Source organism: Mya arenaria, chromosome 3 (genome assembly GCF_026914265.1).
Source record: "Mya arenaria isolate MELC-2E11 chromosome 3, ASM2691426v1".
NCBI lineage: Eukaryota > Metazoa > Mollusca > Bivalvia > Myida > Myidae > Mya > Mya arenaria.
In genome coordinates, this window is record NC_069124.1 from 33723 (window position 1) to 177901 (window position 144179).

General features: G+C 37.4%; 11 protein-coding genes and 1 non-coding gene across 20 annotated transcripts in view; 9 read left to right on the plus strand and 3 right to left on the minus strand.

The window, feature by feature from the left end:
- Positions 1-4060: 4060 nt before the first annotated feature.
- LOC128228111 (histone deacetylase 11-like) lies at positions 4061-18365 on the plus strand. Its single transcript, XM_052939218.1, has 8 exons — positions 4061-4229; positions 12251-12367; positions 12751-12933; positions 13446-13542; positions 13838-13907; positions 14990-15098; positions 15867-16057; positions 18202-18365. The coding sequence occupies exons 1-8, from the start codon at positions 4191-4193 to the stop codon at positions 18227-18229; spliced, it is 834 nt and encodes a 277-aa protein (XP_052795178.1). The 5' UTR covers positions 4061-4190; the 3' UTR covers positions 18230-18365.
- A 9955-nt stretch (positions 18366-28320) lies between these two features.
- On the minus strand, positions 28321-28402 carry Trnas-aga (transfer RNA serine (anticodon AGA)). Its single transcript has one exon. It is a non-coding gene; the product is annotated as a tRNA-Ser (tRNA).
- A 1907-nt stretch (positions 28403-30309) lies between these two features.
- LOC128228741 (uncharacterized) lies at positions 30310-43799 on the plus strand. 2 transcript variants are annotated; one of them, XM_052940226.1, is made up of 7 exons: positions 30310-30427; positions 31929-32019; positions 32547-32803; positions 34492-34663; positions 35791-35988; positions 36336-36356; positions 42089-43799. In XM_052940226.1, exons 2-7 carry the CDS (start codon positions 31944-31946, stop codon positions 42442-42444), a joined length of 1080 nt encoding a protein of 359 aa, XP_052796186.1. In that variant the 5' UTR covers positions 30310-30427; positions 31929-31943; the 3' UTR covers positions 42445-43799. The 2 variants fall into 2 exon arrangements, with proteins under 2 accessions (XP_052796186.1, XP_052796187.1); XM_052940227.1 differs by lacking the exon at positions 36336-36356.
- A 3674-nt stretch (positions 43800-47473) lies between these two features.
- On the minus strand, positions 47474-55976 carry LOC128228615 (protein FAM185A-like). 2 transcript variants are annotated; one of them, XM_052940025.1, is made up of 7 exons: positions 55403-55976; positions 54979-55088; positions 53434-53523; positions 52779-52959; positions 52408-52503; positions 51317-51448; positions 47474-49697 (listed from the first exon to the last, which is right to left on the minus strand). In XM_052940025.1, exons 1-7 carry the CDS (start codon positions 55902-55904, stop codon positions 49573-49575), a joined length of 1236 nt encoding a protein of 411 aa, XP_052795985.1. In that variant the 5' UTR covers positions 55905-55976; the 3' UTR covers positions 47474-49572. The 2 variants fall into 2 exon arrangements, with proteins under 2 accessions (XP_052795985.1, XP_052795986.1); XM_052940026.1 differs by lacking the exons at positions 47474-49697; positions 51317-51448 and adding an exon at positions 51538-52107.
- Positions 55977-57150: 1174 nt separating this feature from the next.
- On the plus strand, positions 57151-58291 carry LOC128227795 (PI-PLC X domain-containing protein 3-like). The gene is made up of 2 exons (XM_052938651.1): positions 57151-57226; positions 57402-58291. The coding sequence occupies exons 1-2, from the start codon at positions 57151-57153 to the stop codon at positions 58289-58291; spliced, it is 966 nt and encodes a 321-aa protein (XP_052794611.1).
- Positions 58292-61948: 3657 nt separating this feature from the next.
- Positions 61949-69707, plus strand: LOC128228618 (U6 snRNA-associated Sm-like protein LSm3). Its single transcript, XM_052940028.1, has 4 exons — positions 61949-61977; positions 67520-67630; positions 69112-69207; positions 69534-69707. Exons 1-4 carry the CDS (start codon positions 61957-61959, stop codon positions 69615-69617), a joined length of 312 nt encoding a protein of 103 aa, XP_052795988.1. The 5' UTR covers positions 61949-61956; the 3' UTR covers positions 69618-69707.
- A 6226-nt stretch (positions 69708-75933) lies between these two features.
- LOC128228614 (alpha-mannosidase 2-like) lies at positions 75934-80066 on the plus strand. 4 transcript variants are annotated; one of them, XM_052940021.1, is made up of 2 exons: positions 75934-76024; positions 76733-80066. In XM_052940021.1, exon 2 carries the CDS (start codon positions 76766-76768, stop codon positions 79922-79924), a length of 3159 nt encoding a protein of 1052 aa, XP_052795981.1. In that variant the 5' UTR covers positions 75934-76024; positions 76733-76765; the 3' UTR covers positions 79925-80066. The 4 variants fall into 4 exon arrangements, with proteins under 4 accessions (XP_052795981.1, XP_052795983.1, XP_052795984.1 ...); XM_052940023.1 differs by having other exon boundaries at positions 76018-76048; XM_052940024.1 differs by lacking the exon at positions 75934-76024 and adding an exon at positions 76065-76123.
- A 121-nt stretch (positions 80067-80187) lies between these two features.
- LOC128228613 (uncharacterized) lies at positions 80188-93888 on the minus strand. The gene is made up of 9 exons (XM_052940020.1): positions 93436-93888; positions 91753-92043; positions 88467-88574; positions 87412-87563; positions 86328-87122; positions 84600-86069; positions 84152-84408; positions 83903-84024; positions 80188-81736 (listed from the first exon to the last, which is right to left on the minus strand). Exons 2-9 carry the CDS (start codon positions 92033-92035, stop codon positions 80775-80777), a joined length of 4149 nt encoding a protein of 1382 aa, XP_052795980.1. The 5' UTR covers positions 92036-92043; positions 93436-93888; the 3' UTR covers positions 80188-80774.
- A 6049-nt stretch (positions 93889-99937) lies between these two features.
- On the plus strand, positions 99938-108686 carry LOC128228617 (3-hydroxyacyl-CoA dehydrogenase type-2-like). The gene is made up of 6 exons (XM_052940027.1): positions 99938-99990; positions 100291-100467; positions 103714-103878; positions 104587-104722; positions 105584-105688; positions 106730-108686. Exons 1-6 carry the CDS (start codon positions 99967-99969, stop codon positions 106918-106920), a joined length of 798 nt encoding a protein of 265 aa, XP_052795987.1. The 5' UTR covers positions 99938-99966; the 3' UTR covers positions 106921-108686.
- Positions 108687-112386: 3700 nt separating this feature from the next.
- On the plus strand, positions 112387-132057 carry LOC128226449 (histone-lysine N-methyltransferase EZH2-like). 4 transcript variants are annotated; one of them, XM_052936325.1, is made up of 17 exons: positions 112387-112424; positions 116049-116183; positions 117357-117485; positions 118098-118217; positions 118923-119130; positions 120779-120884; positions 121118-121281; positions 122380-122471; positions 122897-123095; positions 123587-123762; positions 124350-124450; positions 125027-125199; positions 126533-126708; positions 127218-127313; positions 127713-127794; positions 131088-131253; positions 131762-132057. In XM_052936325.1, exons 2-17 carry the CDS (start codon positions 116061-116063, stop codon positions 131820-131822), a joined length of 2172 nt encoding a protein of 723 aa, XP_052792285.1. In that variant the 5' UTR covers positions 112387-112424; positions 116049-116060; the 3' UTR covers positions 131823-132057. The 4 variants fall into 4 exon arrangements, with proteins under 4 accessions (XP_052792285.1, XP_052792284.1, XP_052792283.1 ...); XM_052936324.1 differs by having other exon boundaries at positions 112410-112476; XM_052936323.1 differs by lacking the exon at positions 112387-112424 and adding an exon at positions 112426-112446.
- A 3277-nt stretch (positions 132058-135334) lies between these two features.
- On the plus strand, positions 135335-137562 carry LOC128228668 (uncharacterized). The gene has a single exon (XM_052940110.1). The coding sequence runs from the start codon at positions 135740-135742 to the stop codon at positions 136559-136561; it is 822 nt and encodes a 273-aa protein (XP_052796070.1). The 5' UTR covers positions 135335-135739; the 3' UTR covers positions 136562-137562.
- Positions 137563-140434: 2872 nt separating this feature from the next.
- Positions 140435-144179, plus strand: part of LOC128226838 (uncharacterized) — a 5740-nt gene continuing 1995 nt past the window's right edge. Inside the window, exons 1-2 of the mRNA XM_052936914.1 lie at positions 140435-141084; positions 144002-144179. The exon at positions 144002-144179 is cut by the window's right edge and continues 38 nt beyond it. Coding sequence (XP_052792874.1) covers positions 140823-141084; positions 144002-144179 — 440 coding nt within the window. The 5' untranslated portion in view covers positions 140435-140822. The remainder of the gene's footprint in view (positions 141085-144001) is intronic.

Consider the following 144179-nt stretch of genomic DNA (forward strand, 5'->3'; position numbering starts at 1 on the left):
TGTATACATGTCTCTCATCTCTCACCCATGGTGTCTGTTAATCTGGTCACTGTGGTTACTACTGTAAACAATTATGAACACAGTGAAACACATGCAAAGGGTTACTTAAAAGGGCTGCTATCTTGAAATACTGTGATAGAACAGAATTTACCAAACCTTCCAAAAATACAGAATGCACAGCCAATACAACATATTGCAATTAAAAGAATAACACTCTTGAATTCATTTAATACATACCAAACATGGAAATACTTCCAGGAACTAGTTAAAATAATAAGCTCTAAAAGTGCGCCAAAAGCTGCAATCCTGGCAGATTGCTATTCTCACAAAACCTCAAATATCAGGGGGGAAAGGTAGCAGTCAACACAAAATATGAGAACTGGAGCAGACAACACTTTTTACTAAATGCTGAAATATCCACAGGGCTACATACACCCCTGCCCTAAGAAATGACGTCTCGTCATTCTTCTACACAACTTCCAACAAAATTGAAATCAGAACTAGCCTATAACTACTGTAGTATACCACTGTACTACTTCTCTTAAAACTAATCTGTTTTATTCAAACAATATGATCTTATAATCACACGAATATATGTCAAACAAATTCAAAATTTGCACACACAAAATCAAATTTCAGCATTTCAAATATACTACTTACTGTTAATTTCATATTTAAGACTTTAAAAATCTGTAACTGCCGCTTCTCTCCCTCTCTTGAAAATAAGCGTCCGCGCTTGTCTCGAGCATATGAAAATTTATGGCGTTTTATTCAATTTATTTAAAATTCAATAAAATACAGTAAAACAAATTTCATTTTTCATAATTGTTTTTTTCACTTCCAAACAGAATCTACTAACTTCTGTGCTATCATAGTATCCATATCCATCAATATTCCTGACTCGACCAACATCGTCAGAGCTACTATTCTCGAATCATGTGGTCTTGGTACCATCTGGTTTAACTGATATGCGTCATATCTAGCAGGCATTCTCCTTTGTCTTGTTGATCTTCTCAGACCTTCTTCCATATCCTCTTCAGTTTCAGTAGGTTGAGCATCTACTGTTTGATCTCTATGCCTATCTGCTTGTTCATCTCTATTACTTTCTTTCACTCTCTCTCTACTTTTCTGTCCGCTTTCTCCATTCTCGACCAATTTCTGATGAGTTTCTTCTCTCAGATTTGCTTCTCTTGTCGCCTGTGCTAAGTTTCATTTGTCTCCACTTCAGGTTCTTTAGGTTCATCATCACTTTGTTCTACAATTCGGTCTTCCTGTCTATCTTGCCGTTCATACCCAGTATTCTGTCCTTGACCATCTTGTACTATTTCAATGTCCATCAGAGGTGGATTTCTGCCACTCTCGTCCACATCAGGCCTGATCTCAATAACATCTCTATGTTCCACTGTAGCGCTATTTCTGTTTCTCCTATCATCTTCTACTACTTCAATAGTTCCATCAACTCTTCCAGTTGTCACAGGTAAATGGGCGTCCCCACCATTAGATGTAGTTACTACAAAAAAATAACCTGACTCGTCATCTGTTTCTGAATCCTCATTTGTGTCGACACCTTTTTCTTCACCTTTCGCTACTTCTTCATCTCTCTTATCATCTGATGGTCTTTCCGCCTGTACACCATCCTCTTTATGAGCTGATGTCTCTCCAGGCACTTTCTCTACTGTCACATCTTCATCTATCTCTTCCTTGTAGTTCACAGGGACTAAATGGTTTCTGTGCAGCGTCTTCACTCTGTTTGACTTTTCATTTTTCACTTTAAATACGGGTATATCTACTCTTGGTTGTTCTATAACCTCATAGATGTCTTCCTCAAATCTGTCCTGAATCTTGTGTTTTCCTTCAAAGGCAAGTATCTTTACCAGAACTCTATCCCCTACTTGTATCTCAGCTGCTCTGGCCTTTCTGTCGTAATACTTCTTTTGTTTACTTTGAGCCTTCTCGGTGTGTTTCTGGACTATCTCGTTGGTCTTCATAATTCTTTCCTTCATATCATCCAGATATTCTCTAGCACTCAGCTTCTTCGGAGTGTCACCGGTATCAATCTCAAAGACTGCGTCTATAGGCAATTTTGGCTTTCTACCGAACATCAACTCAAAGGGCGCTATACCAGTTGTCTCGTGTGGTGTGCAGTTGTAGGCATACACAAGAGGTGCAACAAACTTCTTCCAGTCATGTTTCTGACCTGGTTCTAGCGTCCCTAACATACTCAGTAGTGTCCTATTCATCCGTTCGGTTTGACCGTTGCCCATCGGATGGTACGGGGTAGTCCTACTTTTCTGCATGTTTGTAATCCTACAGAGCTCTTGGACGATTTCGGACTCGAAGTTAGCCCCTTGATCAGAGTGTAGAACAGTCGGAATGCCATAGTGCAAGACAAAGTTGTTGTAAAAGGCTTCCGCTGTGGTCTTCGCAGTCTGATTCTTCAGTGGATTAGCCTGTGCAAACTTCGTGAAATGATCTGTAACAACCAAAATGTTTGCAATTCCACCCTTAGACGGCTCCAGGGTCAAAAAGTCCATACAGACTAGCTCCAAAGGATATGTAGAACATATGGAGACTAGTGGTGCCCTGGTGTTGGTTGGCGTCTTCCTCCGTAAGCACCTATCACATCTAGAGACCCACTTGTCAACATCTGATGTCATACCAGGCCAGTAATATCTTTCCCGGAGTAGGGAAAGTGTCCGTTCACGTCCCGGATGACCAACATCATTGTGCAGTCCCATTAAAACTTCCTTTCTATATACTTCAGGTAACACAAGTTGTTCTATGATCTTTTCATTTTCATTCATCTGCTTATACAGTACTCCTCTCTTCATTTTGAAATTCTTGAAATGTCTTTTCATGGTGATATCGTCTCGTCCGTGGTTGTATCGGGGTAAAGTTTGATCTATAACTGCTCTACGCCATCTTTCTATCAACGGGTCTTCTCGCTGTTTCCGTCTTACTTCCCGTAGTTCTTTCTGGGCCATCATCTGTCCTGGCATCTCGGTAGCATCAACTATACTGATATTCATTGATGGCAATGTCTCAAAATATGGTGGTGCAATAATTCCACATATCGCCTTGACCGTGCTGTCCTCAATCTTTACCCTTCTCCCTTCTTCTGACTCTTCTTCTACATTGGGGTATCGACTCATGCCGTCGGCGTCAGCATTTTTCAGTCCAGCTCTATATGTGATCTCGAAATTGTATTGTGCAAGTGCAGATGCCCATCGCTGTCCAGTAGCATCAAGTTTCGCAGAGGTAAGTATATAAGTAAGAGGATTGTTATCTGTAAGTACTGTAAAGGGTTTTATTTTCAGGTAATCGGAGAATTTTTCAGTAAGTGCCCATTTTAGTGCCAAAAATTCCAATTTGTGAGCCGGATAGTTCTTCTCTGATTTCGTTAAAGATCTACTTGCATAGGCTATGACTCTTTTCTGTTTGTCCTGTTCTTGACACAATACTGCTCCTAGTCCTTTGAACGAAGCATCAGTGTGTACTTCAAAGGGTTTGGTGAAATCAGGGTATGCAAGGATCGGTGGATGGGTAAGTATTTCTTTCAGGTGTTCAAATACTTCCTGTTCTGTTAAAGTCCATTGCCATTCTTTTTCAGGTTTCCTGCTTTTGTTGTGCTTAGACTTTTTGGTCGCAGTGCCCGGAAGGAGATCGGATAGTGGTCGTACAACCTTGCTGAAATCCTTCACGAACCGCCTGTAATACCCAGCGAAGGCAAGGAACGAGCGAAGTTCGTCTGCATTATTGGGTACTGGCCAGTCACGCACCTTCTGTATCTTGGCGGGATCTGTCTCAATGCCTTCTTCACTGACTACGTGGCCAAGAAAATGTACCTTCTCCTGAATAAAGAAACACTTTTCTGGTGATAACTTCAGCCCGCATTCCTTGAGCCTTGTTAACACTATGTCAAGTCGTTTCAGATGTTCCTCGTAAGTATCAGAAAATATGATCAGGTCATCCAGATATATCACGCAGATGGTCATGTTCAGCGGTCCAAGACACTCCTCCATCAGCCGCTGATAAGTTGCTGGACTGTTTGACATACCAAACGGCATTTTAATATATTCGTAGAAGCCCAGTGGTCCTACGGTGAATGCTGTGCGTTCTTTGTGACCTTCTTCGATCTCGACCTGATGATAGCCGGCCTTCATGTCGATCGTTGAAAAGAACCGGCTGCCATGAAGGATGTCAAAAACTTCTTCGATGCGTGGCAGTGCGTAAGCATCTTTGACTGATCGGTTGTTCAGTTGCCTATAGTCAACACACATACGCAGCTTGCCATTCTTTTTCCGCACAAGAACTACATTAGAAGCCCATGGCGACCTTGACTTCTGTATAATGCCTGCAGCCAGAAGCTGTTCTATGTGTAGTCTAACCTCGTTGATCATATCTGGTGGTATACGTCTATGGCATTGTTTAAATGGTGTTTCGAACCCTGGGAGAAAATCTATGCGGTGTTTCATCATGTCACACACGCCAATGTCAGTGTCTCCAGTTGAAAAAATGTCGCGGTGTTTCTCTAGTAATTCATCAATCTGTCTTTTCTGATCTGCATTAAGCTTCATGTTCTCGTCTATATGAACTTCTTTTAACACGTCCTTCACTGACTGGTTCTCAATATGATTTAGCACATCATTATCAATTGTAACTGGTTGAAGTTCACAAATTATAGATCTTGGAGCGATGGATATGGTGTTGGTGGTGAGGTTTGAAATGTTTACTGTTACTGGCTTATTCTTCTTAAATTCATAGTATATTATTCCAGGTGTAATGTCCACAAAGTCAGGCAGGTAGGTATCATCAGCCTCATGAATAAGAGCAGTAGTGTTATGATATTCCAATTCCTTGTCTGTGTAACACTCAATGTCAAGGCTCTCATTTGGCTTCAATATAACTCTCTGGTTGACAGATCTGATGACAGCTATACGATTCTTCCTTCGTTTCAGCTCCCGTTCTCTGATAACTATACATCTGAAGGATAAATACCATGGCATATGAAGCTTGGCCTTTTGTAAGAATTGTTCGCCAAAATTTAACTTGCATCCTTCCAGAAGTATGTTGAGGATGTTAGTTCCAAGTATCAGTGGAGTTTTGTCAGAGTACTGAGTATTTTTACTGACAAGAAATAAACAAGGCTGTGTCTCTGCTGACTGTAGTCCTTGTCCAGCATCTAACTCCACTTCAATGCAGCCCTCATACGGCAAGTTCTCACCATTGGCACATTCCACGTTCAAAACCTCATTCACTGGCTCAATTATAATGTGGCTGAGATGACTGTCATAAAATGCCTTCGACATAACACTCACGCAGCTTCCAGTGTCAATAAGTGCTTTAGCTGTTATGCCATTTACTTTTACATCTGTTTCATTCGTGTCTCCTACTAGCTGAGTATCCCTCTTCGTCTTGTTCAGATTATTTACTATGGGCTTGGACACTATTATCGGGCAGTCCTTTGCAATGTGGCCCTTTTTATTGCATTGGTAACAGGCAGGCGCAAATGAATGAGTATATGTTGGCCTTCTTGGGTAAAACTGTGGCCTTCTTCTATCATAATGGGGTTTGTATCTTCTATAATTTCTTCCAAAACTGTAAGTATTTGCTGAATAGCCACTTTCTCTCTCCTTTTCTAAAATTTCAATTCTATGATATAAATTTTTAACTAATTCATTCACTTCAGGTTCACTATCAAATTCTTGTGCCGAGTTACTATATATGTTTGATTCAGTTTCCACTTTCTTATCTCTTTCTAAGTCCAGCTCAAGACGTCTTAACTCTAAAACAAATGTATCATAATCTTGTACAGTGTCCAGCTTGTAGAATGAAAGATGCCTAATATCTCTTTTTAAACCTTTATGCACAGTTCTTTTCAAAATTTCAGTATCACTTTGTTTCAAACCATCAAGTTTTATTGCCTTATAAAACAAATACTCAGCTCTTGCGCAAAACCTAGACACTGATTCTTCTGCACCCTGATCCAATGAGTAAAAATCTCTTAATACCTCTACTCGACTTTCCAAACTTCCATAGTTACTGTCTAACCTCACCAAAACTTCTTTAACAGTTGCATTCACACCCAGAAATCTCATTATATCAAATGCCTCGCCTTTCAATGATTTCCGTATACTCATAAGTATCTCATTTTCACTATAGGCATTACTTTCCACCAACATCTCAACTTCAAATTTAAATGTATCCCAATTGACATCACTGTCCGACTCATTTCCGCTGAATGTGGATAATGGCGGGTACAGGTAGGTCTCATGCTCCCACTCCATATCGCTGTCTTCATCAGCAAATTCTGCCATTCTGAACTAAGTTCACTAATGCACTAACATTCACAAAGCTTAATCACAAGTATCACTTATCACTGTTTAACACTAAAGTTACAATGTCCCAGTGTCAAAATGTTCTTTTAAGCACACAAATCACTTCCATAATTCAACTATGTTCACACGCAAGTGTTCACTTGTCACTTTTCACTACAAATAATCACAATATTTGCATGTTTAGCACTTAATTTATCACCCAAAGATCAAATAATTCACTTGATCAATCACTACTTAATGAATTATGTTCCATATGTAGCACCATACAATTATTTCAAATCACAATAGGTACCACTTCTCATCACTAAGTCTTCAACACAAGACCATGCTTTCACCACAACACAAATTAAAAATGTAAAATTCACACTAATAAATCCAAACGGCACAACTGCTGCACCAACTATGATCTCATTTCACAAATCACTTCAAATAAACTCAGTTTCCAAAATGAAATTCACAATTCACTTCATAAGTGTCCCTAACGTACACCATAGTTTCACTTCACACAATCAGTCAAACTCCGGTGATAATGAGTAGATTCAAAATCCTTAATCACTCCGTCTGAATAATCAATAATCTATTTTCACAATATCATAACTCCCAATTTCACACGAATCATCACAATGTATCATAAACTCATATATTCCATCCATAAGTTGGTATCTATTCAACTCCACTTTGCTTCACTATAAGTGTTCTCTTATTATATTTTCAATACACAATGGTGAATGCCAATGCACATATCAGACAACTCATTCAAGCATTTCAACTTGTAATGTCCCTTTAATTCAATTCAACCCGAACTGTCATGCCGTCCCTTTAACTCACACAATGTTCAATACTGTCCCTTTAACTTAATTCAACATAGATGATCAATACTGTCCCTCTAATTCACACACGTGTTCATACTGTGCCTTTAATTCACATGAAATTCTAAACTGTCCCTTTAATTTCATTCACTTCAACACTAAAGGTGTACCTTTAATTCAAACAAACCAAATCATGACAACTCATAACTATTTAGTCTTTAGATTGTCTTGTTTCTCTTTCCATCAAAAGCAGCTTTCACATTACATACAAATCTATAACCGGTTAAATATTCAATTTAATTTTACCACTTTCCTCGCAAAGAATAATAAATTATATAAGTCAAATTTATTTCTGTCACTGTGTAATTTGCAAATAAAATATTATGAATATTATTATTTATAATAATAATATCAATAATTGTACATGTACATGTTTTCTTTGTGTATTTGTACCATCAAAGTATTTTAAATTTATTTAAAATACAATGATAAATTTCTACAATTCACTCAAAACAATGTTTATTTTGAATGAAATCATTATAGTACCAAAAAATATTTCTAAGTTCAAATAAAATCATTTGAGTACAAAAAAAAATGTTTTCTAAGTTCAAATAAATAAATGTCTTATTAATTTGGCTAATTTAACAGCCACTTATGCACCTAATTGCTACGGTGTCTTTCTAAATACTACAATAGTCTTTGATTAATTAACTATAAAACACAAATACTATCAATCTACATTTATCTAATGTCAAGTACTACTTTTCTAAAGTTTACTACATGTATTTATCTAACTATACTACGCTGTAAGAATATCACATGATAGTGTCACATGACGGTACATATCAATGATGTCACAGAGGGATAACTCCACAATCAACCAATGAGAGCAACGATAATAAATAGAATCCCTGATCACATGACAAGAATGTTAGTCACATGCCGTATGAATGGCGTAGTAATTTTCAATGATTCAATCTACACAAGTCCCGTACAGGTAAAAGAAATAGTTCCAATTTTAACCTCTTAATTTCAATGAACACATCCAAAAAATGACAAAAGTAATCAAGTACAAAATAAATGCAGAAGGAAATGAATCTCCTAAACCTTGAATATTGCACAATAACCTTGATTTAGGAATTTACACCTGTATGCACTCAGAGGTCTCAAACTAGGTCAAGATCAATATATGTTGTACTGGCAATGTATTGGAACAGCTGATAAATGTAAACAAATAGGTCTTCACAATATTTTCAAAACAGCAGCACTTTAAATGAGTAACATTTGTGGTGAATATTTAAAATATTAAAATGCACTTATGAGGAAGGGATTAATTAGTAATTAAATACCTTTACCAGATTATTATTCATGCAAGTGAAATCTCTCTCTTACTTTACAGAATCAAAATCTCACAGAAATCATATAAAATACCAGAATCTGCAATTTGTTATTTATTTAAAATGCAAAATAGAAATTAAATTGCAAGTTCTAAGCATTTTAGGCAAAATATGGTACTCACAAAATCCAAAACCAGAAACACAGCAAGTCTCTCACAATGGCCACTAAACACAAGTGTCACTACATGTCATTTCACACAACAAATGTTCATCATTTCCGGTATATCCTGGTTTGGTCCCTGCTTCCCTGAATGTCATCCTTGGCATTCCATATATCCATCCGAATTCTAACATACACATGGGTCAATCTTGGGAATGTGCTGGCTTCCTCGGTATGTTGCATCTCAACGAATGTCTAATAGATCCATTAACATTTAAATCCAAATTTAAATTCCATGCATGGCATGTTTGTCAAATTGTGTATTGGTTAAATCCTGATATCTGCAGGTTTAAAACTATAGTTATGTTTACAACAGTGGCAGTTGATCTGTAGTCCACACAAATTTCACTCTATCTAATCCATATGAAAAACACACTTTTCACAATAAATCACGTTGGGCGCCATTATAATGGTCTGGCCTTTACCCTGACCTTTATTAAGGTCATATAGTTATAGTGAGTATAAGACCAAGCCGGTCGAGGTTCGTTTTATGTCCTAGTGTGTATAACTAACAAAAGCTGTTTTCCATAGTTTACTCTCTTCGTTTCTATACAGATAAATCATGAATCAACATGAAGCACGAAGCACGAAGTACGAAGCAACACACTGAAATATAATATGAACAGTAATCAGTTAAATGCATCATCACATTTAGTTATTACAAAAGGTTAAAGAAAAGGTTTATCTCATACAATAATCATGTGCTTAGTGGCCCGTATTAACAAACGACTAATAAGATAAATAACATTTCCTACAAAGATAATACAGTAATGGCAACAACAATAAAACATGTATGACATCAACAACTACAGATACACTTACAAGTTTATGGAACTGAGTGTTCTCACTGTATACATGTCTCTCATCTCTCACCCATGGTGTCTGTTAATCTGGTCACTGTGGTTACTACTGTAAACAATTATGAACACAGTGAAACACATGCAAAGGGTTACTTAAAAGAGCTGCTATCTTGAAATACTGTGATAGAACAGAATTTACCAAACCTTCCAAAAATACAGAATGCACAGCCAATACAACATATTGCAATTAAAAGAATAACACTCTTGAATTCATTTAATACATACCAAACATGGAAATACTTCCAGGAACTAGTTAAAATAATAAGGCTCTAAAAGTGCGCCAAAAGCTGCAATCCTGGCAGATTGCTATTCTCACAACAACCTCAAATATCAGGGGGGAAAGGTAGCAGTCAACACAAAATATGAGAACTGGAGCAGACAACACTTTTTACTAAATGCTGAAATATCCACAGGGCTACATTACCAAACTGTAAATTGGTATTCTTCAATTTCTATAAGAAATAAATTGTATGCATTAATACAGTTTCAGCGTATTGAATAATGGTCTCTTTGTATTCCCAAAATGTCAAGTTGCCTGATGGAATAAAGATACATGATGTTTATTTACATGTATTAAATCCTATTAAACTTGTATGCTTGCAATGGAATCTTGTGATAGTCATTTACATGTTGTATTGTTTATTCTGTGTATGGATAAAGTATACTCCCAGATAGGTATCAGGCAGTTATATAAGAGTTGTGTTTGTCGCGTCACTGAAAAATCTTGGGTATCATGTAGCTCCAGTAGTTGCACCTTCATTCATGAAACTTTATAGGAATGTTGGACATGAATAATTGTGCGCCGGGGACTTGTTAGGAACACCCTCAAATTAATTTACAGGTGCCCTATATTAATCACCCTTTCATCTATCCGCCTGCCCATATTTTGTTTTTGTCATAACTTAAAAACCATTTAAAGTAACAACTTGATATTGTTGATATCATCAACAATGTACTCTTTTTGGACAAGGTACATCACTCTTACTTAAATATTGTTAGCTCTATTGCCCTTAGTCAACTTATTGAAATTTAACAAATAAAATTACTCTTCATTGTCAACTTGAAAAGTTCTTGAAGGAATTCAATGAAACTTGGAGCATCAATTTGTCACCTTAGTGCAAGAACTCAATATCTGCCTCTATTTATATATGCAGTTATTGAATTATAGCACTGAGGTAACAAATTTATCACAATTAAATCTTGTTTGGTATGCAAGAACCATATTGCTATGATTCATTGTTACAAAATTTCTCCCTTGATTTGAAAAAGAAAATATTTAAGTACATGACCATTGACGGACTGATGAATAGTTACCAGGGGTATTATTTGTTGAACTATCGGACATTGCAAGAACTATAACTATGTAACCTAAAATATGTAAAGAATTTAAACATGTGCGACCTTTCTAAAACCTAATCAAGGTCAACAGTTAAGTTTATTTTCCATTCACAGCTTGAAAAGTTTTGGTGTATTAACTTTTCATCAGAAAAAAAAGGAAGTGAACTTTTAAGAAACAAGTTTTATTGTGAACTGCTGTTCTCAATGTTTTGAAAATGTAATTAAGGAAATGAAATAAAATTTGAAATTGTTTGATGGCAATATATATTTGTAACCGATTGTAGAACAATTAGTTTTAACTTCATTTATTCTACAAGAACTGTGATGAAAAGTATATTAACCTATGCTAAGTCACTTGCCAAGTCACTCTGGAAGGCATGATGTTGTGCGAGACTGGTTTTGGGGAACTAATAACTGGCAACATTATTTGTTGCTTGGCCATATTTATAAAGTCACTCCACTTGACTTAAAACTTACTTTAAGTTGCTCCTGTTGTCAAACATGCTTTGAATTTGGTGGGCCCTTGTCATATTCTGTGACGGCTATCAATTTGACATTGCAGTACTGGTATGTCTAAAAAAGTTTTAGCTGTTGATTCTCATAATCTTGCACCAACATTTATGAAACTTCATCTAGGTATGTTGGTCAGTTTGATAACGTGCATGCTTGTTTTGTTGATTCCAAATCATAACATTAACCATTCCTAAGTTCATGCCGCGTATTTGGATAATCATCACGTCTGTGATAGCTCAAGTTGTAATTCCCTTATGGAATTACATGATTTTGTTTGTGCTCTTTGAATGTTTTAGTCTTTCTTAAAAAGATAACAGCCAATCATTTTTTCTTAATTGATAGTATACTGTATAATTGATCACTTTCCTGGATATTATTTAATATAACATTCAAAGATGTACATTAGTTTGTTGTAGTGTATTCAACATATTTTAGTATAGCGGGTGTTCAACATGTTTGAGTCTAGTGGTTAATCCCTCCACTTTTACTTCTTTTTTGTTTGCCTCTCATACAGTATTTAATTTTCCAAATCATTGTTTTAAGATAGAATTATGCACAGCAAAAGAACTTCCATGTAAAAATGCAAAAACTAAAAGATTTCAAGAGTTTTTGTGCATATTTATCCTTGTACATAGGAAAAAAAATCTAAAACCTTGTACTACTATTAATCACTGTACATTTAACACTTGTCAGGATAATGAGGATAGTTTTACTCATTCTGTAAGCTCGAAATTTCAGTTTTTTACTTTATGTATAAAACCAGTGTATTACTACTAGCTTGTAGGTACGGGGATCGCCGTCAGTGTTACTTTGATGCCAACTGCTATATTTCCAGTGGAGTATGAATGTAGCGGGTATAACGGAGGTGCCACCAGTCGCCTTTCTTCCAAACTTTATTGTACAGAGGAAAGTGCTGAAGCCCTTCCGATATCAGACTGGAGGAACAATACTGGTATACTGCAAACATTTCTAACAATAACAAACACTCTTATATAAACTGTAAATATCAAAGCTATAGATTTAAAACTATGGTGAATAGAACATGTATTTTAAGAGAAACCATGGATAAAAATTATTATTTTTTTATGGTACAAAAAAACATTATTAGAACTTTTATATGAACAAGGCAGAAAATTATTATAACACTTTGATTGCAAATAGTTAATTAGTGCAAATAAACACATAAAATGTAGAATGTATATATCCTCTTATGTGAAAGTTAAGTGATATGTAAAGTCTGCAGCAACTGTCTTGCATGCTTAAAAATTCTAAAGAAAGGGTACTGCCTTGCTATCATTACACATAGCTTTTAACCGTACATGTTTTACATCCCAGGCAGCTAAGCTTGCCATAGAGCGTGGATGGGGTATCAACATCGGAGGGGGCTTCCACCACTGCAGTGGGGAGAGGGGTGGGGGGTTCTGTGCGTACGCGGACATCACCCTCGCTATCAAGTTCCTCTTCAAGTACGATACGAATATCAAAAAGGCCATGATTGTGGATCTGGATGCCCATCAGGTAGAGATTGTTGAGATACTATCTGCAGAAGTAGCCTCATTGTCCTCTGATTTAAGTATAAGTTGTGGCTATTGTAGCTATTTAAAGATATACCCTAGATACCCTTAATAAGGACTCTGGGGCTCTGAGTTATTTACTGTCACAATTATGAACAAGTCACATAAAGTATGTAGAGATTTGAAAGAAACAAACATTTGTACAGTTTAAAAATATGCTATGTACAATATGATTGAGAACAATTCATCGGTGATGACAAGTTCTAATTATCGCTTCCGAAAATACTGTGATGACATGCAGTGTAAATGGAAAAATACACTCAAAGAATATTTTTGCATATCATTATGTTGTTTAACATTGGTCAGATCAAAGGTCAAAATTGAATTATACAATGACTTAATAACTGAACATCAAGTTTTCACTAACCAAAAGACTAGGTTGGTAAATATATTTGGATAAGTAGTATTATATCATAGAGTAAGTAAACACAATGCAGGTGATCCTTGTTATTACAGGGCAATGGTCATGAGCGTGACTTTATGGAAGACTCTCGTGTGTACATCATGGACGTCTACAACAGAGGCATTTACCCACATGATGGCTTTGCCAAACGTGAGGATGTTCATCATGTGTATATGATTATATTATTGTGTCTGTCTTTTCTTGCAAAAAAGCTATATTTCACCTTGGAAATGCAATAGTTATAATGTAGAGACAAGTATATCTTTCATTTTAAGACTTAAGACATTTTCAATAATTTTGCTTATTAGTAGAAAACAATATGCAAATGTACATTGAATTGATAGTCACCAGACTAGGGTATGTACATTTAATAAGCTATAAATTATGCTGTTCAAATCAACTGGGTTGCTGGATTTATATACCAAATACTATGAGTGTGTTTCAGGGGCTATCAGAAAGAAGGTGGAGCTGGCCCATGGAACAGCAGATACAGAGTACCTGAACCTGGTCGACAAGTCAGTAATGTTATCTTATCTGTGAAAACTTATTCAAGTACTAGTTATAAACACTAAAACATCCTTACCATAGAACGCAATGTGATAATGAACTACCCGTATAGCTTGGTGATTTTTCCTTAATGCACACAGTCATGTTCTTGAGCTTTCATTTAGACCAGTTAAACCTTGGTGGTAGGTATGTCAAGTCACTTCCTTTCAGTGTTGCTGGTAGTCCTCCGCGTTCTCTTCATTCACCCATTCTTTAAGTTTTTATCAATATCTTCTGTGATGTAGAGTCTTCAAACTTGGTATGCACACTGGATTGGTCATGGTCAGTAGATGAGACCTGTTGATTAAGGTCAATATGTCAAGGTCATGGTGACCTTTCCTACAAATACTAAGGCATTTCTGATCAAAAAGTGTAAAACAATGTGGAGTAGAGTTGTAAATGCTGCCAATTGGATTGATCATAGGCAATAGATGACCTCTATTGATTTAGGTGTTTATCAGGTTCATGGCTACCTTGACTAGAACAACTATGGGCATTTCCAAATCAATAACCTTTTATCTGCATGGTGTAGTCTTCAAACTGAGAATGCACATTAGTCATGGCCAGGAGATGACCTCTATTAATTTTAGGGCCGATTGGTCAAAGAACTAAGTCATGGTGACATTGACTAGTAAAAAATATTATTCTGATCAGTAACTTTTAAAACAACTAAGTCAGGGATTATTTGTCTGCAGATCATTGAGACTAATGGGACCATAAAAATAATACTTAACAAACAAAAAAAGTTTTTTGTTTTTTTTTGCTTTTGGTTGTTACTGTTTTTCTTGAAAATATTGAAATTCAACATTGGAAGTCAGGGAAGCCCTCAAAAGTGCTTCTATAAGGCCAGTTTTTCATCTGCAGCAGGGTTCTTCAGCCCCTTCAGTAAAATTTACAATCTATTTGAATCAAGATGTTCATAAATATATTGATAATGAATTTGTAAACTTTACAACAAGATGGATACTAGCGTATTTCATCAAATATTAACAAATTAACATATTATTCACTAAAACTGATGTACAATGTATTCTTAAACTTCTCCCTCCAGGAACTTTGATGAAGCATTGACAGAGTTTCATCCGGATGTAATTGTTTACAATGCGGGCACTGACATACTGGAGGGTGATCCACTGGGAAACCTAAACATATCACCAAAGGTGGGAACATGTACAAAACACTGCTGTTTAACCTTGATTTTTAGCTCTACTGGTCAAAGGCCAGAATAACTAATGCCATGGGGCAGTGTCCGTGCATCTGTAAACAATTGCTTGTGAACAAGATAAAGTCTTTAGTTTTGATCTTAATCAAACATATACTGTCTTAAGATATCTAGAGCTCAGTTTCTTCATAAACCAGCAAGATCCTACCATGCATGACTGTATTATTGCCATTCAAGATATTAAAATTGCTCTTGTAGCAAAGTGAAAAAATATAATCTTAGGGAGACAACCTGTTTTTAGAGAGACTGCAGATGGTTTTTAGCTCACGAAAGCCCAGATTTTTTCCATATTTAAGGGCATCTGGGATTTGATGTTGCTTAACAATGATATCACAAACCAATAACAACCGTAGATCATGAATTTGCAAGAACCCCCAAATTGATTATATGACCTTAGTGCATGTAAATCATGCCATGGATGTGTCTGATTATTTCACGTGTCAATGTATAGGCAGATTTTTGTTGTACAAAATTGGCTTCCAGTTATAAAAGCATTGTCAAAACATTGAAAATAAATGAAGACATAATGACGGCCATGATTAAAGAAATCCAAAATATATGGATGGTTAGTACAGCTTTTAACATTTTATTTTAGCAACAATACATTTTGACAACTTTCGCAATACATTTTTTGTTAAAAAGCATGTTTTAAGTTTGAATTACAATGTAGTTGCATTATATTTGCATTTTATCCTGACCATTTTAGGGTATAATTGCAAGAGATGAGATGGTGTTCAAGAAAGCCAGAGATCTCAATATTCCTATAATGATGGTTACGAGCGGAGGGTACCAACGCAGCACAGCCCAGATCATCGCCGACTCCATCCTCAACCTGCGAGCTCTTGGTCATATAGCCTGCAAGGCCGCGGAAAACTGCCCTACCCCCGAAGGTTTCCCGTAGGTGTTGTAAAGTGGATATATTTAGCTAATTTACAAGATGGCTGTCAGAATAATTACTTTGATATAGATTGGTTAACATAGGTAAATATTTAAGATGTTGTGGTTTTGATGTTAATTTACTTTTGTATTTGCCTTTTATTGTCCATAGCTTTTAACTGTTGTTTTTTATCTGTTTTATTGTACTTAATAACATTTTTTTTTGTTTTTTAAGTATTGATTACAATTTCCATACAGCATTATCACATCAAACATGTTATCAGTCCTTATATTAACATTTTAAATATTTACACATTATGATTAAGTAATGTTAGTTAAATCTTCCAGACCAGAGTAGTTGTTATAAAAGAAAGGTTATAGACAATTAACATTAAACATTAACAGAGCTCAATATTGAAATATACAGCTATGGCTTTAGCTATCGCATGTACAATAAGGTGAAATCAGTGACGCCACTAACCCGGAATTATTTGGATATTGTATGAAAGGGGGACATGTAGAAGAACAATATGTATTATAAATAATTCCTTTGCTGTTACTTTTATTTTATTTTTTTCTATGAGCTAATTTTTAGCTTGACTATTCGAAGAATAAGGAGAGCTATACTACTCACCCAAGCGTCGGTGGCGACGTCGGCGTTGGCATCACACCTTGGTTAAGGTTTTGCGTGCAAGCACACATAGATTAATATCTCAGCAACTACTTGAGGTATTGCATTGAGACTTGATACAATGGTACTCAACCATCCAACCTACCTAATTTACCAAGTAAGATAACTCTAGTTTACATTTGATGCAAATGATAGGCCATTATTAATAGACTTAGAAATTCTGGTTAAGGTTCTGGGTGCAAGCACACATAGGTTAATATCTCAGCAACTACTTGAGGTATTGCATTGAGACTTAATACAATGGTACTCAACCATCCAACCTACTTAATTAACCTAGTGAGATAACTCTAGTTTGCATTTAATGCAAATAATTGCAGTGGTCGAAATTAGCACAAGACCGCAAGCCCTGCACTGGTAAAATGTCTTCCGGGCAGGGCTTCTAAAACTTTGGAACCTCAATCTTTTGTGCTTAGTGAAAATAATTGCGTATGGATATGCGATAGCACGTGGTTGTCATAGATACGGGCGCAGTGATCCAGGTAATGTTAATAGTCAAATCGGTCTTTTTAAATAGTTCTAAGGAGAATGAAGCATTATTTCTTGAATGGTGCGTGAAAACTGTTTTATGGTGACATTTGAAGCAAGAAATAATTAATTAGCGTTCTAAATATTACCATAAGCAAGGTTTCTATGATGCTACTGATGACAGTCAAGGGAGGTAATTACAATGTGGTGACCATTAAAAAGGAGTTCCATACGGGCATTTTATCTCCGCCCGTGGGCAAGATAAGAATATCTAGCATGGTTAAATTATTGGATCTACTTATCTGAGGTGGAAGAAAACTCTATCTTTTATATTATATAATTTTTGCCCCTTTATAATGTTACTTAGAAATTCTGGTTAAGGTCTTGCATGTTAGCACACATAGGATAATATCTCAGCAACTACTTGATGTATTGCATTGAGACTTTATACAATGGTATTCAACCACCCAATCTAATTGAATAACCAAGTTAGATAACTGTATTTTTCAAATAATGGCCCTTTATTATTAGACTTAAAAATTCTGGTTACAATTTTGCATGAAACCACATTTATGTTATTATCTCAGCACATTATGTATTGCATTGAAATCTAATCTAACAGTGATCCATGCATGTTTCGCCAAAACTTTTCAATCCTTACACTGAAAAGCGGCCAAATAGTCGAGCGCGCTGTCTCTGTGACAGCTCTTGTTCTTACTCTTTTTTCATTTTTATGATCCTCCAATTGTAAACCATAATATAATCATGATCATAATTATAATCATTTAAAGTTACTTACATAATTTTTGTAAATGTTTAAGTAAACATAACTCAAAAATGCCATCTGATTATTTGCCATTATGTTAACATGCAAACATGCTATTCTACCTTGATAGGCTTAAAATCGGTCAAATTTCAGCTCAGACTTCACATGAAATTAACAACAGAAATACCAACTGCTTTAACTTTATCTGCAATGTGTTGTAAGTGAATCTTTTTCTCCTTTCAGAGCCAAACTCAAATCTTCCACGAAGTGAGAGTGAGTATGGATTTTTCACACGGCTAAAACATGCTTGCCTCTCAGCGGCCTCATCCAAGCTGTCAGTGACCACACCCGAGCCAGTGTGTCAAACCAACCTGGGCGTAAAAATGTCAAAATCCACCCAGGACATCTCGAAGGAAGATGAAGACTGGCTGAAAGAACTGAACACAGAAGTTTCCGCTTCTAAATCCTGCTCAAATCTCTCTAACACATTCCATGATGAGTCAGATGTTGACATCTCCCATTTGCTTGATTCAACTTTTACAATCCCTTTGAAATCAAAACAACTATTTGAAACAAAGTAAAATAATGACAATGAATGTCCTGAGACAGATAAACTCATCATTACATTGTACGCTATCCGTATGCTGTTCAAAGAACAACATCATTAGTTTAAGACATTTGTCAGTATTTGCAATGGAAATCTAGAGCAGAACTGTTTTAAGTCTTTTAATGCCCTCAAAGGTGGGCATATTAAAATTGCACTGTCTGTCTGTCCAGTTTTCCATGTCCGGCTGTATATTTGTCATTTTAAGATAAGAAGGCACATACGTTCAGTACATAAAGGTAACATGTTGCATGCAAGACCCTTGCACCAACCTCAAAGGCAGTTTATCGTTATGGAATGCTTCATATTAAGTTAAGAGGTAAATAGGTAATAGATGGGATATATGGGTAAAGGAAACCATATCAAATATTTTAAAATTACATGGCACATGTGTTTGTTACAAGCAGGTGATGTGTATCATACAGACCCTTTTTCAAAGTTCAAGATCAGACTCAGAGTTTATGATAGCTCTGAAATGATTCATACATGATTAGATAGAGTAGTTGGTTGTGTCCACACTGTTTTTTTGTCATGCACAAAGAAAATGCAAAATTACTTTGCACATGTGTTCCGTACATAAAGATGAGGTGTGAGGTGCAAGACCTGTGTCCCTACCGCTAACTCCATCACTCCTCCACAATTGACATCAACCATCATGGTGGCTGGCATTCACTTACAGTTTATGATAGCTCTTCCTCAATGTAGGCATATCAGAAATTGCATAAGCCATTTCGGGGGCATTTTCACTTGCTGTTTGGATTCAAGAGCAAAAACAGCTATTGACATCTGTGATTGAGTTAAGAGCAAGCTGGCTTTCTTTCTGTTTTCATCATATCAGCATTATGAAATATTAAATCCATATGTATAATTTTTATGCCCCCACAAAGTGGTGGCATATAGGGTTGCCCTTGTCCGTACGTACGTCTGTCTGTACGTACGTACGTACGTACGTCCCGAAGATTGTTTCCGATCTAATTCTTGAAAACCGTTTGTCCAATCCTCACCAAACTTTAAACACATGTTTGTGACCATAATATCTTGATCAAGTTCGATAGTCATGGAAATCGCTTTAGTCATTTAGGAGTTACGGCCCTTTTTTGCCAAAAATACTTCAAAAATATATGTTTCCAATCTAATTCTTGAAAAGTATGTGTCCAATCCTCACCAAACTTTACATACATGATTGTGACCATAATATCTTGATCAAGTTCGATAGCCATGGAAATCGCTTTTGTCATTTAGGAGTTACGGCCCTTTATTTGCAAAAAAAGACTTGAAAAATACGTCCCGAAGATTGTTTCCGATCTAATTCTTGAAAACTGTTTGTCCAATCCTCACCAAACTTTTAACACATGTTTGTGACCATAATATCTTGATCAAGTTCGATAGCCATGGAAATCGCTTTAATCATTTAGGAGTTAGGGCCCTCAGATTATCCTGAATAATCATTATGGCTTATTTTCTGTGACAAAAAATCGAAGTGGGGGCATCCGTGTCCTATGGACACATTTCTAGTTTATTTTATTTCTGTTGCATTGTAATAATTTTGTAATGTTGCTTCTTCTTTCTTCTTTTAATTTTTTAATTGTAAAGATGATTATTTTATGTGTTTTTTTCAGTGAAATACAATGTTATTTTCACTGCTGTTGTTTTACAGCTCTAAAAATATCAATTTCATTATACTGACAGCACTTCACATCTCGATTCCCATATTGTTTAAGTATCATAGTGTTCACTATACCAGCTTGAAAATGTTTGAAATGATGTGACTGGAATAACGTCATGATGTTATGTTTCTCACACTATTTTCTAATTTACAAAATAATTTGACATTTTAAGCTCGACTATTCGAAGAATAAGGAGAGCTATACTACTCACCCAAGCGTCGGCGTCGGAGTCACCCCTTGGTTAAGGATTTGCGTGCAAGCACACATAGGTTAATATCTCAGCAACTACTTGAGGTATTGCATTGATACTTTATACAATGGTACTCAACCATCCAACCTACTTAATTAACCAAGTTTGATAACTGTACTTTGTATTTAATGCCAATAATAGGCCTTTATTATTTGACTTAGAAATTCTGGTTAAGGTTTTGCGTGCAAGCACACATAGGTTAATATCTCAGCAACTGCTTGTGGTATTGCATTGAGACTTGATACAATAGTACTCAACCATCCAACCTACTTAATTTACCAAGTTAGATAACTCTAGTTTGCATTTAATGCAAATAATTGCCCTTTATTATTCGACTCAGAAATTCTGGTTAAGGTTTTGCATGTAAGCACACATAGGTTAATATCTCAGCAACTACTGGATGAATTGCATTGAGACTTTATAAAATGGTACTCAACCATCCAATCTACTTAAATAACCAAGTAAGATAACTCTTGTTTGCATTAAATTCAAATAATGGCCCCTTTTTTATTCAACATAGAAATTCAGGTTAAGGTTTTGCATGTAACCACTTTTAAGTCAATGCTTTAGCAAATACATCATGTATTGCATTGAAACTTTACACACAGGCTCCCAACCATTTAACCTTCTTATTTAATCAAGTAAGATAACTCTATCTTTCATATTTTATAATTTTTGCCCCTTTATTATGCAACTTAAAATTCTGGTTTAGGTCTTGCATGTTAGCACACATAGGATAATATCTCAGCAACTACTTGATGTATTGCATTGAGACTTTATATAATGGTATTCAACAACCCAACCTAATTGAATAATCAAGTTAGATAACTGTGTTTTGCAAATAATGGCCCTTAATTAATACACTTGAAAATTCTGGTTAAAATTTTGCATGTAACCACATTTATGTTAATATCTCCACACATCATGTATTGCATTGAAATCTAATCTTACAGTGATCCATGCATGTTTCGCCAAAACTTTTCAATCCTTACACTGAAAAAGCGGCGGAATAGTCGAGCTCGCTGTCTCTGTGACAGCTCTTGTTATTAAAATTAATAAAGAGACATTTTTTTTTATTTCAATGTAATATCAAAATTTATTTCACTTGCCTCTGTGCCATTCATTTTTGTTTTTTGTGATCATTGGATGAAATGAATTTTGATCTTACACTCTAATAATATTATATATTAAAATTCTCAATCTTTTTTTACATCTGATAAACTATTATTTTCCCATCACATTTCCTGAAATATAAGTTACATGTACTTATATTTTTTTCAAATATGCCTGCATGCTTTAAGCAAATAAAGCACATTGTAGATCTATTTTACATTGAACAAATATTAGATATAGATATTCTAGCCATTTTAAATACTTCTAATAAAACATATGATTATGTTTGGGTCACTGTTTGAATTAAATATCAAAAATCTTTAAATGTGTAGTAACACTTACTTTTGTTTTATTTTCAAATATTATTTTAAACAAACCATATGTAAGTAAGGATGTAAGCCTAGTTTAGTGTGTGAAATCTACAAGAATACCATGCGTTTTATTTTGTTTAAAGATGTAGTCTGTGACTTATTGACATATTTTCCCAACTTTTTTTATTCATCTCACTGCTTGATTACAAAACTCCAGAAAACCTGTTGATGCATTGATTTTCTGTTGTAAGATTAACATGTAGTTATTGTGCAATGTAGATGTTTATTGATTGTGATTGTATCATTTCTGATGTGTATTTCATCTCAATTTAATGTTTTGTTTTGTATTTATTTTGTATGGTCCATGCTATTCTATCTTGATGATATTGTTTATGACTATGTTTTAACAAATGTTGCAAATAAAGTGGTTAGTTATGACTTAATCATTTTCAAACTTGCAATTCAAAGTTTTGCTTTAGAAACACTGCAAAGTTGTTACAAATGAATTTGTGACATACTTATATAACGAATACTTCCTTAGTAATTTCAAGTTTCTACTTATTTCAAACTTGCAATGGTACACATGTAAAATAAAAAAGAAGTAAAAACAAATATAGATTTGCTCTTTAACTTATCAAGAGTTTTAACTCTTCTTTAATATTTGGTTGGAATATAAATGAAGACATTTGTTTGAAGAAACTGCAAAAAAATAGACAAACTTTATTTCTGTAAAGATTTCTGTTCAAAAGTGTTATAAAATTTCATTTAGGTGCAGAAATATCTCTTCTATTTTCTTTTTATGTTCACATTTAACCGTCCACGTGGCCTAGTGGTTAAGGCGTCCAGAGCGGGAGGTCGTTGGTTCGATCCCTGACCGTGTCATACCAAAAGACGTCAAAAGTTGGTACAAGTAGCTGCCTTGCCTGGCGCTCGGCAATTAAAGGGTAGTGCTAGGGAAAGTGGTGTATTCTGTACTGGTTTAACCCAGGAAAGTTGTACCCCGTGTATCGGTGCTTTACACCGAGCACGTTAAAGAACCAAGGGGTCTCTTCGAAAAAGAGCTTGGGAATATCGCACCCGGACTTCCTTGTATCCCATCACAGTCTCTTCCGATTGCTGTCCTTTCAGAAAAAAAACAAAGGACTGGTATGAAAGTGCTTGCACTTAAGGTCTAAAGAAATACATACATACATACTTTTGAGGCCGTGATAGACAGTTTATGTATTTTTAGCTCGACTATTCAAAGAATAGGTGGGCTATACTACTCGCCCCAGCGTCGGCGTCGGCGTCCGGTTAAAGTTTTAGGGCAAGTTGGGATTTTCACTTATAAGTCCAATACCTTTCATTCAATTGAGTTAATACTTCACACAGTTGTTCAGGGCCAACACATGATGAGGTTAGATAACTCCATATTATTCTTTACACAGATTATGGCCCCAGATTGACTATGAAACTTAGGTTAAAGTTTTAGGGCAGGTTGGGATATTTATAAATAACTTCTATGCCCTTTGTTTAATTGACTTAATACTTCACACAGTTGTTCAGGACCATCACACAATGAGGTTACATAACTCCATATTATCCTTAATACAAGTTATGGCCCCTGATTGACTTAGGTTAAAGTTTTAGGGCAGGTTAAAGTTTTAGGGCAAGTTGGGATTTTCACTTAAAACTCCAATACCATTCATTCAGTTGACTTAATACTTAACACAGTTGTTCAGAGCCATCACATAATGAGGTTAGATAACTCCATATTATCTTTTATACAAATAATGGCCCCTGATTGACTATGGAACTTAGGTTAAAGTTTGAGGGCAGGTTGGGATATTTATTAATAATTTTTATACCCTTCATTCAATTGACTTAATACTTCACACAGTTGTTCAGGACCATCACCCAATGAGGTTACATAACTCCATATCCTTAATACAAGTTATGGCCCCTGATTGACTAAGGTTAAAGTTTTAGGCAAGTAAACGTTAAGGGCAAGTTAGGATTTAAATAAAAAAACTTCTATACCGTACATTCAATGCACTTAATAAAATTCAAAATTATTTACGACCATCTTACAACAAGAAACATAACTCCATTTTAACTCTAAATACAAATAATTTCCCCTCAATATTTTTTTTATTTTATTTTTTTTAATTTCTTTTAACAGGCACATTTTTACATTCTTAACCAGTTTTTTACCAAGGGAAAACAAGGAGGGCTATACTATATGGCCCTTGAATTTTTATTATTATTATTATTATTTTGTTTTATTTTTTTATTTCTTTTGAAAGGCATATTTGTATATTCTTTACCACATTTTCATAATGGGAAATCAAGTTATTTGAATGACTTGCGTCATTTTTCGGGTGGTGGGAGGGGAGCATCAAAGTCACCTTATGTATTGAATAATTTTAGTTACGTTTGACATAAATATACCAAACTTGGTAATATTACATTGTTATTGTATTCACTTTTAAGTCAAAGCGGCGAAGTCGAGCCGCTGTCTTACGACAGCTCTTGTTTAAACAAAATAATGAGTTCTGTCCTATTGGTGTAATTTTGCAATGGCTATATATTGCTCTACCTCGCCCACTTCAAAACAAACATGCACAATCAACATGAACAATAGTATTGCACATTAAGAGAATCCTGTGATCTGTATTTATGTATCATCTTCATGATATCATATCAAAACTGCCGGAAACTGTTCATTTGTATGGGACTTAATAAATATATGCACTTTGAAGACTGAAAACAAAACTGAACAAAATTTTCTATATTTTTTCCTATATTTTCACTTAAACTTGGTTGACGGCCTGGTTAAACTGCCGGAAACTGTTCATTCTCACTCCATCCGGTGATGAGCAGGAACAAAATCATGATAGGCCACTATGTTCAGATGTCTTGCTGCAAAAGAGCACTTCTTTCATCGGAGGATTTGTATGGGACTTAAAGATGCACTCTTACTCCTTACCACTCTTAAACTTATTGTTTAAATATTCCAAAAAGGATGAATAAATGTCGGAAACAATGGTTCTTATGAAGGATACCGAGTGTAATTTGAAAGAAATGTGCATAAAACACGGTATTTCTACCTTATGAGACTATAGTAGATCACAATAAATATTTTAGCATTCACCAATCATTTATTATGTTTTGCGTTGTTGTTGTTGTTTTTTTTAAAAATACAGGGTTAAAAACTTGTTATTAGTAACTCAAATTTTCGGTAAATACATTTTTAGGAAGTAGCTGAAGGGTATCAGTAAACGTTGATGTTTGTTATTCATGTGTATGTATTGATTTTGAATAAGAGTGTCACTTTAATAAATATATGAACTTTGAAGACCGGAAACAAAATAAAATTGTATATTATCGTCGGTGTAATGCCGGAAGGTATTAAAACCTCGTGTTTTTTATGATGTTTATCGGTCCCTTCTGACATCGCACGTCAGCGCCAAAGCCACACCGAGGCAGCGTCTCGATTAAAATTTGCAGTACAAGATCATGAGATAAATTAGTAGAATAGAGTAGAATGAAATATACTTAACTCCACTTCTGGATTCGAGAAACGATACTTTTACTTGCATACCAAAGAAATACATCCAGTGCAAGTTTGACGGTGTTTGTGTATATTTAAGTTATTCCGCAAAACTGTGTGCAAAGTTGTTCACAGACGCCAACGTCATGACGTGAAAACGGTTTCAGATTGCCGTCGGCTTTTATGGTTTTCATTTAATGTTGTAATAATATTGTTGGTGATGTACATTTATTATGACACTGGTCTTCTAAATACTTTTTTTTTATTTAGTTTTATTATCCATAAAAATATATCTCTGAAATGGCGCGGGATGGATAAGTATATATTGTTTCCTATCAGAATAGTCACCTGAAAAGGGAGCGCGCATTAGCCGGTAACGAGGCCTGTCGACATTTTCCCTTGCATACCTAAACTTATCAATTTGTGGAAAAGTTGTCGTAGAAAACGCATTGTGTGCAATACACTCAAAAAAGCGCATGCGACGTTGTATACTGGCGCCATGAAGCATAGTAACTGTTGATCACTACTTACGTCAACTTGATAGTTCCTTTAAAATCGCGTTTGATGATTGGTGTAAGACGGGGTTTTCAGCACTGGTCACATGTTCGGACGCCCACGCTCGGTATGCAAGAAAAGGAAAAGGGTCAGGTAAAAAATCTGAAACGCATGTCCGAAATGCAACAAAGCTTCGTGTTCATTCTCGTGGCTTTTTGATGCAACACATTGGAATTTATAAGACCACTGTCTGAAATCCCAAGCCAACGATCGTGACTTGATATGGGCTCACATTGAAGCTATAACGACCTTGCGGATATCCTCAGAACCTATATATAGCTTGAGTCAATCCCATTCTCGTTCATCAGAGGTTTGATAATGATAAATCTTAAATGGTACGCATAGCATCATCACTCTAGTGAACGAGAATGGTCAATCCCGACTCTTTTGAAAAGTCAGTAAAAATAATTGTACAATTACTAGTCAATAATAGTGCCAGGGAAACAAAGGATCGTTGGTAAATCACAGGGCAAATACCGGTGAAAATACAGCATCGATGGACCATTACAGCACCTTATTTCTCGTTTTCCTGGAAGAGGTTTTAGAGGAAATTTATTTGTTACCTGGAAATTACGTGAAACACTGAAGACACAATCAAACAAACATTTTCAAACGACCATCCTATTAAGGCAATTGAAAACCTTAAGTTTAAACATATCTGTTATGTCCCGTTCGTGCGAACTGCAAACGCATTTTCAGAGCTTTAAAACATGCTAAGACTCAAAAGATGGACACGGCCAATGATGAAAGACTCTTGTCTTTATGGTTAAGCTTAAATGTGTGTTCATAAAATATCTCCAATACACCCCAAGGATATTCTGCGATTGCGGGAATTTCCCGAATTATTTTTGGTTTTGATCAGAAAACAAAATTATTTGGCATGAATCTGTTGTATCTTAAATCAGTGTTTGCTTATTTCATTTGTCTTGAAATACCCATAAATCATTGAAAATCAATTCATTCTGGCGAGCTTGTCCATAGAGAAAAAAGTCAGCGGGAGGGGGGATATGCCCCCGGGACCCCCCCCCCCCCGACTTCCTCGGTTTAAAATATGCCTATGGTTACGGCGTTGCACGTTAGTTAGTTGTGGCCACAACTTAGTAACTTGAGACCAATCAAAACAGCTGTGTCATATTTGACGCTTTATTACCGGAAATAGTGCGGTACTATAGATGCATCGTATATTTCGCCTGTACAAACCGGCCTTATTTAGTCCTGATGGAAGCAATAGGAAGAAGAAAGAGGATGGAACGCTGTCATGGTGGCGAGTGATGGTTGTGGACATGGACGATAAACTCAAACCTTACGGGGGCGTAGCTAGGGTCTAAAAAGCTTGTAGGCCCGATGATTCTATGTGAGTTTGTGGACTTTTATATGCATATTACACACACTCAATTATACATTACAATTGCAATGATTACAATAAAACCAAGCAAAACACTCTGCACGTAGTTTAAAAATACAACACCAAAATTGATTTCGTTAAAATAAAGCAGGCTTTTGAGTTGTTCAAAGTGTTTGAGAAGTTTTTGCTACATTTTTGTGTTATTCAAATTTTCCAAAAAAGTTGTAGGCCCGGGCCTACAAGGTCTATATGTAGCTACGGAACTGCCTTATGCTCAATTCATTCGCCAAGCACCGTTGTCGCATAATTCTAGAACCATGATTGTGTCAAGAATGCTCGATCACGTTGTCAACAAAGTCACTAACAGAAAGAGCGTTATTGTACTCTCTTCGGCTTAACGTCAACGATCTCAGTACTGTGCAAATGACGTAAACATATTTGAATTACTAGTATATGACTTTTCCTCAAAACGGTTACAATATTAGCATAAGAAATGCCTTCCTGAAAGTAATCTGATTATAATACTTTCCCTGTCTGCGTCCATATCATTCACCGTTTGCTGGGTACAAATAGCGTTTTAGTATCAGGGTTGCTTACTGTGTCATAATCGTGAAACTCGGTTTAAATTTATTAAGTCGTGGCCTCAAGTTACTAAAATGTGGCCACAATTTAGTAAGTTGTGCCCCAATATAAATTAAGTGTTGCAGATGTCACCTCTGTAGTACCGTATAAACGAGCGTATACAAACTTTAGGATACAAATGTATTCTGTAAAGTGGGTTTTAAACCCTGTTCCAAAGTACTGAGTTTCAGCCCGTGCAATTTAAACGACCATCATTGGTTCTTCCTCATACTTTTAAACGTACACAAGTATGTGTGTGATGTGTGATGATAACAGTAACTTAAACCAGTTAAAATCATGTTGAAATGGAGTCCATCTCTTTAATCTGGGTGTATTTATGGAGTTTATTACAGTAAAAAGATTGCGTTGTCGGCAGGATTCGAACCTGCGCGGGAAGATCCCAATGGATTTCTAGTCCATCGCCTTAACCACTCGGCCACGACAACTCTTGATTAAGCTTGGTTAAAAATAGATTTATATTCAAAATATAGTTTTACCTGTACTCTATACATACTATCTTCATATTAAATCAAGTACTTTGTAAACTGAATATTGTAATGAAAACAATTAGTGCGTTATGCTTCCATTATTTATTATCAATTTATGTTATATAATATTCTTATACCACATTATACCTGGGACCAATATGAATAAGTCAGTATTATTACTTCAACTTGTGTATATCTGTATACTGTACTGTAGCCAAGGGTTATGTCAACTTTAAATAAGTCAAACATAACCTCTGATGTATCGTTGTTAAAAAACGCATTGTATTCATTTCTTCAAAACGGTATATATAATTATACAAACTTTGAATCACTCAATGCATGCATATAAAAATTTTAATGTTTGCCATATATTTGGCCTACAGTATAGGGGACACATATAAACTAGCGAGTTCCAGGGAGGAGCATCTGGCGCCCCCACCCCATCCCAACAAATCGTCAGAATTTACTTTCAAAGTTAGTATTGGAGAAAAAATGTAACAAAATACGCTCTTGAAAAATGCAACATTTCGGACCATAAAATGATTGGGAGCGTATCCTCAAACCCCTAGGCATACATTTCCTTTTGTTTATCATTTTTTATTGTTTTATTTAAGATTGGTTATTAATACTTTATTTGTGTTCATGCCAGAAGGCCACATTTAAATAAGACGTGTGTTATTATTATTATTATTATTATTATTATTATTATTATTATTATTATTATTATTATTATTATTATTATTGATTACTTTCATTGAAGGTATGTCATGAATTATTATGACTCTGAACGCCAATACGACAATCTTTGACCAGTGCCAACACCCCGAAAAAGTTACATATGTTTCAAATTACATCCTTAATTAATTTTTTCCCTAATTTCGAGATTTCATATGGGAACCAAAATTTATTTGCTGTACGCCCGGGGCGTTCTCGTGATCGTCCCTGTGTTTCTGTGTTGATATTGTGCGTGTTTTCTGTGGGAGTAACTTCCCTCCTGACAACACTGCGTACTGAATATACTAGTCTTCATTTTCAAAAAAAATCCTGTGCACAAAGTAATACTTATGCACCAGTCAGCTGTAATCACTTACCTTCCAAGTGGCCCCACAGTGCCGGGTGAATGCGGTGGTTTTGTCTGCGGGCCAAAAATAGCGGGGACCTAGGGTCCACGGTGGGGAGCGAGGGCATTTGGCGGGAATTTTACCAGTAGTTCGTCCCCGCAGGACCGGGCTCTTCCCCGGACCTGGGGGGGGGGGGGGGGGGCTGGTTACAACTGACTGGTGCGCAACCTATTTAGCAAATAATGTCAAATCGTGTGATGTTGGCGTACTGCCTTCCATACCACCATCATTGCTTTGTCCCGACATTTCAGCCCGAGAAGCCACCGAATACCGTTGAAAGTTTGAACAAAATAAGATTGCAATAATTAAATATGGGATTGTGATGTTTATCTACATGTTATAAAAGACGTATATTTGTGCGGTATAGCATAATAATAATAATAATAATAATAATAATAATAATAATAATAATAATAATAAAAATCCATATGGAATGGAATATAATTAAGTGGTTTTTTTTCGTGCTGAAACAACAACAAAAACAACCCAAACTAATGACAAGATTCCCGCCACGAATGCTTCCCATTATTCAGCCAGATGTTTTGAACAATGCAAATATCTATTTGTCTCACATTAACACGACTGACTGAAATCCCTGATGTTCAGTATAACAGCCCTTTAGGCAGCTTATAAAGAATTATGACCATTCATCTAATTTTCCGATACCTAGACAGGCGATAATACATCGATATCGATTTATGACCAGGCTCTGTTATTGAGATGTTCCAAACCCTGTAGGTGCCCCGAGATTCCACACAAACCAGCTGCGCCAGAACGATCTATAGTATTCTCATAGAAAACTGTGCCAGCAGTTTGTGCCTATTTTTATATGTTCTTCAGGAATATTTAGATCTCCAAAAAGGTTTGTGCTGATTTGTTTTTTCTGTGTCACACAGGGTCGCGTTTCCTATGCTTTAAATCATCCTATTAACCATGATGATGTTTCCAGAAAAAAATCAAATTATGAAGAAATCTTTGACTGATGATTGGAAACCATGTCTGCTCTACTTATAATCGATATCATCAGTACACATGAAGGTCACACAGCTTTTATGATGATAGTGCTGTTTTAGCAGTGAGCTTTCAAGTAAAAACGTTCTGATGAATTGTGAAATGTATATAACGGTTCTTGTGCCATAAGTAACAGATCATCTTCTATTCAGTGTAGACTTTGGTGTTCTGTGTAAGATCAAGATCAACAATTATGGCATATGGAAAATATTCCAAACCAAATTGCAGCTACCCTTATTGTGTTTCAATCAAGCAATCTTATATTAGCATATCAACCTCTTTTATTCTTTCCAAACTAATGCTTTGCTCGATTTCTTGAGTTATTTGAAAAACAATACGCGATATATGTCCCGACAGATTCGTCCCTGGATGTCATTGTGGCTTGGTAAGCGAAATCGCGACACCGTTTGGTTCTAATCTACTAGTATATATGGTGTGTGGTTTTCATTTGACCTTGACGTTGAAGGACACCAACATTCCACGCCTGTGTTCCCAAGATTCTTTGTCTTTTTTTATACAAAAAGATCTGTGATTTATCACCCAATTAGATAGAATGAAATGATGTATTTATGTACGAGGCGGTAGTGTTGTTGGCCGGTAAACCGTCTGAGGATAAATTCAAGATATAGGTTGTTGAATGGAATTCATTATAAGTCTAATTTACTTCGAATCTGGTCAAAAACGTTATCATTTATACGTAACTGAATTATCCCGGACAATGGAGCGACAATGTTTGATCAAATGTTATAACTCCCTGAAAATACAATTCTCTACAAACACATGGCATCATTCCCTGCCCACATGACGCATAGAAACCCAGAGCGGACGTCCTTATCTCGATCCTACGAGATTAAGCTGGAAATGACGACCTTATGCCTTGGGATTGTTTACAAATAGCAGACATTGCCTGACCGGGTAGGGACATTGCAGACTGCGCCTCGAAATAAGGCTAACAATGACGTCTGGAAGCAGTCATGTGCCTTCTTTTTAATTCAAAGAGTGAAACTGTATATAATTGTGTTTTATTCTAAGGCCAATCAACAATCACCGTGTATTGCTCTCGATTTATAACATTTCGTTCCACTTTATTTTCCTACTTCACTCTTCTTATCGGTTTATCGGTGGGATATGGAGAGAGATATTTTGCTAATCGATATCTACAATCTCATGAGTGTTTTCAGCTCATATATGTGTTCAGACGTCAACCTGGTCTGCTTGTGTGATAGATAACAGTTGGTATGACTCTACATCTCCTCTTAGGTTGTCCATGTACAAACAGACAATGACATGCCGCCTTTCTTCATCGCTAAATACCAATACATATGAACGAATGTTTTCATTATATTTTGCAGCCCAACTTCATAGCCATGGGGATGAAGACAATGCTCGCTTTATGTGTTGCCATGGCAATAGTGTTGACGGCAGCTGCAGAAGAGACCGTTGGTAAGTTACAAGGCCTTTGCATCTTCATCATCGAGTTTTAACTGCTGTCGCTTCAAGTACGCTGTTGTCTCACGTAGGGTGTTTCCGCAGAACCCCCTGGGCGAGGGTTGGAATGAACCTTTTTTACACTGGCGGCCACATGTTTTTCTCCCATCTCAGTTAAACAAAATATAGTAGAAACGTATTTTTATTTATTTCTACATACAGGCACTTTTTATCTTTGCCCGTGGACAATATATAGGTTTCCAGCTTGGCAAAATAAATGTTTCTGGTAATATGGGGTGGCAAACAACAACATTCGATATTTCTCTTTTTCGCAAGTTTTGTCAAACAAATACAGGCCTAGTATGTTCTTCATGACGGTAAACACGCAATTTGCTACGCATTACTATAACCATAAAGTGTTAAAGAGTAACAAGTACAGCAGGGTATTTACAGGCAGGACAATCCAGGTCCACTGAGTCGAAAAACAAAATGGTTTAGATTACACGGTTTCAAACTTAAAGTAATTTTGTTTTTGTTTTCAGTGCACATGGACAAGATATCCGGGGAGAGCCAGTGTGGCAAGGTGTTTGTGCTGAGTCCCGGTCACGACGTTCGACTCAAGTCCCAGGGGCTGGCTCCCGACGGTTACTGCGGGGTGTCTGTTTTTACACCCAGGGAAATAAACAACTACACGTGCGATGGGTTGTGCGTCACATTCAAATCAGCGTCCGTCAACGTATGCGACATCAAGTTGAAGTTCATAGGACACAGATTTGGAAAGGGAGGCGATTATATTAGGGTAAAGTTCTCTGTTGTTTGTTTCAATTTTGTTCTTCGCATTTGAAAAAAATAAGATAACATTAAAACTAATCCAAATCCCCATTTTAGGAAATAAATTTCCAGACCATGTTTTTTGCCTTCGTTTGCCTTGATGTGTCGATCTTTCTTCAAACAGATTGCAAATGAAGTAGAATACAATTACGGAGAGAAAAAGCAATTAATGTCTCCTGAGAAAAATCGTGGAATGGAAAAATAACTGTTGATCAGTATCAATCGAAAACTTTGGACAGACAATCTAAGAACTCTAGATATGCAAGTCTTTTCTGGAATAAATTACATATCTTGTTCTAAGAATGTCTGTCTCCGTGTACATTTGACACTGGGTCATACACCTCCGCATCAGAGGCCTTAGTTTCTGAGAAAGTATTTACTGCCATGCTGATTTTATAGTATTTCATTACTGTATGCTTTTTATGTGGAACAATTCATCGGTTAAGTTCAAAGAAGCTCCTAGTAACGTTTTCATTTTATAGATCTACGAATGAGGATTTTTCTATTTATATCTCCTTTATAATCGGATAATGAGGTGGTTCGATTAGTGAGGTTTAATTATGAACACTATTGGCAGACAAAATTGTTCTTCAGACACTGATATGATAGATGTAACACATATAATACGATGGAAATTTCAGACACTTGCCAAGTAATCAAACATAGAAAATACACTGTTTAAAGGCAGAATGCTTTATAACTGTACCATTAATGCCCTATAACCGTACACTAAACGATTTATAACCCTTCCCTAAACATCTTATAACCGTTCACTAAACATCTTATCAACGTACACTAAACATATTATAACCGTACACTAAACATCTTATAACCGTTCACTAAACATCTTAAAAACGTAAAACTAAACATCTTATAACCGTTCACTAAACATCTTATAAACGTACACGTAACATCTTATAACCGTTCACTAAACATCTTATAAACGTACACGTAACATCTTATAACCGTTCACTAAACATCTTATAACCGTTCACTAAACATTTTATAACCGTACATAAAACATATTATAACCGTTCACATAACCGTTCACTAAACATTTTATAACCGTTCACTAAACATCTTATAACCGTTCACTAAACACCTTATAAACGTACATTAAACATATTATAACCGTTCACATAACCGTTCCCTAAACATCTTATAACCGTTCACTAAACATCTTATAAACGTACACTAAACATATTATAACCGTTCACTGAACATCTTATAAACGTACACTAAACATACTATAACCGTACACTAAACATACTATAACCGTACACTAAACATACTATAACCGTTCACTAAACATATTATAACCGTTCACTAAACATCTTATAACCATTCGCTAAACATCTTATAACCGTACACTAAACGATTTAGAACCGTACACTAAACGCCTTAGAACCGTACACTAAACGCCTTAGAACCGTACCCTATACGCCTTAGAACCGTACACTAACCGCCTCAAAACCGTACACTAAACGAGAGACATACTTCTTGCAAAAAGACAGATAGCCGCTCAAATATAAACATACATATGATAATTGAATTCACGGTGGAGTTACCGCCTTTGAACACTCAGCGAAACTTATTCTCACTGGAAGGTAAATCAAAACTACGTTTACGTGTATAGAAGCCTTCCGTACATTTCAGGAGTTCACCTGCCACAACCAGAACCGCGACGCGTTCTGCTGGGAGGTGAGCTCCGTGCGTGTCGAAGTGATTGAGAGCTACAAGTATTCCTACGAGGCACAGAAACCCAACTACGAGTTTGACGTCGACGTAAACGCTAAATGTAGCCGCTTCGGGATCGAGGAGAGGAAAGGTATGGCTGGATTGTGGTACGGAGAGACATTTTGTCAGTGTTAAAAAATAACTTAACAACAAATGTTATTTTTATAATAACCTACATTTCCAGCCAATAAAATCTCCAATCGGCCTTTAATAATTCGTAGCTTGGTTTCCAGACTGTTCTAACATCATCTGTTAGTGTTTTGAGAAAATTGAGTTTAAGTTTAAAGTTTTTATAATTTTTTGTTTGTAAACGTAATTTCACCAAATCTTTACAGACCATTTAAAGTGCAGTGTGTCGATGATTTATAAAAAAAAATAAACATGCAGTTATTTATTTTTTTAGAATAATTACTTTTATAAAAACGAAAATGACCACAAATGTCACGCTTTTGTTAAGTTAAATGATTTACATACTGTTCTAATTGAGATAGAACAGTTTGTGTATGTTATATCGTACATGCATTTTTGTTATTAACTCACTGTGTTGGTCAAGTGTTCCAAACTGTTTTAAGCATTTTGGATTTGTTAAAGAAATTAATCACTAGTCGTTACGATGATTTCATTGGCCAATTTAAGACTGAGAGCAGTCTTGAAGTTATGAGAGCGGGAGATTTTGAGATAGAACATAAGGGAAGGATGAATACTAGTAACTATTAATTTGACTTACTGACTGTAGTAAGTCCAACTACATCAAATAGAGTTTGAAAAGACGAAACCAGCGATATAAATTTCTCTATTTAACCCCAAAACACACTGAGAACAGTCTGGAACCTAAGCTTCACAACTTAACAGCAGTGATTTATCTTAAGGAATAAAACAAGACGCATCTGAGTCATTAGTTTTCTTTCATTGAATTATTCCAGCCATGTGATATACCTCACTGCCGTGTGGAAGTGACATTTGAATCTGAAAGTATTCTATCTCTAAACCCCAAATTGTGCAGATGAAGCCCCAGCTTGCATGTCTGGTAATATAGACTGGTATGATTCAACACAGTCTAGGACTTGTTTCATGCAACAGATGTTGTTTTAACGAGTGTTCAAATTCCTTTCCTCATAATAGCTGCAATAAATATGCGTTGCCACGTACTGTAAAAATGCAAATTCTACTAAATGTGTATGAAATAGTATAATACGTGTACCGCCTTTTTCTCGACAGCGTTCGCATGGTCCCGTGCACGACTTGATGCGGACGAGCACCAGACGTACGTGGAGGGTATAGCGGTGGGCGTGTCCCTGGCCTGCGTCTTCCTCATCGTCCTCTTTATCGCCTGGTGTTATACCAAACACCAGGCCGTCTCCGGGACCCGCTCAAATGACCGACCCGCGCCCGCCAAGTCCGATCCATCCAAAAAAGGTGGGCTTGTTTTTAAATTTCAATAATTATGTTATGGTTGAGAGTTATTTTGCAATATACTTTTATAACAGTAATAAGAAGCGCTCTGTCCACACGTATGTCAAGCGTATATACCGGTACATATCGTATATTGTATTTTAACTGGAAAAACGTTAACTTCGAGTATATAATACTACTTTATCAAAGTATATTACGAAACCCTTACTACTTTTTCATCACTTTGAAGTAGTCTTTACGAAATGGAAAATTGTTTAACCATTCATTAATTCATGAGAAACAAAGTCACTGCAGGCAATACTAGTTGTTTTTAAGCAGTAGCATTGATTTCGCCCATCGATTTTTATTAGTTGCCAGTCCCAGCCAGCAAGGTCTGTAGCTTTGTTTGGGAGTGTTACATTTTCTACGATAATACTAGCATGTAAATTGTTAACTAATAGCTTTGGGTGATTGACAGGTTACCGAATATTAAACTTTAGCGGCAAGTCTCCGCATCCCCAGCCAGAACATGTATAACCAGGTCAGAGCGCACGAGCATATGTTCTGCATGTGAGCCTTTGTTGGCGTCCTCTGCTGTATAAACCCCCTCTAATCCCTTGGTTAGTTCATTTCAAGACACCCGCAAGGGCTGCCAAGTGATGAAACCAGGACTGGTGTGGACCGATTATTCACTAAACATGTTCAAAACTGGCAGCATTCGGAACTCCTCGGCCATTTTTATCGAAAACAACCTCGGATATATGCCGGTACATCAGTTGAAGTAGTTTCATAAAATTTTGAATTATATCATTATAATAATAATAATAATAATAATAATAATAATAATAATAATAATAATAATAATAACAACAACAACAACAACAACAACAACTTTACTTAACGAAGGTTACATACTAAGTGTACAATCATTTTTCATGAATTGTATCATATAAAATGTCCAAAGCAAAGTTTGGATCTGCTATTGAATCGATAAGGATCAGATTCGAGTTAACTAAATCTGCTTTAAAAAGATCTTTATCGAAGCTTTTATAACATCGATATGTTATTGAATCGTGACTGTTTTTCACTTGTTTCGTTTTTTACTAATCTCGTGAAAGCGATAGGCAAGTGGTCGCTTATGGTATAATTATATACAGCAATATCTGAGATGAGATCTTTTCTTGTTGCATATATATGGTCTATAATAGACGAACCATTTGTATGAATCCTAGTTGGCGTTTCAATGATTTGAGAAAGTCCAAACTTGGAAAGAAAATTTTCGCATTTTGCATTATTGAATTTATTTCTTTTGTCTGGAAAATAATTGATGTTAAAGTCCCCTATAGCATATATTTCACTATCCTTGCTTCCTAATTTGTTGTATTGGGTTTCAAATAGATCTATCCAGTTTTGTGAAGAATCAGGAGGTCTATATACAAAGTTTACTAAAAACAATTTACTTCTGGGTAAAGCGATTTGAACCCAGATGGATTCTAAAGTGTCGGACTCTAAATCATATCGCCTAACATATGAGAGTTTATTTGAAATGTAGACAATTATACCCCCGCCCCCTTTGTCGAGGCGATCTTTGCGCACGAAGCTATATCCAGGAATAACTCATTCATTATCATGTACACTGGGTGTCAAAAACGTTTCACATAAACCAATTATATCAATGTGAAATGACTGAAATAAATGAAATTTCAACTCATCTCGCTTGTTTAAAATGTGTTGAATATTTAAACTGACTATGTGTAAGCCTTTATGATTCTTTTTGTCATGTTTAATTGGCAAAGTCGAAATATTATTATTAAAGCCTGTATTTCTTATCAAATCAGTTTGGGTATTCACCGTACATGACGTAAATGGATATATATTTTGAGGCTGACCCGTAGGTTGTAACAAATAGTCAGAGTTACATGCATTTGTATTCGCACTTTTTATTGCGATTCCTGATTGAAATTCCTTCATTATACTTGTTCATAATATTACAGAATTTACTATATATATATACAATAATTGTAATGGTATCATTATAAACGTATTACGTGGAATAATTTGAAAAACAGTTTCATTACTTTGATTGTGTTTGTCGGCGGATTCCTAGTATTTCCGGTAAGAGCTAGAACTAAAATGTGTATTTCCAGCATGCCACCTTCGTCCACACTCGCTGGTATTGTGGTTCTGCATTCTGCAGTGTGTACACCATTTATTACGATCTACGGGTATATCTCGTTCTCTGTCAATGCCGGCAACATTTTGCCGAGGGTATTTATTGTTTATATTGTCCAAGTGCCTCCTTGTTCTTTACCGCATTGTCCCGCAGATTTTCTTTCACGACCCGTCTTATAAGCTGCATCGGGTTTATGTGTGTTTCTCACTGCACCGCCGATTTCGGAGTGATAACTTCCTGCGTCTGTTGACCTTCGAATTATTTTCACCGACGTGTTAATTGCACGAACCAAAGCACTTGTTCATTTTTTGTTCAAATGAATACCGTCGTGGTTGTAATACTCCGGAATTGAGGAACCGTCACCGAATACAAACTTATTAAATGTATTAATAAGTTTGGCTCCCGTTTCTTCGCACAGCGCTGCCAGCATTTTATTAGCCTGGCTAACCTCACAGTCCGCTCGGGAACAAATGGTGCAAACGTACATTTCGCAGTACGGATTTCTACGTTGTACTGATTCTATTCCATTTTTCAGTTGTTTATACATTTCGCGAAGATCCTGGCCATCAGATACATCGTTCCCACCGATATACAGAATAACGTTTTTCAAGTCGTCTACTTCCCATTTTTCCAACCTTAAACCAACATGGTTAACTTTTCCCCCTCTTATCATTCGAATTTCAACATTTCCTAGTCCTCTAGAATTTACATTCTTGAGAATAGAATCTCCTATCAACAATGTTGTCTCTGGAAGTAATTGTACATCTTCATTGCAAGTTGCCTCGTTATTGGTGTCTATTGTAAATTCGGGACTTTTTATTTCACGCCGACTCTCTGATTTTCCTTGACGAGATTTCAGTATATCCATAATTGACTCAATTTTGCTGTCAGTACTAGAGAATTTAGCCTTTTCAAACTAATAACTTCATCACTCAGTCTTTGAAAATTAGAGTTTGTATTCTCAATATGACATAGTAATATGTCTTTCCGATCGGCCATGTCTGCCTGTAAATTTTTCAGTAGACGTGTTTCATTGTTAGGTTCCGTACATGTGTCTACAGTTTCGTTTAATGTACTCTCGTCACACGAGTTATCCGCGCCAGTTTCTTCCAGTATTATAAGTTCATCTGGATCAAGTTCACTCAGTATTGAGTCGTTCGATTCAGTATTATTCTGGATAATTTGGGATGTGTGTTGCGAAGTATTTTCTGCATCAGAAACGTCTGACAATGTTCTAATGATTTTCTGTCGTATTTTCTCATTAAAATCGTCGAGCGTGATGCCTTCTTCATTAAGTCTGTTTTCAAGTTTTGACAAAATTTCACACATATCTTTTGTCATAAACTGCTGTACACCTTTTCCATTTAAAGGCATTGAACTAGTTGTATGGTAGAAGTTAATTGTATAATGCTCGAAGTCATCAACTACTACTCTATACCGGGTTTCAACAATGTTCTGTTTTTTTTATCAGTTGCGTTAGTGCAATCTGCTTTCATTTCGTCTGACGTATAATACTGATAAGCTGTATGTCTTAGCTTTTACTTGTTGACCTGAATTTAAATTGATTGCCAGTGAAGTTTATTATAGCAAACATTATTAAGATTCCAAAGAACTAATTAGTCATGAAATTTAGCTGCTAAATCAAATAACTACGCGATCTACTTGCAGTGAACTTAGAAAGACCCGATTTCTGACATTGGATACTGTCCATATACATCCGAGGTTGTTTTCGATAAAAATGTCCGTAGAGCTCCGTATTTACTTGCAGTAGAAGTCACACACGGCTTTACGTGCTTTAGCAAAACTCTTCAAGGGACTATACACCAGATTGGCACCACAAAAAAAAATGTTTTTTTTTTTTTGTAACGAATCTCAGGACAATTATTTAATAAAATGTTTGTTACTCTTTGATATCATACTGTAAAAAAGTACCAAGATGTAAAAAAAATCGAGTCGGAGATCGAGTTCGAACCGGTGTCGCCAAAATTACAGTCCGGTGCTATATCCATTCTGCTACGAAGGCTTACCCTAAACAGTTGGAATATTTAAGCTTTATACCTAACTTGGTAATATCACGTGATGACATCGACTAGCCAATCACGCATAAGGAATGAATTCTACTAGGTAGACATACCTAGACTTTTTTAATGGAGGAATACGAACAAACTGCGAAAAAATAAAATAAATGTTAGCTATGAGGTACTTCTGTTAGTAAGATCCAATGCATTGTACACATCGATATCAAGTTTATGTCAGTTTTCGAAAATTTTCTTTTTTTCGCTATTTCATCATACAGAGTACAGCCCCTTTAAAGCAGATGAACGATCGAAAGTCAATTACTGGTTCGTATGCTAATGTATGTAAGGTACATGTACGAGCCAAATACGGAAACATCGTACGTAAAACATTTCATAGAGGTAATAATGATATCTTTATCACAGAAATTGTCGGAATGAGCTCTCTTTAGGTGATAAATTCCATTCATGAGTATCCTTGAAGTTATATGTTAAAGTAAGAAGACGCAACCCAATTACTTCAACTGAGTCAGGCGTTGTTTCATATGTGCAAAAGAACAATTTTTATTCCGCTTTAAAATTAATATATTTAGTTTTCGGTTATCTTAAATGGCATTTTGACATCTGAGATGACTTGACAACATAACCGTTTCAAAAATGGCACCAATATTTGATTGAGCATGTTTGCATATGAAGAACAGCACGCGAAGATAAGTGGTATTGCTTCACCTGTATGTAATTTGTAAAGCACGTTTGACCAGAATGAAGAGGAGGAGAGGTTTATGAAAATACAAAATATTGTTATTCCGTCCATCATTCGAATTCTATCAACTTACTTCGGTAACGATAGCTTAATTATCAGGAAGTTTGGTTAAAATTATTATTCATATTTTACAAATTATAATACATTATTGCATTTAGTCGCAACGTGTGGTAGCAATATACTTATGTCTATAGATTTAATCACTAAAACATTTACATACACTTTTTAAACCACGTGCTCTGTCTTAGCATTTTATTTTTAAAACAATCGCCAAAACTCTTCATGCATTAGTTAATATACTCATCAAAAATATGAGAAGACGTCAAGTCATAAGTCTATGTATTTTGAATGGCCCACGTAACTGTAGATTTTAGAGGGATTCTGCCAACAGCTCCACGACTTTTCTTACCCGCTTGTATAAAAAGTGTGCCGCTTCAAAAACTAAAATAAACGACATCACATAGGCAGATTAAAAATGGGTAATGCCATGGGACGTCGTTAATTTTACATATTCCCGCAAGCTACATTAGTGGGTTTTTTTCAAACTCTTTGTACATATTCTATATAACAGGCACATTCCCGCCTGTACGGACTCACTGTCACGCAGCCTAACGCTTGCTTAATATGCTTACAACAATCATCAACTAGACGTACAGTACTAACTGAATGATATGAAATACTATAATTATAAGAGTAATATTTGATATATTAGCTGTTATGTTCATTTAATCAAGGCACATTATTATTATTAAGTTACACTCACATTCAAAATCCATACATAACACGTGTATAACAAACACAATTTTGAGTGATAAACCTTGCACTTCTTACTTAATAATGCATTCATGGAAATTATTACACTGTAATCGTGTATTTAATAGGCAAAAACGCAAACAATATTTAATGATTGGTGAATGCTAAAATAATTACTGTGATCTACTGCAGTCTCATAAGATAGAAATACCGTGTTTGCTGCCCATTTCCTTCAAATTAAACTCGGTATCCTTCATAAGGACCATTATTTTCAAAATTATTTATCCTTTATGGTATATTTATTATATATCTTATTTGGGAATAATAGTGCATCTTTATAAACGTCTGTAAAGTTGAACTTACTTTTGTATTAATTCGCGTACAAAGCAATTTTGGATGGATGGATTTATATACCTTCAGGTAGCATCGTCTCCACATTCCGTAAAAAGTTGAACATTCTGCGGCGGAATCAGAACCAGGACGAAGAACCGGAAGCTGTGTACCGGCGGACAGACACCGCCGCCGCAGCCACGACGCATGGAATTGAGGGCGCCACGGAACTTCAACCACTCACCGGAAACGGAAAGGAGAAGGAAACGGAAGCTGAAACGTTTGAACTTGCCAACGAGACTATAGGGGATTCGGAGGGCGAGAAGAAATGCACGCCGGGGGAAGATTCCCCGAAGGACGGCGGCGCCGAAGCAACCAAACTAGATCCACCGGAAGTCGTTATCGTTCCCGGCACGCCGGAGCCTTCGGAAGTTGAGAGTGATTAATAAACGTTTGAACTTCTTTGAAAAATTATTTCTGGCGTTCAATGTGTTCAAATTTTACAGAATAAGGGGATAATGCCACACATTTTGACATTGTTCATTTATGTGGTTTTTAGCACTGTCGTGACTCAACATGTCGGCAGTATGGCGTACCAAGCGGCTCAAAAGTGTACTATCAACAACAATAAACCTACAGCTATAGATTTAAATCTAAAGTTGTATTTAATAGCTACAGCTGTATACTTATAGCTGAAGTTGTATTTTACATTTGTAGATTTCAATAAATACATATTTTACAGCTACAGCCATGGAATACAAAATAGCCACTGCTGTATGTTATTACTTTAGCTATTTATTAGTACACATGGTTGGTGCGTGTATTGGTCTTGGACAACAGTCGGAATGAATTCACATGAATAGCAATATCATGATTTAGATTTTTAATGTTTCATACATCAGATGTAGTTTCATTTTCATTACATGTGAACATCTTGTTTCTTTCTCTACAATGGCTTAAGAAATTTATATGACTCTTACACGCGTTTGGATGCTAGCCATGAGGTTTGATGACAACGTAATTACCAGAAGTATTCACCATTCAGACATACGTTCACGTTGAAAGCCTAACCATATTCATTGGTCTTTGATCCACATTTCTCGTCTTAACATAATCCGTATCATTGAACGGAGTGACAATACCATAGGATATAGTGCAATACATTTCGATCACGTGAGATTACTTCGTTTTATATGTCCGCCAAACTATACTTATATGCCTAAGGAATGGATGGATTTAATGACACACATTGAAGGTTTGTTCTCACTTTCCCACACAGCACACAATTCATCTCCCCAACTCCAACCTCAATTTCCATAGGAAAAATTAGTGGTTGGGAAAGTGGGAACACACCACATTGAAGAAGTCGTGGCAAATCTGAGGGTGGGAAGTACTGTGTGAACTATTTATGCCAACTTGTAAAACGTTAAACATTAATTACATATTGAGCTAGAAGTCACCGCAACAATTGTCCGCCTCTACAATTACAGATCTGTGATTCTCATGCATCTAACAGATCTATGCATTTTACTTAATATATTTCAGCCTTTTATAAAACATGCATTCCGTCAATGTTGTCAATGTTGTTGTTGTTGGATGACAAGAAGATACAGGTAGATAGTCATAACAGTCAGATTTTTACACACATCCAGGTAGTTTTTGTTTACTGAAATATGAATGATGATTGTAATATAACGATAGTTTAGAAATATATAATTGTTATGTGTTTATACATTGTAAGATGTTTTGTCCTTTTTGTTTTAGTATACATGTTTAATAGTCAATATATTTTATCTTTGAAGTTTCGTGTAATAAAATTTAGATACGTAACATGAGTTTGTATTTACCATCTGACTGCCATGACACAGGACTACTCGTCAAATAAAAAAACAAGTCGAACTAGAGATTGCTTTTTTGAAAAAGCGCATGTCTCCCCCATTGTGTGGTCGTAGGTGAGAAATAATCAATGATGGATCCCAAAATCAATAGGGGCCATCAACTAGTCATGACTAACTGGCATACCAAGTATGAAGTTCCTGGGTGTAAACGTTCTTGAGTTATTGAGCAGAAACCGGTTCTTCACCTCAAGGTCAGTGACCTTGACCTTTGACCAACTGATTGCAAAATCAACTAGACATCATGACCAACCTCACTTCAAAGTTTGGTGAACCTAGATCAAAGCATTCTCCTGATATTGCACGGAAATATTTTTTTACATTAGAGGTCACAGCGACGTTGACCTTTGACCTTGTGACCCCCCAAAATATAGGAGTTTTCTAAACCTCATGATCAACCTCCCTACCAAGTTTGGTGAACCTAGGTCAAACCATTCTCAAGATATTGAGCGGAAATGTTTTTTACATTGGGGGTCGCCGCGACCTTGACCTTTGACCTAGTGACCCCAAAAACAATAGGGATCTTCTACACCTCATGACCAACCTCCCTACCAAGTTTGGTGAACCTAGGTCAAACCGTTCTCAAGATTTTGAGCAGAAATGTTTTTTATATTGGGGGTCGCCGCGACCTTGACCTTTGACCTAGTGACCCCAAAAACAATAGGGATCCTCTACACCTCACGACCAACCTCCCTACCAAGTTTGGTGAACCTAGGTCAAACCATTCTCAAGATATTGAGCGGAAATGTTTTTTACATTGGGGGTCGCCGCGACCTTGACCTTTGACCTAGTGACCCCAAAAACAATAGGGATCCTCTACACCTCACGACCAACCTCCCTACCAAGTTTGGTGAACCTAGGTCAAACCATTCTCAAGATATTGAGCGGAAATGTTTTTTACATTGGGGGTCGCCGCGACCTTGACCTTTGACCTAGTGACCCCAAAAACAATAGGGATCCTCTACACCTCACGACCAACCTCCCTACCAAGTTTGGTGAACCTAGGTCAAACCATTCTCAAGATATTGAGCGGAAATGTTTTTTACATTGGGGGTCGCCGCGACCTTGACCTTTGACCTAGTGACCCCAAAAACAATAGGGATCTTCTACACCTCATGACCAACCTCCCTACCAAGTTTGGTGAACCTAGGTCAAACCATTGTCAAGATATTGAGCGGAAATGTTTTTTACATTGGGGGTCGCCGCGACCTTGACCTTTGACCTAGTGACCCCAAAAACAATAGGGATCTTCTACACCTCATGACCAACCTCCCTACCAAGTTTGGTGATCCTAGGTCATGCGGTTTTCCAGTTATCGATCGGAAACGAAGTGTGACGTACGGACGGACTGACGGACTGACGGACTGACGGACTACCGGACTGACGGACAGGGCAAAAACAATATGTCTCCCCCAGAGAGGGGGAGACATAATTAAAAAGTAATCAAGAAACGCCGCAATGCAACGAAACCAGGTGTCCAGTGATTTACAGAAGAACTTCAGCCTTAATTGTGCAATTCAGTTTCAACTGTGTTTAATATTTTTCGCAACGGTGACCTCTACATTGGCCCTAGGGGCCCCAAATGCAATATGTGGAAGTACTCCATAATCTATTCCTACCTACCAAATTTGGTCACATTAAAATAATTCGGAACCAACCGGTTACCGGTATTTATTTTGTGTAACCCTAGGAACCCCAAACGAAATCCCTTGCAAGTTCTCTATATATTATTCCTACTTACCAAATTTGGTTTCAGTATTTCAACCCCAACTAAGTCTTTTCAGTTTTGAACGGTTTTTTTCTATTTTTAGTAACAGTGACCTTAACCCGAAGGGTCCCAAACTCAAAACCAAGAAAGGAGTTCATAAACTCTTCCAATGTACCAAGTTTGGTCACAATAATATGCCAATCATAACGTAAGTTATTCAGTACTTGCCATTTTCTATTTTTAGTAACAGTGACCTTGACCATGAATCTCAGGGCCTCAAACACAGTCCCATGAAAGGTCTCTATAAAATCTTCCTGTATACCAAGTTTTTGTCGCAAAATGTCAACCCCAACTTCAGTTATTCGGATCCAAGCAATTTTCTATTAAAGAAACAGTGACCTTGACCCTAAGGCTCCATACTCAATCCCATGAAAGGTCTTTATAAACTATTCCTATATACCAAGTTTGGTCACTATATCTCAAACCTAACTAAAATTATTTGATACAATAATTGTTGCCACTCGGCACTCAAAAGCACAAAAATCCCCCCACATCAATCAAGGGTCATAATTTGTAGTCAGGGTTAATATGAAGTAATGTAATCAAAGTGTGTTTGGTACTAAAGTATGAAAGCCATTTAGTGAATAGTGTTTGAGATGGTAGTTTAAACCAAAAGTAGCCAAACTTTTTAAGTCAATCAATGGCCATTATTTGTATTTAGGATAATATGTAGTTATGTAACCTTATTGTTTGATGGCCTAAAACAACTGTGTGAAGTACTAAGTCAATTGAATGAAGTATAGAAGTAATCCCCAAATGTCCCTTCAACTTAAACCATAGAACAAGAGCACCGCGAAACGGAGCATTATACGCCCGAAGAAGATTCGGCTTGAGGTCCTTTTAATGTAGTGATGATTTGTATAAAGTTATTTGAAAATCGCTTTATTAGTTACCAAGTTATGGCCCGGACACGAAATTGCTAACGGACGGACAGACGGACAGACGATGGAGGCCATAACATAATACGACCCTTCGGGCGTATAAAAATGTGCCCTATAACTTTACCCTAGGTTCCTAAGTCAATCAGAGGCATTATTTGTATTTAGGATAACATGGAGTTAGGTAAACTCATTGTGTGGCGTTCCTGAACGATAAATAACACATTTTCTTACCATATCAAACTTACAAACCTCATATTAAAACACTGGACCTCTTGTTCATATCTTTGTTAAGATAAACAACATTGTTTATGTCATCGTTGTTAACTTTCAAATCCTTATTGCACTTAGAGGGGTGAATGCGAAAAGGTTCTAAGTGACATTAAATAAAGAAGAAGATAGAACCTTTTCGCTTTCACCCCTTGAGTCTACTGTCTTGAAGTTAATTGCTAAACTTGTTGATGTGCAGTATTCCTCACAAGATTTGATCCAACAGATTCAAAGGTACTTGTTTATATTTAAATATGTGAGCACATGATGAAATATTTCAACCTGAAAGTTATCAAAGATGTCATTAATCACATTCTTTACTTTAACAAAGTTATGAACAATTGACTCATTGTTGGTCAGGCATAAAATGTTACACTTAATAAAAATCTAAATTTCATTGCCTTTACATTAGTCACACACATTTATCACCATCAACAAAAAATATTATTTCCAGCAAAATTCCTGTCAGAAATTCTGCATCAAATATCTTTATGAATTGACAAACTGTTCTTAAACCTGTATCACAAATCAGGACAAACAAAGCTTGGGGCTTTTTATGAGAGCATGTCAAACTTGATGGGATCCATAGTAAATTTCTTGATATATATTAGTGGGTTTATCTTTAAATTTGGTAATACACAACATAGTTCAGGAAATACTTCAATAAATGTATTAATCTTTATTAATTCAAATTAAAACAGTGTACATGCTTTATATACAACTTAACAGTAAAACAAGTAACAACAGATGGCAGATTAGCATATTTCCATGATTGCTTACCGGGGTAGCACATTCAACGGTCCGAATTACCGCCCACTTACTGGGAGTTATACATGTTCATTTAAGGAATCTGTCACTTCAAAGAACTACATGGTAACTCTAAGAATGTATAAAATGCACATACAATACAGAGGAAATATAATTTAAGACTGTTAATCTGTGGGGATGTATCACTTTGAGTTGCTTCCATAAAGTCAGTATCACACAGCATAGGTAGAGCGGGATGTAACTTTACCCATCCAGCAAGAAATGATACAGTCGCACAGATCAACCGACTTCATAAATTTCTTTTATTTCACAGTATGTTTTTAAAAAAATGAGATTATAATTTTCTTAAAAGAAGCATCTAAATTGACAACAAAAATCATATTTGATTTGCGTAGGTCAAAAACTTGCAGCTTCAATAGAATGTCTTACTCATGTGTTAGTCCGATGAAATCATCGGTGGATAAGATAACAACACTGATCACTGACATTACTACAGAGATCAACTACTGCAAACAACTATTTAGAACTATTGACCTTTATAAAGCCATTTAGTTCCTGTTTGGTAAAAACAATGAGGCAGAAACTAAAACAGAAGTGCAAGCATTGAGATTCTACAAAATGGTAATTATCACAAGCCACATTAAACTAGACAAACCTCACACACTTAACAATGACAAATACACTGTTTGACACTAACAGTCAATGGTGTCTGTTTTACAATGCATAATCAACAAAGGGTGCATAAGTGTTACAAATCACAATTACACATGTAGGTCAGCAGAGTCTTAGTAGGATATGATGAGGGTATTATAACCAAACATGTAACTATAGGGGTGTATACGATAACATTTAAGGACTGATCACATTTACACAGTAGGGCATGCAAGCATATTCCATGAAGCCTGCCTGCGATTCTTAGTCATTTGCTCGCTTGCCCTACTGCATTCATACAGCAAGGAAAAATACCTTCAATACTTAAAATCAAATAAATTTACATTATAAATCATTATTCATTATGACTAAAAACAAGCAGCATCTCCTGCAATGGAGTATTTGTTCTGAAATAAATGTAACCAACAACATACGTTTGTATAAATGAATAGCTGATTTTTGTTACAACGATTAAATGACGTCGCGCTTATCCAATCGGAGTGCAATATTGAAACAAACATAACTCTTTGACTGTCATACATTACATATGTCAAGTTTCATCTAAACAAAGGACTCGAGGAGGCGAATAAAAATATATGTAAGTAACTGCAACTTGCTTGATTGGCAACCAATCCTTCATATAAAATACAGTGTGAATTAAAACATGAGTGCTGTATAAAAGAACCTTTTTTTATATATTCATTCAAAGAAGGGACATAACTTTACTCAAAGATATTGAGTTATGGGCCTACATGAACATATGCATATTGTCCATACATTCTTATACCTGTTGGATATCTTGAAAGTTGTTGTTTTTAATTACCGGTATGGCCATTTTTTTCCCACAATTACAACAATGTCACAAAGATAATCACAAAGCCCTACCTTTTTCTTAGAAAAACATATGAGCTATAAACATAAATTTCATATACGATCCAGACTGTACATTGGAAATAAGTATAAATTTATAATGCTGATTGAGAACTACCCAGTATTTACTATTAATAAGGTCCCCTTAAATTTGATGACAAAAATAAATCAAAAGGAAATATGTAAAAGGTATGTTGAGCACAAGCACATATTTTATGGTAAAATAGCACTTATTTACTGCATCAAGAAACATTGCAGTTTCATAAATCCACACTGTTTTCGTGGGTAGGAAGGCATTTCTTAGTCTCAATGAAGCCTAGACATTAACGAAGAGTACATAATATTTGTAAAAGTTCATTTGCTTACTCTTAGGGTAAAAGGACAGGTATTTTTTGACGAGTCAGACTGGCCACTGCGTGCAAATGATTAACTAAAGATGGCCTGAAGTGCACAATGTCAAGGTCACATGAGAGTTCATGACGAGGCATCCTTGAATATGTTGAGCGAGGCCAGCCAGCTGTAGTACTCAAGACTGATCCGGCCCTTGCCCGTCTTCACTTTAACTTCCTTCTTCCCGCTGTCCAAGTTGGCCAGAGTACCTGAAGAAGTAGAACTATTAATATCACAGGAAATAAGATTGTGTTTATCCAAAATTATATTCAATAAGGCATTCTATAGTTATATATTGTAAATTGTATTGTATAAAATTATACTGTACATAAAATTAGTTTGGTTCAATTCATTCATCCCTTGTAATTTAAAGACTTCAAAATGAACAAGAGGCCTATAAGGGGCTATGCTCTACTGGCATGGCTCTTTTGGTCATTTTCAATCCAGAACATGTATGTATGGGTAAAAGGCAACAAACATATAGTTCATGTTTTGTGTTTGGGTTACCTGAAAACATTGCACATTCAACATCTGAGGACAGAAAGTGTTGTAAGCAGATTAGTTGCATGAACTATTTTAGTATGTGCCAAGTAAAGGTCATCTGACAAAATAAAGTTTCTTTCAAAACTGTACTCATGGTCAAAATTTCATTTCTGTAGCTTTAAAAATAAAAAAGTTGGTCAAAAGGTCAAAGTCAAGGTCATCCGAGGACAACATTGATGCTCGTTTGCAAAACTGTACACATGGTCCAAATATCATTGCTGTAGTTTTAAAAATAAAAAAGGTTTAAAGGGGTTGGGCCAGCTTTGGGACCAGGGGCATAATTTCAACTGTTTTGCTTGAGAGTCATCATATGATGCTCCACAACAAATATCAAAGGTATGAGCTGTGTTTTGAACACAGGTGCATAATTTGAACAACCATGGTAGCAGACCACTAAATTATGCCTTATTCAAAATAGCAAGTGTCTGCATAGCTGGTTCAGACAAAAAGATTTTCAAACATTCCCAATTTAAGTATAGCAAACCTGTGAACCCCAGGGGATGGCCAGTAATGACTCTAGGGGCAAAATTTGAACAAACATTCACGAGCAATTGTGCTTAGATGGATGTGCCAACACACAAAAAGATTTTCAAACATTTCCCAATTTAAGTATACCAAACCTGTGAACCCTGGGGCGTGGCCAGTAATGACCCCGGGGGCATAATTTAAACAAACAGTCCCAACCAATTTTGTTTAGATGAAAGCGCGAACTACAGACACTTTGGCCAATAGAGCTAAAAAATAGCCTTTGGCCTTTCAACAAGAACATGGCAGAGTAATTCACAAAATCAACTGCAGAACCAAAAAGCAAGTAAACCTGGCTAAAAATAGACAAATCGCTCATGCAGACTTGGCTAAACATAGGTTAGCTAAAAATAGCATTTTTTTAAAAACTTTCAAGGCCCATAATCTAGGCATGCATGGGCAGATCTGGCTGGTTTTCAAAGGAACCAAGCTCTGATGGATATCTAAATACTGTACAAGTTTTATCTAGATACAATCAAAACTGAAGACTGTATCATGTTCACAAGCAATTGTTTACGGACACACTGACGCACGCACAGACGCACATACAAGGTACACATTACCATTGCATAAGCTCTTCTGGCCTTTGGCCAGTAGAGCTAAAAACGAAGAGTTCAAATTATGAATAGTGCAGCAATACACCATAACTCTTTAGCTAAAACACCACCTACTATACATTAATTTACATTTTACACATAATTAAGCTAAATTTTCAAGAAAAAAAGATCATGATTTAAAGCAAAAGGAAGGAACTCTGTACCAGTAACACTGGTGATGTTGTCAGCTTTTTCAATTTGCATATTGTTGAGTGCCACTTTCCCAGGATCGATGCTAGTCCCGGTGAGGCTCACCTTTCCTTTTTGAGATTCAGCAACCTTCACACAGACATCACCTACAAATGCAGACACAACCTTCACACAGACATCACCTACAAATGCAGACACAACCTTCACACAGAAATCACCTACAAATGCAGACACAACCTTCACACAGACATCACCTACAAATGCAGACACAACCTTCACACAGACATTGCCTACAAATGCAGACACAACCTTCACACAGAAATCACCTACAAACGCAGACACAACCTTCACACAGACATCACCTACAAATGCAGACACAACCTTCACCTTCACACTGACATCACCTACAAATGCAGACACAACCTTCATACAGACATCACCTACAAATGCAGACACAACCTTCACACAGACATCACCTACAAATGCAAACACAACCTTCACCTTCACACAGACATCGCCTTGGAATGCAGACACAACCTTCACACAGACATCGCCTACAAACAACATTCTCACAGACATCACAAACAAACAACATTCACACCAGTATCGCATACAAACATCCTTCAAACAGACATCCCCTACAAACACATTCACACAGACATTGTCTACAAACAACCTTCACACAGACATCGCCTGCAAACAACCTTCACACAGACATCGCCTACAAACAACCTTCACACAGACATCGCCTACAAACAACCTTCACACAGACATTGCCTACAAACAACCTTCACACAGACATCACCTACAAACAACCTTCACACAGACATTACATACAAGTGCAGACACAACCTTTTCAAATATATTGCAGCAATGTACTGTTTTGAATTTTAGACAAAATGCACTGAAATAAATATAAGCAGCAATGTGAATCCTGATTAACCTAAGCTTACCTATGTTGCTTGAATCGTTCACAATCAATCAACAATAATACATTCATACAAAACCAGGTGTGGACATATTTTTCATTCATATTTGTTAGAAATAAGTTTGCAATTATTTCATTAATAGAACATGCTGCATTTTCTCACAAAATATATTATACCTGTCCCAGTTTCCATGTTGATGTTGCCCTCTCGTGACATGGCTACCACACTGTCACCCCGCCCCACCTTAACAGATAGATTCCCATCCAGGCTGCCTGGAGGTAAAAGCACTACAAATCACAAACTAAGCATTTCAAACTTGCTTCATGTGGATAACTACAGCATACCTAAATGGTCAATTGCAACAGTAAACTGTTACTTCACTACATATTTAATACAATGCATAAAAGTTATTCCCGTGATCTATTCAAACCAAAATTTACTACCCAATACAGTTTGGCAAGGCATAAAAAAGACACATTAAATATCCTAAATCACCATTTTCTGAGACGTTTCTAATTATATCAAATAGTAACACTGTAGTACTTACCAACTGTGAGATCACCAATGTCAAGTGTGACCTGTGTGTTACCATGGCAACTGCCCAGGCAGATGTTTCCGTGGTGAGTGTGAAAGTGTGATTTATCAGCATAAACATCCTTCACCTGTATGTTACCATGGCGACCAGCACACTCCACAACCTGACCCTGCACTCGGTCTGCTGCGATGGACTAGAAGACAAATAATAGTTTGAAATTAAAAAGCAATAAAGCACAAGAGCGAAACAATCAGTTGCTAGCTTTTGCCTGTTGTTTTTTAAAGTTGTTTTAAGAGCACAATTCATTAATCTTTATTGAATGATGCCCTTATAATAACTTGCAAGACTAAGTTTTTGTTGTCAGCATCACATAGTTACATGTCTCATTTATTTTCCATGTAAAAAATATATATCAGTACACAGTTTTGATTTCTCAGCCTATAAACGAAAACAATTATGCTCACGCACACACACTTATTCGTACATTTGCACACCCAAGCGCACGAAAAGACAAAAAGACGAAAAATACAAACACATGTGTAATATTCTTTATCTATTTATAAATAGCACAGCTGCACTCAACAATGAAGAAATATTATTGGACTTATAACTACTATTGGAAGTATATTTCAAGCAAAGCCTTGGTTAGGATTAAAATTTCCCTCACCCCATCTACAGAGGTCAGCCGAAGATTGCCCTGTAAGACCTTGCGCCCGACGATGTTGCCCTCCTTTGTCTCTACATTGATGTTGAAACCCTGGAAGACAATATCTCTGGTGTACATCCAAGTTTTATGAGATGGATTATGGTTCTGTACATATCTTATATTAGATTCTTGTGTACAAATAAAAGACATTTTTGTGATTTGTTATAAATAAAAGTGGAATACATATGGATTTAATTACAAAAGGAATATTTAATTATAATTCATTATGGGACTCTTCTCTTTTCTTTACCAATATCAATACAAACAAATAGCACTGATTACCTTTAGTTTTTAGTGTAATGAAATCATACTAATTTTAAAATAAACAGCTGATTTCTCCAAATGCTGTTCAGATGTTCTGCAAAGCAAAATTCTCTATTATAATGACTCTTTGAATCTATGTAATAAAAGACTCGATAATTAATACATGATACTCATTACAACTCACTTCCATAACCTAAGATATAATCTATGGTCTTCCAACTGGTTGCTATGTCTGCTGAAAGTAAAACCAAGTGATACACACAAAAACATATAAAATCATTGTCACTTATGTCTTAACAAACATTGTGTTAGACTGCTGTCATTACAAGGATAAAAAGTCAGAAAAACATGCTTTAATAATTTAAATAAAATTATCATTTATGTGATGTGCTTATTCTCTGACCAAATGCTGCACTTCAAGTCACACGTACGATTGACTTAAAGAATAAAAGGTAACAAAAATAAATAATTTTATTTAAAATTAAGCAAATTGCTATTCATAATAGTTGCATGTATGATATATTTATTTTTTATGAACTGTGCAAATATGAATTGCTGATATATGTAATTAAAGGTGTGCTGTTAATAAAATCATGTGTTAATCACAAAATTTCTCTTTTTTTAAAAAACCTATATCATTCAAGGTCTCTAGATATTTTCTTTCAAAATCATTAATGAAGAGACATTTACAACATTCAATAAATATAAATGGCATTCAATATGAAAATGCTATTGAATGGACTATAATTTGGAAAAGGTATACTGCCTTATGCCCTATTTCCAACTGTTATACCTACATCAGATGTTTTTATGTTCATGTATATTATTGGGCCAATCGCCATATATCATAAATTACTGAAATCAGACTTTATCAAATTTAGTGTTTTTAAGCAACATTTTTATAAAATAAAATGTATCCTTTAAAATATTGCTAAACTGATACAATTGAATCAAGAACAAACTTAATTTCAATTTAAAATGTGACATTAAAATGTTATACATTTAAGAATAAAATCAAAATTGAAGTCAATAATATATCGTGCCTTTCTGTCAAGTATTGGTTGGTTCAAAATTTAAAAGTAGTCTTAAAAAAATAACTTTAAAAAGATTTTTAAAAATTTAATCTTTGTTAGTTTTCTTGAATATGAGGTGTACTTGCACTTTAAATCTTACACACAAATTAATAGCTAACGATGATCCGTATTTTAACAAGAAAAAGCCACTAACATACAGTTCTAGTACCTTGATGTTTTTCAGGAGGCAATCTCCCTTGTGAGTTTTAACATGGACATTCTGGCCTTCCATCTGTTCCACACATGCTTCGCCAGTATTTGTACAGGACACAGACACATCTGAAAAACAGAAAGGACATTCATTTTTAATATCACTAAACACAAAATTTCACAATTGGATCATTCTGATTATATCTCAATTATTATCATTCTCAGCAACACTGACACTTAAAACAGTTTGTGGATGCATTTTTTTTATTTAAAGCAAAATACATTTATTTTCATTTTTAGACAAAATGAGAATTTATTTTCAAAATTTGAAAATTTATAAGTTTGTAATAGCAACGGGAGTACAGGGGGCAGAAACAAATTATTTTTATCTATTCTAGCCTACATACAAATCAATATACCAGGATTAAGTAAACATAAAGTACCGTATTGGATTGGCACTTGAATGTGGCAAAGCATCTCCAGCGGACGGCTGATTTTATGGTCAATTTTCAGGTCAATACCAGTGTTGAATTCTTTGACATCCAAATTTACAATATACTGTTTCGTCAGGTTCTGCAATTCCGATAGGCGAATTTTGTCGTTTCCCATGTACAGTACATTTATGAATAATTTATTCATTTCTGGGTATTTTTGTGGGTCGATCGGCCGGATGTGAACATCCATTGGGGAGCTGACTTTAAGTTGGCCATGCTTCTGAACATCAAAGTACCACGACTCCAGTACTGTTCCAAGGTCTGGCACCTCTGACTCTATTTGTTCTTGCCGTAGCTGGTTTTTGAAGATGGACCTCTGAGCTGAAAAAGTCCGCAACTTTCTCGTGCTCACATAACAAGCCCCCTTCACAGCTGTCAAATTACGACGGCAGGAAACGGTACGTGGTAAGTAGCGAAAGACTAAGAGTTGTACAATGCTTAGTTGTACCATTCTAGAATGATGGCTAAGCTTAGGAAGACGGCAATTAGACAACCTCGCCTGACTTTGTTTTTCTGTAAGCGACACCTACCAAGGGAGGTAGTCAATTCAATAGTCAAAACGGTAATGCGTTATTCCGGTTTTAGGTTTTCTGAAAACAGGAAAGAATATTTATATACTGCATAATAACATTGTTTTATTCCATTGCTTCATTGTTAAATAAGTATTCTAGTATTATGCAGCAATTATGAATAATAAGTTTCTACAAGATATATGGCAAGTTGTCATTGATTTGCAGGCTTTCTGTTTTTTACTTTCTACTTCTTCATTTTGTGTTGTATACTGTATATACATTTTGTAGGATTTCATTTTGTCATTTTTTGGCAATCTACAGTACTGTAGAGCGATATATGAAAAATAGACATCTGTATCAAGTCACATAGACGACAAAATGCTATATACAAAATACATTATTATTTACACGGTCAGATTTGCTCTGAATGATATGGAACTACAGTAAATTATGTTAACCATCAATAATTATTGTCATTGGTGCACAAATTTATAAGTGTGAACGGCAAATTAAATACAACTTCAAATCCACACAGTAGAACTAGTAGAGATTATAAAAAAACAAGACAAGGAAGAATTAAAAGCCACAGCATGTGCCGGTCAAACAACGTTTCAATTTTACCAGGCAATACAGCATTACCGCTCATCCGGGGGTGCGAGGTATACCCTGGTAGTTCGAAAGCGCAATTTATTTAAAGGTCATCAATTGAGATGTGGTCGCTATGATACTTAATGGCATTCTTGGTCGATAAATGTTTTTAATCACAGCGGTTCATTATGGTTCGTTCATTATGAATACATGTACATGTATATGACACATGCGAGCCGTGCACCATACAAGATAATCAACATCTGAACAAAATGTCATTTCAAAGAATGTTAATGAGGCTTTCGGCAAATTTACAATCTTACGTGTTGCTTTAGTTTTGTATTACTGCAATATCTCAAGCATTTGTCACCCAGGTCGCAACATGTACCCGGGGGCGTTTAATGGTTGATGCATTGCATACAGGTTGACTCCACTAACATTTGCCCCACATTCAACGTTGGATAGCTGATGATGCATTATGTTATTAAATATTAGTCTAAATCACTAATTATGTTCTTTGAACTGTTGGGATTTTGAAAAAGATCTCTCAATACTTAAACTTTTGAATATATTTCATTTCTAATCTGTGCTTTAGTGATGTCTTACGTTCGTTGGATGTCACAGTTACCCGCATGGCTGACACACATGCCCCTCTCGTGTCTCGCTATCCCAGGTAAGTTGCTGGTTTCAATATAAAATAATGACTTGATGTACAATGTGGTTTAAACTTAATATGGAAATTTACAGCGCCATTGCAGCGTCTGGACATTTTCTTCAAAGATATGTCTACATCAATCCCTTCATTGAAAGGATTTAACAACTTAAGTAATTTCCTTTTCTGCGTTTAGGTTCGCACAACTCCGGCACAAGTGACCTTGACCCCGCCCTAGGTATCGCCGTTGACCAGACGGCAAGTATCCGTGTCCTTGGCAGCACATGCTGTGGTTCATCAGTGGTCAGACAGTGGTCCAAGACGCAACATTTGTCGATCTTGGAGCAACTAAAGGCGGGTGTACGATATTTTGACTTCCGTGTCGCTTTGCACCCCCGGACCGGAGATTTCCGGTTTGTTCATGGACTGTATGGTAGTCTTGTAGAACAAACTTTATGGGATATCAAACTTTTTCTGCTACAAAATCCCCAAGAAGTGGCAATACTGCACTTCTATCGCTTTTACAATGTTGGTATCGAGGCCCATAAGCAACTGTTGGCTTATATAAGAACCATCCTTGGCGAGTTATTGGTTCCCCGCCCGTTTTCTGGACATTCTCACACGATGTGGGGCACCACGCTAAATACCTTATGGCAAACTACACACAGGGTGATAGCCGTGTATAATGATGACGGCGGCGCGGACTTTCCCGACATATGGCACGGGGAATATGTGGACTCTCCCTGGCCTAACACGAACAAAGCTAACGATCTGATCAACTTCCTGGAAAACAACTACACCAACAAACATCGTTATAAAAATGATACATTTTACAACTGGCAAGGAGTATTAACGGCAAGAACAAAAGATGTCGCATTGAGCCTTAGTTCAAGCCTAGAGGAGCGACTGGCGTCGTCGGCAACAGCGAGTTTCGTGAAGTGGCTAAGGGGCGGCAAGGTACCGGGACCTCAGGAGCTGAATATTTGTACGGCAGACTTTGTGGAAAACCACGACTTCATTCCGACCGTTATTGCGCTGAACCAACACATGAGAGATATACCAAGGCCCTTCATTGCACAAAACTAGCTTGCTTTATAGCCCTTTGGTAATTGACAGACGTAACATTTGAAATTACTTGCTTTTAAGTATTCTGCGTGCATCTAACATTATTTGGAATGGGTTTACTTCTTATGTTTTAACATGTTTTAAACTTTAAATTGATGTTAAATGTAACAACAATAAATAAATAAATTCTACAGTCTTCTCTAATGAACAGGCGTGTTGTGCGCTGCTACATAAACGTTTAATCAGGCTGCAACGTGTGCCGCGTTAACCTTCAAACGGACACCATGGACTCCCGCAAATTCCAGCGGTCGATCAATTATCTCAGCAGCTCAACAGATCAATTATCAATTACGATCAAGAGTATCCGAAATTGAAATGGATAGATGCCATAATATTAATAGAGATTAACATAAATATAAACTACATTCAATGGTAGGAACATACATCACGCGCACCTACTGAAACGATTCCACACGGTCTAGAAAAAAACACATAATATTATGCTATGATGAATATAGAAATGACGTCCGCCGGGTAGCCTGCGTCGACGTGGAATCATTAAAGGCAATCGGACTGTTTTATATCATTCTAAACAGACATTGAAATTAAATAGTCGTAACAATCATTTTACAAGATTCAGCCCCCCCCCCCCCGCCCCTGCCCCCCCCCCCCATTGTCGTGCATGAAAAATACCTGGATTGTTGACGTTTTCCTAGACAGCGTTGAATCGTTTACGTTCCTACCATTGTTTTAGTTGAATTCGAATACCATTTTCTACATACAGAGCTATACGTAGAAAACATTCTTTAGAATACAACATACTTTTTTAGCAAATGAAAATGCTGATAGACATAGATAGTGTTAGACTTAATTAAATTAAAGCTGCACTCTCTGAGCTTTTTGACAACTTTTTGTTTTGAACAAGTCAATTTTTGCGAGCATGCATGGAAACCAGTGATATAAAACTGCTGACAAAATTCAGATCGAAGGTTTTCATATTTATGTTCAAAAATTGAATTTGTATGCATTTTCTTAAAGCGTTAATTACGCCTTAAGCCATAAATTGTTGAAAGGTACGACTACCGCTACTCATTCGATACACACTCCCTGTGTCAGATTTTGCGTTGACAATGTTTCAGCCAATGAGTTTGTATTCTTAGTCAGAAATATGACATGAAGTAATAATTTTAATGATTAAGCCGATGACAGTTTACTTTAGGTCGTCTAACTATTACATAAAATACGAAATGGCTTAAGATTATAAATTCTTAAAAAGAACTGCTTTCTTATATCAAGTTGTTTCACATAATATGAAATATGATAAGCTTCAATAAATAAACTGTTAATGTGCATTGTACTATACCATATTACACTGTTCAATATTTGTTTGTCATATATAGGTAAGACTCAAGTCTATGGCGGCCCCGCGTGAACAGTGACAAATCCCTAATATGTGTCCAAATTATGTCACAACCGTGGCCGGTCCCTAAAGCGTCCCCCAAAGGTCGTCACTTATTTTTATATGACGTCATCTGACGTACGAGCTGTCAGGGAAAATAACTTTCAATAGATTAATGATTGGTTTTCTCTCTGAATATAATCTTTTTTAATCATGATTTACAAACAAACAGGGAACATCAATTGTAGGGGGTGACATCCCGACCCCCCTCTTGTTGATAAGCGATATTCAGGACATTTTTATGCAGGGGCTTTCCTTCGAACAACATAACATGATACACACAATCACTGAAATAAAACAAAACCGCAAAACAGACTATAGATAAAACATATGTGATAATGTCTAGCATAAAATTGAATGTTATTAAAATTGGTACCAAAATTCTCAATTTATTCGTAATTGTATTAATAAACCAGGGACACCGTAGTTTAAATGAATACAATTTCTGGAATCCTAACCAGGCTAAACCTCACCCTGACACCGTGAATATTGATAGATGGATGGATGGATGGATGGATGGATGGATGGATGGATGGATGGGTGGGTGGGTGGATGGATGGATGGGTGGGTGGGTGGATGGATGGGTGGGTGGGTGGGTGGGTGGGTGGTTTGGTGGGTGGGTGGGTGGATGGATGGATGGATGGATGGATGGATGGATGGATGGATGGATAGATTTATTCGTGCATATATGTATGTCATAGTAACAAACCAAATATCTCATAAAGTTATAACACAGACTGATTAACAAGTATTAGTGATGATATCTATACTAAAGCACAACATCTTTAGAATGCTTTGGATACATACGTACGTTAAACTTGTCAATAATTTTAGAAACAGTCCCTGAGTCAGTACTCGTAAAGCTAAAATTACTATCTATGTTTTCTTGTTATTTTATTTAAACTTGGATGGCTATTCTTATCAAAAATATAATCCTTCCCTATACTATCTGCTACATTTACAAAATAGTCATTAAAAATGTTTGCAACTTCCCTATTTTCAGACACTATTTTTTCATTTTCAGTTAAAATTATTTTGGGTTGTGAAGTACTTGATTTATTTGACAAATAAGGTTTAATTGTATCCCAAAAATCATTTTCCTTACAACCACCTATACAACGTTCTTGGAAATAGTTATTGATTGATTTCATTTTTAGTTTATTTACATAATTAATTATGGTAATGCATTTTTTTTGTTGTAAATAGCCTTTCTTAATTCTCTATTCATATATGGGAGTTGTTTGCTTCTTCTATACATTTCTTTCACAGGAACATGATTATTAAAAACATCTGTGACATCTGATTCAAATTTCTCATAAATACTGTCTATACAAGATTGCTCATTTTTGGTAGGATCAAAAGTTTGTATATTAATTTTCGAAAGATCATCATTAAATGCTTCAATATTAAAGTTTTTAAAACTTCTGTACTCAATTTTTTGCTTCTCATTCTTTGGAGTATTGTTGTTTATAACTGTACATACTATGTTGTGACAATCGCTTACACCTGATGGAAAATTTAACGTTTTCATACATTACATCTTGGAATTTGTAATAATTACATCTAAAAGGGATGGAGTACCATTTTTCATAAAACAAGTAGGTTTTTAACCAAATTTGTTAAGTCAAACATTTCCATAAGATTTATAAGTGGGATTTCTTTGTTTTCATTCAAAAGATCAAAGTTCAAATCACCTGTTAACATATAATTGTCATATAAAGATATACACTTGTCCAGGGATATTGAAATACTTTGTATAAAATCATCTTCATGCATATTTGGTGGCCTATAAACACATAAAACAAGCCATTTAGAACTATTCAATGTTATCTCATAAGAAATGTTTTCTAAATTGTTAGATTCAAGATCTTTTCTGCGTCTGGCTGGGATGTCACTACGTACGTAGGCAACTAATCCACAACCATAAGCATTTCGATCTCTTCTTTCAAGTCTGTAGCCCTCTGCTTGGAAAAGGTTATCTCTAAAGGTACAATCAAGTTTAGTTTCTGATATAAAAAAGAGGTCCCGGCTGTTGTGGTCCAGTCATATAGCAAATTTTGGGTTTTTTACTTATAGTGACCGTTAACTCGAACCAACAACAATTCTATTCCCAGCCGTTACTGAGGTCCCGGCTGTTATCACGATTCCGGAACGATAATAATAAATCCCGGCCTTTCTGATAATCGGTACCGGGTCCCGGCATATATGTGTATATAACTTCCCCAAAATGGCTGACGAACCTGAACCGGTATTTGGTTTTTAATTTTGGAACTTTTATATTTGAACATTATATGTGATAACAGCGTTATTCTTTATACGAAAATTGTATTACACTATATATAACTTAAGTCATAATTATACTCACATTAGGACGAATAAGTTTTGCTTATTACTTTTGCAATATATTTTCGCGATGATAATTACTAAATTAGAAATTAAAATATTTAGGGTATTGATGCATATTTTGAATACCTTTAAAACGACGTTTCTCATGTATATGAATGCCATTATATACTTAAATTGTGAAGGGGCTGCATGATATATTACAAATCTGAAACCTGCATAGAATTCTGTATTTCTCATTTTTTAATTTAATAGTTCCATATCTCATAAAGATGTCTTTTTATGTCTTTTTTGTTTGATTTTATATTTTCAATTAAATTGATCTTATTGTTTGATTATATCTCCCACCCCTCCAAAAAAATAAATAAGAATAAATCCCTAAGGAGCAGATCGAAATTGCCAGTGCTCCAGCAGTTGTGGGTTTGAGTCAAGTCAAGTCAAGTCAAGTCAATATTTATTTATTGTCGGGTACTCATCAACAGTTTAACATAAGCTATGAATAGCTTTTGACCGACATAATAAAAAAGCATAATTTATGTAACTAATATATCACACACATCAGTGCATGCAAATAATAATATTCAGTACAGCATGTACACTTGAAACAAATAAATAATTCTTATAATAAAATCACAAAAACATATTTGGCAGTTGATAGACATTAGGCTGTATATAAAATGTAGGTAAATTAGCATCATTCAAAGCATAAGTTAATCGAAAATACTAATCACAAGGTAATACGACAATGCATTTAGCATGGGAAATAAAACAAAAGAAGTCACAATTAATTAACATTATTTAAATCAAAGATACATTGAAAGAGACCAGCTGCCTAGGCAGTCTAAGCTCGCTAGGTCCCATCCAACATTTCTTTGATTAAGACATTTTACAGCATGATATATGACAGCATTCTTATATGCAAAATGAGCATTTGCAGTTATCTCCGCTCCATGCCCGGACTAAACTCTTGAAATGATTAAAATTAGTTTCTTCCCTGAAATGTTGCGGAAGGGAGTTCCAGAGTTTAGGGGCACCGGAGCTGAAAGAATTGCACCCATATGTTGTAGTTCTTACAGTTGGGATATCAGCCATCATCTTATATCTAAAGTTAAAGGAATGTTCTTTTATAACTACTAAGTCATGTAGATACATTGGACCCTGCTTGTGGATAATTTTATGGGTTTCTATACAGTGTTCTGCCAAGGATGCGCCCTTGCGCCATTGGCGCAGAAAAAATCGTGATGGCGCAACGAAATACCTGTAGACGGGCCGATTGGCGCACCCGTTTTTCGAAAAGCCGTTTTTACTTAATCGAATTTTTAAGAGCCGTTTAGACTTAATCAATTTCTTTTTCTGATGAAACATTAAATATGAAATTTCAAAATAACAGTAAACCCCAACTGCCAATGTATTCATTCGATAACAACGATTTTCATTGGTCCGTTTACGTGTAACTATCCAACCGCGAGGGGTAGTATATTTTTTTTTACCAAATTCAATGTCATCATCATGGCTGAGAAAAAGAAAACAACTCAAATTGGAGGGGGGAGATATAAACAAATTCAATTTCAATGAGGCCCTGGTGCATTAAAGGAATGCAAAACAGAGGAAAATGTTCCTGGGTGGAATTCCGCGTATCTAATGGCCCCAAGGACCCCCCCCCCCCAAAAAAAAAAAAGAAAAAAAAAAGAAGAAATAAATAAAAAAACAAGATTTTTTAATTTTTTTAGTTGATTTAAAAGATACTAGTGTGCTTTTGGGCCATTTTTTCTTCTACGGCAGTGTGATTTTGACCCCAAAAGTTCCCCAATGACCGAAATGGTTTCAGCCCTCCAGCTGCCAGGTCAATCACATCCCTGATAAAGCATAACAACACATTGACACATGAAACTGTTTATTAACATATATCATTGTGTCTCATTTGTGCCAAGTTTAAAGTTTTTCTAAATGTTGAATGGATCTGTCCAATACTTGAGAATACTGATGTCATGTGGATGTTACACCATGTATATAATGGGTAAATAAAACACTCATTTAAAAGTTTTCATTTTTCCCCTGGAAAAGGTCATGGCCCTTCACTTTTGTAAATGGCCCCTAATTTTCATGACTGCTGGGCCATTCGGCCCCATCTTTTTCAATCCTTGGCAGAACACTGTCTATAGCAATGGACCTTAACCTTCTAAGCTTAAGAGTTGGCAACATTGATTTAGATAAAAGTTTTGGGTAATCAGATGTGTAATCATTGTATATAAATCTGAGGGCTCGTTCTTGTACTTTTTCAAGCTTCTTAGTATGCACCTCGCCACAAAAATGCCAAGTAATTGGACAGAAATTGAAACTTGATAGGATAAATGAGTAATATATGTTTAACTTTCCTAGTTTACAAAGGTTATGACCTATTCGCTTTAAAACATTAAGCTGTCTTGAGGCTTTCTTGCAAATGCTTGAAATATGGACATCAAATTTAAGTTTGAAGTCTATTGTGACACCCAAGAGTTTGACACTGTCTTCACATTTTATAGTTGTCTCATTCAAGTTAAAGGTTATATTTTGGTCCTTAGTTTTTTGTCCTATTGCAATGGCTTGAAATTTTTCGGGGTTGGCTTTCATATGATTATCTGAGAACCATTGTATTAATATATTACTATCAGACTCCACAAAGTTTTGACAACGTTGTCTATGTTTTTGTCGCTATATGATAGAGTATTATCATCAGCATAATTATACAGATTGCTTCTATGTATAAAGTTGAAAATATCGTTGATAAATATATTAAAAAGGACAGGACCTAAAATAGATCCTTGCGGTACTCCTTTAAAGATATGTTTCAGTGGGCTTATTTCTGTACCAAGTTTCACACATTGTTTGCGATTGCTTAAGTAATCAGAAATGAGTTCTAGTGCACTATCAGTGACACCATAAATACCAAGTTTCATCAGTAATAAGTTATGAGGCAGACAATCGAAAGCCTTAGAAAGGTCCATCAGAATCGCTGCCACATACTTGTTATCATCAAGAGCCTTCTTCCAGTCTTCAGTAATTTTTAGGAGGGCACTCTGACAGCCATATCCCGGTCTAAAGGCAGAAAGTGAACTATTAAAATGTAGGTCAAAGAACTCCGTTAGCTGAGTGTTTATGGCTCTTTCAAATATTTTTGACATTATCGGGAGTATACTCACTGGCCTGTAATTGCCTTTGTCTAATGTGCTGTTCTTTTTGTGGATAGGAGTCACCTGGGCCAATTTTAGAGTCTTTGGGAAGACTGAAGACGAAAAGCTCATGTTAACCATATCTGTAATTGGTTGAGTAATTGTATCTCTGGAGTATTTAAGTAGTTTGACAGGAATGCCATCATGGCCGGTTGCCTTTTTGGCAGATAGTTTGTCTATTTGTTTTGAGCCCCACGCCTTGCTCATTTTTCTATTAAGGATTACTTAACTGTTGTCAGACTTAAACAACAGGAGTGCCTAGATTACCAAAAAGATACTTACTGTTTTAATTCATTGGGTACAGTGCCTTGTTTAAAATAATAGATGTGTTACACAGGATTCTTCCAATCCCTAACGTCTAAATGGGTTTGTGCAAAAATCGGGGGTGTTTTGAAAAATATTGAAATTGTATTAAGCTTAGTTATTTATGGTTTTAAGGTTTATATACATATTTAACCATATAAGTGAGAAGTTATTTTGCACAAAAGAAGCATTTAATGCATTAAAACACGTTATTTAGCTTTCCAATAAAAGGAAAGTTGACTGACACAGACAACAATTATGCCAAGCGGAACAACTTGACCCAATCGTAATAACTCTGCCACCTTCGACAAGCTTCGAGATAGACCTCGTAAATACAAACGTAACAACTCCGCCATGGCCGATATGTTTCAATTGCTTTAAAATTGTGCCCTGAAGCCTTGCAGGTGCCCTTCATGTATATATATCGATATGTTTTGACAGCAAGAAATGAGAAAAAACACGTCAAACTCATAATTATTCATAGGATATGACATTTTTATGTATGGAACTGATATAAAATAACGAATTTGGTAATATTTCTTGTTTTAGTGATATTTTTTAGATGCTAAATGCTTTAACCTGGAATCTCAATCGGAATAACTACCCACTTTTGATACTAAACAATTTGTACGTGAAGGATTTGCCATATCAAAAATCGTACAAAAAATCCGTTAACGTACAATTATTTTGACTAGTACAGTGCCTTACTAGTGTTATGGCAGTGTTGGTTCTTGTAAAATAATCTTGGGAGGCTTGTGGCTCAAACCCACTTCCTGGGACTCCTGATTGCCTCTTTTTGGAAATTTTAACCAGTCATTTTTCAAGCAATTTAAGCTTTTCTATTTATCAAATTCATAAAGTCAAGTTTATATCATAGGCTTGTTGTCATCAGGGCAGCATTGTGCAAAACATTAACTAGTTGGCCATAACTGAAAAAACAAACATTCAAAATATTAAAATAAAACCCACAAGCCCCATAAAACCCACAAGCCCCATAAAACCCAAAAGCCCCATAACTCCGGCATTATTGTTGAATAATGTACCATTTTTCAATTGTAAAATATGGTACAAGGGTTCACCCTGCTGCACTCTTGACTTAAAAATTGTCTTTGTAATTTTCATAGGGAAGGTTCAAGATGCCACTAGTTTGAGCAAAACTAACTGCCTTTTTGGTCATGTTCTTCTTTCATTTAGGAGTGTAAAAAAATCAACCTTCTTTATTACATGTAGGTGAAAAATCCAGTAAACTGCAGTACTGGTAAGGGACTCCTTTTCACTCAGAAATGGAGGTTTTACTTGAAAATTTACAGGCAGAAAATTAGGCTTCTTAACTCAAAATCAGAAGAATAAAATGTATGATGTTTCCTTTTTTTAAGTATGAAATAATATGCCAGAAATACTAATTAAAATCACTGAAATACACATACAATACCAATAATTTGCCCGACCTAGGAAATAGTAATTATTTAGAAAATCTGAAAAAAGTACTCGACAACTAAATTATAATAGATCTTTCTACTTTGTAGGATAAACATGTTGCTGTGTTTGAAGGAGTATTTTTGGGTGAAATGTTTCCCTTTTTTGTTGAGTGGTAGAATTCAATAAACCACTGCTGCAAATTTTTATATGGTGTTACCTGGTGCTAATAAATTCGTCATTTTAGAGAATATTATTTTTCTATTCTAAAGCTTTATTTTAACACAAAATGTCTTTTGTATAAAAAACCCTCCTATCATAACAGAATTGTTCAACTATGATTTTTTAGGCTGGGCAAATAATTTGTATGGGTGAAAAAGTGGTCCTTAACCAGTACATTCTCCAAAAAGAATAAAGGAGGCTTGAGTAACGCAGAACTGAAACACTATGGAACTTCAATTTACTTGCAGTTTTTAGTTGATCCATACCATTAGTTATCTGTTTAATTTTGTGTTACAGCCAGTTGCTCAGCAGACAGTGGAGGAACCCCTGGATCTGATACGCCTCAGCCTGGATGAGAGGATTTATGTGAAGATGCGCAGCGACAGAGAGCTCAGGGGCAGACTACATGTATGCTTATATCTGCTTATACTTTTTGTCGCCTGAAAAGGCAACATATGGGTGTTACTTTGGCGTTGGTTGCCGTGGCGTGATCAACATTTTATGTAGAAAATAACGAAGATTTTATTGCCCACTCATAATGAAACTTGTTGACAGTGTTAAGTCTGTGGGCAGAATGTGTCATTCAATATCAGTTGTGGGGTTAATTGCCTCAGTAACTCCATAGTTATTAACCTTCTACATTTATAATATGGCAATGGCTTACTTATGTTGTTGTTAAATAGTACGACAATCAGACAAAGATTTCATTATACTAGGTACTACCAAGTTGTTCATCAGAATTGGTATAATAATTGGTTTGACTGCAATTGGTGCTCCAAACAGGTCATACATCCAATTGCATGGAATTCTAGTTAAAACAAAATCATTTTTCAAATTTTCTACAATTCACAAATCATTTTTATTATGCCCCTAAAGGGATGCATATTGTTATCGGACCTTCTGTCATTCCCCAAGATTTTGGCATAATATCTGAAGAAAGCTTTAGGCCCCTGGACCTCAAATTTAGTATGCAGGTTGGTCATGACCAGCAGATAAACCTTATTGATTTTGAGGTCAGTGGGTCAAAGGTCAAGGTGATAGTGACCATTAGCTGAAGTTCTTGTACTTGTACTGAGTAATGTACAATAGTTTCAACCAAATATCAACACTATTATGCTATAGTACATTCATCTTTCAACTCTGAATGCTGGTGTGTTGGCTTTCGAACCCTGGAATGTTCAACAGTTTTTAGCATGGCGTTCGCTGTTGTTCAGGAGTTTACAGCATGATATTGTTCCCAAGATTAAGATATTTGTTATGATTATTGTGTATTAAAATGTATGTTTGATACAATATTACAAACTTCATACTTATTTGATATATATTTATCATTTTATATCAGATTTAAAATTTTGCATTATATTAACAGCATTAAACCATAATTTCGTGACTTTCAAATATTGACTATTGTTTAATCCATGATTATTTAATATTATTCGATTGATAAGACTGACTTAGACTATTTTTATTTCAATCAAGGTCCCAGTTTGGGAAGGTTTTTATATGATACAAAAAACTACACACCCATGATGGCTTTTGGTTAAAGTTTTAGTTTAAGTTGAGATTTTCATTATACATTGTATATGATAATGTATGATGATTTTTAATTGATCTTAGGTACAAATTATGACCCTTTATTGACTTATAAATATTTACAAACTTGATAGGAAGGTAGTATAGGTCACCATGGAAATATGATGGATACTGAAGGCTATCTGTCACATTTCTTTTAATAATTATCATCACAAGAGCTCTACTTATAACTTTTGGAGATTTGGTTTTATTGTAACAAGCATTTTGTTCATATTTCAAATGATTCTTTTTCAATTCCGGACCCCTTAAGACATGACAGAGGCCCTTTGAAATACATGAGAATTGTTGTGTTTCAGGCTTATGACCAGCATCTGAACATGATCATGGGAGATGTGGAGGAAACTGTCACCACTGTGGAGATTGATGAGGAAACATATGAAGAAATATACAAGGTAATGATGAGGACTGTTGCCTGATATTGAACTCTTTATTTGGATAAGATGGCCGATATATATGCAGTCAGTATACCGGTAGTAGCAATGAGCAAATTATCTTTGTATAACTATTTAACAGAGGTTAAACAGTATCCATGTTGCTGAACATGTTTTTGAATTGTCACATTCACTTTCTTAAAAATGGTATAAATCCACATTGTCATAGATAATGCCATCTTCAGGGTTGAAATGCTCGAAATTAGCAACAAAAATAGTTGAAATCATATTTTTATGGTTTTCATAAAATTATGAGAGTTCACCAGTATGCTTTTATAATGTTTCAGTCGACCAAAAGGAACATCCCGATGCTGTTTGTGCGTGGCGACGGCGTCATACTTGTCTCTCCGCCCATGAGGACAGGGACATAACTCCAGCTGAAGGTTTCATCTCATCATAGATTAACTCCCTTGATCCACATTTCATGTCATAGTTTTGTATAATTAAAATGTTTAACTGATGATAGTTGTATTTAATTAATTACCAGCTTGTTTACCTCAAAGGCTTGTCTTCAAAGATGACATCCCAAAATGTGCATGTAGTTGTTCGCCATGTCCTTAAGCCTTGAAGGTTGATAAATCATAAGTTTGTGTTAAAGCTTAAAGCTGGGAGTAGTATTAATGGTCCTAGGTTAAAGGCAGGAAAGTTCATTTTAATAAAAAAAATCTGGAAAAGATGCCTATGCAAAGGAAGTTTCACAAAAAATCAAATTCGAAATCGGCAAAATTTTTAACACATAAAACAAGTTAAATAAATTGGGTTTTTCATTTTTTGCTTAAGATCCGAGCGATCTATTTTTAGATGAAATACTGTCTTAGTAGTATTTTCGCTCTTACATTAAAACTGGGCAAACCGCTTGGAGCACTGATGATGTTATAAACTGCACAGTTAAAAAGTGTTTCACTAATTTGTAACTTTTTAAAATTAATATTAAATAAGCAATTGAGCTTGAGTGCCTTTAATTTATCATTGTGTCACACTGACAAATTATTTAACAATGCCGTTTGGTCACAAAAGAGCGTTTACGTGCTTTTCAACTGAAGAAAAGGATGAGCGTTGCCGCGCTGTTCAACAAATACAATTGGTCTGATGATGGCTTTATTTAATTGAAAACACCAATGAGCGTTGGCAAGAAGTTGGGCATTGTTCAACTGAAAAAAAAGAATGAGCGTTGTTCAACTGGAAAAAACGGATGAGCTTTGGTGCGATATTCAACCAAGAAAACGGGTAAGCGTTGGGCATTGTTCAACTGGGAAAACGGCTGGGCGTGAGGGGCAGTTAAATGTAGAAAACGGGTGAGCTTTGGCCTTGTTCAACTGAAAAAATGGGTGAGCGTTGGGCGTTTTTTTTTAACTAAGAAACCGGATGAGCATTGGGCGCAGTTCAAACGCAAAAGCGGATGAGCGTTTGCCGTTGTTTAACTTGGTAAACTGGTGAGCGTTGGGCATTACTCATCTGAGAACACGGGTGAACGTTTGGCGTTGTTCAACTGGGAAAACGGGTGAACGTTTGGCGTTGTTCAACTGGGAAAACGGGTGAAGTTTGGCGTTGTTCAACTGGGAAAACGGGTGAACGTTTGGCGTTGTTTAACTGGGAAAACGGGTGAACGTTTGGCGTTGTTCAACTGGGAAAACGGGTGAACGTTTGGCGTTGTTCAACTGAGAAAACGGGTGAACGTTTGGCGTTGTTCAACTGAGAAAACGGGTGAACGTTGGCGTTGTTCAACTGAGAAAACTGGTGAACGTTTGGCGTTGTTCAACTGAGAAAACGGGTGAACGTTTGGCGTTGTTCAACTGGGAAAACGGGTGAACGTTTGGCATTGTTCAATTGAGAACACGAGGGAGTGTTTGGCGTTGTTCAACTGAGAAAACGGGTGAACGTTTGGCGTTGTTCAACTGAGAAAACGGGTGAACGTTTGGCGTTGTTCAACTGAGAAAACGGGTGAACGTTTGGCGTTGTTCAAGTGAGAAAACTGGTGAACGTTTGGCGTTGTTCAACTGGGAAAACGGGTGAACGTTTGGCGTTGTTCAACTGGGAAAACGGGAGAACGTTTGGCGTTGTTCAACTGGGAAAACAGGTGAACGTTTGGCGTTGTTCAACTGAGAAAACGGGTGAACGTTTGGCGTTGTTCAACTGAGAAAACTGGTGAACGTTTGGCGTTGTTCAACTGGGAAAACGGGTGAACGTTTGGCGTTGTTCAACTGGGAAAACGGATGTACGTTGGACATTGTTCAACTGAGAAAACGGATGAACGCTGGGCATTGTTCAACTAAGAAAACTGAGCGCTGGGCGTTGTTCAACTAAGAAAACTGATGGGCGTTGGACATTGTTCAACTAAGAAAACTGGGCATTGGGCGTTGTTCAACTAAGAAAACTGATGAGCGTTGGACATTGTTCAACTGAGAAAACTGGGCGCTGGGCGTTGTTCAACTAAGAAAACTGATGAGCGTTGGACATTGTTCAACTGAGAAAACTGGGCGTTGGACGTTGTTCAGCTAAGAAAACTGATGAGCGTTGGACATTGTTCAACTAAGAAAACTGGGCGTTGGGCGTTGTTCAACTAAGAAAACTGATGAGCGTTGGACATTGTTCAACTGAGAAAACGGATGAGCGCTGGGCATTGTTCAACTGAGAAAACTGGGCGTTGGGCGTTGTTCAACTAAGAAAACTGATGAGCGTTGGACATTGTTCAACTGAGAAAACAAGTGGGCGTTGGGCGTTGTTCAACTAAGAAAACTGATGAGCGTTGGACATTGTTCAACTGAGAAAACAAGTGGGCGTTTGGCGTTGTTCAGCTGGGAAAGCGGATGAGCGTTAGACATTGTTCTACTGAGAAAATGAGTGGGCGTATGGCGTTGTTAAACTGGGAAAACGGATGTTCAACTGAGAAAATGAGTGAGTGTTGGGCGTTGTACAACTGAAAAAGCGGATGAGCGTTGGGCGTTGTACAACTGGAAAAGCGGATGAGCGTTGGGCATTGTTCAACTGGGAAAACGGGTGAGTGTTGGGCGTTGTTCAACTGGAAAAGCGGGTGAGTGTTGGGCGTTGTTCAACTGGGAAAACGGATGAGTGTTGGGCGTTGTTCAACTGGAAAAACGGGTGGGCGTTCTGTGTTGTTCAACTGGGAAAACGGAAGAGCATTTGGCGTTGTTCAACTGAGAAAACGGAAGAGCATTGGGCATTGTTCAACTGGGAAAACAGATGAGCGTTGGGCATTTTTCAATAAATGGACAAACAGTTAATATGTGCATGTCGTAAATGTAACATGAACAAATCGTGTGGTTAACAATTAACTGTTACTTGTTCGTAAATTACATCAGTGTTGCAATATCATCGTCCGGAACATTTTAGCATGTGTCGGCAGATTGATGAGAATAAATGCATAGATAAAAGTAAAGCTAATCAGCAGCGGTTCTTTTGTGTGTGTGTGTGTGGGGGGGGGGGGGGGGGGGGGGTATTGCAAAACAATTTTTACATGCCTTCAATGTAAGTATTTAAACCTGTACATATAAAGAGGTTGTCGTCGACTGTGACGGGCGGTCACCAGTTTACTGATGTTCCAGTAATTATATTCATCTTTTCATCCCACGTTATCCCGGCAATAAACAAGAGTGGTGTTTTCTCCTCCCTGGGGCCTGGTAATGGAGATGAAATAACGAGTGGGACAATTGTATACATCACCAACACACTCCATTACATAGTTCATCTACTGGGGCGCTAAAAATAATCAGCTGCATATTGCAATGATATTAATTTCAATTAAATACAATAACTATCATTTTTATGTGATGGAGCCAGTAGGCCTCATTATTAAAACACTTCAGAAAACACTTCAACCCCACTCTAGAATACGGAATCTTGATCAATTCTCTAACAGATGTTTCCTTATTTTGATGTTCATTTGATACACTGCGAACTTTGCTATGAAATAAATCAACACATCCAGCAGATGTGTATCAGAACGTTCAGGCTATGCTTGCAAAAGTAGACTTCCGCTGTGTTAAAGATGAGTACCATTTCCTTTCATTCATAGGATTTAAGGAAATGGAACGCTTCCAAACATATGTATGTGTCACATACAGCGCCCCATATAGGATAGAACGTACCAGAAATATTCACCACATATAGGAGATGTGTCGGGTACCACGCCCCATATAAGATAGAACGTGTCAGAAATATACGCCACATATAGGTGATGTGTCACGTACAACGCCCCATATAAGATAGAACGTGTCAGAAATATACGCCACATATAGGTGATGTGTCACGTACCACGCCCCATATCGGATAGAACGTGTCATAAATATACGCCACATATAGGTGATGTGTCACGTACCCCGCCCCATATCGGATAGAACGTGTCAGAAATATACGCCACATGTTGGTGATGTGTCACGTACCACGCCCCATATAGGATAGAATGTGTCAGAAATATACGCCACATGTAGGAGATGTGTCACGTACCACGCCCCATATAGGATAGAACGTGTCAGAAATATACGTCACCTGTAGGTGATGTGTCACGTACCACGCCCCATATAGGATAGAACGTGTCAGAAATATACGCCACATGTAGGTGATGTGTCACGTACTACGCCCCATATAGGATAGAACGTGTCAGAAATATACGCCACATGTAGGAGATGTGTCAGGTACAAGGCCCCATATCGGATAGAACGTGTCAGAAATATACGCCACATGTAGGCACGTTATTTAAATCCGTCAGTATTGAATCAAATTTGATTGGCAAAAACTATATTCTTATATAACGGGAAAGTTACATATCTCAGGTCCGAAGGTCAAGGTTACGATATTTGCTTTGATTGAAATAAAGCTAAGGCAATCCTATCAACAATCACTCAGGTAAACAATCACTCAGGTTAACGTTCACTCCAGTTAACAATCACTTCTGTTAACCTTCATTCAGGTTAACAATCACTCCTGTTAACCTTCATTCAGGTTAACAATCACTTATGTAAACAATCACTCCTGTTAACCTTCATTCAGGTTAACAATCACTCATGTAAACAATCACTCCTGTTAACCTTCATTCAGGTTAACAATCACTCATGTAAACAATCACTCCTGTTAACCTTCATTCAGATTAACAATCACTTATGTAAACAATCACTCCTGTTAACCTTCATTCAGGTTAACAATCACTCATGTAAACAATCACTCCTGTTAACCTTCATTCAGGTTAACAATCACTCATGTAAACAATCACTCATGTTTACCTTCACTCCAGTTAACAATCACTCATGTAAACACTCACTCATGTTTACAATCATTTATTTAAACAATCACTCATTTAAACAACCAATCCTGTTAACAACCAATCCTGTTAACCATCGGTCCTGTTGACAACCAATCCACAAGTTGAACGCAGGTGAACAGCACTCAGTTTTCTGTGGTTTAAAATCGAAGACAGAACTGTAAGAAAATTTAAAGAAATTAATTGTAATATTATGTAAATCAATTATCATTAAGGCTACATGGACGAAGTACATCCCAAGTCGTTCAAACCGTTTTTTCGGACAGTGTGTCCATATTAATCGAGTTTTGGTAATAAAATACAAAAACTCGTTGGGTGTTTGTGCTTTGGGCAAAATTTGGTAGCATCGCTTCCAAATTACGGCGTTACAGTTATGCATGTATTTATTTATTATATAGGCATGTACACTTTGTTCTACGTGTCGTGTACTATGTATTTTTCCATAGAACATGATATGTCATTTATCAGTACAAATTTACCGTTAGCCATATGTGGATAAAGCAGGATAAAGCAATTAAGATACCATCAATTTCATTAATATCGACCTTTACCAGATGGCAGGGCAGGGGCGGTTCCAGTGTTCGGTGTGAACTGCCGTGAAGTGTCTCTGGGAGGGGAGAGGAGGAGGGCGCGACTTTGTATGGTGATACCTGCTGGGAAATTTCCCGGGGGGAGGGCGTAATTGTGTACTGTGTAACCGGCGAGGAAATGTCCCGTGGGGGGGTGTACTTGGGTTCGGTGTTAACTGCGGGAAAGTGTCCCGAGAGGGAAGGCGTTACTCTGTACGATGTTACCTGCTGGGAAGTTTCCTGGAGGGGGTGAGGCGTTACTGTGTACGGTGTTACCTGCTGGGAAGTTTCCCGGAGGGGGGGGGGCGTAATAGGGTACTGTGACCACCGCGGTGAAGAACCCCAGAGAGGCGGAGTGGGGTTGGGCGTAACTCGGGACACGCTGCTCCTTTTATTCGAAACAAGACTGGGTCTTAACATGATACGTGCTTTGGTCGCCTCTAAACAGTCTGCAATTATTGGCTGAAAAATCAAAAATGACCCACATGGACGTTACAATTGACATAGAACGTGTAAATGAAAAATTGCGGAGACGAATTTGGGATGGGTGCCTCCGACTACATCCGTCAAACGAGTATACATACAAATATGCAGGGAAAATGTATAAAACCGCTCATTTTTTTCTGCAAAAGCAGCGATACGGATTATGAATCGGGCTGAGTTTCCCCGAATTTCCCGATATTCCACGTTGCTATGAATATTATCGAATATAAAGTTATCAATTCAATCACTCATACAATGTATTTATGTTCTTACAAAACAAGGATACGGAAATGACTTCATGAACTGATCCTTTTAAGTGTTGAAACAGATACTGCAGAGAGTTTATCGAATAGTGGATACTGGTAATATAAGTTTAAGGTCTGTTGCCAGTCTAAACGATTCAACAATACGAGAAAGAGCGACACTAACTCCTCGGATACAACCATTTCTGGTAAATGGAAAATAATACGTAACGGTAATATAGGCCGCAGCTTTAATGTTGTTTTTTTCTCGTTTTGGATAACACGGAAATTGAAACTTAATTAAACAAGTATTGATTATTATTGATGAATATCAATGTACTGTCAAAGCTACTTGCCTAAAGCATTTAACTAATAACTAATAATAAATAAATGACACAGAGCGTTGAACGTGTATTTCGGAAAGTTGTATTAATAATAATGTTAAAAATATATATCACCGAGAATATTTTTATTTTGTGTGATCACTATTCCATACTAGTGCGCTAATTTAAATAAACATCGATCTGGACTTTAAAAAGTGACAGGCGGTATAGTTATTTAACTTATTTTTTTATTTTTTTGTGATAAATACAGTACGATTTTTTTTCTGTTGTCTATAAGAAGACACTTTTGAAGAAAAAACGAGTTACTGTATCTGACTTATACGATGACAAGTGTATCACATATATTAGTGAGCAAATAAATGCATTAATAAATAAATAAATACAGATTTATAAATAGAAAAAAAATATTTTTCCGAAAGATAAACATTAGATTATTACCTGTACAATGTATCGGCTGGTGGGATTACTCGAAATTCTCGTGCACGGTCCGCTTACAAGCGTAAGAAGACACTCTTTCAAAAGCTCTGCTGAGGGTATAAACACCGTCTAGTACTCATTTCCATTTTGCTTCAGGCGACTCCCTTCAACCCCGTGTTACACTGAGCGATGCTACGCTTCCTCTTCCGACGGAGATTCTTCAAGCGTCTGGTGGCGTCCTTGGCGTTACTCTACATTACCGTCGTTTGCATGTCATCTCTGTTTGTATTCTCGCTCACGGAAAACCCCGACGGCTACCGGAACTCTATTCCGGATATACGTGGTCGCACCTCATTGCGCTCAGTTGACAAATGTGCCCATCCGAAACTTGGAACCGATAGGATTTACACATATGACCTACCAACCATTACAAACTATGGGTTGGTAAACAACAATGGCAATCCGCGTTTCAAGGAATACAAAATTCCAGTAATAGATATTTCAGAGGCATACAAATCTAATCTAGACGAACTGTCTGTTTATGTGATTCCATTTTCTCACGTGGATCCCGGCTACGGCATGACCATGGAGCAGTATTTTGCATCTAAATCGCGGCACACATTAGATAACATGGTACGTAAGCTAGAAGAGTATCCTGATCTCACGTTCCAGTGGGCAGAAACGGTGTTCCTCGAGCGATGGTGGCGGCAGGCCGACAACGGAACCCGCGCCAAGATGAAGCGGCTAGCGGAAGAAGGGCGGTTCGAGGTGGTACTTGGCGGCTGGGTTATGCCAGACGAGGCTGTCACGCACTTTGAGGCTGTGGTCGACCAGTTGATCGAGGGGCATACGTGGCTCAAAAAGCACCTGCACGTGTCGCCTCGGAACGCCTGGATTAATGACCCGTTCGGTTACTCGAGCACCATGCCGTATCTGTGGCGTCAGGCAGGCATGCGTAATATGGTCATACTGAGAATTCACCAAGCCATAAAGGCCACACTGATGCGGAAGCGCGCACTTGAGTTTAACTGGAAACCTATGTGGGAAATGGGTGGTGACACTAATGGTGACATGCTTTGCCATTTGATGTCCTACCGCGGGTACTGGATCGGAGACGTCTGTGGGCCTAACAACCAACATATATGTAGAGAGTATGCGTTCATGCACGAAAACCCGCGGGACAAGGTTGTCTTTTTGTCCAATGAAAACATTGCCGAAAGAGCCCGCATCTTGTACGAACAGTACAGAATTACGGCCGAACTTTACCGGAAACATACCTCAACGGAACATCCGCAAGGGGAACAGCTGTTTTTGCCTATGTTTCTCGGAGAAGACTTTTCGTATGTTACAGCGAAAGATTACGACTTAATATATAAGAATTATAAAATGTTATTTGACTATATGAATAAAAAAAGTGAATGGAAGATAAATATCAAGTTTGGCACCATCAATGATTATTTTACTGACATTAAGAAGTACCAAGCCAGTGTTGGCTACAGTTTTCCTAATTTGTCAGGTGATTTTTTTCCGTACTCGGACTATCAAAACGATTACTGGACTGGCTACTACTCCACACGACCATTTTTAAAGCAGCTATCCAGGGAATTACAGAGTACTCTTAAGTTAGCAGACATATTGCACACTTACGCCAAGGCAAGGGTTAAAACAAACGATGAATACACGAACCTGAAAGAAATTGACGAGCTTCTTCAGACTTCCCGCCGCCACCTTGGCGTGTTCCAGCACCACGACGGTATCACGGGAACATCTCTGCAGTTCGTCATGGACAACTTCCAGAAAGAGCTCAGCGAGGCGTTGCAGAAATGTAAAACGGCGATGAAAATGATTACCTCTCAGTTATTATCAAGAGGGAGTATGCCAGTTGCAAGTGTACGCGATGTGCTGGCCAGAGAAGGATCTAAAACCGCGACAACATACACTGTGATGACGGTGCCACCGGGTGGTGCGTTCCTCACCGTCGCCAACTCATTGCCTCGCATGCGGACGGAGGTGGTAACGTTCCACTGTAGCGAGGACAAAGTGAAGGTATCCGAAGGAGGACGGACCCTGCCGCTGCAGGTACGCGAGGTGGGCAGCTCCAGGTACGAGGTCTCTTTTGTGGCACAACTTCCACCGGCCAGCGTGCAATATTATAACGTGGCATTGATGACGGAGGTTGGGGCAAATGTTGCACAGAAATCCAGTCCAAGTGAACATGGTGGTGAAATTTTGATAGAAAACGACTTCTTGAAAGTGCAGTTTAACAATGAATCAGGATTTATAAGTCAAATTATTGGGAAACATTTAAATAATTTGAAGTTAAACATTCAAAGTGATGTATTAGCGTACACCGCTAAAAGAAGTGGCGCTTATATATTTGCTCCCGATGGCGAGGCCAAACAATTTCTTAGAGGTAAACCAAAAGTTACACTTACAACAGGGAACTTATATTCAGAAGTCGAAGTGGTTTACTCTTCGGTATTTATCATTACAACAAGACTGTATCATTTGCCAGGAAGCAAGGCGATGGGCGTGTTTATTGACACAAAATTAGATGTAAAAAGTAACACTCAGTCAATGAATCAAGAAGTAATTTTACGTCTGAAAACTGATATGAAAACCAATAACACGATGTTCACAGATCAGAACGGGTTTCAGCTGATGGGGCGGCGCACGTACACTGATCGTGCAACGGAGGAGAACTTCTACCCAATCACAACAATGGCTATTATTCAGGACAGCTCGAGTCGGCTCACGCTTAACACCGCCCAGCCGCACGGCGCCGCGAGTCTGAAAGACGGGTGGCTCGAAGTGATGCTGGACAGGTCCCTATCACGGGACGACGGGAAGGGGCTTGGGCAGGGGGTCAGTGATAACGTGGTCACCTCGGCACAATTTGTCCTTCACCTGGAAAGCATGACTGGCGAGGGCATTCCTGAGACCAAGTACACATATCCCTCCATGGATAGCTTGCTTATAAACGAACAGTTGAACGAACCAGTGTACAAGTTGTTTGTTCCTTCCGTTGGGGTGAAGTATATTGCAAACGTTCAGGGAATAGAGGACTCCTTGCCATGTGACACGTCCATAACGGTGATGCGACAGTCGAACGTTGGCACGAGCATGGTGCTCCACCGCTGGGCCACACATTGCCGCTTTCCGACTGTGTCCGAGTGTCGACGCTACCAAGGGGACGTTACTCTTCGCAATCTATTTAGGAGCGTTGCGAAGGTATCTGCCGTCGAGACGTCCTTGACACATTCGGAACACTTTGGACCAGTGTCCCGAACCGACATCCTGGCGCCCACACCAATGCAGCTTAGAACGTTCCTCATTCTTCTTTCATAACCTTAAATTATTTAATTTTTATACTGTGATATGAAGCAGTCCCAATGCTAAATATTTATTAGTTTTTGTATAATTCATGTTATATTGAATGTATTTATTCTGTTATCTACGATTTTAAGTTAAAACTTTTCACTGTAATGGAATAAAAAATGCTGTAATTATTTTTTCTTTACGTTCTGTGAGTTGCAAATTTTGTTTTAAAACAAACACTTCTCTAGCAGTCAAAGATGTTGGGTACAGCCTACCAAAAAAATAAGACGGAATATGTTCCAAATGTATTTTGACACACGTAATGTACAACATGACAGCACAACCGGCATGGTTATACACTTACGGCAATCGCTTATGAATTATGATAAAAAAAGTTGAGTATTAAATGCATTTCTCTCCTCTAAATACAAATAAACAAAGATAAAAGTTGCATGCACAAACAATACTATTATTTAGAAAAGCACAGTCACATACATGTTATAAAACTGATCATAAACGTGTATACACATATAAAACATGAATGTACTGGTAATTTATATGAATACGTTTTAAAAATATATATAGATAAAAATCATGCAATAATTAGCCGATTGACACAAAAACTGTCCACCACATTTTCTATTGCACGTCTCTGGCTGAGTAAAATGTCACCTTTAGTACCAAATGTATTCGACTTTTTACGTCTATTGCAATTCCCTGCAACATTACTAAACGTTCCTCTAACATTAACCTAGTGATTGCAATGGTTGCCTTCGCATGCAAACTGAACTATTTAAGTATTCACTGTACTTGAAATTAAAACGTTTGAGCAAATTAATTGATCCGATTTCACATCGCCTTATGTGGTACGGTAGTTACATCATATCATGAAGACCCCGTCTTCCTCGATCCCGTGCTGGTACGGACTGTGTACGGAGTTAATGATATCCGGAACATGGGCGCGCGTTCCGCTTTTGTCTGACTTCCCTGTGAACTGATTGTCTGAACCGTGACATTTCATGTCTACTGGTACATGTCTTTTGTTATATGGGAAGTTTATATTTATTATTTCAAGGTCATTAGGTGAGGTTATTACAGTACTGGAGGATGATGTAATCCGTTTATTGCTTGTTGGACCTACACCAGACGGGGCATCCCCAGTCCTCTCTGTGTTTTGAGATTCCCCTTCCTCCGCGGCGTCCTCCTCATCGCTGCTCCCTCCCTGAAGGTCCCGTGCACTCAGGTACTGTATTTGGGATTCTTGATTCCTAGGGTCCGACCTCTCCTCCACCTGCGTGTCTGGCGAATCAGATAAGTCGTCGTCACTCACCGCATTGTGTCGAGTTTGAACGGCCCTTTTAAGTTGACTGTCATTTGGGTATATGTAGTGAGGGTCGTCTTTATCCCAGCTTGGGCACCGGAAGCGAGGGGAAGAATCGGCACGTGACCGGTAGACAGGCATCGTCGTACTCCCCATTGGAGCTGAACGCGGTGCTCCAGGAGACTGTTTATATTTGCCCGGCTTTCCCACCAAATCCATCGTCTTATACTTCTGTAAGGCAGGTGTTTTACTGATTTTGTGTAGACGGGACACAGGCGCTGACGCCACTGAACTTGGTCGTTCCATGGAACTTAAGGCATGAAGACGTAGCAAGTCGCTGTCGGACAGATGGCTTTGACCGCGGATGTCCGCGTACTGGACCTGGCTATCTGCCGACGCCGAGCCAATCACTGACCCAGACTGGCTGTGCTGTCGGCCGGTTAAACTGTCCATGTCGAAGGCTAGATTGCCAAACGTTCGAGTGACGGACGATGGCGAATCATATACATCCAGCTCTTCATCTGAAAATAGATATTCAACCTAGTTTCCACGCTAAAAGCAATCGCTCATAGTTCCCGTGTTAAATGCACTCTCTCACAGTTCCCATGTTCACAACAAATTTTGTCAAACTTTGTTATTTTAATTTCCTTTATAAACAGACACCAAACCGCAGACAGACGTTTGAAAGAATTTTGTTATGCCAAGCCTTAAAGAATTCCATTTTCGATAGCGTCGCTTACGCTTTTCAGGAAAATAGAGCATTTCGTCACATTTTAATACATATAACCAATCGAGCTCTAACTGTTGATGACCTTTTACCACTGTCACAAATACATCGCTCATATTTATTCGAAAAAAATGTGAAGGAGTGACTGTAGCCCGTAGCCAGTAATATCAGTTTATCATTGTCCTTAAATATCGTTTACTTATTAAACCGTTTTTAGGCTGTAGGCCGCTAGGCCTGCAGACTTTTATAACCGTATCTCGGAAATCGCATCGGCAGATCGACATAACATTTTTAACTTTTGGCGAATTAATGCGCGCACGGGCGTATCAACGCCCGCGCGGTTAGAATTGCGGTGGTTAACGACCTAATTTTCATTAACATTTACATCGAAAATACCTAGTTAGCAATCTGCTCTAATAGCTACGGACTGCATTCTGCATATTAATTAGCTTGCTAAAAGTAGCACTGTAATGAGTGTTCAATCTATGTTATGCGGTTAATATAGTTCGAATAAGATGCCTTTTGCATATAATATAATATAATTATTGTATTATCGGCGAGTTACAGAACGCAGTATTTAAAGCAGATTCTGCAAATAGTTTAATAATGAAGCGTACTGAATCAAATAAATACAAGTATGTATTTTGTATACCTTTAGATTTTGCTGCGGCCGAGGACCGATAATATCTACATAATATCTACATGTACATTGCAGTTAAGAATAGAATCTGGGTCATCGCATTCGGACAGGTTTATTCCCCGGAGATAAACTCTGAGCTTAATCCCGGAAAAATATGGATCGCATTATGATGCAATTAAATGCCAAGTATGCGCAAAATATCAAACAATTATGTGAAAATAGAATTATAATACTTCATTTAATCCTAAATCAGTTTTTTGGTGAGTGTAGTTTATTCATAAGTATATTTTGTATGTTTTAAATTGCCTAAATCGGCTATTACTTGACATTTTTTATTGAGATTGTTAGTTCTTACTTGTTTTTGTAAAATATGTGTCGCATAAAACCATTCTCTTGTGTAAGTACATACTAACAACCTTTTAACCATAACTAAATGAATATTATACACTTTCACCATTCAAATCAAATCGCGTAAAGCGTGGACAGGCTATCGACCTGCTACAATTTGTGGCATAGTCACGTAATGACGAATGAAACGGAAAGTATGTGAATATTTCCCTGTTTGTCTCAGTAATTTCAGTCCAATATCTTGAGCATGAAGCATAATGCATATGCATATTTAAAAAAATAACTGATGTAAACCTGATCATTTTGTCCACGAGTGGCATATGTTGAGGGCATTATTAAAATACATGTACATCAAACATACAGGGAATTGATACTTTGTGGGTGATATGATCCAGAGGTATTTGGCAATGTAGAAAGAAGCCTTAAACACAAACCTAATTAATATTTCCAATGCATTTTGCTGGGATGCATTTGGTTTAGCTGGCATGCCCTGGTAGAAAATTAAATACGCCAAAGTCAAGTGTGAAGTGTAGAGTAGATTTTACTAAAAAGTCCTTAATGCTTTATCCATGGCAGTGCATTGTTTATGAAACCAAAGCTCCAATTAAGGTTTTATATGATATTGAGAATTACTCCGATACCTTATAAGTAACTATTTGGCGTATTCCACATGTCAAGTGACTTATACTTCATGATCTCATTGAGAATCAACATTAAACTCTAAAAAAAATCGAGAAGGAAATTTTGAGCGGGCATATAATATCTTTAGATGTTTATGTTGATAATTATATTTTACAATTACATGGCTATACTCACGAAACGTTGCAGGCCGAAAGCCATTCAACGCTTTAAGCGCTTTGATTTTATTAAGCTTCTGATTCTGACGAAAGACTCGTCACCATGGCAGACAAGATAAATCAGATCGGCAAACGGTTAATTGAACTACAAAAAAAAATGACAGCGCCAATGTACCTGAGATTGCTTTGGTGGGGGCCGGCGGGCGGTAGAACCGGCACAGGAAGGCAGAAATAAGTACCAGGATGATGGCGAACACAGCCAGCAGGGCGCCCAGGATCACCACGATCACCTCCATCCTGCAGGAACAAAACCATCATATTTAAAAAGGCCGTCAGGTTTATACCATGCGTATAGGGTTCGACTGTATGTTGTTTTTTTACGGAAAAGAAAATACAACATGCAGAATACTGGTATGTCACGTACGTTTGACTACTTTGCACAGGCATTGGTGTGGGCGGCGCGGAGGTCGATGTTACGGTGCCGGCAGTGGTCACGGTCGAGTTGATCGGCACGACACATATCATGGGGTCACACTCATTAGTGCTCAGGTAATTGGCGCAGCGGGTGTAGTAGTAAAACTCCTCTTTCGGATCCTGCAGGGACACATTCTTTCGATGGTTGTTGTAAAACTTCGGGTTTGATGTGAGGGTTAACCGTCCATCCGTCCCAAAGCTGCCGATCTGCGGTAGGAATGGGGTTACCAATGAAATAAGATTTTATGAACCCTTAGACCACAATTGCAAAATTATGGCATAGTAAAATAGCATATATATTTTTAGTTTTTAACATCCTTTTATATGGATAAAACGCATTCGCTTGCATTTGCAATTGCTTTATATTATTTACAACATTGAAATACGTGTAAGCGTACTTCTTTGTAGAATGCACGTCCATCTGCGTCCAGCTGGATGTTGTGAATGGTGAACCCTATATTTCCGTTTCCGCTCTCATCAAACAAGCGCTTGCCGCTGATGCTCTGACGCCGGATGCTGTTCACCAGGTCGGTCGGGGAAGTGCGGGCCGCCTGGTAGCAGGGGATGCTGCGGATTTGGCGTTCAGTACAGAATTGTTTGTAACCGGAAGCCACCGCCTGTACGGCGAGGCCCGTGTGAACACCTCTCTGGTCCTTGACCAAATTGCCGACAAGCGAATCGTTCAAGTATGTAGTCATCGTCTCTTTTTCACACCTAGCGCCATTACGAAACCTGTCTTTTTCAAATGATGAAATCAAATTGCAATAATTAATGTTCTCGAAATAGTTTGGGATCCATTTATTAAAATATGTTTGAGAAATGTTTAAACCAGCTAGGTACTGTCTGTATGAAATACTTTGGAACTCCTTGGCTGATACAGTGAACACAAGGGCACCAAGGCTGGCCTTTTCTACTTCCGCCGCTACCAGCTCGCGGTTCGTGCCCCAACCGTCACTAGCTATAAATATAAGCGGCTTGCCTTGGTTATCGTTGTCTTTAAAGGTAAGAAGTAGTCGACGCGCCAACGTGTCTATTCCAAAATACAACACGACACGTACTTGCTGGGTGAAAAGCTTGTTAATGACTTTATCTAACTGTGACGTTGTCATATCTTGTGAAATGGAAATTGGGTCTCTAATGCAAATGTTTTTAAGTTTAGCCTCATTAAGCAATCCTTCTTTCCCGTTTATACCATACGCATCATCAATATATACAAGACCGACGTGGTTGACCTCTAGTTGCACCACCAGCTGTATCATGCCATGAATCTGTACCGGATCGCTAGGCACGGTACGCAGGAAGTACGGGTATCGGATACGGTTGTCTAACTCCATAGAAGACGCACTGTAAGATACTAGCGGAAGGTTTGCCGCGTTTACAATGTCCCCGATAAGTATCGTTACGGGCGACGACAGAGATCCTACAACCGCAACTACGCGGTCCGCGTCTACCACGTGACCAGTTGTGAAATCCGTCAAAATCAAACGTTTGTCTAGAAATTTGAAAAGAAAGCTGGTTGTGTTGATTCCGTTGTAACAATCATCAATAGCTAACGCACCGAAATCAATGCCCGTTGTGTTACGCATTTCTTGCACTGAATGCATAAACGCTGAAACTGTGATGATGTCATTCGTCTCGTTTCGGAGTAACCCGCAGGTGAATGTGGAGTAACCATAGTTACGGATGGTAAAGAGGCCGACAATGAGCGCCTCCTCCCCGTGCAAGTACGAGAACCGACCCTCGTCCACGTGCACGCATTTCTCGCAATGTTTACGGCAGGCAGAGACAGGCAGCGTCCTGGGGTCGCCTAGCGTGAGCGTACAATGGTCCGCATCCGCATCAGCCTCCCAGACATGTGTGTATATTTCCTGTAAATTATATGTAAACGCTTAAACTACGTGAAGTGAGAGCAGCATGCCACTACAGACTGGAATTGTAAGACTAAATACTACGACAAAGGTGCCATAGTTAATTCTATGTTTTGTTTCAAGTTTGAACACTTTAGATATGAGTAAATATGAAATATTAATAACGATTTTTTGTATTGTATGTATAAGTATTTCCAATCAAAAACCATAGCCCATTTCGATTATTATTTAAATTAAATATGTTAAAATGAAAATTACCTCGACACCATTAGCTTTATCATAGGTACTCATCGATAAGCGAAGAAAGGAATAATTCTGAAATCCGTTTTTGTTGAAACTTATTTCCTTGGAAGCGTATGGATAAAACTCGAGGTCCTTGAAGAATTCGGTGACATTGACCGTGTTTGACAGAATGGTCTCAGTAAGAGATTCAACAATGGAAGAGTTTGTCGCCAAGCATTGTTTTATATCAAGTTCCCCGCATGACACGTGAAGAGTGTCGTTCGCCGCTAGCGCGCCGGCAAGGACGGCGTCAAGCACGTGCTTTGGTTCCAATTCCAGCAAGTGATTGGATGGCAACTGAGAAACCAGATCGGAGATCGGGCTAAGCTCGAAACCATTACGTATATTTTGAAAATAGGAATAAAAATGCCAGTTTTGGTTCGTTTTGTTGCCGTAGAACGGATGGTCCACGTGAACAACAGAGACTTCTCCATGTTCTCGATGAAATTTGGATTTAATGCTCTCGTGTATGGCTGACGTCACTAACCACGTGATACCTGCCGAGGGGCTCGTTGAGTTTAACATTGCAATGAATGTCTCAGAGTTCCCGAAATATACCACCGTAAGAGTTGTATCTACTGCCTCTTTTCGAGCGAAAGAGTATATCCGGTCCAACGCCTCATGTCCAGCAGCCACGCTCATGGTCAAACAAACACTTGCTGACCGTGCAAGCGCCTGGAAACGTGCAGATGCCGACATACCGTACTCATCCGTACTGTGCACTTCCGCCACAAAATTCCAGTCAGCGTTTTTCAACAACGACAGTATTGCCTGAATATTGAAAAGGTTATTATAGTCTACTACAATAAAGGTCCAGTTTAATAATTAAAATAATAATAATAAGGAATTGTCATTTTTCCGTCAGCGTCCCTTAGATATGCTCAGTATTCAGAACTGGACACTTGCGCAGTTGCATCTTCATGTAGAAAGCGAATGTTCTTGAATGTGTATATATACAATGATCAATGATAGTATTGTCTTTCTACAAATATTCTAATTACATCTTAGGATTATCAAATTCTCATTCCACATGTAATTGTTCATAAGGGCATATACGTGCCTTGAGTTCTTGCTCCATTGGGACAACTGTATGGATCAATATTGGGTCGGAGACCGACTGTATAGCGGCCGGAAGAGGACGGAACACAGGCATACCCCGAACCAGCCGACCAGCCAGTCGACCGCCCTCTACGTCTACCAGCACCAGCGTCCCTGGTAAAAAACATGAAGCAACAATTATGCACCTTAAGCTTTCGAATAGTTCGTTGAACAAAATGAACTATATACTTACAGACAATCAAAACACCCAACACCTTTATCCAACGTCATATCGTAGCTGTCGTACTGTTGTTTTTTCCTTGTGTAATTATTTCTCAAGTGTGGTCAGATATAATAATAATAATAATAATAATAAACAAAAACAAAATGCATTTGGTAAATCATAAAACATCTGCATCGCACTTATACATTCCTATACAATAACTTTTGATGTTTTGAATATAATTATTCTATACAAATCATGTTTAATTAACATAACAATTATTTCAATATACATATATACAATATATATGTTAAGCCTCATATCTGATCAATAGGTTAGAGTCTTGACAAAACCAAAAGTTGTTAAACATAAAAACATATAGCTCAGGGAACTGCATTTATGAAGCTCGTTTTTACTTTCACATATTTAACATGATAATATAGATAATAAATAATTACATTTAGTATTTGTGAAGGTTAGTTTTCCAGTTTTACATTGACACCTTGCTTTTTGTAGCATCTGATGTGGGTACTTGTGTATCCCCAAAAAAGCTCATCTAGCATTACTATGTTTGAGTTTATGCTGAAATTCATTTCATGCCTTTTCCTGCCTAATACATTGGTTTGGAAATTGGAGTAGTGTAGTAAACAAAGAATCGACAGAAAATTGTGACCGTTTCTCTGAGAAACTTACAAGTCAAGTATATTTAAAAAACAACAACATTAAACAGACAACGGGAGATGCTGCTCGGGATTATGTCCATTAACCTAAAAACGATTGGACGTTCATGGCATCGGAATATCGGCGAAATATTGCTTGTCTTAGCTTTGTCTGTGAATGGGACTTCTTTTTACCTATAGTGTTTGTCCGTGCATCCGGCTGGCACGTGGTCGATGGGAATCCTGGGACCAGTAAGGCGGCAATGTGGGCCTCGCTGCTGCACGTGTCAAATATCTCGTAACCTGGAAAATACAACATGATTTTGACAAAACGTGCAATGCATCTCGTAACCTGGAACAGCTCACATCACGTGGACAACAGGTGCCACACACCTTGTAAGCTTGAACAGCTCACATCACATGGACAACGCGTGCCATACACATTGTAACATTGAACAGCTCACCTTACGTGGACAACACATGCCATACACATTTTAACATGGAACAACTCACATCACATGGACGGCACGTGCCATACACATTGTAACATTGAACAGCTCGCATCACGTGGACAACACGTGCCATACACATTGTAACATTGAACAGCTCACACCACGTGGACAGCACGTGCCATAAACATTGTAACATTGAACAGCTCACATCACATGGACAACACGTGCCATACACATTGTAACATTGAACAGCTCACATCACGTGAACAACACGTGCCATACACATTGTAACATTGAACAAATCACATCACGTGGACAACACATGCCATACACATTGTAACATTGAACAGCTCAAATCACGTGGACAACTAGCGCCATACACATTTTAACCTGGAACAGCTCAAACCACGTGGACATCAAGGGCCATACACATTGTAACATTTAACACCTCACACCACATGGACAACAAGCGCAATACACATTGTAACATGGAACAGCTCACCTCACGTGGACAACAAGCGCAATACACATTGCAACCTGGAACAAATCACACCACGTGGACAACAAGCGTCATACACAGTGTAACCCGGAACAGCTCACACCACATGGACAACAAGCGCCATACACATTGTAACATTGAACTGCTCACACCACATGGACAACAAGTGCCATACACATTGTAACATGGAACAGCTCACACCACGTGGACAACAAGCGCCATACATATTTTAACATGGAACAGCTCAAATCACGTGGACAACAAGTGCCATACACATTGTAACATGGAACAGCTCACACCACATTGGACAACAAGCGCCATACACATTGCAACATGGAACAGCTCACATCACGTGGACAACAAGCGCCATACACATTGTAACCTGGAACAGCTCACATCACGTGAACAACACATGTCATACACAGTGTAACCTGGAACAGCTCACACCACATGGACAACAAGCGCCATACACAGTGTAACCTGGAACAGCTCACACCACATGGACAACAAGCGTCATACACAGTGTGACCTGGAACAGCTCACACCACATGGACAACAAGCGCCATACACATTGTAACCTGGAACAGCTCACACCACATGGACAACAAGCGCCATACACATTGTAACTTGGAACAGCTCACACCACATGGACAACAAACACCATACACTTTATAACATTGAACAGCTCAAATCACGTGGAGAACACATGCCATACACATTGTAACATTGAACAACTCACACCACGTGGACAACAAGCGCCATACACATTGTAACCTGGAACAGCTCACACCACATGGACAACAAGCGCCATACACATTGTAACATTGAACAGCTTACATCACGTGGACAACAAGCGCCATACACATTGTAGCATGGAACAGCTCACACCACGTACGTATACAACAAGCGCCATAAACAGTGTAACCTGGAACAGCTCACACCACGTGTACAACAAGCGACATACACATTGTAACATGGAACAGCTCACACCACGTGGACAACAAGCGCCATACACATTGTAACCTGGAACAGCTCACATCACGTGGACAACACATGTCATACACATTGTAACTTGGAACAGCTCACACCACATGGACAACAAGCGCCATACACATTGTAACCTGGAACAGCTCACACCACGTGGACAACAAGCGCCATACACAGTGTAACCTTGAACAGCTCACACCACGTGGACAACAAGCGCCATACACAGTGTAACCTGGAGCAGCTCACACCACGTGGACAACAAGCGCCATACACATTGTAACTGGAACAGCTCACACCACGTGGACAACACATGTCATACACAGTGTAACCTGGAACAGCTCACACCACATGGACAACAAGCGCCATACACAGTGTAACCTGGAACAGCTCACACCACATAGACAACAAGCGCCATACACAGTGTGACCTGGAACAGCTCACACCACATGGATAACAAGCGCCATACACATTGTAACCTGGAACAGCTCACACCACATGGACAACAAGCGCCATACACATTGTAACCTGGAACAGCTCACACCACATGGACAACAAGAGTCATACACATTGTAACATGGAACAGCTAACCATACACATTGTAACCTGGAACAACTCACACCACGTGGACAACAAGCGCCATACACATTGTACATAACATGGAACAGCTCACCATACACATTGTAACATGGAACAGCTCACACCACATGGACAACAAGAGCCATACACATTGTAACATGGAACAGCTAACCATACACATTGTAACCTGGAACAACTCATACCACATGGACAACAAGCGCCATACACATTGTACATAACATGGAACAGCTCACCATACACATTGTAACATGGAACAGCTCACACCACGTGGACAACAAGCGCCATACACATTGTAACAAGGAACAGCTCACACCACATGGACAACAAGTGCCATACATATTGTAACCTGGAACAGCTCACACCACATGGACAACAAGCACCACACACATTGTAACATGGAACAGCTCACACCACGTGGAAACAAGCGCCATACACATTGTAACATGTAACAGATCACACCACGTGGACAACACGTGGCAAACACATTGTAACCTGGAACAGATCACACCACGTGGACAACAAGCACCACACACATTGTAACATGGAACAGCTCACACCACGTGGACAACAAGCGCCATACACATTGTAACCTGGAACAGCTCACACCACATGGACAACAAGCGCCATACACATTGTAACATGGAACAGATCACACCACGTTGACAACAAGTACCATACACATTGTAATGGAACAACTCATATGACGTGGCAACACGTTCCATACACATTGTAACAAATCTGGAACAGATCACATCACATAGGCAGACGATACGAGACCTCTAGATTTCCAAACAAATGAAGTGTTAGTTAAAATGTCAAGTAAAACTAAACATACTTACAAGAGATAGATAAAAATAATCACGATATGTAGCCTACAGCTGTGCGCATGACAAAATCATCGCTATTATAAATAACCATATATATATATAAATAAACAATAGCAAACCTAGATCTACTCCATTCTTAGCTAAAACACCGGCCACAAAATCTAGTGCCACAAGATGCTCGATGACGGCCGTGGATAGCCGCCCGGAGCACCCACCAACACCATCCGGTTCGTGAATGGCAGCCAGTACGCGTAGCACGAGCGTCCCCGACCGCGTCCATGACCGAAAGCTGCTGGTTCCATTCTCCTGGCAGAATGAGGCTGCCGGGCCGAACGCAAGGAAGACAACCAGCAGCAAGGTCAACCCTGGCCCCGCCCGCGGCAACCTCCGTTCTATCCGCATTCGGTGATCTGTTTATATAACAGGGTATATTTATATATATAAGATAAAACAAACACTATGACTTCTATTATAACAAAGGCCGGTTGATGTCAACCAAAACGAACCTTTACGATCATTGAAAACATTGCTGGTTGCTGAAAACTTCCAGCATCCAGCATATAGCCTCGATTATTATTTTAACCGGCAAGACGGAAATATGCTCGTATAAACGCTAATATCAACGAGGGTATATATACCACCGGGGGCAAATTAGCCTCAAACCGGGGGTTGGTATAAATTCCCCCTTGGGTATAACTATATCATGTCATATGTTTCGCGTTTTATGAAAGGATTTACTCTCGAAGCAAATATGAGCATATACCCCAGGGGGTAAATTTACCTTCAGGTGGACTTTGCTCCAAGGTGGGTAAATTTGTGCCCTGGGGTATTTCATGTCCTATAAACGGAATAATTTATATGCCCCATGCGGTATTTCGAATTTAGCTTGGTTTTACAGTAACTTTTTCACAAATAAAACGCGTTTGAAATGGGTTTTTCTCCGTCAAACGTTTTTTTTTTTAATTCTCGGCAGACTGTTTGTACGAAGGGCTGAAATGTTTGAAATGCCATGTTTGATTTGTTCTTTCTTAGAGACGAAACAGAAATGAAGACGTACGTACGTAAAATGTTATGGGACATGCCATTCTTTTATTGGAGAAAATAGATCATTATCATGTTCCTCAAATACTAGTAACTGCAGCATAATATTAAGTCAAGTCTTATTGACTTGACTTGAACATAATATCGCTAAGTGAATGAGAGTGGTACTAAAAACAGGCATTGATATAGCATGTCCGTAATATAAGCTCCACCATTACATGTTTAATGTACATTTAGACTCAAACTATTGTTAGTTTTGTAAAGAAATATTCATTTTCCTCACTCAATTGCAATATAAACGCGTCCAAAAATACCCCAGGACGTGGGTTTATCGCCATATAAGATTCACAAAGTTTAAAAAAGATACAGGAAGTATTTCTCTTTCAGGCATGATATAACATATAAATGTGCGTTACCCTCCGATTCAATTTTATCAGAACAGAAAATGAATAATTAAGTTCACAAACAGATTAATGTGGTCTGGTATTTATAGACGTTTACCTCTTGAGTTGAGGAACCATTTATGTTTGGTTGTTTGATGCATGAGGATATTCAAAATCAACCAGTATGACCGATAAAAGCGGTTTAATGGACGGGTGACATTGAGACGTCTTTCCCTGAACGAAAGTTAACAAATTTTGACTATTATTTTAGTTCAATTGTGTTTCGTCATACCTGATACAGCTAGACATGTTAGGAAAACTAAACAGTGAAGAAAATGTTGCTTAACTGAATTCATATAGTAGCTGTTCACTACATACCGTTCTTCAACTGTTTTCAGACATCTTCGTATAAATGGACCTTCCTCCTCTGTGTGGTTGAAAGTAAGTTTGGTTAACAGCAAGTATAGTTTTAGTTTTAAACAATATAGTACGTCCCTCCACTCGTGATATATCCGCCATGTAACCTGTCAACACAGGTAGAATCTGCACTTTTGGGTACACAACTGCTTACATAATTGCGTTCTTTATATCCTTATCACGCCACTTCTCCACACCTCAACTCCACTTCTTGTACTTTTACAACTCCTCATATTTATTTAAGAATGAATTAAAGTGAATTATAAACGTTTCTTTTATCGTTTATAAATACATTTTGTCGACGCAACTAGGATATTTTGTTTCATGGACTAGCTAGATCTGTATTATTAAAACGCATGAGTGAGCGGACATAATGTTCATAAACATTGTGACACTGAATATATTACATACATGGAGATAATAAGAGAGGGGAGGTCATTTTCCTCAAACGAGTTTCATGTTTTAAACAAAAAGGAGATCAAAATGAGATATTTCAAAGATTATTACAAACAAACACCAAACAGAGACTGACATACTATTCATACGGTTCTTATGTAAACGGATATTCGTAATTAAGTGTTTAAAGATGCTCTTTTACTCCCAATTTAGATGTACCACAATTAAACAATGTTTTAATTCACCGAAAATGATGAATAAAACAATAGTTCTTATGAAGGATACCGTGAAAGAATTTGAAAGAAAGGTGCAGAAACCTTATGTAAAACAGTCGAAACTCGTTAAATCGACTTTGTCGGGACCTAGGGAAAAACGTCGAGATAACGAACATTCGGCACATCCGAATATTAAAAAAAAATATTACCAATCCCTACACATTTTTTGTTTGAGTTTGATTTATGTCCGACATCCGACTTCTGCAATTGAACTGTCTTGTTTCCGTCATGAAAACAGCAAACGTATTATTGAAAAAAAGTGAAAACAAATGAATTATTTGTGTTAAATTTATATAATTCACTTTTTGGATTACACAAAACATATATAAAACCACGATTACAGTCACTTGTTCATTGTAAGACAACGGTATAGCACACATGACATCAAGTTAAAATAACACATTCGTTATGCCTATTTGTGTTCTACATGCAGTATAGCGAAAATTTTCGTCTCGTAACTTTCAATGTTGTCGAATTTTCCGATGATGTCATCGGCATTCTTGCGCGTTTCAATGAATAGCTTGAGCAATAACATGTCTCTTTAATCAAAAACATAAACAAACAACTTTAATTATTCACACTTACCCATATCCAATTATGACAGTTTGTTATTTTGATACGCACGGTAAGTTTAGCGACTTGCCGCAAACCGTCATGAATATTTTCGCACCTACAACTCGATCTAGTTCGACATATGCAACAAGGAAATTTTGTGAAATTCGACCACAGGGACTGAAATAGGAGATCGACATAGCGAAATAATTGAGATAGAAAAAATCGACACAAGCAAATTTATTTGATATAGAATAAGAAGGAATACATTCGGGATCGAAGAAAAAAGTCGACACAACCAGAAACTCGAGATATCCGATGTCGACATACCGAGTTTGGACTGTAGTTAGATGTCATGAAGTAAATTCTTATGAATAATAATAGGCGGAATGAGCGTAATAAATTATTATTCATTAAGAAATTACTTCAGGTCATCTAACTGACTTACAATACAACCTCATTGGCTGATGATACATTGACAACGCAAAATCGGACGCAGGTAACGTGTTTCGGATGAGTGGCAGTAGGTGGACCTTTAAACACCTGCGAAATGTGAAATTCTCAATGATTAAGTCTAGTGCTAAATGGTTGCTTATCTGCTACTTCATTGGTTTGAAATGTAGATTGTATTCTAAACCCCATTCACCATTTAGGGCCCCGCTTCTACCACGCTCTAAGCTTGGTACCGAATCGTGACCAGTCGTGGTATCATCGTGGCAGATCGAAAGAGGGTCTTCATGAACGTAGTAGCGTCGCAGTAGAAACGCGAATATCGTGAAGCTCCACGACCCCGCTACACTTATTTTGAACATGTTCAAAGTTAGCGTAGCATGAGCGTGGCTAAAATTAATCGCGGTTTAAGCGTTGTAAGAACGTAGTAAGATCGGCATAAGCGTAGAAAAGTAACGTGCGAGACCATCAAACAGCCGAGCTTTCTGGCGTAATGAAGCAAACTACAACATATCCCTTCAGAGAAAAAACCATGCTCGACCCTGAAGGGGTCCACTGGTCTTAATATACACTAACTTCTCTATCCTCACATAGCCCAGGCTTTGCTAATTTGCATATTACCAACCAAGTTTACATCCGGTTTGAACGTACTTCCGCTTTATACGGAATATTATTATGAACGCACCTCCGCCGCTGTAGACCTCTGCCGCCTACAGGGGACCGTTACACTTCAACCAGCAGGAAAGCAGAGCTTTAAAGATTATTGAAGCTCCAACTTACTATGCCTCACAGGACAGCTGAGCTTTCTAGCAAGCGCATAGAAGCGTAACGCACATATCCACCACCTTTAGCGGAGCGTTACAGAAGCATTGTGGAAGCATCGTTGCAAGATTTGCATTATCGTAATATCATCGTAGTGCAATCGGCGAATAATTGAACTTAACTCACTGACCAGTTTATTGTTATGTCCAAACTGAAGCCTTGTTTCTGCTGTTAGCCCCCTAATCTTCCCTCTCGCCTCCTTCTACTCCAAATATATTTTCAATCTGATATTCGACAAGAATCTGCCCTTGCTGAAGGATAACAAGTTGTACCAATTCTGGTCTGTTAATTTTTCAACGTTTTTGATAGAACTAAAAAGCTGTTTGAAATCCCTCAATATATATATAAATCAAATCGTGCAATGATCGTGGAGAAAACGAAGTATGGTCAGCGACATCGTGGAGCAGTCTACATCGTGGTGACAACATAGTAGAAGCGGCACACGGTCGGTGATGGTTGCAGTGGAAACGTAAAAACGCGAAAGCAACGTATCGGAGACGCGATGGTCGTGGAGAAATCGTAGTAAAAGCGTAGATCAGGCGATTCGTGGACGATACTCTTTGATTGGCAAGGGTTTGTCGCCGTTCTCGCCCCGATCTGATAAATTCTCGAGGTCTGGATGAGCCGCATGACCGTGGTGAGATCGTAGCTCTTTGTAAAAGGGGCATAATAAAGAGACCAATAGTTGATCACTATAAATGTTTTATAGTGCGTTTTTATTAGCGCTACTAACGCTTTATGGCATTACACGTTTTTTATGTCATATTTCAAATATTTATTAACGATCTCTTAATTGAACTCATAATTCTTAGAACCAGTTCTTACATATATTAAACTGGTCGAGGTCCGAGTAAAACTCGCCCTACGGAGTATTTGAGGACATGCACGTTGCATAAAACACATGAAATTGTCACATATATGGAGTAAAATCCCGAGTATTTTGGGTTGTTAACCTTTATAATGTAGCTTTAAGGTTAGTCTTAATTTCGATATACTTGTTTGAACGAATCATCTGAAAGTTTATTTGAATGTCGATCGTCTATAATGAACATTCGTAGAAATATAAGGGTGTAGGCTTTTCAAAATACTATTTTTAATCACTGAATATATTTTCTTCGATCGTTTGATCACGTTAGATGCCGGTAAAGGTAGGTTGTTTTATTCGTGGACTGAAAGTAACGCTGTGTTTAACGATCTGACCAGAGTGTGAGTGGTCTTATGGTAACCCAAGATACTTAGTATTCGATCCCCCCCAAGGGTCATATGTTCTCTTGACCTCTTAACGAACACACCAGCTAGCTTTTACCCAGAAATCCGTCGTCAGAATTAACGTTAAAAGATTTTACAGAAACGTCTAAGTTAGTATACGAGCATGAATTTAATTCGGTTGCTGCGTTGAACGTGCATTCATTTTGTTAGTCATAAAAACTAATAGTAATATGTTGCTACCGAGCAAATTCATGTTTGGTTTTTAAGTTATAAAAAGTATTACCTGTTTTTGTCACGTTGAAAAAAAACTTGATAAAAACTGGCTCCCCTTAGCAATTTTGTGGACACACTTTATGTTTTTGATTTTTCTGACTAGATCGGTGAAAACGACATCACGAAGTATATGATAACAAAAATGAGACCGGCCTTGCCCATATACAATATATAATTATATAAGTAGATAGGGCTCTAAAATCAGGGGCGTAGCTAGGGCCTAGAAAACTTGAAGGCCCGAGGATACCATGTGAGTTTGGGGACTTAAATATGGACATAAAACACACCCAAGTATATTTGCAATGATGAAAATAAAATCAAGCAAGTTTAAATCAACTCTTAACTTGCTTTGGTTTGGATAAAACAAACTTTCGTGTTGTTCAAAGTGTTTGAGAAGTTAGTTTTTATTGCTCTTTGGTATCTTACATTTTGTCATTTTTCAAAAATGTTGTAGGCCCAGGCCTAGTTGGCCTATATGTAGCTACGCCATTGGAAATACATGAAATATACGTCAAGTGATGATAATTTGAGACAGCTGGTCATGGAAACGGTCGTTAAACTGAATTGACATAAATGACTTTGTGAAAGTTATGGTGGTTGATTTCTGCCATCGAAAATAAGCCAAATGGCGGGATAAAAATACGAATATTCGGCACCACGCAAAGTTGCGGTTCGGAAATACGCCCTACGGCGGGGCAGAATTATGAAATGATAATCCGTCGTTTCTTCGACCCACCATAAAAGGTAATTCCGTATACTAGTATTCACATTTCGACGCGCCACAAAAATATGGTGACTGGCGAATCTATAAAAATACACCATGTTAAGGACCGGAAAAACGCCATAGTGCGGAGTGAAAATACGCCATGTCGTGATTCGAAAATACGCCATGCGGTGGGGCAGATTTTTAAAATAATAAATAATAATTCGTCGTATCTCCCCCCCCCCCCCCCCCACACACACACAAAACGTAAGACTTTCGTTTATTCACATTCCGACCCGCCACGAAAATATGCCGACTGGCGGATGAAAATACACCATGTTGCGGAGCGAAAATACGCAATGTTGCGGGGCGAAAATACGCCATGTTGCGGAGTGAAAATACGCCATGTTCACGTGGCGATGCGAAAATACACCAAGTAACGGGGGGAGGGGGGATATGATATTACGAATATACCAGAAGTGGCGAGGTGAAATCACGACGGATTGCTATTTCCACCAAACCCATCAAGAGCTCTAATGTTAATAAGAGCGTACCAAATGATTTAAAAAATGTGTTGGTCAACCCGCTTTATAAGAAAAATAGTAGGTCATTTTTTTCAAACTTCTAGCATTTTATAAATTGTGTCCAAAATCCTTGGGCGAGCAGTTCAAATGTTAACAATCAGTTGGAATCATTTTTAATAAAAAATGGTATGTATAGTATGAATATAAAGACCGTTTCCATGGTAACAACTCTACAGACTCCTGCCTCATACACCTTACAAGTTACATACGTAAACAATATTCTAGCGGTGTGTTTGCTGGCATGATCATGTTAGATCTTCAAAAAGCTTTCGACACTATATATAATCAGTCTTTTCATGTAAACAGTACCAAATTAGATTTCAGTCAATTGTTTGTGGTGTGCACCTCATTGAGGTATTTTAGGTCCTCTACTTTGTGTTTATAAGAGAGTGATACATGAATACAAGCATCAGTTTTAAATGCAAATGGATACTTTATGCCGATGACAGTGCGATTTTATTTTCTCATATAGAGACCGATATCATTAGACAAGTTGTGGGTCAAGAATGGCAAAACTGCAGCAAGTGGTTAACTGGTAACAAATTACCCATTCATATAGGAAAGAAATTATGCATATTTTCGGTTCCAAACTTAAATTTGGCAAAGTAGGTGTTAAAAGCGTACAATTTACATGTTCATGTAATAGCCACAAACTGATCAAGGCACAATAATCAGTCAAATATCTTGGGTCAATTTTAGACTCTGCGTGATTTTTCATGTACATACTTATGGGAGTAAGATTTTGTTATTGTACACACTGGTACGTCAATTGTGAACACTAGTGTTAATTACGAATGATTTTAAAACTCTAATAGATGTTTAAGGAGAATTCAAAAATTGCATTTTTAAACAAACATCTTACGAGATACAAGATACAAGAATCTGTATATACTGTCTACTGAAGCCGGTCGTATGATAACAAAAATTTCCGCCATGAATAGCAATCATACAAAACATATCAAATCAATGAGCTTAAGACCTGGAATAAAAACTAAAATAATTGCATATGTACATTTTGTATAGTACCCAGCTAGCAAAATATGTGGGTCCCATGTAGATTTATATATGGGCCCCACATGGGCGACACATGTGGGGCCCACATGGAAAGTGCAACCGGGATTTGCATGGGTCCCATATGGGTTAAAATATGGGTCCAACCGGCGTTAGATGTGAACACTTGCCATCCTCCATAGTCATTATTTTCTAAAACTGTTGTCTGCCATCCACGATGTCGAAAATCATATCGTTAAAGGTCAGAACTCAAAAATTAATTAAGTTGGGATTGACATTCGCTTATATGTAGTGATTATTCAAATTTGTTATTCTAGTCTCCTTAATTGACAATTATTTTATAGTTTTATTAATTAGATCTGTCTTGATTTATGTGTGAATACATATACCTAAAAATAGCAGTATTTTCGGATAAACTCTTCGGACAAACACTTGCTTTCAGTACTTTTTTGTATGTTTTTTTTTTCTTATTTCAAACAATTCGTGAATAAGTTGTATATTCATATTCACTGATAAAAGCATGGTTGTTTCATCTATTCAGAACACAGTGAGTTTGGTTACTGGTGGTGCTTCTGGTTTGGGTCGGGCCACAGCCGAGCGGTTTGCACAGCTGGGGTCCCGTGTAGCAATTTTAGACCTGCCTTCTTCAGATGGGGAGAATGTTGCTGCACAGATCAAGGAAAAAACCAGCGGAGAATGCATTTTTACACCTGCTGATGTAAGACCTGGTTTTCATTGGAAAACATTTGAATATGGGTGATGATGCCTGAACAGTTAGCATATTATCAGACTTTGAGTGAGATGCTCCTGGGTTACATTCCTGTTCAGGGTTTTGTTGATGATAAGTTCTGTCTGTGATATCACTCACGAATGGTAAATGGTTCTTTTTCTCATGCAATTAGCAGATCTTAGTGTGTAAAAGCTATCCTGTTCGAAAATGTACAGAGCTCCCATGTATGAAAATTGTTCATCATTGAGTTGCATAAATAAATTTTCTACCTTAGAAGTTTGTACACTTAAGAGTTTTACTCTCAACAGTGTGCGATTGTCAGGTTTCATTTAGGAGATGGACAACATGATTTGGCTGTTCGATTCCACTGTCTACTACTTCTGAAAACCTTCTTTCAAAAAATACTTATTGAATTACCCCTTTGAAATTTGTATTTAAGATCAAAAATTGATCATGGTTGCTAATAAATTATTGACCTTTGATATTCAATAAAAAAAAGTCAAAATAATTACATTTGGAACCCTCTTGTTGGTCAAATAAATCGACCCATTTCTTTAGTATTTTGGAATTAAAAAGCTCTTGTGCTCTTATTAGTTATGTATAAACTCTGTGGTTACTTTCCTTTGTTTTGGTAATGCGGACATAGTAAATACAAAGAAGATATTATGATAGGATGCTTTTCTGGTGACCTGCAATTCTTTCTTTTTATTTTACCATTTCAATTTTATTATGTCTCCCCCTCTCTGGGGGAGACATATTGTTTTTGCCCTGTCCGTCAGTCCGGTAGTCCGTCAGTCCGTCAGTCCGTCCGTACGTCACACTTCGTTTCCGATCGATAACTGGAAAACCGCATGACCTAGGATCACCAAACTTGGTAGGGAGGTTGGTCGTGAGGTGTAGAGGATCCCTATTGTTTTTGGGGTCACTAGGTCAAAGGTCAAGGTCGCGGCGACCCCCAATATAAAAAACATTTCTGCTCAAAATCTTGAGAACGGTTTGACCTAGGTTCACCAAACTTGGTAGGGAGGTTGGTCATGAGGTGTAGAAGATCCCTATTGTTTTTGGGGTCACTAGGTCAAAGGTCAAGGTCGCGGCGACCCCCAATGTAAAAAACATTTCCGCTCAATATCTTGACAATGGTTTGACCTAGGTTCACCAAACTTGGTAGGGAGGTTGATCATGAGGTTTAGAAAACTCCTATATTTTGGGGGGTCACAAGGTCAAAGGTCAACGTCGCTGTGACCTCTAATGTAAAAAAATATTTCCGTGCAATATCAGGAGAATGCTTTGATCTAGGTTCACCAAACTTTGAATTGAGGTTGGTCATGATGTCTAGTTGATTTTGCGATCAGTTGGTCAAAGGTCAAGGTCACTGACCTTGAGGTGAACAACCGGTTTCTGCTCAATAACTCAAGAACGTTTACACCCAGGAACTTCATACTTGGTATGCCAGTTAGTCATGACTAGTTGATGGCCCCTATTGATTTTGGGATCAGAAGGTCAAAGATGAAGGTCACAATACTGTGAGGTAAAAAATGGTTTCCGCTCAATAACTAAAGAATGCTTCCACCCAGGAACTTAATACCTGGTATGCCAGTTGATCATGACTAGTAGATGACCCGTATTGATTTTCAGGTCAGTAGGTCAAAGGTGAAGGTGACCTTGAGGTAAAATAACAGTTTCCGCTGATTTACTAAACACAACTTCGGCCCAGGAACTTCATACTTGGTTTGCTAGTTGGTCTTGATTATAAGATGACCACTATTGATTTTGAGGTCAGTAGGTCAAGGTCAATTTCTTTGTCACCAGTACGTACGTCACACTTCTTTTGGCTCAATAACTTATGAAAGCTTGGACCCAGGAACTTCATACTTGGACCCAGGAACTTCATACTTTGTATGCAGGTTGGTCATGACCAGTAGATGACCCCTATGTTTGTTCGTCTCCAGTCCAAAAGTACAAATTTCATGTCCATCATTGATTATTTCTCACCTACGACCACACAATGGGGGAGACATGCGCTTTTTCAAAAAAGCAATCTCTAGTTTAAATACTTTCTGTCAAATTTCCATACTTGGAATAGCTGGCTCGTATACATATGTTACATACTTATGTGTATTGAAGTAAAGAGAGGCTTCTCCATCATTACAAGTCAGCAGTTGAAGATTTCACTTTACTGAGCAAAATAACTAGAAAATGTTTTATATCTTGGCAACATAAATAAATTGGTAATACGAAGACAATGATTTCATTTCATCATCTATGAATTGGCAATATAAGGTATATAAGCCAGGATTTTACTGTGAGTACCAGTTAGTCTGAATTGGAACTCTGAAGAAGGATCATGTTAGTTTATTTTGTGTAGATAGCTAGTGGGACTCTGAAGAGTCAACATGGTTACAGCAAAGGTAACTAGTGGTATTCAGGGATTTCCTCTTAATCACTGCGAAAGTGCAGGGGTTTTATGATGACACTTGTTACTGAAGAAATACCATGTATCCTGGAACTTTTGGCCATGTTATAAATATATCTGTAATATGCCTTGTTGACACAATCCTTGTGGCCTAACACACCTATAGGCTTTGATATACATTACCAGAGGCTGGGAACTAGTGATGCTTTGTGCTATATTACAGTTGTGCAGTAATTCTTATCAAAACTGGATTGACAACTTTCATATGTCGCACATATGAACATTTATGTAGAGTAAACAGAACAGATGAAACAAGTTTAATGGGCTTTTAAATTGATGAAAAGAACAGCTTGTTTCATAAATTTTATTGAACTTTTAAACCGAAAATTTTACAGAAAGGAGACTTTTATGATTACATTGATGAACCGTCCACATTTCGATGTCATCCATTTCTGTCCTTCACTTTAGTATAACAAGCTTTATTCTTAGAAATTTGGGTCAAATGAGTTTATTTTTTCAACATTTTTTGCTGTGTCTTAATAAAATCATAATTTATATACATGTTCCGGTACTCATAAAATATTATAAGATGACGTCAAACAATATCAAGAATGTCTACAAATTACATAACAATTGAATAAGTGTTTGAATTCCATCCAGTGTATTGTTTTTGCAATGTGGGTATCGGGTGAAAATGTCTTTGAACAAAAAACATTTCACTAAATGTACAGATGTTTGTACATGTACAGTCTATTTACACAAATTAATCATAAAATCATCTTTGTACATGTGCAGCCTTGAAAATTCTTTTTTTTAAACAGGTAACAAGTGAGTCTGATGTTTCGTCAGTGATTGACAAGATCAGTGAGAAATATGGAGCCCTACACAATGTGATCAACTGTGCTGGCATAGGTGTGGCTCGCAGGACTATTAACTTTGGGAGAAAGGAGACTCACTCACTCGAGCTCTTCAACAGAGTCCTTTTGGTTTGTGAAGTTCTACTCTAAAATTTGCATACTATAATCTTGATGAATAGGTTCATCATTTCATGTCATATCCTGTTTTTCTCCTATGACCTTGATTTCATACACTAATTTAATACTGTATTGTTATTGTATCAATTGGGATTTTAGCTAAGGGTCATGGAAGGGTGCTGCACCCTGTCCTTTTTTTGGTAACACCCTTCTGCCCTCATTGGGACCAGCATGGGCTCCCTTCTGCCAGAGAATTTAATGCTTAAGACTAAATATAAGTATTTTTTAATTTGAAACCTATAATAAGATTATAAATACATACTAACTTAACGTATTATAATGTCATGGATATTTGTACAGTGTTTAAAACGATACAATAGAACACATAGGAATGTAACTTTGCATGTTTGTATCTGCTGTTGTACCTACTGTTTTGAATAAACGAAAGTGTTATAAACACAATTCCTAAGATTCTTAATGAAATTCATAATGTTCAAAAAATTCTGAGCCCAATATATTATGCCCTTTTCTACCTTGTCCCTCTTCTGCAGCACCCTGACCTTACTAAAACATGGCTAAAACCCTATATCAGTTGAAATTCTTGCTTTGACTGTTTTTCTATAGTACTTAAAGAGTTATATATACACTAGTTATATTCTAGCTGACATTCTGGTTATATAATAGAAGCTTGAATAACCTGTACAAAATATAATGTTTCAGACAAACGTCGGTGGTACATTTAATGTCATCGCCAAGGCATGTCCTCTAATCAACGAGAATAAACCTCTGAATGAAGATAATTGCCTGGGCTGCATCATTAACACATCCAGCATTGCAGCATTTGACGGACAGATTGGTAAAACAGCTCTTTACTTACAAATAAATGATATAAACTATACTTGAGGGTTTATGAAAAGGAGCAGGGCCTTCTTACCAGTTACAGGGAAGACATCCTAGCTCTTATTATGGAAAAAAAAAAACACATTTTTTGCGGGTTTTGGGGAGGACAATTTAGATTTACAAATTGAATAAGATATAAAAAAACAGGAAATGTGTCACTCAGAAACATCATTAAATGTATCTTGAGATTCTCATTATATATATAAAAAAAAATCTTTTTGGCCCTTAGGGAAGAAGCTGGGTATCTCACTGTATCACCATATGACGGGTGAGGTTGGTCTAGTGGTATAGGTGTCAGCCTCTCACCTAAGAGTTTGATCCCCACCAGAGGTACTTTCTCATGGCCTTTTTAAATGGACACAGTAGATGGACTAGAGTGATTCTATAAGCTATTGGTTTTCGTGCAATGGAGCAAAAAGAAATTAGCATAGCTAAACTCTAAATAAAGACAGATCTCATTTAGGAGAAGTGCAGTGCACAGGAACCATAACTCTGCACTCCTTTGTTGAAAGGTGAAGTTGATAATGGTTTTTATTTGATAGGGCATATAACAGTCTGTTATTGCTCTTGTTAAAATATACATATGATAGTATGTATTTGATAGTAGATTGGCTGGTCTGAGGAGTGCACCATTGATAGCATTGACTTGACATACTGGTATATGTTTTGTGCTTCTGATAAGTAAGCACCGTTGATGCCATTAATGTACATGATTGTGTTATATGTCTGATGAGTACAAACCATTGTTACAGTTGTGTAATACAGATTGTGTATTATAAAGATAAAAAACAGTCCTTATATCTATACCTATTTTCAGGCCAGGTAGCATACTCTGCCAGTAAAGGGGCGATTGCAGCCATGACATTACCAATAGCCAGAGATCTATCTATACGAGGCATCAGATGTGTAACCATTGCCCCAGGTAAGTGAACCATGACATTGCCAGTGGCCAGAGATCTGTCTATATTAGGCATCAGATGTGTTAACAGTAACTCTTTTTCAGCTTATCATAGAGTAATTTCCCTTTGTTACTTTTTCATGTCTGAAGTAAAAATAGAAAACAACTATTTTTATTAAAATTCATACGATCGGAAAGCTTAATGAGAGGAAGTGCAGTGTACAAGAACAATAACTGCTTTTCAGCTAATACAGAGTTAATGCCCTTCGTTATTTTTTTATGTAAGCAGTGTTACTTCTTAATTACTGCATGGATTTTAATTAAACAACACACATTGGATAAGTATGATAAGTAGAAATACAGTGTACAATAACGATGGAGTGGCCTCTTTTCAAAGAAATAGTATAGCCATTCTGTACATGTAATCTTGATGTAAAGGTGATAATTAATGGAAGAATAAATAGACATGTATGTGAACATGCACTAGGGGCGTACATGGAGCATTTTGAATCGTTGCATGTACACATGAGCAAGTTATCAATTTGTGATGGTCTTTCACTAGTTTAGCCTCAATTGGTTTTATGAGGTGGGAGCAGGTGTGATGTCCCTTCCTCCAGGATTTGTTTTTAAAATACATGTACAGGTATAAAAGAACCATTTTTAATCATTCTTAACACCAGCATTTAGTGGAAATACAACAAACATTAACCCGTAAGAAGTTTTATGCTTATATATCCCTTAGCCTTATAGGTTTTATTCCTTATCTAAAGATTTCAGCATTGGCCATCTCGGGGGGAACCTCAGCTGATTTGTATTCCTGGGTATACTGAGGTACGCTTCTGTATACGAGTGTAATATGAAAGCAGAATAATGCACAGAGTTGCTGGATATGTGATGATGATAACCATATTTACATGTACAATGTAGCTGAATAGGTGTGTGCTTATGGTAACTGAGTATTGCATGATTGTGAGTGGAGCAATGTAATCAAGAGATGCTACTACACATATACCTGTTTGTCCCTGTATGTGCCAATTAACTACATGTATGTACATTCCACTGCAGGCTTGTTCAAGACCCCGCTGCTGGAGTCACTGCCTGCGAAGGTGCAGAAGCAGCTGGCCACATTGGTCCCCTTCCCGACCCGTCTCGGAGACCCTGCCGAGTTTGCCCATCTGTGCCAGAGTATCGCCGAGAACCCCATGTTGAACGGCGAGGTCATCAGGCTTGATGGGGCCATTCGTATGTTGCCTTGATGCTGTGGTCGCATTGGAGGATTTGGGACTTCCTAGACATTACATGAATTTTGTGATCAAATACTTTTTAATACTGTCAACCTGTGAATAGTGCTAATGAGGAATGTCAGGACATTCTGTTTGGTCGTATACATGTGCATACATTGTTTTTTTAGTAAATTGTGGAGAAAAAATGTGCAACCCACAAATGGTTTTGTTTGATATAGCAAAGGCCAAAGAGGTTTACGTGTATTCGTAAATGTAAAGTCAACTTTTTCTTTTGAACTTTAGCATTAATAGATGTTGTTGGATAAAATTTAAAGCCTTCAGTTGCATTTTTTACAAATTGTGAATTACACTGCTATTAGTCCACTCATATTGTGACATAATCTCACTAAAATGTGCCCATTGTGTTGAAATTATAAAACAGTGCCCGATGAAACATATTTAGGTAAATAAACAAAATGAGGACCCACTAAAATTTTGTCCAAGACAACCGCCAAAATCCTATATTGCCGCCAACTACCTTTAACAGTCTATATTTTGAAGTCAGAATAAACCATTAAATATAGAACGAGCAGTTTCACTAAAACTTTCTTGGTTCAGCCAATGTATGAATAGAAGTAATTAAATCTAAGATAATAAGGTATGTTTTAGTATAGATACAAAATTTAATCTTAAACATACCCTTGGTACATGCATGCATGGACCAAACCTCAATTGTTTACAAATCTACCTTTCATAACAAATACATGTACTGGAGTATTTAGCCATTGGCTCTTAAATGTTACCTATTTGACATTTTCCTTTCTCTAACTTGACCATTTAACATACAATCTTAACTAAACTTTTACTTTGGAGTTATGGCCCTTTTTTGTCAATTTTTTACCAAATTGACCATGTTCGCTTACAAGGGTCTGAAGCTATTTTCCATCATATCCTTATTAAACTTACTCGTGTATTTTCTGATCGAGCTTACTTCCAATATTAAATCATCTTGTCCTCTCCCATAACTTTAAAAAGTTTGGTGTCTTAACTTTTGTTTGTTTTAAAAGTTCCAACAACCAAGTGTACAAGAAGAAGCAATAGCTATGAAGTTATTTAAATTCAATATAAATTTAATCTTTATTCAAGCAATGGCATATGAGTCCAAATACATTTTAGAAAGTTCTAGTCAGTGTCACATGTGGATGTGTTTGTTTCGCAGAATATCCAAGGCATTCCAAGTGCTGTTGTCTGTTAAAAAGTCCCAGATCTGAAATGTCAACTAGTAAATGCCAATTATTACAAAATATATATTTTTTATATATACTGTATACCAGGTAACAATATTGGTTGTTATGCCATTTATGAACTTTTCACAAAGTTGCTGCAATTTACCGTTGCACAACATTTATTTATTGATTAAATTAAGCTATAATGCCAGTGTGATTTAAATTTTATTCCAAAATACCACGTGTCTACAGCACTAGTGAGAATTGATTGGGAACATCAAATATTAAATTAAGAGATTGCGACATCAAAATATTAAACTACAAAAAAAAGGTGTCTTTCTTCGCCATTGGCCTATCTCCATTCTTGATTATGTTTATAATGAAACAAAATTATGTAAATATGTGCAGTTTCAATGTTTTCTGACTTTTCATATCTTATTATCTTTCAAAGCACATATTTCCTTTTTTTCCCTGAAGTTACTGCAACATAATATCACAAGTTAAGGTGAATGTGAGTTGTATTAGATATAGATAGTGATCAAATATTGGTATAATAAACGTCATTATTATGTCTTTATGTTCTTTTCAGCACAAACTATTTCAATTATGTTCTCAAAAACAATAATAAAAAAAAAATACCCCAGACACAATTTTGCCCATGTAAAGGCAATACTAATAATGATGAATAGATAAGGGTTTATTTATAAAGTATATCATATTGACACACTAAACTAGGCATTTCATTCTCATGGCCAAAATCACTTGAATGTCAAAATGCAAATTTGACCAATATGGGCACATTAAAGCATAGGGTGGTTGATAACATTCATTTATTTAGAAAAAATGAATTGCCTTCAGTTTTGCCCTATTGACATTTTATTATTTAAAAGAAAAAACTTGCACCAACAATATGGGGTTACAATTTATTCAAAATGGCACCTGAAGTCTGTCATACAGATCTTTCTAAATTGTACTTAAGATTAAACACAAAATTGTGATTTGTATTAAAAAGCATGTTTGAGTCTGATATGGGGCTGCGATTTTCGCATTCTCTCAATGTTGATGGCAGTACTGCCATTAAAGCTGCACTCTCACAGATTGAATGTTTCAACAACTTTTTTATTTTTTGTCCTGGAACAAGCAGTTTTTGGCGTAAATATCAGAAAACCAGTGATAGAAGACTGATGACAAAAGATCAGATCGCAGATGTTCATATTAACTCTCCAAAATTGATGTTTTATACATTTTTCTTAAACGGTTTAAGCCACAAAACATTAAATTTGGAATGGAAATATAAAAACCTGCAATTTGATCTTTTGCCAACGGTCTTTCATCACTGGTTTGCAGATATTTTCGCAAAAAAAATGTCAATTCCAAGACAAAAAAGTTGGAAAAACGGTAAATCTGTGAGAGTTCAGCTTTTAAGGTGATCCTCGAGATTAGAGCGTAATACAGTTCATACAGATAACAAGAGTGAAGTGATCTTGAGAATCAAGCTAAACTAGTGAAATGAACTGGGCAGTCATTCGTCCCTTTCTGAACTTTCAAATGCTATTGTGACCACGGACAGTATAATCTGAACATGATAAGCATGTTCCAAGACTTCTGTTGATGCACCGAGGGCATCTTCAGATGGTTCTGGGATCTCTGTAGTTTCTGCAACTTTATGACCATCTTCAACAGCATCTAAAATACATCCATAGAAAAGAGATTAATGAAATGTTGATTATTATACAACTGAACTTTTTCTAAAAATACCTAATCCGTTACCAATGGATACAAATGTTTGACCGACTCTGTTACTCTCCATTTGTTACCTGTGGATTATTTTATTCATAATATAACTAAGATATGAAGCAGACATGAAACCTATGACATTCACCTTTGACCTTAAATTAAACCTTTATCAAGCACCCATGTAGTGTAGATTACAAATGTTGTCTTGATGTAGTGAACATTTCACCCAAGTTTCAGGGATTTAAGAGACTCGACAGATAAACTGACAGATGGGCATCCACACCAAAGACTGACAGATGGGCGTCCACACCAAAAACAATATGTCTTCTCCTGCTTTGAAATGCGGAGAGATAATTCAAACTCAATAGGCAAGTGCATTGTTCAAAAACGTAAGTTTTTCAAACTGCAACCTAGTTTGAGCTTCAGTCTATATTATATACCTGTATAATAGAGGATTGGGTGGAAGTCTTGGGCCAGAATCCGTTCACTGTCCGCATGGCTGGTATGGTGCATGTCCATATGGATCTTCACAATCATTTTTGGAAGGAGAACCATCAGCAGATAGTCCAGGTACTGAAATAGAGACTACAAAAAAATGTAACACAATGGGCATTTTAAAATGACTTTACCGCACAGGTCAAGTAACAGGTGAGTAAAAAAATCAACAATTCCGTTTTTATTTTTTTATTTTCTTATATCTGTTAAGTCCTCAATTTCAAATAAAATCCTTATGAAGGCAGTGGAAAGTTCTAAAACACTGTTAGATAAGTTCTGCATGTAAAATTATACTTCATTCGTTTGTTAACTCGTGTGTCCTTTACTCACAACTGCCAGATGTCTTTCACCTTCACTGTTTAAACTTGTTCTTAGTGTGATAGTTTCTAAAACAAGGTGCAAAACACAGAGCAACCTTGCAGTCAGGACACCAATAAGATGTTTGCACACGCTAAGTGTCTGCACGATCCTTTTTCTTTGGGTTGCAAACAACACAGTCCCGTAGTGGCCTCGCCCGTTTTGCTCCCTCTTTCGCCGGTATGTACGCTGGGAAGCATCTTGATGCCATTCTTGTTGGGATTTCACTCAGCACTGGCCGTCCTCTCTTGACTTGTTTACTGGCTACATCCCCAGCTTCCAACAGTGCACACGCTAGTGCGGAGCGGAATCCCTGGTGATCTATCTTCTCCTTTTCGACTTGCGCAAACTTCCGATACAAAATGTAAGAGTTCACTACCGTCATATTCATCAGGTAGAAGAACATCTTCCTCAACCACTTCTTGGACTTTCTGATAAGACTGTTGTAGTGACCGATATGATCTAACAGATCGACATCTCCTTTATGTTCACAGTAATCAACAATACACTTCGTTTTTGTAACATTGTCACCATTACGGTAATTCCTCTTTTCCAACAGGGCTATATTTGCCTCGTGAAAGTTATAGTCAGTATTGTAACATCTTGCTTCTCTTTATAGCGTATAGCTAAAAGATTGTCCCTTCTCCTTAACACAACTTCACCTTCTTTCAATTTACTTTTGTTTTTTACAACCAAGGGCACACCTATTCTGTTGACTCGAAGAGTCCCACATGCATATGTCTTGCTACTCTCCAACTCATCAAAAAGCTCAGGTGAGCTATAGTTAATGTCCATGTGGACTTGATTTCCCTTTTGCAAGAGGCCACTCATTGCCATCAAGTTCATGGCAGTACATGATGTCTTGTTTAGGTGGTGAATGTCACCATTCAATGCGACTATGGTTTAAATTCAAATTGCATCATTGTAAGAAGTAGTTTCGTGAGTTAATTTCTAAACTTAAAGATGCACTCAAATAAGATTTACCACAATTAATACAAATGTTTTAATATACCAAAAAGGATGAATAAATGTCGAAAACAATAGTGATTAGTTGTTATGAAAGATAACGAGTTTTATTTGAAATAAAGGTGCAGAGAACATAGTATTTTTACCTTTTCAGACGATAGTAAATGACAGTAATGCACCAGTCAGTTGTAACCACGGCCCCCAGGACCAGAGGTATACCGAGGATAGCGGGGATAATGGGCCGTGTTTTACCTTTCAGGCCCCGCAGTGCCGAGTGAATGCGTTGATTTTGTTTTCGCTCCGATAATAGCCCTACCTTCGTATCCCGGGGTGCGGGAGCATTTGGCGGGGATTTTACCAGCAGTTTGTCCCCACAGGCCGGGGATTTTACCCGGGATTGGCTGGACCGAAAGCCAAAGTCCCCGCTACTCCCCGGACCTAGTGGGCCGTGGTTACTATTGACAGCATAAATGCATAAATATTTTAACACTCACCAATCATTTAATATTTTTGCTGTTCAGCTATTAAATACACGGTTAAAATCTTGTTATCAGTAATAAATATTTTCCATAAATGCATTATTAAGTAAGTAATTCAATGTTTATCACTCAAAATATATGTTTTTCAGACATGTGTATGTATTGATTTTGAATAAGATTGTCACTTTTTAAAAACATCTCGATAGCGCGCTCGATTCATCGAGTTTTTATAAACTGTTGTCTGCTGCTTGCATGGACAAAAGATACGGAAGAAAGGGTACATGTTGTTGTGTTTACAAGTACTGAAATGCTCTGTTTGACCTAAAGCAGTAAATATTCTTTCAAAAGATACAAGAATGGGAAATTTCAAAGACTCTTTGTATTTTTTTACACTTATACATCGTGTTTTCATTGAATGACTTTCGTATCCATTTGTTTCATACCGGTCGGTGGAATTACCGAAATCCTGGTAAATACCGAAATCCCCTTTCATTTTCATAGGTATATACTGTATCGTTTTCTTTTATACGCCCGGATTTAATAATTTATTGCTGAATGTTGTATGCCGTAATTGTTGGAGGTTGGAGAGGGGTGGAGAAGTCGGAGGTGGGGTGGGGGTCGTGGTGACTAAAACCGGGACCCCTTTCATTTACATAAGTTCATACAAAAGAAGAGTATGTGAGGAGGTTCATACGCCGTGGCTTCAAAACTGCATTGTGTTTTAGTGGGTTGTATACTGTATTCCTTGGTGGTTGGAGAGGGGTGGGGGAGTCGGAGGAGTTGGGGTGGGGAAGGGACTGATTAACATTCATATTTCTAAGTACATACAAAAGAGTATGCAGTATGGTTTAAAACTGTATTGTGTTTAAGTGGGTTGTATGTCGTGGTGGAGGTTGGTTGGAGAGTGATGGGGGAGTCAGAGGAGGGGGTGGTGGCTACGAAGAAGTTTCAAAACTACTTTCCGATACTTCATTTCAAAGTGTAGAGGTAATGGATGGTAGGGACTTCATTTCAAAGTGTAGAGGTAATGGATGGTAGGGATCATACTTTACATACAATAGAGTCTGCGAGGTGTGTGCCGTAGTAGTTGGTGGTTTGAGATGCGTGGTGAAGTCGGAGGAATTGAAGGTGGCTATGAAGAAGTCTCAAATACTACTTTCACAAACCTCATTTCAAAGAGTAGAGGTAAAGGAGGGTAGGGCTCGTACCTTACATACAAAAGAGTATGCTAGGGTGTGTACGCCGATATTTAATACTTCATTTTGGTCGTGACCTATATGCCAAAGTTGTTAGTGGGTGGAGAGGGGTGTGGAAGTCTGACGAGGGGAAGGGCTAAATCCCGGGAAGTCCTTTCAATTTCATATATGTTAACGTTTTAACGACAAGTTCAATATCACATTTTATATTTGTTTGATTGCTTTTCGTATTTTTAGTATGTCGTATATTGATTGTTTTAAAGGTGTCTTATTTTTTATTGATATTGCCTGTAATAAGTTGTCTGTTTATTTCGTTGTAAAGCGCCTTTGAACGCGTGTATCGAAAGGGTGCTATATAAAGTTAACCAATAAAAATAATAAATGTGTATTGTGAACAAGTTGTGTGACGAGAAAGGTGAATAATTGGTATCAAACGGGAGTTGATTATACAATTGTCCTTATGTGTATCATACGATTTGTATGTGTCTCAACTGTTATGTGGAATCGCTTGGTATGTTTTATTGAAAGAAATGCAAATAATACAATTTCATTTAAATACCATCACTGCACGTAAATACGAATCATCAACATCATTTTAACATTGGTCACGATAGGAAAGTGTACTTAATGATTAAAGGCATAATATAAGATTTAATATCATAAAGCATACAATTTAAATACATGCAATACTCGTCTCAATATCGATATGGACATGTCATTGTGAGATATTGGTCCATGTTTGTTACCTATCAGTAATGACACCCCGCTGTGACAGATTCTTATCGTGCAATCAGTATTTGGAACCGTGCTGTCACTGATAACTATAATACGATGTGTATACTAAAAATAAGAAAATCGATAAAAAATATAATGTGATATTGAACTACTAGTTTGAAGTTAAAACATTACATATCAATATCTACGATACCAAAATGACAAGCCCCATTAAAGTACACAACTTCTGTGTATTGCTCTTTATCTTTATTACCGTCTGTTGTCTTATCAGATCTCACATTTGAGTGTGTTGCTGTGCAGTACCGTGCGGTGTTTTCCAATACAGTACAATTTTCATAAAAGAAATTGAATGAACAAAGCATGTTATCATACTTCGTTGATTTGGATTACGTTTAAGTCACCCCAACCCCCCCTCCACCGACTCAACTTCCCCTCTCAAACTACCACCAACTACGGCATACAAGCAGTGACACAATGAAGTAATTAATCCCGGCGTACAAACTGCCTCGCATACTCTATTGTATTTACTTATGAACATAAAAAGGGTGCCAGGTTTTACTACCCCCCCCCCAACATACGACTATGTGTGGCATACAACCGGCGATGAACACAATGAATTAGATCATCCAGGCATACGAACCAAGTCGCATACTCTATTGTAGGTACTTTGGAAAATGAAAGGGGGTTCTGGGTTTTCGCCCCCACCACCTCATTTGACTCCCATGCACTACCCTCTCCGACCACGAACAACTACGGCATACAAGCCATAAACACAATGCAGTTTTGAAGCAACGGCGTAAGAACCTCCTCGCATACTCTTCTTTTGTATGAACTTATGTAAATGAAAGGGGGTCCTGGGTTTTAGTCACAACGACCACCACCCCTTCCCCTCCTATGACTTCTCCACCCCTCTCCAACCTCCAACAATTACGGCATACAACATTCGAACACAATAAAGTATTAAATCCGGGCGTATAAAAGAAAACGATATATACCTATGAAAATGAAAGGGGATTTCGGTATTTATCGGGATTTCGGTAATTCCACCGACCCGTTTCATACCACAATCTGAATTAGTAGTGGCCAATTTGTAGAGTCCACTGTCTTTAACACCATTTTACTTACAACAACACTTTTTACACTGTTATAGGATGAAAGCTTTCGATCTGTCTATTTTGCAGCTTCTGCCTAATATATTTTTTTTAAATACAACACACATAGGCTTGTGCACAGTTACTTGGTATTTGGACAGCATTTTTGGCCAGTCGAGCTACCTGATTCAAGCGATTGGTCCCTAGGGTGATCTCTTGGACTGAGAATCATAAAAAAATGTGTTTTAGTACTTTATGATACACATAATAAACAAATAATCCACTTTTGGTCGTTTATTTTTACATATTAAATATTTTTAAATTTCATACAATCTTTATCATTCACAAGTTATGAAGGTTAGCAGATTTCAGATTGAGACATAAGTATGGAAACAAGCTCGGATCTACAAGATTTTTTCGATAAAACAACTGTATACGTTGCATGCAAGGAAGTAATCTCCAAGGTGCAATCGCTCAACAAGCACAAACAAGACGCGTCTTCGCAATTTTCTTTAATAGCTCTGCCAAGAATACTGTTTATACACCGACTCACAAATCTTCGCCAGTAGGTGCATAGGTGTGCGGTGGTTGAACTGTCACTCTGGGACCCTTCAATGTGCTCACACCAGGACCCTGAGTATAAACTACTAACACCACCACCTTCTTCACCAGACGCTGTCTGCTGTCTATATGACAGTCATGGGTGAACTTTTTATTGTTTCAAGGACCGCATCATTCTTGCCTTTTTCATGAAAAGGCAGAATTTAATTTTTTGCCAATCCTATTAAATATTGTAGCATCGGCCACTGCCCTTGTCGCCCCAGCTCCAACACCTTTGTATTGTAGTCATATAAACATCATTGCTTACCTTCCCTTCAGGCACTTGTAACAATGGAGAAGGAAGACAAGTCTTCAACAGATCTAGTAATTGACAGTGAACTGAAGAGATTTGTACGCAATGAATATCTACGCCTGAGAAACCTGAAAAAAAACAGGCATGCAGAATTAGTCAGGGTAAATCAGATCATTTTGTTTACTTGAACATGCAGTGTTTTTTTATGCAATTTACTGCATTCTAAAGGCTGTTTCCCCCTGTGAAAAACTGTCCATTTTCCAAAAATTGTATAATTTTTTCTCAATACGATAAATGCAGTTTACATTCATGATTAAAAAAGCAATGAATTTCTTGAAATATAAACAAAATATTTTACAGCATAATATATACATGCATAAAAAATGTATATTTGCCATTATATTAGCTTTTTTGGCCTGATTTTGTATTTTCCCAAAGTCGACCTTTTTTCCCAATTTGCAAGGTACAGGCAGTAAAAATAATTCCAAAAAAAATCCCTGTGCATATCAGACATGATATATTATATAGTTTTTCATATTATTTTCTCATTTTTTTCGTCTTTATTAATCACAGTGATAAATAAGATTTTTATGCCCCCACAAAGTGGCGGCATATAGGGTTGCCCTTGTCCGTACGTACGTCTGTCTGTCTGTACGTACGTACGTCCCGAAGATTGTTTCCGATCTAATTCTTGAAAACTGTTTGTCCAATCCTCACCAAACTTTAAACACATGTTTGTGACCATAATATCTTGATCAAGTTCGATAGTCATGGAAATCGCTTTAGTCATTTAGGAGTTACGGCCCTTTTTTGCCAAAAATACTTCAAAAATATATGTTTCCAATCTAATTCTTGAAAAGTATGTGTCCAATCCTCACCAAACTTTACATACATGATTGTGACCATAATATCTTGATCAAGTTCGATAGCCATGGAAATCGCTTTTGTCATTTAGGAGTTACGGCTATTTATTTGCAAAAAAAGACTTGAGATTATCCTGAATAATCATTATGGCTTATTTTCTGTGACAAAAAATCGAAGTGGGGGCATCCGTGTCCTATGGACACATTTCTAGTTTATTACAACTTAAAATAAGCAGGTTGATATTAATGAATAATTAATAAACTTCAAACAAAATAAATTTATTTGTTTGAACTGTTGACAGAAAATTTTCTGATTTTATATTTTTGTTATCAGAAACATCGCTTTTCCAGACAAACTCCAGGCATTGTGGTGCTGGAAATATTTATTAAGTCAAATAATTACATAGCAAACAATGATTATCATAATAAAAACATTTATATGTTTAAACAGATTTTGATGATTTTTTTCAGCGTCTATACAGTGAGAACAGAGCAGAAATACAAGCAGACCTGGAGGAGGCCAAATGCAGCCAACCGAGGCCCAGATGTCAGCTGTTCCACAAGATAGACATCCTTGGGTCAACACCTGTCACACACAATGTATGATTATATGGAGCTCTTAATATGAAACATTACAATCTGCTTTTTATCCGTTTTCTGACTAAACTTGCATTGAAAAACCATTTTGTTCAAAACAATACCTCTTATCAATTGATGCCAATGAAACATGAATGGTCAGACAAAAGTCAATGGTTTTCAGTTACTTCCGTGGGAATTTTCAAACATTTTTTTTTAACAAAGCAAATGCAAAGTTAAAACTTCGAGAAACTTAAAGGAAAAAATCACTTACAAATACACTTAATGAAGTCTGTTGTTTTGTGTTTAAGGTGACACATCTGTGACTTTTACAGGGGGTCAAAATGTACCTTCAATCACTATTTAGCACTCAGAGTGAATTGCATTGTCACACACAGTATGAATATGATTTATGTTCCCGGAATTATACATCTTGCAAATACGCAGTAACGCTGCATACCCAGGTATGCACTATACATCGATTATAGACCAACAACAGCGATTGTTGGCGACTTGATGGTAGTCAGTTAAGATCAATTAATTCTACTCAGTGATTGTTACATCACTAAAGTTTCCTTAATATTTGCATTGAAATGAATTCTGAATGAAAAAAAAACGTTTTTAAAACTATTTCAGTGTGAGGTGAGCAGCTGCGTGAAGGAGCTTGCCAGCCAGTCGGTGCCCCTGCGTGTTATGAACAGTCTCAAGCCCATCCCTTTCATGTATTCCTGGGCCCCGCTCCAGCAGAACTTTGTGGTATGTACATATATCTAGTTTGCCAGCCAGTCGGTGCCCCTGCGTGAACACTATTTCAAGCCCATCCCTTTCATGTATTCCTGGGCCCCGCTCCAGCAGAACTTTGTGGTATGTACATGTATCTAGTTGGTGCCCTTGCCAGTTGGTGCCCTTGCCAGTTGGTGCCCTTGCCAGTTGGTGCCCTTGCCAGTTGGTGCCCTTGCCAGTTGGTGCCCTTGCCAGTTGGTGCCCTTGCCAGTTGGTGCCCTTGCCAGTTGGTGCCCTTGCATGTATGAAACCATTTCAAACCCATTTTGAGAATCACAGTGAATTCATCTGTTTTTCTACAAGATGTGTGCTGCAATTCCCCAATAGCAGGAAATCTATTGAAATGGTAGTTTGAGGAGAAATCACAATTTTGTAGGGCTTTTGTCTTGATTATTGTTGGCTCTATATATTCAATTTAAGGTAGATGTAATACAGCCATTTTCCACTGTTTTCAATTTGTCCTTGTAAGTGTTGCTAGCTTAGACACCTTCTAGTGTTGCTAGCTCAGTAGGTTTAGACACCTGCTAGTGTTGCTAGCTCACTAGGTTTAGACATTTCTTCACAACAACTTATCATATATAGTGTTCGTTTGTTTGGAAATTTGAACTTGTCACATTTTGGTAGTTTGGAGAGAATGATGAAATTATTTCTTAAGATGTGTTGTATATCCAACTGTAGGTTGAGGACGAGACAGTGTTGCACAACATTCCATACATGGGAGACGAGGTGCTTGAGAAGGACACCTCCTTTATCGAGGAGCTGATCCGCAACTATGATGGGAAAGTGCATGGGGATAAAGACAAGTCCCTGCTCGATGACGAGATCTTCGTGGGCCTCGTCAGTGCTGTGGCTAACTGGCTTAGGGAGAATCACAACATCAAGATAGGTTGTTGAAAGTTGATGAATTTATGAACATTTAAACATTTTTTCTGAAACTCGTAGTCACTTGCAAAAACAACTTGTGGAAGTATTTTATTTGGTTCATATTGACTCAGATTGTGAGATTGCTGATGAAGGTATCAAGTGCAGTGTTATTTTTTGGCCCATTTTGGGGCTAAAATTCATCCCCATTCCCCTCCTAAAAATGCATATATTTTTCCCCAACCCATGTATCCCCTTTAAAGAAAAATTGTTTGTTTGAGGAGCATTGAGCTCCAACCATTTGGCAATTCTAGCAATATACATCATCCGCACTCCATGATCATAACCTATATAATTGGCTAGAGAAACTTCGTAAATCTTGAATATTCATAATTATTTTCCGACCAGTGAAATAGCCGATAATAAAAAGGAAATAATCTCCTTTGTGAAGAGCTATCGGCATATTTAGCAATATCCTGCCTAAAATGATTTGTAAGCCGTGAACTCATTGCATTATTTCAAAACGAGATCACATCCATTACTTCTCAGCTATTTCTGCACCGCATGAGGTGTGCCTCATGCGACCAATCAAGCGCTAGATTTCACCTTATTAATTATTCATGAGTATGACGTTTTTACAGCTGATTTGCCCAGGGTATCATAAGTTATGATACGCTGGGGTGCCGTGGATGGTAATATAGTGCCATTCATGATTTTTTTGATAAAAGGTTCGAAAAAAAGTTGGAATATTATACGAAAATGTTAGTATTTTTCCCTTTTTGCAAAAACAATGCTATTTTTCTCATCATACATGCCATATCCCCCGGCGGGGGAAAAAATCCCCCGGTGGGGGAAAAAATCCCCCGAAATTTCGATCCATCCCCCGGTCTCCCGGCGGGAGATAAAAATCCCCCGGAATTATTATTATTATTTTTTTTTTTTTTTTGAAATTTTACATCAGGCAATAATGACAAAGTGAAACCACAGTATGTGAGTGTAACTGAATGTACAAATCCACAAGGGTGAATGCCAAAAGGAAACTTTTACAACAAGTGATCAATTACTTTGTAGTAATTACATGTATCAAAGGCAAAGAAATATTACTATTTTGGAAGGAAGAAATTAATAATATTTATTCTATTCTCTTATTGTCTGAAAGTCATCACAGCTGATAGAATTAAGCACAATTTTTTAAAAGACTTTGGAGGAAGGTAAATTTAATTTAATTGTCTCGAAAACATATTTTTGCAATGACATATTTTGTTCTGCAAGTGCATTACAGTATGACATGACAGTGTATCATAAGAAAATGATAAATCATGACATAAAATAATTCTGTATAATGAAAAAGTTAAGAGGTTTTCAAAGCATATGTGAATACATTTTCGTACTTGCGTCTAAAAATACTTTAAAATTTCGCCAACTTAGACCTGCTAAAAAATTCCCCCTGAATACAACCAAAATCCCCCTGAATTTTCAGCCTTTTGAACACATCCCCCTGTATGGTCTCCAGAAAATATGGCATGTATGACCACCATTCTCTTAAAAGTGGGAAAAATCACTGTGTATGTTTTAAGAGTCAGATCCACGAGGTGAAATTATATTAAGAAAACTATTCATTATTGAACATTGTGATCTCTTATAGCAGTTTATGTAATTGATATCCAATACAGAGGAGGGCGAGTTGAGTGACACATCTCCGCTAGAGCAACCAGAGGTGTTTGAAGCCATATCTGCAGTGTTTCCAGAGAAAGGAAAACCTGAGACACTTAAACACCTGTATGTACACATTGGTACTTGTTCAAATGATTGTTACCTGGATATTTTGTTTGATAAACATCTCTTTTTTATCAAAGACTGCATGAAAAAATACATGCATAAACTGATTTCTCAATATGTTATACAAACTATCATGGTTGATGTCAGGATATGATTTTGAAAGTACAAAATCCATCCTACTATATGAAAATAAGCACTTGATGACCTCTACATAAAATGTAACACACTGTCAGGTACCGTGATCTATTGGACAAGAAGGACCCCAGCACCCTGCCCCCAGAGTGTACCCCCAACATTGACGGCCAGGACGCCATGTCCGTGCCCAGGGAACAAACAATGCACTCATTCCATACACTCTTCTGTAGACGATGTTACAAATATGACTGCTTCCTCCACCGTGAGTAACACATTATTAATGTTCAATACAGTGGTAATATAAAAGATTTTCTCTTTCGATTAAAAGTTGTCAAAGTATTAAAATAATTAGGGATGGCAACGAGTAGTAAAATTGGTACTCGATTACTCGGATAATCTTTCGATCGAGTACTCGGGTACTCGATTACTCGGAAAAATTGAATTTGTTTTCGGGAAAGACAAGATCGTGTTTACATGTATCATTCATGACGTATATTGTGCGTTGGTCGTATTAATGGTCATTTTCGACTTTCATTATGTGCTTTAACAAAAAATTAAATAAAAGGAAAACAAATGTTGTTTCATGCTTTTAATTTTGTCTTTTTCATTTCATTGTAATGATTTTGTATATAAGTTTAAATTGCAAATTAGCTACAATGCAGCTGGAAAGTTAAACCCGGATTTTATTCGAGCGTCTAGATAATCGAGATTGCTAATCAGTGCTAATTGGATATAGGGGCCCTTTGTTGACAGTCTGAAACTCTCAACTAATTTATTAGGGTCAATTGTGTACACAGCGGGGATTAGAGGGACCGTAAATTGTCCTCTTGACAACTAACCAGATCTGATTCTTCATCTGTATATGTATTTGATGATTTTTATAGATTTTTTTCGAGTAGTTATTTGGTACTCGAGTACTCCAAAGATCGATCGAGTACTTGGGTACTCGTTGCCATCCCTAAACATAATACATGAGCATGAATGGTATGATTTCATTCACGAGGTTAGTGGATGTAGTAACAGTTATGTACCATATTGTCAAGGTAAGGGTTTAATAATTAGCATGTGTATATTTGACTATCATTATGATTTATCGGCTCATTTGGTATTGCACAGTATGATATTTGCCTACTGGTTACTGTTTTAATATGAGAATTAATGGTTAAACAAAAACAAAGAAAATGTTTTTATATGTGGTATAATAAATGTGGTACAATAAATATGGTAAATTGTATCACTACTGTTTACCAATTATGTATGCCATATTTTGTATTGATATTAATGTTGTTTTCAAATAAATACCTCATCAATTAAACATTAGATTCTTTGGCTCATAAATTAGCCTGCTTTCCTTCTGTAGCTTACAGACCCCACCCCAGCAAGGCAATGAGGAAGCCACCAGAGAGGAAACAGGAACCGGAGCCCTGTGGTCCTGCTTGCTTTATGCACCTGGTAAGCAGGCCAGACTGTAGTATTTTGTTTATTATTGGGGCAATTTGATGTTAAAATCTGCATTCAGGGTTTAAAGCCTATAACTATTTCATCACATTAAACTTCTTTATCCCTACTTTAGGCCTGAATCCCTCATACTCATAGTAAATCTGCCGTGTGGGATTCTTCCACACCATCTTCGTCTATAAAATGTTGACAAAAAGAATATTTAAAAGCTGTTAAAGGTCAATACTAATATTGTGATACGGGAAATCAGTTGTCTACCTCTCCTCAATGCGTTTGGAGGCACTCGTAATCTCTTCCAATGCTCTCAAATATTGCTTTTTTCCCTAGGTGAATTTACTATAGCATTAAACAAGACAGCTTATACTGTTTGAATACAAACTCAAGCTAAAAACAGCTTAAATTTGAATTTAATTTTGTAGACTGGCTATATTGAGAAGGAAGCTTCTGTTGGCGGTGGGTCAGGGTCAGACCAGGAGCGCTCTGAGCGGAGTCGCTCACCCCTGCCGGTCGGGGGGAAGTCGGAAAGGAGCAGCTCACCTGTCGGCGGGACTAAGAACAGGAAGAGGAAGGCCAATGGCACCGCTGGCAGTGGCAGTGAGGACAGCAATGATGGGAGCGGTAGGTGGGGGTGTGGAATGGGGAATGGAAATGGGAAGTCAGACCTCGATACATTGTGGACCTTTTCTTTGTCTAGATAATTGGATGTCAGAATGGCACTCAAATCTAAAAAGTCAATGCTCAATTTGTGATGTTTAGTTTTGAAGTTTCTTTTGTTCATTTATGAGTGTTTTAGAAATAAATGGTATTGAAACAAAATATCCAGTCCTATATTATAGGATATCATAAATTGTAATTTATGTCTCACTAGTAACAGCCAGGAGGCGGAGCCGATTCAATAAAGATCATAGATGTAAATTTTGTGTCATATTTTTGCTGTTTTGCTATGTATTTATTCATATTAAACTTCAGACAGTAATAAAGATGAACACAAAATTGAGAACATGAAAGAGAAACAAATAACCTTACGGCCATGTTCCTACAGATTAAAGATATTTTAAGTTACAAGTAACACCCTTTAATCTATATATTTGTTTATGGTTTAATGTTAGGGTCAGTCATGAAAATGAAGTACAAAAGTCTTGAGCAGCGTTTTCCTATGAAGGAGAAGAATGTTCGTTTGGAATGGACAGGCGCAGAGCAGTCGCTGTTCCGTGTCCTTACAGACATGTACCGCTCCAACTACTGTGCCATCGCTAAACTCCTGTGGGAAAAGTCGTGTAAACAGGTGAGAAGAATACAGAAATCTTTGACAAGAGTTGTGGTATTGAATTGGTACTGTCATAACCTTGGCATTAACAAGGTCAGTTTCATCATTGTTGTTCTATTTTTTTATGTGGCATTAACATGTGACAATGGGCCGATTGTGCAGAACTTTGTTAAAGTTAACAATTGTTAATGTCATCATTGTTACCCTTCAAATTGTTACTGCTATGGTAGTTAAATGGATTCAGTTGTGATTTGAAGTATTTTTAACAAGATTTAAGCCAACTGTTTCAGGTGTTCTTGTTTATATTTAAACATTTGAGCACATAATGAAATATTTCACATTTAAAAGTTAAGAATGATGTCGTTAATCACGTTAACTTAAACAAAGTTCTGAACAATTGGACCATTATGTAAAAGTTTATGTGTGGCAAAGCCCATTAATCTGGCTGTGAGAAACAGAAGAGTGTTTCTTTGCTTAAGACAAACTGTTGCAACTTCTTTCTCAAGACCATCTGTCAGGTTATGAACTTGGCAAACATTTATTGCTAGTCTTACTCATCAACTTCACACAAGTCCATAATAAGAAATTTAAAACCTCCATTTCAGGTGTATGAGTTTGCCAGCAATGAGATGAGCCACCTACAGGAGCTGACTGAGGACAGCGAGAAAACACCCCCACGTAAAACAAAGTCAAAGAAGAGACCCATGTAAATGAAGGCTCTTAATTTTTTTTTATCTACTAGAAAACTGATAGCTTTTAATTTTTGATGAAACTTTATTTTGATTCGTTGTAATATGACTGCATAACTGGACTATTTTCACAGTGTTTAAATGTAACATTCTTTGTCTTAACTGACGGTGTCTACGGTGTTGTCAGCATCACACTGATGTTTTTTATCAATAACTTTTGAATGGCATGTAAATTGTCTTCAATTAAACTTGGTATGTACATTGGTCACTGTTAATAGATGCCCTCTATTTGATGTAAGCATATTAATGACCATGGTAACCTTAGAAATATGATGTGAGCGCCGAAAAGCAACACATCACAATTGCGGAATTCTAGTTTCTATTTTTTATTTCATAATTTAAAACCTCATGACATTTTATGATATAAAAATAATTTATAAGTCTAGATTGGGCAACACATTATTTTATCATTTTAATTTCTATTTATTTTAAAAACATTTAAATCTTAACACTGTCATTTAAATTGGTTAGCATTAATACATTTACAAATTGTGAAACTAACAATAATACTTTTTACCCATTATTACTTACAGAAGCAAGGTGTGGGCACTGCACTCAAAGCGTGTTCAGATGAAGAAAGACAGTAACATGAAGGTTGTGTCCAACTATGTACCATGTGACCACCCTGGCACGCGCTGTGACGAGACCTGTAACTGTGTCATGGCACAGAACTTTTGCGAGAAGTTCTGTCAGTGCAGTCCGGAATGTATGTGCATAAGCATGTAGTAGTTATAGTTGATGGTTTTTAATTATCGTATCTGTCATACCCCTTTGGCATGAAAATGTTTTCCAATATTCTTCTAAGTAATCCAACCTTAGGAAGAATCTTACCCGGAAATATGCTAATTCTCTGCCGTAAATGGTAACCAAAAGTACATTATACTTGTAGTTATAACAGTTCGTATATTTGGTCTTTTTTCACCTGTTCATTGATGCTAAAATGATCGATTTTGCATTTGTTGATGGCCTAAAATCTTTTTTGTTTAGCTCGACTATTCGAAGAATAAGGAGAGCTATCCTAGTCACCCGAGCGACGGTGTCGGCGTAACCACTTATGTTAAAGTTTTTGTAAGAGTTTGTATACCACTTCAAATATTGTCGTATGGCTTTGAAACTTTGCACACTTGTTCAACATCATGCCCCCACCCTGTAAACAGGAGGAGGTAACTCTATCAAGCATTTTGACAAAATTATGCACCTTTTTTTTACTTAGAATTTACGTTAAAGTTTGCGTACCACCTCAAATATTTTCAAAGTCCATTGACATCTGGCTTGGAAACTTTGCACGCTTGTTCACCATCATGCCCCCAACCTGTACACAGGAGGAGGTAACTCTATCAAGCATTTTGACAAAATTATGCCACTTTTTCGACTTAGAATTTATGTTAAAGTTTGCGTACCACCTCAAATATTTTCCATTCAATTAATGTAAATATCTCAGCACATCATGTATTGCATTAAAGTCTAATCTAACAGTGATCCATGCATGTTTCGCCAAAACGTTTCAATCCATACACCGAAAAGCGGCGGAATAGTCGAGCGCGCTGTCTCTGTGACAGCTCTTGTTTATTGCTGCACAAAAAAAGGTTTCAAATGGATATCAAACTAATATTGGGTGACAACGAATCAAAAATTCACATATTTCTAAATATGATTCTGTAATTCCACTTGCTTTTCCAGGATATTAGGATATGTTTTGATGTCTGTTAGGGAAGATTGTGCAAATGATACATGTACCATGGTTTAAGTATAGTCAGTTTACTAGGAGTCAAATGTTAAAACTCGCTCGTATGACTCGAGTGCTTCATCATTTTATAGCATGCCCTTGACTTAGGTTTCAAGCCAAGAGGTCCCACCTTTGTGTTTTCACCGAGGTTACAGATTTTTGACTTGAACCCCAGAATTTGTGACTACAAGAAGCAAACCTAAGCAAGAGTCATAATTCAGCATTTACCATCTTCATAATAAAACTAATATAAAATATTTCATTTAGAACACGAAAGAAAATTGAAATGTTTATCATACATGTATATTGGTAGGTGAGAATCGTTTCCCTGGTTGTCGGTGTAAGGCCCAGTGCAACACGAAGCAGTGCCCATGTTACCTGGCGGTTAGAGAGTGTGACCCTGATCTGTGTCAGATGTGTGGGGCTGACCAGTTCGACACTGAAAAGATCTCATGCAAGAATGTCAATGTCCAGAGGAACCAGAAAAAGGTTATTAGGATTACTGTTATCTTTTTTGCAATGCATAAAATCTTTACACAAAATTTGATACGCTGAAAGCAAAACAAAGTAAAATGAAATCATTAAGAATGTAACTGTAACATAAATACATGTTAATATAATCTGTGAGTAACCAGAAAGTACAAATTTTATCTTATCCTTTTTTCTAAAGAACTGGGTATTATCCTTTGCCTTGATGGTGGAGTTTGAATTGGTGGCACACAAAAACTTTTCCCTTTGTAAGAAATTGTTCAAAATATTCAAACTTGGTACAATTGTTGTCAGAGACAAAACAACACGCAGGAATAGCAGGGCCCATTACTCTGGGTTTTGTTATTGTTGAGTTATTCCCCTTGTACGACTTAAAAGAATAACAGAATAGCATTGTGTATACAGACTAAAAATACTTCACTGTTTATACTTTGTTATTTTCAACAAAGGTCTGGGACTGTGGATTATTTTGTTCTACATAATATCTTACATGTCTTGTAAACTTACAGCACCTGTTGTTGGCACCCTCAGACATTGCTGGCTGGGGGATTTTCTTGAAGGAGTCCAGTGAAAAGAATGAGTTCATCTCAGAATACTGTGGAGAGGTATGTATGCAGGAATGAAAGTTGGAGGTTCTAAATTTCAGGATAAATCAAGAAATCTGGAGTCAGATCTTTTAACTTCAGTTGTAGAGATTGTTTTTGTTTGCATTTTTGAACACCCTTGTACTTTTGACCCAGAATTTAGCAAGTTATTTCTAATTGTTAAGAAATTAAAATATTGGATGGCATGTAGAAAACCTAGTCTATTCAACAAGAGCAAAAAAAGAATATGTAAAAGTTAAGGAAATTCATGTAGAAATCTTGGAGGTCCGTTGTTGGTTTGTAGAAAATTCAAAAAATAAGCAATAGACTTCTACATTAGTCATGAAGTTTCTCATGATTAACTACATTGTAAGTAGACTTGTTACTGTATGTGATTGAGATTCTTCCCTGCTCTTCCAGGTGATATCCCAGGATGAGGCTGACCGGCGGGGCAAGGTCTACGACAAGTACATGTGCAGTTTCCTCTTCAACCTCAATAATGGTAATGGATTTGAAGTTGTGTTTCAAACATGTACATAAATGCTTATAAAGTTTAGTACATAAGCATGTGTCCAATTAAGTTTACATACCGGTACATATATTTACATTCGCCAAGTCCTCTGTCTAGATAAATCTTGACATTCATTAGCTCGACTATTCGAAGAATAAGGAGGGCTATACTATTCACCCCATGGTCGGCATCCGGTTAAAGTTTTAGGGCAAGTTGGGATTTTCACTTATAAGTCCAATACCCTTCGTTCAATTGACTTAATACTTCACACAGTTGTTCAGGGCCATCACATGATGAGGTTAGATTACTCCATATTATCCTTTACACAGATTATGGCCCCTGATTGACTATGGAACTTAGGTTAAATTTTTAGGGCAGGTTAGAATATTTATTAATAACTTCTATACCCTTCATTCAATTGACTTAATACTTCACATAATTGTTCAGGACCATAACCCAATGAGGTTACATAACTCCATATTGTCCTTAATACAAGTTATGGCCCCTGATTGACTTAGGTTAAAGATTTAGGGCAAGTTAAAGTTAACGGCAAGTTGGGATTTTAATAAAAAAAACTTCTATACCTTTCATTCAATGCACTTAATAAAATTCAAAATTATTTACGACCATCTTACAACAAGAAACATAACTCCATTTAACACTAAATACAAATTATGGCCCTTGAATTTAAAAAATAAATAAATAATTTTTTATTTTTTTATTTTTTTTTAAATTTCTTTTGAAGGGCATATTTGTATATTCTTAACCACAATTTCATAATGGGAAATGAAGTTATTTGAATGACTTGCGTCATTGTTCGGGCGGGCTGGTGGGAGGGCAGCATCAAAGTCACCTTATGTATTGAATAATTATGTCTCCCCCTCTCTGGGGGAGACATATTGTTTTTGCCCTGTCCGTCAGTCCGGTAGTCCGTCAGTCCGTCCGTACGTCACACTTCGTTTCCGATCGATAACTGGAAAACCGCATGACCTAGGATCACCAAACTTGGTAGGGAGGTTGGTCGTGAGGTGTAGAGGATCCCTATTGTTTTTGGGGTCACTAGGTCAAAGGTCAAGGTTGCGGCGACCCCCAATATAAAAAACATTTCTGCTCAAAATCTTGAGAACGGTTTGACCTAGGTTCACCAAACTTGGTAGGTAGGTTGGTCATGAGGTGTAGAAGATCCCTATTGTTTTTGGGGTCACTAGGTCAAAGGTCAAGGTCGCGGCGACCCCCAATGTAAAAAACATTTCCGCTCAATATCTTGAGAATGGTTTGACCTAGGTTCACCAAACTTGGTAGGGAGGTTGATCATGAGGTTTAGAAAACTCCTATATTTTGGGGGGTCACAAGGTCAAAGGTCAACGTCGCTGTGACCTCTAATGTAAAAAAATATTTCCGTGCAATATCAGGAGAATGCTTTGATCTAAGTTCACCAAACTTTGAAGTGAGGTTGGTCATGATGTCTAGATGATCCCAATTGTTTTGGGGGTAACGAGGTCAATAGTCAAGGTCGTGGTGACCTTCCATGTAAAAATCATTTGCGTGTAATATCTTTATGTCTCCCCCATTCATGGGGAGACATATTGTTTTTGCCCTGTCCGTCAGTCAGTCCATCAGTCTGTCAGTCAGTCAGTCAGTACGTCACACTTCGTTTCCGCCCAATAACTATAGAACTCTTAGACCCAGGAACTTCATACTTGGTATGCTAGTTGGTCATGACTAGTAGATGACCCCTATTGAATTTGGGGTCACTAGGTCAAAGATCAGGGTCAACGTGACCTTGAGGTGAAGAAACGGTTTCCACTCAATAACTAAAGATCCTTTGGGTCCAGGAACTTCATACTTGGTATGCTAGTTGTTCATGACTATTAGATGACTCCTATTGATTTTGAGATCAAAAGGTCAAAGGTCAAGGTTACCTTCAGGTAAAAAATGTTATGTTGGCAGTGACCTTAAGCTTAAAAATGGTTTCTGCTCAATAACTAAAGAAAGCTTGTACCCAGGAACTTCATAGTTGTTCATGACTAGTAGATGACTCCTATTGATTTTGAGATCAGTAGGTCAATGGTCAAGGTCACCGTGACCTTGAGGTGAAGAAACTGTTTCCGCTCAATAACTAGAGAACGCTTGCAACCAGGAATTTCATACTTGGTATGCTAGTTGGTCATGACTAGAAGATGACCCATATTGATTTTGAGATCACTAGGTCAAAGGTCAAGGTTACCTTCAGGTAAAAAATGATACGTTGGCGGTGACCTTAAGCTTAAAAATGGTTTCTGCTCAATAACTTAAGAACGCTTGTACCCAGGAACTTCATTCTTGGTACGCTAGTCGGTCATGACTAGTAGATGACCCCTATTGATTTTGAGATCAGTAGGTCAAAGGTCAAGGTTGCCATGACCTTGAGTTGAAGAAATGGTTACCGCTCAGTAACTAAAGAACACTTGCACCCAAGAACTTAATACTTGGTATGCAAGTTGGTTATGTAGATGATCCCTATTGATGTTGTGATCAGTAGGTAAAAGGTCATGGTCACGATGACTGTGAGCTGAAAAATGGTTTCCGATCAATAATTGAATAACGCTTGCGCCCAGGAACTTCATACAATGCAAACTTCGTTTACATTTTCCATGATTAATCAACAACACTTTCTTCTCTTCACTATTTAATATAATCGAATAAACCAAACTTCACTGTTGGTTTGTCTCCAGTCCAAGGTTACAAATTTCATGTCCATCATTTATTTTTTCTCAGCTACGACCACACAATAGGGGAGACAAGCGCTTTTTCAAAAAAGCAATCTCTAGTTTTAGTTAGGTTTGACATAAATAAACCAAACTTGGTAATCTTACATCGTTAATGTATTCACTTCTAAGTCAAAGCGGCGTTACGACAGCTCTTGTTTTGTATAACACTCAAGGAGTTATGACATCATTGTTTACTTCAATATTGCGCTCCGATTGGATTAGCGTGACGTCATTTCACCAATGATATACGATGTTACAAAAATCAGCTATTCTTTTATATAAACATACGTTGACGGTCACTCTCCTTTAAGAACAAATACTCAATTGCAGAAGATACTTCTAATTATTAATAGGAATGAATATTTTTTGCAAATGTAAATATACAAGTATTGATATGTGCTTCATGGAATTTGCTCGCGTGCCCTACTGTGTTCATACAGCATAAACGCAAGAAAAAATGTGATCAATCCTTAATTAAACATTAATTACGTATAGATGTGAGTTGTAACGAATAATTGTTTGTGATGACTTTAGACTTTGTCGTGGATGCAACACGTAAGGGGAACAAGATACGCTTTGCAAACCACTCCATAAACCCAAACTGCTACGCCAAGGTGATGATGGTGAACGGGGACCACCGTATAGGGATCTTTGCCAAGCGAGCAATACAAGCAGGGGAGGAACTCTTCTTTGACTACAGGTGAGCGCTAAAAGTGATGTTGTTTTTGGCCTAAATGCAAAATGTATCAAGTTTATGCATTTATAAAAATGTGCATCAAAATTAGTGTTATTTATTTAGAAAATTATCTCATAGTTTGCAGGGTCACAAGGTAATTTACAATATTAAAGTTTTTGTTTTGATATACATATTTGAGTAAGGAAAGACTATGGTCAATACAAGATACAAGTAGCAAAGCCATCATAATAGTTTTTAGCTGACATCTGTTTTTGGAAGAAAAAAAGTCAATGTATTGTCATGACCTTTGCATCGGGTCATAACCCAGAAACTTTCAAGATATTCAAATGAAACTTTGTACACCTGTTTCCATAACTCTACCTTCAATACTCATGGAGTTATGTCTTGACTTAAAAAAAAGAGAGAAGAGTATTAGCATTTGCTTTGTGGTGCTCTTGTTTTTTGGTTAGAGAGCCACTGCTAAAGGTTTTCATACGTTGCGTTACAATTAACCAAAATGTATATTCTGCAGGTATGGACCCACCGAACAACTGAGGTTTGTGGGGATTGAGAGAGACGTGGAAATGACATGATGTGTTACTGTGTACAGAATATAACCTCATATCTGACAAGATGTTAAGGTGCAAAATCACACTGAAATCTGTCTGTAAAAAAACATTATCATGCTGAAAGTGTACTAAGGCTCCCAACAGAAAACAGAGAACAAGATTGCATGGAAGGTTAAATTGTAATAAATACTTGAAATAGTTTTGTATGAAAACTTGTTTATCAACATACATAATTCTTAAATAAAATGTTTGCATTTTATGATTATTGACTTATGTTATTTTCCCCCCTTTCTGAATTGAAAGTATACTTCAAAGTATACTTTAGTGTTTTACTATAGACATTCAAGAGCACTCCTAGTTCACACAGTCACAATCTGATATTGCTAGTTGCTGTGTTAAACTCTGCTAGTGGTGGGTTTTCCGTGTTGTACACTGCTAGTAGTGGGTCTAGTGTGTTTTCTGCTAGTAATGGGTCTCCCGTGTTGTACACTGCTAGTAGTGGGTCTCTCATGTAATACTCTGCTAGTATTAGGTCTCCCATGTAGAATTCTGCAAGAATTAGGTCTCCCATGTAGAATTCTGCTAGTATTGGGTCTCTCACCTAGAATTCTGCTAGTATTGGGTCTGCTATGTTGTACTCTGCTAGTAGTGGGTCTCATGTTGTAATCTGCTAGTAGTGGGTCTCATGTTGTAATCTGCTAGTAGTGGGTCTCTCATGTTGTACTCTGCTAGTAGTGGGGTGGGTCAACCATGTTGTACGCTGCTAGTAGTGGGTCTCTTATGTAGTATTCTGCTAGTAGTGGGTCTCTCATGTTGTACTTTGCTAGTAGTGGGTATCTTGTGTTGTACTCTGCTAGTATTGGGTCTCTTATGTTGTACTCTGCTAGTATTGGGTTACTCATGTTGTACTCTGCTAGTATTAGGTCTCTTATGTTGTACTCTGCTAGTATTGGGTCTCTTATGTTGTACTCTGCTAGTATTAGGTCTCTTATGTTGTACTCTGCTAGTATTGGGTCTCTTATGTTGTACTCTGCTAGTATTGGGTCACTCATGTTGTACTCGGCTAGTATTGGGTCACTTATGTTGTACTCTGCTAGTAGTGGGTTACTCGTGTTGTACTCTGCTAGTACTGGGTTACTCATGTTGTTCTCTGCTAGTATTGGGTCACTTATGTTGAAATCTGCTAGTATTGGGTCACTCATGTTGTACTCTGCTAGTATTGGGTCACTCATGTTGTACTCTGCTAGTATTGGGTTACTCATGTTGTACTCTGCTAGTGTTGGGTCACTTATGTTGTACTCTGCTAGTATTGGGTCACTTATGTTGTACTCTGCTAGTATTTAGTCTCTCATGTTGTACTCTGCTAGTGTAGGGTCTCTCATGTTGTACTCTGCTAGTAGTGGGTCACTTATGTTGTACTCTGCTAGTAGTGGGTCTCTTATGTTGTACTCTGCTAATAGTGGGCCTCTCATGTAGAACTCCGCTAGTAGTTGGTCTCTCATGTTGTGCTCCGCTAGTAGTGGGTCACTTATGTTGTACTCTGCTAGTAGTGGGTCTCTCATGTTGTACTCTGCTAGTATTGGGTCACTCATGTTGTACTCTGCTAGTAGTGGGTCTCTCATGTTGAACTCCGCTAGTGTTGGGTCTCTCATGTTGTACTCTGCTAGTATTGGGTCACTTATGTTGTACTCTGCTAGTAGTGGGTCTCTTATGTAGTATTCTGCTAGTAGTGGGTCTCTTATGTTGTACTCTGCTAGTAGTGGGTCACTTATGTTGTACTCCGCTAGTAGTGGTTCACTTATGTTGTACTCTGCTAGTAGTGGGTCTCTTATGTAGTATTCTGCTAGTAGTGGGTTTCTTATGTAGTATTCTGCTAGTATTGGGTCTCTTATGTAGTATTCTGCTAGTAGTGGGTTTCTTATGTAGTATTCTGCTAGTATTGGGTCACTTATGTTGTACTCTGCTAGTAGTGGGTCTCTTATGTAGTATTCTGCTAGTAGTGGGTCTCTTATCTTGTACTCTGCTAGTATTGGGTCTCATGTTGTACTCTGCTAGTATTGGGTCACTTATGTAGTATTCTGCTAGTAGTGGGTCACTTATGTTGTACTCTGCTAGTATAGGGTTCCTCATGCTGTACTCTGATAGTAGTCGTTCTCCATGTTGTACTCTGCTAGTATAGGGTTCCTCATGATAGTAGTGGGAGTCCATGTTGATTAATATGCTAGTAGTGGGTCACTCATGTTAAACTCGGCTAGTAGTGGGTCAATCATGTACTCTGCTAGTATTGAGTTACTCATGTTGTACTCTACTAATATATGATCTCTCATGTTGTACTCTGCTAGTATAGGGTCTCTCATGTTGTACTCTTCTAGTAGTGGGTCTCTTATGTTGTACTCCATGAGTAGTGGGTCTCCCTTGTTGTACTCTGCTAGTATTGGGTCTCTCATGTTGTACTCTGCTAGTATTGGGTTCCTCATGTTGTTCTCTGCTAGTAGTGGGTATCTTTCGTTTTCTCTCAAAGTAGTAGGTTTCTTGTGTGTTTACGCTGCAAGAAGTCGGTCCCCCGTGTTTTACCCCGCAAGCACTAAGTCATTCGTGTTGTTATGTGCTTGCAATAGATCTCTTGTAAGAGGAACATTGTTGGGGTCGAATGGCAACTTTATGCATTTATCTTGATAAGGGACTGCCCAAACAATGTTTCATAGGTCGTCCTTACCAAGGAGGGTGCATAATGAGTCTGACGATTGAAATACCATAAGATCGTTGTCACTGCTGATATAGGACCAAAGCAAAGTGCTTATTTGGCCTGAATGATTAACCTAGACGCTTTTGAAATTGCTGTCGAAAGATGACGGTGACAACTAGATTTTCACTCTGACCTTGACTGAGCAATATCTTGAGGAATCCGTGCAATGGCCTTGGCATCCTGATATCTGTGCCAGATGTGAAAGTTTGCGTTCGAATGATAAGGTCAAGGGAGTGGTTTTTACCAATGGCCAATATGTTCAAGATTTGTGCATGAAAGTTAGGATACCTATACAGACACAGAAAAAGTTATGATGTCGAATGGTTTAGGTTAAATGACATGTATTATGGGTTCGCTTATACCTTGCAATTTGACAATTCTGATATGTGGTGGAAACCGTAGAAAACCCATTTGTCAGGGTTGGTGACCACATACTAAACTTCCTACTCATAACTGGATTCGGAACCGCTTCTGACCTAACCGATATGGGACTCAAGCCTGAAAGGGTAATATCTGTTTCTATGTTGGAGTTTTCTCCCTTGCTTGCAAGCTCGTTGACTCTCATTGACCGAAAGTTCGCAATTCCTGTTTATTCCCTTTTGATCTGAATATACGTCAAATCATGTTTTTTATCGACTAATAGAAGTGAAAAGGCGTATGAATAAGAATGGAGATCTATGTGAGATTATTGGCTCTCGGTGCGTTTCAACATGGTCTGGATCACCTATCTAAATATTATCGATTTCGGCCTTTATAATACAACCCTGTCGAAGCGTTTAAAGGTTTACAAATCAATCTTTGTATACATTGGAGTCATAGTCAATATTAAATGTAAGAGTTCTAAGTAAGAGCCTTGAGAATATTAAGTATAACTCATGAATTCCTGTCCATCTGTTCCTGTTAATAATTCATGTTGTCTGGACATTCGATAAGCTTCCATTGGAATCGATAAAACATAAAGTGAAAACAATGTATGATGGTAACGAGCTAGTTGTGCACGCTATTTGGATTATTGATAGTGCAAACTTGGATTTTCTGATATACAGTTTGTCAATATAATGTTAAGTTGAAAAGGGAAAATGATATGACAGAGTCGGTGTAGGGAATATCGGAGACGGGTTAGGTCAAACCATTTACTTGTTTACATGTGACATCCAACCAGAAGTGCCAGTTTCATACGAGTGCTCTAGAAACCATGGCGGGTTTCAGTTTCACTCACCAGCAGACGAAGAAGTTTATGCCGCCATCAAAGGAATGGCAGGACAAAACAGCCAAACAGCTTAATATACGTATGGAATTGCGCTTGGAGTATGGGAGCCCCAAGTATTATAATGGGGATACCGCACCAAAATTGACGTCTGAGATCCGAGCAGACGGCAACTGTTTCTTTCGCGCGCTGAGCGTCATCATTACTGGCGTGGAATCGAACCACATGACTGTCCGTGAGCAGATCACACAGCACGTGGAGAAACACTCGGACATCTATCGGACGTTTCTACAGAGTCGCGGTGGCATGGATACGTACGTTCGGAGCATGCGCCGGCCGAGGGAGTGGGCCACGGACACTGAAATATTCGCGGCCGCCACGTTTTTGAAGACAATTATTGAAGTATGTAGCATTATTAGGACGAATAATGGACGTGAGTACCAGTGGCAGACTTTCGCGCCACTCAATGACGATAACCCGTCCTTACCAAAGATCTACATATGTCACAAGGATGAACATTTTGAACCAATATTAGACATAGCAGAGGTTGCAATAGACGGGTCACAAAGTTTAAGACCAAGAATCTCCGAGGCGGAGGACCAGAAATCTCAGAGATCCTACAAGGACTATGACCGGTTTCGTGGGGACCATCCTCCTCCTGCCCCACCTCCGGACCCATCGCAGCGCAGCCCCTCTAACCCCTTCATGACCAGTTCTTACCGCAGCTCCTATCGGGACCCTGGACAAGTTCAGACTCAAAGCCGAGCACTCGGTACCAATCAAAGAAGTCACAATAATCTACACTTTTAACTGTTATTGTTGGATTGTTCGAGTGCCAAAGGAATATTTCGTTGCTGGTTAACTGTGCCTTAATTCAATATTTTATTCGTCGTATCTGTAACTCCTTATCTTAAATTATTAAGTATGGGCTTAATAACTGATAAAACAAATATGCTTTCTGCAAGTGTTTCAGTATTATTATCCTGTTATTTCAGAGTTTATCTGCTTTGTTATAGCGTAAGAAGTGGTAAAATTTACAATAAGATAATGATTTTAAAATGTTCGAATGATCTTAATAACTACCAAAGGTAAACACAATACGGTTACGCAAGATTAAATAATTACAGTTTGATCTGGGTTATTGATATTCCAAATATGTAGACAGCGAAAATTGGCAGTATATCTTTTTCTTAATGGAATGCGGTTAAAACATTGAACTTGTAAATTCATTTGTACTGTTCATTTGAAGTGAACCGCCTTGAAAAGCAATTATATAAAAATGATTTGGATGTAAATTATTGTGACATGTTTTCATATTAAAATAGAAGTATCTGAACAAATTACTACGATGCGTACCAGAATGACAATAGCATTTAATGAAGCAGTTCATAAAGAGTTAAAAAACATAAGAATAAAATATTCCACTCTCTGCGTTTAACTTTGATGTATTTGTATCAAGTCCATTCATTCATGCGATTGTTCATTCAACGGTGCGTTCATTGATCGTTTGTTCGTCTGTTCGTTACACGTATACATACATACATAAATACATAACATTACAAGATATCACGCAAAAACAAGCACACAAACACGCACGCATTATTTACAGATACTATATACCCGTATATACATGAAATATTAAATTTGCAGCAGGGTTTTTTATGATTGCACCATTGATAATTCCACAAAGTACCTAGTGCCTTATTTTGAAAACATCTACATGTATAAAGAAATAAGCTATTGGTCAACAAACCTACTAAAAAGGAATACTTTTTATGTTTTTGATATTTGTTTTAAACTAACTGATTACATTGTTTCGCGCATAAAATACAGTTATTACTTCGAAACTTATTCCGATGCCCCTTTAATACGTCTTGAGCCTGGATCCACGTATTCACTAACGTCTTGAGCCTGGATCCACGTATTCACTAACGTCTTGAGCCTGGATCCACGTATTCACTAACGTCTTGAGCCTGGATCCACGTATTCACTAACGTCTTGAGCCTGGATCCACATATTCACTAACGTCTTGAGCCAGGATCCACATATTCACTAACGTGTTAAGCCAGGATCCACATATTCACTAACGTGTTGAGCCTGGATCCACATATTCACTAACGTGTTGAGCCTGGATCCACATATTCACTAACGTCTTGAGCCAGGATCCACATATTCACTAACGTCTTGAGCCAGGATCCACATATTCACTTACGTCTTGAGCCAGGATCCACATATTCACTTACGTCTTGAGCCTGGATCCACATATTCAGTTACGTCTTGAGCCTGGATCCACATATTCAGTTACGTCTTGAGCCTGGATCCACATATTCAGTTACGTCTTGAGCCTGGATCCACATATTCAGTTACGTCTTGAGCCTGGATCCACATATTCAGTTACGTCTTGAGCCTGGATCCACATATTCAGTAACGTCTTGAGCCTGGATCCACATATTCACTTACGTCTTGAGCCTGGATCCACATATTCAGTTACGTCTTGAGCCTGGATCCACATATTCACTAACGTCTTGAGCCTGGATCCACATATTCAGTTACGTCTTGAGCTTGAATCCACATATTCACTTACGTCTTGAGCCTGAATCCACATATTCACTAACGTCTTGAGCCTGGATCCACGTAATCACTAACGTCATGAGCCTGGATTCACATATTCACTAACGTATTGAGCATGGATCCACATATTCACTAACGTCTTTGGTCTGGATCCACGTATTCACTTACGTCTTGCGCCAGGATCCACGTATTCTCTAACGTCTTGAGCCTGGATCCACGTATTCACTAACGTCTTGAGCCTGGATCCACATATTCACTAACGTATTAGGCCTAGATCCACGTATTCTCTAACGTATTGAGCCCGGATCCACGTATTCTCTAACGTATTGAGCCTGGATCCACGTATTCTCTAACGTATTGAGCCTGGATTCACATATTCACTAACGTCTTGAGCCAGGATCCACATATTCACTAACGTCTTGAGCCTGGATCCACATATTCACTAACGTCTTGAGCCTGGATCCACGTAATCACTAACGTCATGAGCCTGGATTCACATATTCACTAACGTATTGAGCATGGATCCACATATTCACTAACGTCTTGGGTCTGGATCCACGTATTCACTAACGTCTTGCGCCAGGATCCACGTATTCTCTAACGTCTTGAGCCTAGATCCTCATAGTCACTAACGTCTTGAGCCTGAATCCACGCAATCGCTAACGTCATGAGCCTGGATTCACATATTCCCTAACGTATTGAGCATGGATCCACATATTCACTTACGTCTTAGGCCTGGATCCACATATTCACTTACGTTTTGAGCCTGGATCCACATATTCACTAACGTCTTGAGCCTGGATCCACATATTCACTAACGTCTTGAGCCTGGATCCACATATTCACTAACGTCTTGAGCCTGGGTCTACATATTCACTAACGTCTTGAGCCTGGATCCACATATTTACTAACGTCTTGAGCCTAGAACCAGATATTTACTAATGTCTTTAGCCTAGATCCACATATTCACTAACGTCTTGAGCCTGGATCCACGTATTCAGTTACGTCTTGAGCTTGGATCCACATATTTACTAAAGTCTTGAGCCAGGGTCCACGTATTCAGTTACGTCTTGAGCCTGGATCTACATATTTACTAACGTATTGAGCCTGGATCCACGTATTCACTAACGTTTTTAATGTCTTGAGCCTTGATCCACATATTCACTTACGTTTTGAGCCTTGATCCACGTATTCAGTAACGCCTTGAGCCTGGATCCACATATTCACTAACGCCTTAAGCCTGGATCCACATATTCACTAACGCCTTAAGCCTGGATCCACATATTCACTAACGCATTGAGCCTGGATCCACATATTTACTAACGTCTTGAGCCTGAATCCACATATTCGCTTACGTCTTGAGCCTGGGTCCACATATTCACTAACGCCTTGAGCTTGGATCCACATATTCACTAACATCTTAAGACTGGATCCACGTATTCACTAACGTCTTAAGCCTGGATCCACATATTCACTAACATCTTAAGCCTGGATCCACATATTCACTAACATCTTAAGCCTGGATCCACGTATTCACTAATGTCTTAAGCATGGGTCCACATATTCACTCACTTCTTGGGCCTGGATCCACGTTTTCACTTACGTCTTGAGCCTTGGTCTACATATTCACTTACGAGTTTGAGACTCAGAGTCAGAGAAGCGAATTCTTAATTATTTCGAAATATCTATTATTATAAGAAATTTGGGCAATATACGTATGCCTTAGAGTAGAACAGGTTATGTCTACAGATTCAGCATAGATTATCTACTTTGCACCTGTGATAACCTTTTTACAAAAAAAAATTAAGAACACGCATTTCTGAGTCTTAGTCTAATAAAGGCCCAGATATAATCAATATTGTTTTGTTAATTCAACTTTATCGGCAAGAATTTTAAAAATACAAAAACATAACGTTTATCCATATGGTTAAACTCAATGACTTTGTTATGATGGGAATACGATTGGATCCGCTCGTCAAGTATCAACTAGTATATGCTTTTCGCAGAATCTACTCTGTACCGGGAAGAGCGGGCTTTGATAGTGATTGATTGACATTTATTGTATCAGTCAGGTACATAAATGATCACCTTACAACTCGGGCCTCATTTACATGCTACGAACAGTGTTTAGTATTTTAGTCACCACGCGCTTGTGTTTATTTAGTGTTTATTAAGCTTCTCTACTAAGCGTTAAATACGTAAAACAGTCAAATGACGTTAACGTAGCGTTAACAAACACGTTAGTCGTTATATAACACATGACGTTGCTACATTGAGTCGGTACTTTCACTGAGAGGGTGTTTCAACTAGGAGCGAATGAGCACTTAGTGTTTCATTATTTTATTTATCTGCTATCTATATTACTTTTAAAAGTTAAACGTTGCGGATTTTCACATCAAGTTCGCTAGTGTCGAGCAAGTCACGAAGAATCTACAAATAAATAATTGCAATTTCTCTTCAAAGATTTTCAGAAATAACCTAAGTACACTTTCCGTAAAAAATGACAATGCCAGTGTCAGTCAAAATGTTTATGAACTTGTTTCTGCTGGCGGCGACGTTTCTCCTGCACGTGACGGGGGATGATATATGTGAGGGAGGGAAATTGCAGATCGTTCCTGACCCCAAGGACTGTGCAGGCTTTGTGATATGTCATGGCACACACCGCTTCCGGTTCTCGTGCTCCTCCAAGGGGCCACCCAAGGTGTTCGATCCTCTAAGCAAGACGTGCGTCCTCATGGGAACCACATACGACCACAGCAAATGTAAGTTTCTTAGAGGGAGTGCATTTTTAGAGGGGTCTTCAAACAGGTCGGATGTTGGTTGTTTTACAATCAGTACATGCTTCATATGATTGTAGACTCCCCAATTTAACATTTGCTTTGTAAACGTTATATTTTGAGCAAAAAAAGTTGAATTTAAATCTTGAATGCATTGCTTGTTGACGATACGTTATGCCTATATGGATTACTAAGTATTACTTTTCAAGAAATGTTTCTACGATATTGTCGCGGTGGACTATGGTTATACACTAAACGCGTATTTGTTGATGTAATTCAATAAAATACTGTTCAGAATAATTCAAAGTGGAAATCCTCTCATAGATTTGTGGAATTTTTGTTTACATTTTGTATACAAATGTGTGCAATGTGTATATGACGTGTTTAGCATTGTAACTACTTTCACGTTTATGACAATTGAAGGATTTGTTTTCTTTTATTAGACTGATATGTGAAATGTGTTGACAAACAAGGGCCGGATATGGACGGTATAAACGCTTGTTAGTATTTCCGTTAATTTAGAAAATTCACGAGTTATAAAAGTATAGAAGCAATAAAGTTTGGCAAGAATGGATAAGGTTGCATCTTCAATAAATAGAAAAGTGAGCGAAGACCAACATCCTTAGACACAGATTTATATTTTTTTTGCGTGAATTCAAATGTATGTTTTTTATTTTTATAAATACTAGTACATTTAGATTTCGCTTAAACCGTGATATTTGAACTGCAATTATTTCCTCCGTTTTTCCTCATTAGGATCTTAAAATTAATCGGCATCGTTTATCAAAAAACAATTGAGAACATTACGTAGTGTTTGGATATTGATTGGTTGCCTCGTATTGCTGTGATATTATTGGTGGTCATCGATCAAAGTGAAAGAAAACATTGCAACCGCGTGTGAGGACAACTGGTTGTTTTTGTGCTTTTATGGGCTCCATAATTATTATAATGAGATCATCGACTATTTTATCGTGATCCATCGTCATCATGTTTACTTAGACACGAAAATAACCTTGTAGCTTCCATTGATGTAAGTGAAGTTGGCGGTCTTGCGGTCTAACGGCGTGAAGTTAACGGCCTGGTGGCCTAGCGGTGTTTATTTATTTCATATTCTGTAGCCGCAACATTTATGTTTTGTATTGAATAAATTGCACTTGTTGACATTTTTCTATGGTGGCATATAACTGCCGTAAGATAACCTGTTAACGTTCACTAATTGTTTCGTGTTAACCACTTAATTTTCGCGATAATTATCTAGCTATCTAGTTGATATTCGCGAAACCTTTTCGGTAAGATAAATATGATAAAACTAAAAACTGGCTTGAGAGAGTCAAGAACTGCCACCGGTTACCTTATTTTGCCGTACAGCATTAACAGTTTAACTAGTTATGGTGTGCTAACACGAATCTTATCTAGTTAAACAGTTATAACATAACTTATTAAGTGGAATTCGCAAATAAAAACTAGTTAGGGCCATCGCTTGTGAACGAAATAATAATTACCGTTCTTTGCCGATTTGAGCTTTAAGACTGCACGAAATGTATTCGCGTGTGCTGAATACGGATTTTGTCATGTTATCATGTCATATTTCATTCTATATTACATGTTTTCAATTATATTATGTTTTTTTATAACTATCGATCTGCCGGCCTAGCGGCTTATAGGTAGATTGTATAGAAGTACAACATGTAAGCATAGCTTCGTGGCCGGCAGTAACTTATTTCTTTAAACAGGTTCAAGTATCATACACTTGTATTTTATTTAGTCTGATTACTTGCTTAAATCTATTGTTTTTACACAAAAAGTTATTATCATAAATATCATAAAAATAATTTTCCTAAAAGATTTTTTTCTGCTGTATAGGGTCTTAAGATTGGGGCCTGTCCCCCGGGACTTTAACACATTTGCTCCCAAGCCCTCATGCAAACGCAAGAAAGAAACCTTCATTAAAATTGGAAGCAGATAAAAAGTGAGAAATTTTGATGAATTTATTACCATGGAGATGAGAACCGTTGACATTATGACGACATTGCAACCTTTCATGATTCACCTAGACTCACAGTAGACGAGTCTATGAATTATATTTGTTTTAATAATGCAGCATAACATGCTAAACTATTTTCGAAAATACCAGCTGTCTTACGCCTCAGGTAGTCGGAGCACAACTGGTTATTAATCAAAGAAATAGACCACTCCGAGCTATGGCATGCGTGCGGTAAAAATTAAATGACTGGTATGCCTGAATTGCAAGCAATCAAAAAAGTATGACATTTATGAACAAAAATGCATAATCAAATGCTGTATAAAGTATAATAGAACTTAATAATATATATGTCACTCTCTCGATCAATCAGCAGCTATACTCGCACTGAAACGCGCAAAAGTTTAAGCTCAATGTCTAATTCCACGCATAGTCCACAATGGAAGAGCATTAATTTTATACAAACATGCCATTTTTATGTTGTACATTATATACCCGTCACATAGCGTTTACTTTCGTAGTTTGCATCATAACTTAATGATATAGAAGTGACACACAGAATATATATAAGAATCCTAGTATATGAAAACATGCAACTTTCAACGTGTTCATGTTATTGGCTGTAGTCCGCAAATCGACATCAGATATCGTCAGATGTATTTTTTTATGACATGTTGAAATAATTTATGCGACTATTTAAACTAGCTAATTGTTTTGACAATTCATCATTCTTATTCTTAGGTAATGACAGACACTTATCGGTTGCATTGTTGGGGGCACTAAAATATTTTAGGATTCGACTTTTATTGCCTGTGAACAGAATATTTGTTATAAACGTAAAATCGCGCTTGTTGCGCCTACATCCTTTCAACGCTTTCAGCGCTTTAATCTAAGTCATTGTGCAATCTATTTCATTTGCAGGCAGCAGTTTTGCCCCACTCAAGCCCACGTGTGTACCAGGTCAGCACGGCATGTTTCCAGATCCGTACAGTTGCGCCAAATATTACCAGTGCACGGGTGGCTCTCAACCCTTACTCAGGGAGTGCCCGTACCCGCGCCTTTACGACCCCCGTACATACTCGTGTAGAGTATACATGTT

What these genes read in the sequence shown, in the direction of transcription:
- LOC128228111 (XM_052939218.1), top strand. Translation starts at nt 4,191, where the DNA reads ATGAAGGATGTCAAAAACTTCTTCGATGCGTGGCAGTGC. An exon ending in TCTTCGATGCGTGGCAGTGC is followed by an intron (nt 4,230 to 12,250) that starts GTAAGCATCTTT and finishes CTATATTTCCAG; the next exon opens with TGGAGTATGAATGTAGCGGG. An exon ending in TACCTGAACCTGGTCGACAA is followed by an intron (nt 13,908 to 14,989) that starts GTCAGTAATGTT and finishes TTCTCCCTCCAG; the next exon opens with GAACTTTGATGAAGCATTGA.
- LOC128228741 (XM_052940226.1), top strand. Translation starts at nt 31,944, where the DNA reads ATGGGGATGAAGACAATGCTCGCTTTATGTGTTGCCATGGCAATAGTG. An exon ending in AGCTGCAGAAGAGACCGTTG is followed by an intron (nt 32,020 to 32,546) that starts GTAAGTTACAAG and finishes TTTTGTTTTCAG; the next exon opens with TGCACATGGACAAGATATCC. An exon ending in GTCCGATCCATCCAAAAAAG is followed by an intron (nt 35,989 to 36,335) that starts GTGGGCTTGTTT and finishes GATTTTTATTAG; the next exon opens with TTGCCAGTCCCAGCCAGCAA.
- LOC128228615 (XM_052940025.1), bottom strand. Translation starts at nt 55,904, where the DNA reads ATGGTACAACTAAGCATTGTACAACTCTTAGTCTTTCGCTACTTACCA. An exon ending in TCAAGTGCCAATCCAATACG is followed by an intron (nt 55,089 to 55,402) that starts GTACTTTATGTT and finishes TCTGTTTTTCAG; the next exon opens with ATGTGTCTGTGTCCTGTACA. An exon ending in GGCTGACCTCTGTAGATGGG is followed by an intron (nt 52,960 to 53,433) that starts GTGAGGGAAATT and finishes TTTGTCTTCTAG; the next exon opens with TCCATCGCAGCAGACCGAGT.
- LOC128227795 (XM_052938651.1), top strand. Translation starts at nt 57,151, where the DNA reads ATGTCTTACGTTCGTTGGATGTCACAGTTACCCGCATGGCTGACACAC. An exon ending in CTCGTGTCTCGCTATCCCAG is followed by an intron (nt 57,227 to 57,401) that starts GTAAGTTGCTGG and finishes TTCTGCGTTTAG; the next exon opens with GTTCGCACAACTCCGGCACA.
- LOC128228618 (XM_052940028.1), top strand. Translation starts at nt 61,957, where the DNA reads ATGGCTGACGAACCTGAACCG. An exon ending in TGGCTGACGAACCTGAACCG is followed by an intron (nt 61,978 to 67,519) that starts GTATTTGGTTTT and finishes TTTGTGTTACAG; the next exon opens with CCAGTTGCTCAGCAGACAGT. An exon ending in CATATGAAGAAATATACAAG is followed by an intron (nt 69,208 to 69,533) that starts GTAATGATGAGG and finishes ATAATGTTTCAG; the next exon opens with TCGACCAAAAGGAACATCCC.
- LOC128228614 (XM_052940021.1), top strand. Translation starts at nt 76,766, where the DNA reads ATGCTACGCTTCCTCTTCCGACGGAGATTCTTCAAGCGTCTGGTGGCG.
- LOC128228613 (XM_052940020.1), bottom strand. Translation starts at nt 92,035, where the DNA reads ATGCGGATAGAACGGAGGTTGCCGCGGGCGGGGCCAGGGTTGACCTTG. An exon ending in TGCACGGACAAACACTATAG is followed by an intron (nt 87,564 to 88,466) that starts GTAAAAAGAAGT and finishes GTTTTTTACCAG; the next exon opens with GGACGCTGGTGCTGGTAGAC. An exon ending in CCCCACCAAAGCAATCTCAG is followed by an intron (nt 81,737 to 83,902) that starts GTACATTGGCGC and finishes ATCTATTTTCAG; the next exon opens with ATGAAGAGCTGGATGTATAT.
- LOC128228617 (XM_052940027.1), top strand. Translation starts at nt 99,967, where the DNA reads ATGTCGAAAATCATATCGTTAAAG. An exon ending in GCATTTTTACACCTGCTGAT is followed by an intron (nt 100,468 to 103,713) that starts GTAAGACCTGGT and finishes TTTTTTAAACAG; the next exon opens with GTAACAAGTGAGTCTGATGT. An exon ending in AGCATTTGACGGACAGATTG is followed by an intron (nt 104,723 to 105,583) that starts GTAAAACAGCTC and finishes ACCTATTTTCAG; the next exon opens with GCCAGGTAGCATACTCTGCC.
- LOC128226449 (XM_052936323.1), top strand. An exon ending in GGCATGCAGAATTAGTCAGG is followed by an intron (nt 116,184 to 117,356) that starts GTAAATCAGATC and finishes GATTTTTTTCAG; the next exon opens with CGTCTATACAGTGAGAACAG. An exon ending in TCTCAGAATACTGTGGAGAG is followed by an intron (nt 127,314 to 127,712) that starts GTATGTATGCAG and finishes CTGCTCTTCCAG; the next exon opens with GTGATATCCCAGGATGAGGC.
- LOC128228668 (XM_052940110.1), top strand. Translation starts at nt 135,740, where the DNA reads ATGGCGGGTTTCAGTTTCACTCACCAGCAGACGAAGAAGTTTATGCCG.